Here is a 142,139-nt window from a genome sequence, read left to right as displayed (position 1 = left end):
CAGTTCTTCTAAAAGCTGAGCTATTCAAGGCACAGATTGTTTTTTATGTCTTTGCATTCTGAGCACAGTGCCGGGCAGAAAAATAGGTACTAAATGCATTTAATGGATGGATGGATGGTGGTGGGTAAGCTGGTCCCCCTTGTGCACTCATCAACCTCCACAGCCCACACTCCATCTTATTATTGTAAACTAGAAGACTAACCATGTCACATGCTCTAGATCTTTCATCTTCTCTCCATGGCCCGCTCAATAAAGTCCAAACTCTTCACCATGATATATATGCCCTCTATGATCTAGTGTCTTCCTTATTCTCTAGGCTCAAGCCACTTTTCTAGCCACTTCAGCCCCTGACTCAACACAGATTAGATAGATTAGACAGATTAGACAGGCTGTAAACCAGAATTACAGCAAACCCCTTGACATGGCCTCTTCTCAACTTTATGTGTTTGCTTATCCTGCTCCCTCTGTGTGGGATTTATTTCTCCCTCAGATCTTTCCTCCTCCCTTGGCTCTCTGTTCCCTGTATAACGTTACATCTTTACACCTCAAAATCTTTAGTTTGGTTATGTGTTTACCTACGGGTCCCCTGCACCAGCCTGTGAGTTCCTGGAGAAAATCGTCCTAAATCTTATTCAGAGCAAAGTAGGACACTACTCCTGACAAAGAATAGGTAGGTAGGTAGGTACTCAGTAAATACGTCTGAAAATAAAATCGTGTGATAAGCAGAATAATGCCCCCTAAAGATGTCCATATCCTAACGCCCACAGCCTGCGACTATGTGACTTTACCTGGCAAAAGAGACTTCACAGATGCAATTAAGTTCAGGATTTTAAGATAAAGACTTTATCCTGGGTTATCTGGGTAGGACCGAGGTAATGACAAGGGTCCTTAACAGCTGGAAGAGGGAGGCACCTGGGCCAGACACATGATGATGGGAGCGGGGGTCAGAGGGCTGCGGTTTCAGGCTCTGAAGATGGAAGTAGGACCACCAGCCAGGGAAAGCAGGCCAAAGCCTCCAGAAGGACCCAGCCCTGCTTTTAGCCATTGAGTCCCGTTTAGGACTTTGGACCCCTGGGACTGTAAGATCCTAAGTTTTTTGTTTTTTATTAAAGATTTTATTAATTTATTTGAGAAAGAGAGGAAAAGCACAGAGGAAGAGCGAGAGGGAGCAGACTCCCCGACGCGGGGCTCGATCCCAGGACCCTGAGAACATGACCTGAGCCGAAGGCAGATGCTTACTGACTGAGCCACCCAGGAGCCCCTGGAAGATCCCAAGTTTTAAGGCACTAATTTCCCAGGCATTTGTTACAGCAGCAATAGGACCCCAATATAGAAGTAGTGGTTAACGCCTCTGAGGGAGGGTTCCCCGTCTGTCTCCACTGTGCTCAGCCCATCACGTCTGTGGTCTCACGGAGCGCCTGAGGGCTGACAGAGGTGAGAAGTGCCTGTCACATGGGCAGCGAGGGGCAGGTGCGGATTGCAACCCAGGCAGTCTGGCTCCAGAGCCCCAGCCCATAGCTGCTCCCCTTGGATAACAGGGTGCAAGGGACCTTTGGTTCTGTGATCCAGAAATGCGCTGGTGGACTGGTTCAGTGTCAGTTCTGGGGGAGAATCTAAAATGATTCTAGCTCCTTCCTAATTCAGACCCTAGAGGCAGGAGCCTCTCCTCGCCTCCTCCATCTCGTATCTTCTTCCTGCGGAGGAAGCCGGCAGCCTGGAGCTGCGGCCGTCTGTCCTTGCTGGGAGCCAAGTGAGCCTGGAGACAGGCTGCACCCTCACCCCTGCCTTCGCCCCCCCCCCGCCCCCCAGTCCTGGCGTCCCACGGAGGAGGGGAGGCGTTAGGGTGCCAAGTTGGCCTCGGGCACTGGTCAGGTGGGCTGTGGCTTTTCCCAGAAATCTTCACACCGTGCCAATCTTCTCCTGGAATCTGGGCTGCCCACCGTGCCACAAAGTGGTGGTTCTGCTGCTCTGATCAGCCTCCACGAGAGCAGGCAGCCCCCGGGCCTCGGGGCAGAAGGGGGCCAGCGGCGAGCACCTGCCAGTCCCCGCTTCAGAGCCCGTGCTGGAGACCTGCGTCCTCAGGGCCCGGGGGGCGGGGGAGCACAGTGGACCAGGAGGAAGGGTGAAGGGCTCACGAGCACATGGAAAATGGGGTCTCCCCGCCCCAGCAATCAAAGAAACACACACCAGTTACCCACTGGATTCGCAAAGTTCAAAATGCTAGTACTCAATGGCTCTCGAATGTCCTGGAACACATTTTCTAGAGATCAATTTAGTATTGATTTATCATACAGTATTTTTAAAATGTATTTATTATGTAATACATATTATTTTGAAAACTTCTTACTCTCTAACCCAGTAATTCCATCTCTAGGGAATCATAATAAAAAGGGAAGCAAAACCAAAATAGGCATCTGGATAATGATTGATGTAGAAGAATCATCACCACACAGTGTGATTTATAAGAATGAAAAAAGGAACAAAAGAAATGTCAAAAATTAGGGGATCAGTTCCATAAATCTTGGTAATCTCAGTATGCTGAATAATGAAGATTTTTATAGGACTTCATTATTTTTTTTTACTTTATTATTTATTTCCTTTTTTTTTTTTTTAGAGAAAGAGACCTCATGAGTGGGGTGTGGGGCAGGCAGAAGGGGAGAGAGAGAGAGCGAGAGAATCTCGAGCAGGCTCCACCCCCAGCATGGAGCCTGATGCGGGGCTCGATCCCACAACCCTGAGATTATGACCTGAGCCGAAATCAAGAGTCAGACACTTAACTAACTGAACCACCCAGGTGCCCTGTTCTTTATAGGATTTTACTAAGCATGAGAAATTTTTCTGATACAGGATTATGTGAAAATAAAATACAAATGTGTATATACTGTGTAATTCAGTAAGGATACTCATGTACCTACACACCCACACACATATTTTTTAAAAACTGCACCAGAATGATAAGCGTGGTTATCTCTGTTCTTGGGTTGTGGTTTTTATTTTCTTTCTTATAATTATCTGTGTTTTCCAAAGTAACATTATATCTATGCTACTTTTAGTTTAATTATTTTTTTTATTTATTTTTATTTTTTTTATTTTTTTTACATTTCTTTTTTTTTTAATTTTTTTTTATTCTTATGTTAATCCCCATACATTACATCATTAGTTTTAGATGAAGTGTTCCATGATTCATTGTTTGTGCACAACACCCAGTGCTCCATGCAGAACGTGCCCTCCTCAATACCCACCACCAGGCTAACCCATCCTCCCACCCCCCTCCCCTCTAGAACCCCGTTTGTTTTTCAGAGTCCACCATCTCTCATGGTTCGTCTACCCCTCCGATTTCCCCTGCTTCATTCTTCCCCTCCCGCTACCCTCTTCTTCTTCTTGAACTATTTTTTTTTTAAGTAGACTCCACCCGCAGAGTGGAACCCAACATGGGGCTTGAACTCACGACCTTGAGATTAAGACCTGAGCTGAGACCAAAAGTGGGATGCTTAACTGACTGAGCCACCCACGTGCCCAAAATTTATGCTACTTTTAAACCAGAATAAACAAGGGCTATTAACTTAACCCGTATTAGAGATGCACTGTCTCGTTCATTCACGACATGCACCAAATGCCTATTGTGCGGTGAGCACCAGTCAAGTCAGGAGCCAGCCGGAGGGGAAGCCCTTGTGCAAACCCCTTCGAGAAGCTCTCGGGTTTTTGAAGGAGGCGGCAGCTGCAGTGGGCCTAGGTGACCCGGAACCTTTAGTGAACATCTTTTCTGATTAAAAGAAACAGTTCTGCCCATGAGCTCTGCCAACACCAGTCCATTAAGCAACTGGCCCTGGGGTGAGCCAGCTGACCTCACTTTGGAATGGGCCTCAAACATGCCTTCCCGGGAAGGACTCCAGGCCCCGAGGGAGGGCCTTCATATTTTTGGAAACAAAACCAATCAACAACAGGCAAAAGCGTATTCTGCCTCCACTTTTCAGGGGCCTGGTCCTGACTTTCAGAAACCCAGCTCTGATCTCACAAGGCTCCGTCACAGAGCCCTCCCTTGCCTACCCGGGCAGCCCTGGGTGTCCCAGCACCAGGCACTCCTCCCGTCCCCTTTCCAGTGGTGTAGACAGCTCCCTTTCCCTGGAAGGCCTGGCCCTGCCCATAGGAGGTTGAGAGCCAGGTGTAGGAGCCAGAGACCTGAGCCTGAATCCAGCCTCGACCTTTGAGCAAATTACTAACTTTGAGTACGACCTTTGAGCAAATTACTAACCCCTTTAAAGCTCAGTTTCTTTGTCTAAAAAATGGGCATAATCCAGTGCTTCTTTCAAGAAAAGGAATTTACGGGTGCTCGTCAATTTGATAAGCATTTCCCGAGTTCTTGCTGTGTGGGGGCCAGCAAGACACAGAAGAGGCTGTGCCCATAAACTGCATTCGGAAAAAGAAGAAAAAAAGCCCTGATTCGTGGCCCTCGCCAGTTTCCGTGGTGTGAATACTCCCACTGTCATCGATTTCAAGCTACCAACAGTCAAGCGGGTTGGCAAGACTCCTGCATATTTAACCAGCGGTTTTCAGGATCTTATGAGCTTCTTCCGACCATTCCTCCCCAGAGGAAAAACTTGGTTCTGGTCTTCATGGGCTCACGGTTTCATGGGAAGAAACTAAGAGCTATTTGTAAAATTATTGAATATCTATCTGTCCTACCTCTAGACTAGTGGCATCGGGGTGGCAGGAACAACTGTTTCCTTTCGAGAAAATTTGTCCTCACCGTGTTATCCTCAGTCCTGGCAGATAGGAGGTACCTAATAACATGTGTTAGATGAATGAATAAATGTCTTCAATAAAAAACAAAATGCATGAAAGTGAGCTGAATGCAGAAATGGAGAGGAACAGGGGACGAGTCTTTCCATAGACAGCCTCTCTGAGGAAGAGATACCTAGAAATTAAAGAAACTATGTATCTAAAGGATGTAGCACAGTGGCCGCTATATAGAAAGTACTCACTACGTGGTACCGAACGAACGTTCCCTTTCTCTGTTCTTTGCAACCAAATATCATGAACACCACAGTTCAGATGGCTCCACTTCTTGTCACAGTCGCCTCTGACTTCCTGCCCTCTACCTCTGCCCTCTGTGGAGACCCCCACAGTGGCCCTGCCACAGCTTCCCGGAGGGGTCTCTCTCTCACCCACAGCCCTGGTGGCTGAGCTGAGGCCTCTGCACATTTCCGCATCCATGCTCTGGAATGTTCCAGCATGGAGCATTGGGTCTTCTCTCCATCAGAGGTGGCCCCGGGAGCCTGTGGACACTGGGAGGAAGGCTACAGGGTTAGAATTGGCTTGTGTGAGGCCACAGATCTGTTCTGGGCACAGCCCTCGTGATGAAGACCTGGCTAGATTGCTGGCTATCACCTTGGGGAAATCTCCACCAGCCTTGGGAATTCAGTTTCCTAATCTGTAGAAGAAGGATTTAGGCCCAAGAGTGTCTGTGCCTCCTTCCAGCCCTAACATGTTATGATGGTATCAGTAGACACTCTCCTAAATGTCTTTGAAGTCTTCAAACTCTCTGAACCTCAAGAACAAGCTGTACCTTGTACATGGCCACAAAAAAAGAGCCTTTGGCCAGAACACACACTCTAGACCCCTATGTCCTGGTAGAAGACAGGTTTGAGGAATAGGGATGTCTCCCTGACCCTATCACCTCTCTTACTTTTCTCCCCATTGCTCCCCATCTCCCCAGTGGTCAGCCTCCCTGGAACACACTGCCCCCTCCAAGCGGCTCCCAACACATTTCAAGCCAACAAGCATGCCCATATACGCCAATCCTTTTTTTTTTAGATTTACTCATTTATTTTATTTTATTTTTTTATTATTATTTTTTTAATATTTTATTTATTTATTCATGAGAGACAGAGAGAGAGAGAGGCGGACACAGAGGGAGAAGCAGGCTCCCCATCGAGCAGGGAGCCCGATGTGGGACTCGATCCCAGGACCCCGGGATCATGACCTGAGCCGAAGGCAGACACTTAGCGACTGAGCCACCCAGGCGCCCTTACTCATTTATTTTAGAGAAAGGGCACTAGTGGGAGGGACCCACGGAGAGGGAGAGGGAGAAAGAATCTGAAGCAGACTCCGTGCTGAGTGCAGAGCCGGGGCAGGGCTCTATCCCAGGACCCTGAGATCGACACCTGAGCTGAAGTCAGACGCTGCATGAACTGAGCCACCCAGGCACCCCTGACGTCAATCTTTTCTTACTACCCCATGTGTGGAAGTCTTATCTCTGCTGGAAAACATCTAGCCGTGGGCAGCTCCCTACTTTACAGAATGAGGCTTTCCGTGGCCGGGGAGCTCTGGGAGCATGGGGTGAGGCCATGCAGCTGGGGAGCAGAGCAGGGAGCCAAACTCTACTGAACGCTTTCTCTGTGCCAGCCACATGGACACAGCTTTCTAGAAAAATCGTGTCCCAACTTGGGGCGGCATGGCTAATTATTCTCATTTTAGACACAAGGAAACTGATGCTCTGGGACACTGAGCCACTTGTTTGAGGACACACAGATGCTTGGTACACCTGCCACCACCGAGGTGACAGTCCCTGGGTCATGCCCACCTTGAATGTGCCCCTCTCCCACCCAGCACACCTCTCTTAGAGGCTCCGGGCCTCTGGGAACCCTCAGGGTAAACTCATGCCACTTTTGTTGTCCTGGGACTAAGGGGAAGGGAACCTCCCATTTATTGGGTACTCCTTAGGCACCCCGAATTCTCTCAACTGCCGTTCTTCCATTGTTATCGTATTCTCCTCGCTCATCACAGGCCGTAGAGTTAATGGTTAAGAAGCATTTGTTGAACAGACAAAGGCGTGTCCCTTGTAGACACAGACTGGGAGGCTCTGAGAGGCTGGGTGACCCACAGCTAGTGAGGAGACCTGGGCCCTGAAGCCAAGGCCAGACGGCTCAGGGCTCAAGCGTGTCTCCACAGGAGGCCACCTCTGCTCAACCATGTCGGATTTGTCCCCTGCCTGAAGTCCCTGGGGAGACGGGGGCCAATCAGCTGTGTTTGGAAAAGGCGGGTGTGGAGGCCTCAGGACCCCGGTTACTCATTACCTTTGATTAAATGCTGATATCGCAAACCCTCATAAATAGGCCAAGGAGTGCTAAGTCACCAAAAGGCCAAGCCAGACAAACAAAAACCTTACTGATTAACCAGCCCTGCTTTCCAGGCCTACCAACTCCTCTGCCACCCTGGGGAGGCCAAAACTGCCACCTTGGCCAAGGTGGCCAAGGCTCAAAGCCTGGCCTTGTTTTCAGGCCCAGTGTCAGGAATCTTGAAAACTAGCAGCACCAAGGGCCACTTGACTTTGGTGCCAACTCGTGGAGTCTCCAAAAGTCCCTGTTGAGGGTGTTTTTCAGGGAAGGCATCGTTTGAGTTCTGTTTCCTCTGACCCCGGAGAGCCCCTGTGGGGAAACTGGCTTTCCTACCCCCTATCTCTGAGTACTTGGGGCGTGGCTGTCTCCTGTCCCACCAGACTGGGGGCCTCAGCTACCACCTCTACCCTGGCGTTTAAGCTGGATCGGAGTCAGGGACACTGGCAAACATCCTCCGGCATGCCCATGATGAGCCCACAAGTCTTCTTGGCTTCAAAGTTTTCATGCATTCTAAGTGTGGAGAAACAGAAAAAGGTGAGGAAACTGGCCAAGGAGAGGAGCAAACAACCACTGAACAGTTCTGGAATCTTTCAAGAGCCTCCACGGCTCCGTCTTAGCTGATGCTTGCAGGCATTTCCTGGGCCTGCTATAACAAGCTGCCACGCTTAAGGGCTCCACACAACGTGAATGTGTTGTCTTATCATTTGGGGGGATGAGGTGTCTGAAATGGGTCTCTGGGCTAAAATCAAGGTGCCAGCAGGACTCCCTTCCTTCTGGGGGGCTCCAGGGGAGAATGCATTTGCCTGCTGTCCCCAGCTTCCAGAGGCTGCCCACTACTGCTTGGCTCAGTGTGACGTCACTCTGGTGTCACATCTGTGTCTGGGACTCTGCTTCGCCTACGTCCCTCCTATACATGCCCTTGTGATGCCGTTGGGCCCACCCAGGTCATGCAGGATGATCTTCCCATCCCAAGATCCTGAACGTCATCCTATCTGCCAAATCCCCTTTCCTTGTAAGGTAACATGGTCCCGGTTTCTGGGGTTAGGACACGGACATCTCTGGGGAGGAAGCCATTCTTCCGCTGAGCACGGTGAGTTTGAGTGCTCTTTGCAATGATCACTGAGAGACACTATGTCCTGAGGTCACCAAGCTTCCTTCCCACTGACTCACAGGCATGGGCGTTCTGAACTTTTCCTGCTGTCCAGGAGGGTGACAATATGCCCCTGTCAGTCTCCTGGGGCGGGGGGGGGGGTTGCTTCCTCACTCTTGGATCTTTTTTTTTTTTTTTTTTTAAGATTTTATTTATTCATTTATTTGAGAGAGTGAGAGAGAGAGAGAGCACATGAGAGGCGGGAAGGTCAGAGGGAGAAGCAGACTCCCCGCCGAGCAGGGAGCCCGAAGCGGGACTCGATCCCGGGACTCCAGGATCATGACCTGAGCCGAAGGCAGTCGCTTAAGCAACTGAGCCACCCAGGCGCCCCTCACTCTTGGATCTTGATGGAGCTTTGGCTTCTATTGTCTGCCATGACTCCTCTCTCAGTCCTGGGTTTGGAACTAGACTTGGCTATGTCAAGGTCACGAGGGACCTTGGAAAACTACTGCTGCCTTTGAACCTCTGTTTCCCCCTTGCACAAAAGGGTCCATGACATCTCCCCAAAGCGATCATGAGGATGGGTTGAAGCAGTAAACTCTAATTCAGATAACTCAAATACCCATAAAGGCCCCCTTGCCCTTTGGAAGGAGGATAAGATCTCTGGGGGATGCAGCCCAGAGTCTGCCACTCCCCGGCTTATATCCGCCGGGGGCTTCGGCAGCACTCCCAGCTGAGATCGAGCGCCCCCCCCCCCCCCACCACCCCTGCAGACACGGCACGGTCCGGCCCTGGCCAGCTCTCCACCCTCACCCCAGGTTGTCCACACTGGCCGCTCTGGTTCCTTGAACACACCAACCAGGCCCACCTTCTGGGACCGGTCCTTGCTTTCCTTGCCGTGCAGAGCACGCATCCCCAGCAGTGTGGACCCTCTTGCCCTTTAGATCTTAGCTCAGGTCCCATCTCTTCAGACAGGCCCGACTTGCCTGCACAGTGTGATTGGTTCCCCACTTAACTCCCTGGCACCGTCACCATACCTCCCTTCTTTCCTTCAACCCCTTTGCCTCACTTCTCCTCCTGCTGGGCGCCCAGCTGACCACACCTGCCCACCTCCTGGCCCTGGGCTGTGCCGTGGGACTGTGCCCTTGATAATGGCCTGGGCAGGAGTGATGTGCTCTGTTCGCAGGGCTGGCTTCTAAGAATCTCCCGCATGGTCCTCTCTGCTCCCCCACCCCTGTCTGTAAGGCCGGGAGGCCCCAGCCGATGGGGAGACGTGTGGCAAGATAGAAGAGCCGTGCCCGCAAATCAGGGAAGACCTGATAAATATCCATGCTCGATTTCTCTGCGAGTAAGAAATGCACTTCCAGTGTGTGAGGTGCTGGGATTTCGGGGTTGTCGGCCGAAGCTGACCTTTGTATTTGCATTTACTGGTTTACTGTCCACCTCGCTAAAATGCCCACTCCGTGAGGCAGAGCCCCAGGGCTGTCTGGGTCCCTGTTGACGCCTCGGCTCCTGGCACTGTCTCTGGGCACAGGTAGGCGGACGACCAAAGTCTATCGAACAAAGGAATAGATGAGTGAACAAATAAAATTGGCCTGGCTCTCCTCTCTATACTCTGGAAAAATCCAAAGCCCACCCCAAGCTTTTGCAAGTTCCCAGGCCCTTGGGCTCCAGGGCTCAGGGTTGTGGCCTTTTGGCACCCTTTCTGCCGGGTTCCTTACATTTGGGTGTCTTCATTCCGTCTCACCCGCATGACGACAGGCCGCACGTGGAACCCCATCCCCTTCTGTGTGCCCATGCGGGGGAGTCCCACACACACGGGTGCGCACGCACACGCCGGCCCAGGCCTTTGTGGGTCCTGGGTACTTGACTTTGGTCTGCAGAAGGCAGAGGATCGCATTCCCCCCGCAGCCATGCACACAGCTTCCAAAGGAAGTCAACAACCCGGTTTCAATTTCTCACGCTCCCCACCTCCATCCAGACATTTCCACTGCCATTTCAGCCACATGTTCCAATTTTAGTATATGTGCTGCCGAAGCGAGCACTCAGCCACATGTTCCAAGGGCCTGTGAGTTCCCTGGTTTCTGTTTCCTCTTCCTCCTCTCTCTCTCTCTCTGCTTGCAGCATGCTGTACTTTTTTCCCGGTTGCGACAATATCTCCCATTGCCTCCCATTGTGCACACTCTGAGCTCTGTGACCTCACACCCTCCCGTCCCCACCTCCTGACTCTGGGCAGCCTGTGACTGCATCCACCAGGGAGAGCGAGGAGGGAGCAGTAGTCATTTCTGAGCCCAGGCCAACAAAGGCAAGGTGGCTTTTGCCTCTCCCGCGGGGACCCTTGGCTCCTGGAAGCCTGGGCTGACACGCGACAAGTCTGGCTCTCTCGAGGCCACCCTCCCCTGCAGAAGCCCAGACCACCTAGTGAAGCCATGCCCGAGGCTCTGGTCACCTGCCCCAGCTGAGGCTGCCTCGGCCACCACGTTGGCCCATGCACATGCCTTTTGATGTTTCCAGCTCCCTGATGTTGTAACATTCTGCTGAGTCTTCCCAGCTGAGGTCCAGGCATCGTGGATCAGACCCAAGCCACCCTTGCGGGCTCCGTCCCAATTCCCGACTCACTGAATTACTGAGCATAACCAAATTGAGGGTTTCCACCCCCAGGTTTGGGGGTGCTTTGCTATCCAGTAACGTAGAAACTGGAACGGCTCTTCCCTGCTGTCTCAGAGGCAAAAAAAAAAAGAAAAGAAAAGAAAAAATGTTCCCCTGATTTTCTTAAGCCTGGCAAGTTAGCTGTTTCTTTTGTTGTTTGTCTCTGCCCTCAGGGTCTCAGATTCCACCCCAAGTGTCTTGTTAAGGTATTTTTCTAAACAAAACTTCTCTCTGAGAGGTGTTCTGATGCCAGCAATTAAGATAGCAAAGCGTTTTATGCCTGCCAAGTGTCTGAGTGCTTGGCGCATACATATGCTCAATTAATGTTAGTTTGAAATTCTGTATTCTTTTTTGAACTCCCGGGGAGCTGGAAGGTGAATAAAAGGCTGGGGTAAGGGAGTAACTTTTGGATTCCAGAAATAGGCATTTGGCTCATTCCTGCCCAGGCATTTATATGAAGCAGGATCCAGCAACAAAAGAGCCCTTATCAGGAAGTTTAAGAGAGACAATTAATACAGAGAAACAGGTACAATGGTGTCTTGAAGACTTGAGAAGACTTCCATGGAGGGTTGCTGGATAAAAGACAGGAAGGCTAGTTAAATTGGCATTTCAGATAAAAATGAATTTTTTTTTTCCTGTGAGTATGTCCCATGCATATTTGGGAATACTTATTCTTAAAAAAGGATACGTCGTTTGTCTGAAAAGAAAATTGAACTGGACATCCTGCATTTTTATTGACCACGCCATGGGGTTCTTTGCTTAGCAACACAGAAAGCATCTCTTCCTGGGGTGGGGGGCAAGGGAGGAGGGGCTGATACCAGGGCCCGGGGGCTGAGGCTGACCCTGGAGCTAGCACCCCGCCAGGGCTCTGCCAGCCTGGGGCTGCGACCAGGGAAGGGATGGAGCCACAGCAGAGATGTTACCTGAAGCAGATGGAGAAACGCCCTTGCTCCCCCCTTCCTCCTGCACCCGCCCCGTCCCTCAGGGCCTACCATGGCTGAACCCAGCCCACAGCATGGGCCAAGGAGCCTGGGAAATGCAGTTTGCAAGGGTCAGCCCTCGGGGACAGAGCAGACAAGGGTCCCTTGTCTGCACGATACATTTCATCATGCTTATGAAAAACATCAGACTTCAACCATTTCTTGAGCCCTCACAATGTTTGTGGCACCATATTAAGCAATTCATAGGCATTTTGTCATTCGATCCTTAACCAAACTGAGGAAGGCGCGATTCTTTTCTACATTTTACCCATGAGGACGTTAAGCCTCAGAGAGATTAAGAAATGTGCCCACATACTACACAGGAAGTATGTATGTGTCAGGCTCAGGTCTTTCCTACAGCAGCAGGAGGTGCTTCAGCCCTCTGGGCAGGTAGGGAGAAGGGCAGAAGTCAGAGAACAGGGGGCAACATCAATTCATCCGGACTGTTGGGTCCTGGAAGGGGCGCCCTCTTGATCCGCGTCCACATGCTTTGGCTAATGCCCGAAATGCCTTTTCATCCTCGCTCTTCCCAAAGGCATCAAATCCACTTGCTCTTGCCTTCCAACTCCCAAAACGTACATGTTGGCAGCCACGTGGGGGAGAAAACAGCAGAATATAATCGTTAAGAGCCTAAGCCCTGTAACTGGGTGGCCGATTCCAATCCTGACTCTGGTGTTGACTAGCTCTGTAACTTTGGGCAAGTTATTGAATCTCTCTGTGCCTGTTATTCTTCATTTGTACAAGGGGGCTGATGATGATGATGATCTCCATGAGGATGATGGTGATGTCTATAGGACAGTCATGCAGATGGCTCATTGCTCCAGACTGCTTCTATGTGTAACAGGTCAGCAGGAGCCCTGCCCACTGATGTGAAGGTCCAGTGAATTCATCCATGGGAGACACTGGTACAGTGCCTGGCCCATCGTTTGCACCCAGTAAGTTACTACATACATTCCAGAATCAGCTACGCACAGGACAGTGTGCTAAGCTCTGAGGGTACAAAGTTAAAGTCTCTGTGTACAGAGCGATAGGGAGGTGAGAGGGACAGGGAAGCACACCATTTTAGGGTTAGGGTTAGGGCAAGTCTCGTAGAGGATCAGAGCAGGAAAGGCCTTGGGGGATCAGGTCACCCAGACTTCTTCTTTTATAGATGAGAAAATGGGGGTCAGGGAAGGGACAGGGAGGTCCTAGTGCTTTCCAGGGGGTTGGGAATGACACAGGGAGGACTCTCTGATCTTCTGACCTAGGCCCCGGCCCTTCACATTCTGCATCAACACCTCCCTTCACCCTCCTGCCCAGCCATCTGGTATTTTTTTTTTAAAACGATGCCTTTTTCCACTCAGCCCACATGATCGAGCACCTGCTCGCTGCCAGGCACCGCGCTGGACACGGAGAACACAAGAGCTCACCTGTGCCTGATTAAGAGCTCCCCATGGAATGAGGTAGACAGAAAGGTGAAGGAATAATTCTGTAGAATAAGCGTGCCGGCTGTCCTGGGGGCTCTGGAAGCCTGATGAGCCCTGGGATGAGGGATGCAAAGGGGGAAGGGGTGATTCATCCTCCAGCCAAGGCTGAGAGGACGGCAGATGGCTTTCCAGTGGTCCAGAGGGCTCTTCCATCCCAGTCCAGCCAGCGAGCATAACAGCGGCAGGAGGGGGACTCCGTTTTCCAGGGAGCCCCGGGCTCAGGGAAGAGTGTGACCAGTCTGCCCAGCCCTGCTGCTTCTGACACCCCCACTCAGCCGCGCGTACGTGCAGCAGACCAGGACACGGCCACTGCCCCACAACACTGAGCCGGGGAGGCCGTGCACGCATTTGCCATCTTTAATAGGAAAGTTCAGCTGGTAAAGGAAAGCCACGTTTATGTAACAGGAAGCTTGATTTCCAGGACGTGCAATGCAATCACAGCCCTATTTCTGGAACAATTCTACGCGCTCTAATTTCTTTAGAAAACTCCAGTGAAACCCCACAGGCCAGCAGACAATGGAAGGGTTCAGCTTTTCTCTTTCGTTGTTCTTGGTTCTTGTATCCCAAAAGCCGGACTGCAGGGAATGTGTAACCCGCACCCCTGAGTTCAAGTCACCACCATTGGACACAGGGCTGGACAGCTGCCCCGAAACGGGGCCCAGAGGGGGCTCGTGCCTCCCTGACTTTGGGCCATGGGCCCAGAGATACAGACACCGGCCCCTAGATTCTTGCCAAAGCTGGACAGTCTGATCTTTCAACTGCTGCTAAGACCCCAGAGACTTTGAGCAAGTTGTCTATTCACCCTGAGCCTTGGTTTCCACATCCATAAAAAGGGATTATTATTATTATTATTTTTTAAAGATTTTATTCATTTATTTGAGACAGAGAATGAGATAGAGCATGAGAGGGTCAGAGGGAGAAGCAGACTCCCTGCCGAGCAGGGAGCCCGACGTGGGACTCGATCCAGGGACTCCAGGATCATGACCTGAGCCGAAGGCAGTCGCTTAACCAACTGAGCCACCCAGGTGCCCAAAAGGGATTATTATTAATAGGTATTCTGCCACCTCATAGGGCTCATCTTATCAAATGAGAAGATATAGGGGAAAAAATTTATGTATTAGTATTTTAATTTTTTTTTTAATTTAGGTGAAATCCATTTAATAAATAATCAACATTTTAAGATGCACTACCCAGTTGCATTTAGTACTTTTATTGTTCTGCAACCACCATTTCTATATAGTTCCAGAATCTTCGCATCAACCCAGAATCTAACCCTGGGCCCATGAAGCAGTCACTCCCATGGCCCACCCGTGGCCCCACGGCGCCCGCCAGCCCTGGCCACCACTGCTCAGCTTTCCGTCTCTATGGATTCACAAATTCCGGCTATTTCACATAAATAGAATCCTATAACATGTGGCCTTTTGTGTCCGGCTTTGTTCACTTCATATGATGTTTAAATATCAGGTGCATCCGCATCATGACATTTATCAGTACCTTATTCCTTCTTATGGCTGAAGAATATTCCATTGTATGGACACACTGCGATCTATCCACTCTTCTGTTGAAAGACAACTAGGTGGCCTGGACCTTTCAGCCCTTGTGAATAGTGCGGCTAAGAACATTCACGTCCATATGTCTGAATACCTGTTTTCAATTATTTTGGGTATATACCTACAAGCAGGATACCTGGGCCATATGGCAATTCCATGGAACTTTCTGAGGAACCACCACGCTTTACTGTGTGGCAGGTCTGTTTCCACTTGTGGGGGACAAGCATTCCGGTGCCTCCACATCTTTGCCCACATTTGTCATTTTCTGCCTTTTTGATTACAGCCATCCCAGTGGGCGTGAAGTCGAAGCAATCAAAGTCCTGACTAACGATGTTGAGCATCTTTTCCCGAGCGCATTGTCCATTCGTAACTTCTTTGGAGGAATATCTATTCAAATCCTTTGACAGTTTTTATAAACTGGATAATTGGGTTGTTTACCTTTTTGTTGTTGAGTGGTAGTTCTTTATATATTCTGGAAATTATCGGGGAGATGATTTGGAAATAATTTCTTCCATTCTGTAGGTTTTTTAAAATAATTTATTTTTAGTACCAGTTAGAAATAATTTAAAAGAAAACTATTATGTATTGGTGGCTGTAACATTCCCTCATCTGTCTTTCTCCTTCCCTAGCCCTTTTTTCCTCCTTCTGTTTATTCTTGCTCCTTCTCCTTCTCCTCCTCCTCCCCCTTCCCCTCCCCTCCCAATTCTTCTCCCTCCTCTCCCCTCCCTCTCTTTCTTCTTCTCCTTCTCCCCCTCTTCCTCCTTCTCCTTCTCCTCCTCCTCCTCCTCCTCCTCCTCCTTCTCCTTCTTCTTCTTCTTCTCCAGTAAGAGATTCCAGTCATAACTTTCAGAAGTTTTCAACTCCTTTGGAATGCCTGGATGGTTCACAGAGGAACATTGCAAACTGTTCCTTTATGGAATAATGGAGCTGGTCGTCCTCCAAGGATCCGTGATTCCCACCCATTTGAGGACCTTGAGCCTGGGAGTGCAGCAAAGCCCTGCCCGAGTCTTGGCCAGGAGCGAGCCCCAGGAATGGAAACCTGGGCCTTAGCATCATAGATCCCTTCCATTCAAACCACTTAGCTCCTCACACTTGCACTGTGGGAATGCAGGGTGGTTGCAGTCACGAGGTGCTCACTGTCCAGCTGGGAGACAGCGGTGGGACTGTGTGCAGAGCTGGGGAGTGCAGAGGGGCTTTGCACTGGCCTCCCCAGTCCCAAGTCCCGCCCTGCCTGCCTCTGACTCATGGGGTGTTGTTCTCAGCCAGATATTTCACTTGTCAGCTCGAGTTTGCTCACCTGTTGCCAGCTGGGTGTTGCTCAAGGAGAGTAAGAATGTAAAGCACCTTATAAAATATGCATTTTATGTAAATATGCTTTCAACCACCACACCTAGCATTCTTTTGCTGACGGCACTTTAGATTTCCCTACTCAGTCTGGTCTGCACCCTTCAGTGCTCTGCACTTTCCTGAGGATAAAGCCCAATATCCCCCAGATTCCCAAGAGAATGGGATCCTGCCTCCCTTCCTCAGTGTCACAGGAGCACCTTCGGCTTTGTGATTGTGCCACACCCTCCTCACCCCCGGGCCTTTCCACATGCTCCTCCCTCTGCCGGGCACCTCCTCCCACCCCTTCCTTGCTTGAGTCACCATCCTCACCCTTCACATCTCACCAGAGTGGCCTCTTCCTCCAGGAAGTCTCCCTTGATCTCCCTAGACAGGCTCAGGCCCTAGGCTCCAGGGAACTCTGAGCTCTGTAGCCACATGTCACACTGCTTTCTGATGGCTGGTTTGACCATCTCCACCAGAAAGACAAGATGGTTACATCAGGGAAGTAAAGAATGTCCTCCCACAGCTGTCACAGTGCCCTATACCCCACAAATGTGGGTGGATGAATAAATATGGTCCCTACCCCCAGGCTGTCCTAGGACATCTGAACCCCCAGGCAGGGGCCAGACCGAGGTATAACGCACATGGGGCCAGTTGGTATGTGCAGAGTCTGGCTCTCTTCTCATCTGACCGCCCTGGAGCCCTCCCAGCCAGCCTCTACCCTCACGCCGGCGTGCCCCAGCCTGCTCGGTCCGTCGCACGGGGCCAGGGTCAGGATGACCCGGACGCTGCCCGCCCCTCCCTGGACAGGCCGGGCCACAAAGGAAGCATGTAGCCCATCTCCTCTGTTATGTGGATTCAAGGTGTGCTAATCTCAATAGCCGTCCCTCGATCCTGGATTTCCAGGTCCCATCTGCGGATCCACCCATGTCCAGCCTCGCCTTCCTGTAGCTGCTCATGACTTCTGAGAACTCCTCCCCCTCCATGTTTTATAGCCTCTGGACTGGCTTTCCTGAACCTTTATCCAAAACAGGGAGCTCTGGTTGGTGTAGATGTGTAGATTCCTGAAGATTTCTTCCCCCTGGAGACCCCCCATGAAGAGGGCTGGGCTCGTCGCGTGTGGGCTCCAGGGAGCAAGAGGGGGTGCGAGTCACGCCTCCATCCAAGTATCCACCAGTCTCTGAGCCTCATGCAGACGGTACCGCTCTCTTTTTCATGCGGCTGTGGGGAGACTTCAAGGAGAAAAGGCCTGATAAATGCCTGGCAAACAGAAAGGACTCAAACAGCGGTAACACTGCCCTGTTTGCCTTGCACGTACTCCGTCACTCAAATACACACATGCCCATTTTACAGGTTAAGAAACGAAGGTTCCCAGAAATCAGGTTTTCCCCCCAGCTCACAAAGCGAATGAGTCACGGAGAAGGGCCGCAGCGGGAAGCCAGCAAAATTCCAAGATCTGGATGTCCGTCTGGCCCACAGGCCCACAATGTCGTGTGTGGTGAGCGCACAGAAAGCTTTCAGCCACTCCACGCTCGCTTGGGGGTTTCGACCTGTTCCAGCTGGGCCAATGCTCTTCCTCCTGACCCAGTTCTCTTGGCTGAGCGCAGAGATATCCGTCTCCTTATCTGGAGGGTTTGGGAATTGATACTTAAAGCCAAGTTTTTTGGTTTTTTTTTTTAAAGTTCTGATGGGTGTATGTGTTTTCTCCTGTGGTTTTCATCTGCTTTCTGGGGCCCTACAAAACGCTGAGTGGGAAGCTGTCTGCAGGGGGCGGTGGAATCCATTACGCCCTCTGGTGGCTGCCATCGCTAGGTGGCTGGGTCAGCGCTCTGGGCCAAGGTCACAACAGGAACCTTTTTGGCAGCTTGGGCTTTCCCAGGGCAGGACCTGTTCTACCACCTGCAACCAGCCCGCGGGGGCTCGTCTCCAAAGTGCTTCAGTCTGGAGCAAAGCTGACAGTCCCCTGGCCCCCTGCTCTTGTGGGAAACGGAGGTTTCTCATTCTCAGCCAGGACTCAGGAACTCAGGACCTTGCTTTTGAAGTCTTGGGTACACCCCTTCCTTGCTGGCACATTACTCCACCTCCTAGAGGTTCAGCCTCCTCATTAAATTCTCCTCTAGTGGGGGATTGTGCGTCTTGGCAGGATTGTTGTAGGATTAAATGAGATTAACGTAGGCAAAGCATTTGGCCCATGTAGACCCACTGCGAAAGGGAACCATGGTCATTAACAATCTCCCACTTTTCCGGTTGTTGCCGCTGTCTGGCTACCTGCCTATCCCCCCCTTTGGATTGTGGTCTCCTGATGGCAGAGACCTTGTCTTGTCCAGCCCCAGCCCCAGCCCCCAGGGTCCCTTGGTGGGTATTCATCAAATGAAATGTATGTAAACATGAAGTGTATTAGTTCTCCCCACTATCACATGAGGCAGATAGATCAGGAATCAGTCCCACTTTTTCCGAGAATCCCCATGTCTGGATCTAGGTCTTGGACTCCCGGGGCATGTGGGGGCCTGTGATCCAACCAAGCCCTCTTCATGGGGGGCCTCCAGGGGGAAGAAATCTTCAGGAATCTACACATCTACACCAACCAGAGCTCCCTGTTTTGGATAAAGGTTCAGGAAAGCCAGTCCAGAGATTATAAAACATGGAGGGGGAGGAGTTCTCAGAAGTCATGAGCAGCTACAGGAAGGCGAGGCTGGACATGGGCGGATCCGCAGACACCCTCAGGGCATTCAGCTTTCTGTAGTAGAGTTTACACAATCGGTAAGCTTCTGGAAGGCTTGAGAAAAGATGTTCTCAGCTGATAGCAATCACAGCCCCTGGCTCTGGTCTTCTGTGCTCCAGGAAGTGTACCAGGCACACGGAGGGAGCTCCCCGGCCTTGCCAAGAGGCAGGCTCACTGCCCGGACCTTGGAGGCATGCCTGGGGGTCCTGAGGCCCCTGCTGCCGTCCCAGCCCCTGGCTGCTTTCCTCTGGCTCCCAGCAGCAGCTGCTGGAATGAGGACCACGTCCCTAGGGGCCCACACTTATGGTTCTGGACTTTACGCCCCCCCCATCCTCCCCAAACCTTTCTCTTGCTGCACCTGCCATCTGGTTACACCATTGTCCCTTCCTGCCCTGGTACCCGCCATCTTGCTGCCCACTGTCCCTCATTCCTGGTGGACTTTGCAAATTCGTTAAGTGTGTTTCCACCCAATTTGTGCCTTTATTCCGGTGACTTTAGTGTCCCTGGGGAGCTCATGTATAGAACCTGCCCTTCTGGGCCCTGGACATCTACACTCCCTCCACTTCCTCCCTCCACCTTCTGGCTCGACATCACCTGGAACAATTCCATCCTGAAGGCCACTCAGATACCTCATGCCTCATTTCTCCCTAAAGTCCTCTTGGCCCTGGTCTTGGGGCACCACAGAGCCCCATGGACCTGTGGCCTCTCTGTTCACTCCTTCTAGTCTCCTTGTCCTGTTCCTCCTCCTGAGACTGTCCCTACTCACCTCTTGTAGTTTCTCATCCAGACCCACAGCCTCCACGGTCTATAACCTGGCAAGGTCCAAGTCTCTGTGTCCAAGGGGCAGGGGTCATAGGGCCACAATCCCGCCTTCTTGCAATGAGCTCTGCGCTAACAGAGAGAATGATAAAGGAGCCTATTGCTACTTGTACTTTGGGTCCGGCTGAATTGGAGAACACGGCTTAGAATTGCGGCAAAAGATCCAGTTTGCTCTTGCTTATCTCATCGAGTTGAGCTGACTTTTCTATCCCTGGATGTGGCCTCCCGTCTGCAGCAGGCAGGCCAGCCTGGAGTGAGCCCCTTAGAGCCCCGGAGTTGGGAGCCAATATGGCGGTGGTTTCCTGAGCTCCTTGTTGCTGCGTTCACATGGTGGTAGAGGAGGTGGTGGAAGTGGAGGGGGGCAGTTTCTTTTGTCTCTTCTTACGAGGGCGCTAATCTCATCCTGGGTCCTACCCTCATGACCTGCTCTAAACCTGATCACCTCCCAAAGGCTCCTGTCCAAGTAGCATCAACATATGAATTTGGGTTAGGGCTTCAACATATGAATCTAGGGGACACGATTCGGTCCATAGCAGTGGGTTGGAGTTGAATACAGCCCGTCTCTGAATCATTCCGTGTGCTCGCAGACGGTGTTAGGTGTAGCCAGCATTTCTGAGAAGCAGGTTACCTGGGATTCACCTATCCCGTGAGGACCCAGTGTTTCAGCTGAAGATGATCAAGAAGGCTTCACCTTGTTCTACGGGGCTCCAGGGCGTGGGCAGGTCCAGGGTGGGCATTAGAGGGGACGGAGCGAGAGGGGCATATGAATACATCAGCATCATCCTACAGATGGTTATTGTTGTCAGGACCTGAGCCCCACAGGTGCCTCTAACTTGGTAGGTGTTGAGTCAGTGAACGAAGGAGAAGCAGAAACAGAGGCGGGTCCTTCCCCAGCAGGTGCAGAGGGACCCTTGAATCAGTCGGAATTCCTCGCCAGGCCCTAGAGCACAGATGTCCTAGACCTCACAAGACTTCTTCACTTGGGAGGGGATGGGATTCTGAATATATAGAATGTATTCTTTTGTGACATGACCTGTGGTGAATCCTGGTGTCAATAAACCAACGGCCTAAGGCATGCCTGGGGACAGCTGGGGAGGTCCTGGGACACCCTCCCCCTTGCTGGGTGACACTGTAGTCTCCCAGGACAGGCACGCTTTGTGGCACTCACTCACAGACGCGGGCAAAGCGACCTTTGAGGCAGACGTCTAAATACTGCGGGAACAATAATGATGATAGAGGAAGGAAAGGAAAAACAAAACAGAAGTAGCACAAGTGGAAAACACGCATGATGGTTGAATCTGGAGAACGAGCCCGTGGGGTTCACACACACTCAATCCACGCATATATTTAAAAACCCTCGTGTTTTAAAACAAGAAGCAATTAGAACATCTCTTCCCAGGAACTTCTTTTTGATTCCATTAGCTCTTTGCTGAACAGTCAGGTGTGTGTGTGGAGCAGCCTGAGGGGTGCGCTGGGGAGGACCTTCCTAGGGTTCCCACAACCAAATCCTGGAGGACCTGCATTTGTGGGAGGCGTGCAGGGTGCACAGCAAAGGGGGCCCTGGTTCTTGACTCCTGTACCTGCGCAGGTGCCAGCGGGTCCTGAAGAAATACCTTTAGGTCCTCGGATCTCTCTGCGGAGGGCCCTGGCTGATTCCTTTTCCTTCCCAGGCTCCTTCCTGCCTGGGACCAGGTGGACAAACCCCCACCTGGCTGAGCGAGCATTCCTGATGGGTTCTGCCTGCATGTGTCGCCACCTCGTGGCAGCTTTCCCACATTGCAGCTGTAATGGGAGCTCTCCCAGGAGGGAACTTGGGGGAAACTGGGTCTCTAATGGAGGGGGATGGGGGCCTGTGTTAACAATACCTGAGAGCAGGGAGCTGATAGGGAGAGGATAACGAAGTGATGCGGGGGGGAAAAAAGGAAAAGGAATGCTAAGAGTTGAAGCAACCACTTGGAAAGCAATCAGAAGTAACCCCAAAGCCCCCAACAATGGGGGTAGGAGCCGGGGAAGAGGTGCAAGAAAGAAGGGAAGGGGGCCCTCCGCTCTGAGGACTGCCTTCCAGAGGGTCACCGCAGACCCACTTCCCGGATGAACCTGGGAGACTCCTCTTGGGAGGCGGCAGAGTGACAGGAAACTCTGGATCTCCAGAGGGAAGGCTTGCCTTGAACCCCACCTCTGCCCTCAGCTGGCTTTAATTCTGCACCCATTTGCACACATGGAAACCAGGCCGCCCCGCAGGGCTGCTGTGAGAATTCAAGATCATGTCTAGGGAGGCGTCGTGCAAAGGGTCATCTGCCACACCGATCAGAAGGTATTATGATTTACACCAATTTTACATTACAGAACCCCAATCCTGGATTTCTGGATCTGTTCACAAGAGATTTGTCCCAACTTTGGATCAAACTTGGATCCATCCACAGATGTACCCATTTATCGGGGAAAAGATGAACCCTAACTCAGCCCACATGGGGCCCTGGCCAAGGCTGTTTCACTCAGCAAATGCTTAGAGCAGCTGGGGCAGATCTCCTCGGGCAGGCCTCCTGAGTTGCTTTTATTCTTTTTTTTTTTTTTTAAGATTTTATTTATTTATTTGAGATAGAGTGAATATGAGCTGGTGGGGGGGGGTGGGGAGGCAGAGGGAGAGGGAGAAGCAGACTCCCCGCTGAGCAGAGAGCCAGACTCCGGGCTCGATCCCAGGACCCCAGGATCATAACCTGAGCCAAAGGCAGACACTTAACCGACTGAGCCACCCAGGTACCCCGAGTTGCTTTTATTCTTGATCTCCCACCCCCTCTGACAGCCGGTACCGTCATGTCCCATTTGGCAGAGCGGGCAGTCGAGATTCAGAGAGGTTAGGGGACTCATCGTAGTCACACAATAGCGAGAGGCACTGTGGCATTTGAGAGGCTCCCGCTCTGAACCTCTGGTTGGGGCGGACACTAACCGAGGAGCCCCCCAGCAGGTGAGCCTTCGGGGCTCCTTTAAGACTGAGAAAACCCCGACTGGAAGCCGTGAGGGGCGGCAGGAAGGCACGGCCCTCACAGAAAGATGACAACCACCCCCAAACGATAAAATAGCTTTGTTTTAATTCACTTGGATTTGGATCACTGGAAATATTCCACAATAAATAAAACAGAGCCGAGGCTGGGGAAGGCAGATTCCTGCTAACTTCATTCAAAATGCATCCAGAGTAGCGCTCCGCTACCACACAAACATGGGAGCGAGGCAAGAGGGGAAAGAAAGCAAATTTTAAAATACCAACAACGAACCAAACAGGATTGCAAAGAACAAAAAGTGCTCGAGAAACTTTGGCTTTGACGTGCATCCGGTGAGGTGGTGGGCAGCCGCGTCCGTCCCCTGGGACGGCCCCTCCCGTCATGGGCCTGGGGTAGGCCTGGCGACCGGCTCGGGGCCGACCGCAGCTGGGCACACACGGCAGTCCTGTCCTTTGCGAGCAGCTGGGCAGTGGGGTCAAGTTCAACACGTTCAATGCAAGGGCCAGAGGAAAGGGGACTCTCTCTCTCTCTCTCGAAACCCATCAGCCCGGACCGCAGGGGAGGATGACCAGCCAGTGGCCTGTGGGCACGTTTGCTTCCAACCAGATGTCCACGATGGACACGACGATGACCCTGAGCTCTCCGGAGGGGCAAAGCAGCGGCTGGTCCCCGATGGCACGTGGCCCGCGGCCAGCCACCTTTGGGCTCGCGCTCCCCTGGAGAAAGCGTTTTTGGTCATGCCCACGCGAGGGACAGTGAGTTCTTTTCTGTTTTCCATTTTTCTTTGTGTTCAGGCTGCCTTGACGAGAACTGTTAAGGCAAACATTACGGTTCTAAATATTCTCTGTGATTCCACTCCACCCTGGACCCAGAGGCCCAGTCCTTCTGGCCCCCAGAACTTGCAAGAATCGCCCTCCCCACCTTCTTGTCTGGCTTTCCCATTTTCAGTCCTATTTTTTTGAATCTGGCTCCTCCCACTAAGCACATACCCTTAAAAGCATCACTTTAAGAACTTCCTTTCCTGCCTGATGGCTCTGGAAGCCAGAAGCTACAAACCCACCCTGCTCTCTGCCCTATCAGGTGGGTGAGGGCAGGGGCTCGGGGCGGGGGAGGGCATGTGGAACCAGGTGCTGATTTGCAGAGGTAACTCCAGCTCGAGAAAAATCGGTCTCCTGGCTCCATGGGGGTTGGGGAGGGCGCTGAGCTCTCCCTTCCTCCTCTGCCCCGGTCTTTCTGGCTTCAAGCTCAGCACTGACTGCAGGCAGGGATGCCTCTGCTCTCTGCCCGGGGCCCAGGACTGGTCTCCAAGGAGCCCAACAATGGGGTGGACACTCGAGAGCCTCCTCTGGGGGTGGGGGGGTGGGGGTCTCGTTATCCTGCCCACAGCACGCAAACGCTCTGTGGGAAATACTCCTGTCTGATTCTCAGCTACCCTCGCCCCAGGTATGGACGCCAACTGGCTTACGCCCATTGTGCATTCAGTCGTCCCCCATGGGGATTGGAGCTCTTTGGTTAAGACCCCTTGGCTAAGCCAGTGAACACAGAGATGTCTGCTGGGGTGGTGGGAAGAGCCAGGTTGTCTCCCCCATGGGAGGGATGGCAGGAAAAGGCAGACACCAGAGCTTCCCAGGGCCACCACCAGCAGCCTGAGGAGGAGCCCCGTGGTGCAAGGCAGAGCTGCCAGAAACCTCTACCAGGTCACAGCTATCGAAGATGCTGGATGGAACCCAGCTGGGAAAGGCCACCCAGGATGCCTTAAACATAGAGCCAGTGGTGTTCTCTTTTTGCTCAAAATGTTCGACTTGCCCTCTCTGTCACAACTGACTCACTTTTGCAAGTCCCATTCCTTCTCTGGGCCTTGCTTTCCTCCTCTGTGAAATGGGAAGGCAGGCAGGAAGGCCTCTCAACAGCTTGAACGGCCTAGCAGGAGGGAGGGACAGCCAGGGACAGTCAGGGACAGCCAGCCGGCACACAGTCTGCTTGCTCTGGGGACCTGTTCCGACTCCACCAAGCCCAGATGCAGATGGCGCGCTCTGAACGTGCCATCTCTGAATGGACTCAGCTCCCAGGACTCGGGGAGGAGCTCGGGTGTCCTCTCTGCTCCCTGTCTCAGTGGGCACTTTTCTCAAGGGATGAATCAGCCAACCAACAGATGCCTGCTCTTTGGGGATTCATGATCAGAACAATGACCTCATAGTGATATATGAGCCTTTATCGGTCAAGGGAGTCTTTCGTTGTGGAGGTTTTTAAAGCTGGAACAGGTTTTTGTTTGTTGGCTTGTTGTTACTTTGTTTTTTGTAAACCACTGTCTGGATTCTACATCTCTGAGAATCTAGTAAGAGCTACGGAAGAACTTCTCCTCAGGAAAATGCTCCTACACACAGGCTTGGGGAAAAAACACAAGCGTGGCATGCTATTTCTGGGGCCGCCTATGAACCACATGAAACCACCTGTGGCCCCTGAGCTCCCCAGATGCCTCCCTCCCTGTTTGTAGAGGGAGAGGCTGAAGCCGGGAGAACAGAGCTTGCCACAGTGCAGCAAGGAGCTGAGAGGACAGGACCCGTGGCTCCTGACACTGGCCTGCTTCCCACTCCACCAGGACAGTGTCACATGTCCTCAAAGTAGCAGTGGCCTGTTAGGAAATGCTCTGGACAGGAAAAGTGGTTTCTCCGATTCAATGTCAGTAACTGGAGCCAACCATCACTGTCCTGCGTGTGTGACCCCACTCCCCATCTGGCCCCAAGGGAGTCCCGCTGTGTTCTGGAGATTCGTAGCCTGAGACTGAACCCAGTCCACAATGACGGAGAAAGAAGGTGGAGCTGAAGGGAAGGAGGTACAGAGCACTCCACGAACCTACCAACCTGAAACCCCGGGATCCACCCAGCGGCGAGCCCCCAAGCCCTAGATGCCCCCGACCCCACGTCTGAGCTTGATTTAAGCTCCCCATGCCCCGGCCGCCAGGTGAAGAAAGAGCAAGCTTAATTAAAACTCAGGACCAGCCACAGAGCCACAAAGTGCACGCAATGTCAGTTGAATTACCAAAAAAAAAAAAAAAAAAAAAAAATCAATCAATCAATCAATAAATAATCAGGTAGGCTGATGAGGATGAATCAGAGCAGCCTGGGAGAGAGAGGATGAGGTATGTCTTCTCCCGCTCTGAAGGTCATGTTCCTGGGATGGCCCTGCAGCCCCCAGGACACTGTGCCGGTGGCCAGTAGGGACTTGGCCCAGAGCGTGGGCTCCTGGAGAAAGTGCTGGCTGGTGGAGGTTCTGGGTGTGGCCTTGGAAGGTCATGGGCACCAAATCCAATAGTCTGTGAACATGAGAGTGACGTTCCCCGGCTGATGCGCCTCTGGACAGCGTTGAGTATCATCCTAGCTTTGTCCCAGCTCAGGCACTGCCTCAGGAAGCTAGAAAAGATGTCCCCAGCTCTAGAGCAAGGGGGTATGATGCCGGGGGTCCCTCCCATTCCCGAGTCAAGGCTTTTGCCTTATTTCAGCCAATGCACACATTTCTCCCCCAAACACAAAGGCACATGGAAGTAGTCAGATCTGCTCTCAGCCGTAATGATCGCCACCAAGATCGATGACTCAAGGAGACATCAGCTTGGGAAGAAGACATCCGCTGGAGTCCAAAATTCTTTGCCAAGTGTCTATGAAGACCTTCGGGCTGGGGAGCCTTTCCTGGCCACCAGAAATGAGCTTTGGGAAGACAGAGGGGTGGGGGGCGGGTTGTCACGCCAAGTGAGGGAGGGGCCAGGCAGCGTGCAAAGATAGGTGTCATCTCGCCCCGGTGTCCACGTGGTCCAAAGGGGCTCTGTCCTGAAGTCCTCCTCACTCAGAAAGATCCCAGCAAGAGTCAGAGTCTGGGAGGTCTCTGCCCATCCTCCCTGAGAAATTGTCCTTCACTTGGGAACACAGAGTCTTCAGTACCTGCCCCCTCCCCAGAAGCCAAAATGATTCTAGCGTTTGGAGACTGGATCTCCCCCGCATCTCCCCACCTTCCCCCAGCTGCAGGACAGCACTGAGGGGGGTCTCCCCATCCAAGGCCAGTTCTGACACTCGCTCTGCAGAGCCGGCAGGGCTTGGAGGCCCTGCTGAGTAGATGCTGCCAAATGCTGGGGTGCAAGAGGCCGCGAGGGGCACCTGAACACACCCCCGAGACCGGCCCTCAAAGTTCCCGGGTCAGAACGGCTCCAGCGAGAGGCTGGGGCTGGCCACGGAGAGGCGGGCTCTGGGGCTCCTTGGCAGCGTCATCTCCCCTTAAATATCCGGATTTTATTGATGGACGCCAAGGTGGCCGTCACGTTGGACTCAAAGTCTCCATCGTGCACCCCGGTCTTGCGAAAAGCCCCCGCCGATGGGTTGTTCTCCCAATAGTGATGCCAGTTCCCCTTACTGTCTGCCCCGAAGCCATACAAGTCCACCTGCGGGGGCAAAGCACAGGTCAGATCCAGAGGGCGGGGCCACCTGCAGGTTAACCCTCGAATCTGCAAACACCATGTCTGAAGATTTATATAAGCCTTTCTCCCTATAAACCCTTCTAGTTCCTTACTGGACCTCCCAGGGGCTTCGTGCAGCAAAAGCAAGTTATGTGAAAGTCAAGTTGAATGCCAGAAGGCACAATGGGAGGCCCTGAGGGAGGTGGGGCAGGAGAACCTCCTCTCCAAGGCCTGTGGAGGGGGGAGCAGAGCGGGGTTGAGAGCAGGGCTCCCAGCTCTGCCACCTGCTGGTAGAGCCTGGGACTGCCAAACCCCTGCTCTGAGCCTCACTTCCCTCATCTGGAAAATGGGGCCAAAAGGAACTACCACATTGAGGCAGGTGGTAGGAGCTGATCTTTTTTTTCCCCTGAGGCTAATTTCCACGTGGTCCAGGGGCTCTCACTGGCCAGTGGCCGGGCTGGGAGGGCTTTCCGACACATGACAAGCATTTACTGAGCCCTTATTCTGTGCTGAGCACTGCGCTAAATACATCAGGGTTCAGGCAGACCTTCATCGGGGCCACCTGCGTGGGTGCCAGAGAAATTAGGGACACAGGAGTCAGCTGTCAGACCTCGGAGCCCGTGAATGACCATGAGCACCAGTGAGGGACGGGGGCTAACCTCAGGGCTCCCGCACACAGAGGAAGGCAGGGCCAAGGACTCAGGGGATCTAGGAGAGTAAGTGCCATTTGAATTGGGTCTCGGGAGGTGAGCTAAAGATGTCCAGGAAGGAATATTCGAGGGCCCCCCAGGGAGAGGAGCTGCTCTCTAGGCTGCAATGTGGAGGGCAGATTTGGGGGTGGGGGCCGGAGACAGATCTGTGGCAAGTGCAGCTTTGTCCGGAACGCCAGCAGGACCACAGCCCCCCACAGGGGCGAAGAGACGAGAGTAGCATTTCTGAGAGAGCCAGGGGAGATAAGAGGGGGATGCGGCTTCTGGCAGAGACACCAGGTTCTCGGTGGCCCTGCGGGTTGGGGGCTGGGGGATGGTGACCGAACAACCCTCCCTGGGATTTCACCCAGGAGCCAGGCGGGCTGGCGGTGGGGGCGGGGGGGGCAGCTGTGTGTGACCCGAAGGCACATTCAATGGCTCTGCCTGACGCGGGGCCGGGGAGGAAGTGTGGGGGTGCCGTGGCCCCTGCTGCTTCTCTGCCCGGGGCTGCAGCGAGCCCCCCACATCAGTGATGGAGACGCGGGCACAGCCTGGAGGACGGTCAGGCAAGTCCACGAAGGGGAACACGAAGACGCTTGGCAAGATCACTGGTTCTCCACCTCGGGGAACACCGGGACCCCCGGGTGCCTGGTTCCCACTTTCTGGTGAACGTGGGCCTGGGCGCGGTCTGGGCGCTGGGATTTAGCTCCGGGGACGATTCTAAGGAGGGGCCGAGATTGAAACCACAGCTGCCCCTCTTAGGATCTGCTCCGTGATTCTGCCCCCCACCCCGCCCCTCCTGAGCTTCCACCCACCGGTTCTGACTCTGCCTGGGGGCCCGCACGGAGGGAGCGGGGACTCTCGCTCCCGAGAACATCGCTACTCCTTGCCGCCCACTCTGAGAGTAGCACAGAGACGCACTACAAGCGCCAGCAGAGAGACCAGCACTCGGAGCTTCCGCAGCAAGACCTATGTCGGGGCCCCGGGGTGGGGGGCGGAGGAGGTCCGCCCGATGCCACGGCAGACGCTCACACTACGCTCTGGGAGACGTGGCAGGAGGAGCCCTCGCGGGCGGCCCGGTGGGCACGGGGACGAGGCTGGCGTACCTCATCGCAGATGTGTAGCGAGAAGATGATGGAAAGGATGCCTGTGGATGGGTACCGCCCGTGGCCCTGCAGCCAGCTGTCGAAGACGTACTTGATGAAGGCCGGGTGGTAGATCAGGATCTGCGGGAGGAGGACCCAGCCCTTCGTGAGCCGCTGCCAAGGGCCCCGAGCACCTGCGGGGTGCCCCCCACTGTCGTGGCCTCAGGGGACGGAGCAGTGCACAGGACCAGTGCCCCTGCCCTCATGGGCCTGACGTTTAGTGGGAAGGACGGGCAGCAGCCTAACCACGGGGCGAGAGGATGCTGAACCACAGCCATTATGGGAACGTGGAGAGAACTTAAGCAGACAGACAGTAAAACCGGAGGGGAGAAGCCTCGGGAGAAGGAGACATCCGAGTCGCATTCCTGTCAGGCCAGGGAAGTTCCAGGGAACAGTATGAGTTGGGGCTGGGGACATCCCTGTGACACTGCAGGAAACACAGGCATGGGGACACCCGCTCGGCAGCGATGGGCTACGTGCTAGCCGTCCCCCTCCTCGTGTTACAGATGAGGAAACTGAGCTCAGAGAGGCTAAGCGAGGTGCCCAGCGTCACACAGCCAGGCTGTCTGGTTGCAGACCCGCCCTTGACTGCCCCCTCCCCCCGCCTTGAGGACAGCGAAGGGGCTTCTCAGGCAGTAGAGGGTGTGCATGCAGGTCCAGGAGGCCCAACGCCAGCCCCCAGGAATAGACTGGAGCAGAGGACCATGAGGTCTCTGCTGAACCGTTCATCTCTCGGCCTGGCCTTGAGCCACTGGCCGGGAGGCTCTCCCCTCTACCCACTCAGCCCTCCAGGGATTCCCATGTGGCTTCTCCCTCGGGCGCTGCACCCCAGTGTGAAGGGCAGGTGCTGGAGCGCTCCAGTTCCAGACACACCATGAACGGGCTGTGTGTTCCTGAGCCAGTCCCTTGACCTCTCTGACCCTGATCTCATAGTGTGTGCAAAGGACCAGTGTGGTGGACACGTCACTTCTTGCATCTTCTGCCCTTGGCCCATGTCTTGGCCAACCCCATTCCGGGGGCCCACTGGGGAAGATGGAGACGGGGGGCAGGAGGTGAGGTCTGGCTTTGAGAGGCTCACACCAAACAGCACCAGTTCTCACACTGCAGCCCACATCAGCATCCCCAGAGGGCCGGTAGAAGCCCAGGCCGCTGGGCCGTCCCCTCCCCCCAGAGTTTCTGACGCAGTAGGTCTGGGGTGGGCCTGAGTGTCTGCATCTAGGACCGTGTCCCAGGGATGCTGCTGGGCGGGGGTTCCACGTGGAGAAACTTTGCCAGGGTCAGTCTGTCGAGCAGGGAAGCTGCGTAGGGGCTCTGGCCTCCAGCAGCCCAGGGACCCCAAGGGCTCTCTGCACCCGGGTTGCTGGCAGAGGGGAGACGGGGCTTTCTGTCATCAAACTGAGCCTCAGCTCAGAGGACAAGGGCCTAAGCCTCGACTTACCTTATTCTTTTTCACTTTGATCTTTGTGGGGACAGGAACATAGGTGCTGCAGGAGGAGAAAGAGCAGGTGGTTAATGTGGCGAGGGGGCCGGGCTGCCTGCATGCAGCTCTGGGGATGGACCCTGGAGAGGGGGAGGGCGGTAGGGACGCCCCCCTCCCTGCCACAGCCCCGTGCTCCTGTAGCAGTGGCCCAGTATGGACACCAGAGGGCGCTCCTGGCTAATTCGAGAATGCTTTTTAAATGCCGCTTTCCCCCTACAAAGCTAAAGACCAGGGGACTTGCTCCGAGCAAGCCCGAAGGAGGCTGAAGGAGCACAGCTCACTGCTGAGGCACTGAATGATGAGCCCCACAAAGTCCCCCTTTCCATCTACAAGGTTATGTGTGCCCCAAGATGAAGGTGCAAATGCCCGGCCATCTGGCCTTAGTTAGATCTAATGGGGGCACTTCACTCTCCTGATCCTGTGGGAGGGGCCAGAGGAGAGGGCGGCTGCAGCCCTCGGGGCTGGTGCATTCCAGAAGGAAGTCTGGCAGGGGAGGCATTCTGGTGTGGGAACAGCATGGTGGGGGGCATGGAGGATCAGTGAGGGGGTGGGGCAATGGCCTCTCCACCCCCAACATTCCCCACCCCGCCCCGGGGGGGCACTCACTGAGAGATCGTGCCCGTGGTGGTGGCACTGACCACCCACTCCAGGTCGGTGGTCTTGAAGGGGACCAGGACCATGCTGACGTTCTCTGCCAGCTCCCTGAAGCTCTCGGGGTACACCAGATGGTGCGTGGTCTTGCTCCCGACGTCCATCTCAAAGCCCGCCGTGGGGGCCTTGTTCATCCTGGGGGAGAAGGGACAGAGGGACACGCATCGCATCACATGGGCGCTGCTTCTGGGCCCCAGCTCCCTCAGCTGGGAAATGGGGATGATTAAGACGCAGCTGGAAAGCTTTTGCTACTTTCTCTTTCTCGATCTCGAGCGAGTCCGGCCATCGTCACCACTGCTGACCTACCGTGTACAAAGCACCATCCTGACCGAGTAACGCAGCGCCTTGCACCTTAATGACAACCGTGCCCGGGAGGTATTCCGTGGTCCTATTTCATGAGGGAAGAGATCTGAACGCAAAGAGTTTGTCCCGGGACACAGAGCTAGTGGGTGGCAGCCTTGAACTCAGGTCTGTCTGATCCAGAACCTGACGCCTCTCCCCTCACCACGGACATTCCTGCTGCACGCCAGGTACACCGAGGCTCCGAGAAGCCAGGCGTGTGGTCTGAGGACATAAATGCAGAGATCACAGGAACAGGAGACTACTCCCGAAGGCGCCTGGGGAACCGCAGTCCCACTGCCAAGTGAACAGTCGGGGGGCGGGGGGAGATGACAAGAAACCAAGGATACCCAGCTTCCCGGAGGATCTATTTTATTGGGTGACAGGAAAATGTATTTACATTAAAAGCATATAGTTTTATTATGGCCTCGAGTGCAAAGTGGGGCCGAATTTTAAAGATTAAACCAGTCTTCAAAGAAATCTTGCCCTCTCGCCAGGCCTCTCTGTGCCGAGCTCCGGCCCCACTGGCTCCCTCCCGTGTAGGATTTCCCATCGGGGTCCAGAGAGGCACGGCTGGTCGGCCTCCTTCCTACAATGCACAGTTGGGGAAACTGAGGCCCACAGGGGGTCGTGGCGGGGCCTGGGGTCTGTGGGGAAGTCTGGGCGTGCTAGCACAGGGTCTTGACCTCCTGGCCCTGAGCCAAGGTGCCTCTGGTAGCTCGGAGGGGCCGGGCACTCACCTCAGCACGAAGTCGTGCCTGTCGATCTGAGGCCCATACCAGGACTCCCTCAGGTTGCCGGAGTTGCCCACCACGGCACATCGCCGGCAGCCCACCGACCTCTTCTCCAGCAGGGGGTCCACATTCCCGGGCACCACCTGGAACAGCTCCCTGATGGTATCGTTCAGGTTATTGGGTTGCTTCTCCCGCTGGAGCCTCTGTGGGCCGAGGACGGAAGGAGAAAGGTCAGCCCAGCTGTGCTGCCTCTGCCGGGGGCCGATCAGCCGCCCCCGTGCTGGGCCCCGAGCTCCCCACTTGTGCTCACGGGGCCCCTCTCTGCTGGGCACCTGGAGACGGACCGAGGAGGCTCAGACAGCCACTTCCCCCTCCTGAAGCCCGGGGGCTGCTCAAGGAGATGGGAAAGAGATCACCTCCTCATTCTGCAAATGCTTTTTGAGCACCTACTATGTGCTCGCTAATGACACCGGGTGAGAGGAAAAGGGACAGGTGACCCTCCAAGGCCACCTCCCCGGCCTCGGCTCGCTTCATCCTCCTGCCCACCCCCCGGGGACCACTGGGCTCCAGCAAGGCCAAGAAACCAGCCCTTTGCTAGATGCATCAAGGCTTCTGACGTCTGCCTAGCAAATTGTTTTCATTCTCTAAGACTGAGCTCCAGACTTCTGACTTCCTCACTCATGGTAAAACCTGGAGACATTTCCTAAGCAGTATCACCTCTGACCCTGTCACCAGCCGCAGTGCATACCACACCACAATTTGAACTGTAGACGAGAAGGACGCCGTGGGGCCCAGACTGGTTGGACCACGTGTCCCACATCCAAACCAAGATTTGAACCGAGGCTTTCAGAAACCCACTGAAAATTCTCTCCCACAATACTGCCCGTCTCAGACCCTTGGAACCTGGACCTTCAGAAAGCCCAGTCCCTGGGGCTGCAGGGCCTGGGGAGGGGGTGGGTTGGCGGGGTATGGGGGGAGAAGTGGCTGTGGGGTGAGTCCCACCAGCCTCTCCCAGCCCCAGGCCCAGGGCAGGATCTGGGAAAGGAAGGTTAGAGCTCACTGTGGCCATTGTCTAGGAGATTTGAGAGGGGTATATGCGGAGATCCAGAGGCATGCAGCCCCCCGCCCTGAGACAGGAGGAATCAGATCTCCAAAGGAGAGGCCCCCCAGGAGTGTGGCTCCTTTAGTTAAAACCTTCAGCGTCTCCTCCAACATGCCATGGGAGACCCGTGAGCAGCGACATCTGGACCACTCAGGACACCCCCCGGGAGGGTTATAATAAATAAAAAAGAGAGAGAAAGAAAGAACAAGTGTCGGAGAGGATGCAGAGAAAGCGGCCCCCTCGTGCATTGCTTGTGGGCACGGAAAATGGTGTGGCCACCATGGAGAACACACACAGAATGCCCACGAAAGGCAGCGCTTCCGTTCCCAGGGATGCACTCGGAAGGACTGACGGTCACGCGCAGTCTCGCACACCCACGTCCGTAGCTGCATTAGTTGCCGGAGCCAGAAGGTGGAAGCGACCCACACGTCCCCGGGCAGGTGAGCGTATGAAACAAGGGTGGAATGTCATGCAGTCATAAAAAAGAAGGGAATTCGGGGTCCTGGGATCGAGGCCCGCGTCGGGCGCCCTGCTCAGCGGGGAGCCTATGCTTCTCCCTCTCCCTCTGCCCCTCCCTCCGCTCCTGATTTCTCTCTCTCTCAAATGAATAAAATCTTTAAAGAAAGAGAAGAAGAGCTGGGCTTTAGAAACACACTTAGTGACCTAAGCCAGACACAGGACAAATATTGTAGGATTCCGCTCTATGAGGTCCCCTAGGGGAGCCAATTCATAGAGACAGAAGGTAGAAAGGCAGCTAGTTGCCAGGGTCCGAGGGAGGGGTGAGGGGAGTTCGTGCTGAACGGGGGCAGGGTTTGGGGGCACGATGAAAAACTGCTGGCTCTAGAGGGTGGTGTTGGTGACACAACGGTGTGAGTATCTTCAATGCCGATAAACCGTACACTTACGAATGGTTACGACGGTAATTATGTTATGTACATTTCAACGCAATAAAACCTAACAATCCCCAGATTAAACACCTGCTTGCGATACGATCTCCCGGGGCCGCCCCAAGCTCCCGGACAGGCGGTCACCCAGGACCTTGCTAACTCAAAGAGCCTGACTCAGTAGGGCTGGGCTGAACCCAAGACCCTGCACTTCCAACAGGTTCCCAGGCGATGCTGCTGCTGGTGTGGGTGGAGGGCCCCCTCCACGCTCTCCTGCAGGCCCCTCCACGGACGTCCCCGTGGTTTGAAGTCTTGAGGCCCCAGGAGACGTGACTTGGAAGCACAGCACAGGCAATGTCTTCACCCGGTTCTGACTGACTGAACTCTTTTTTCATGGCTCATTTCAGAGAAGGAAAAAAAAAAGTAAGTCCATTTTCAAAGGAAATCGCACATCCCTGCCACAAGTGGAAGGCAAGGATTACCTGGCGGAAGTAAAAAAAGTAATCGCACCCAACCATGGAAACAGGACAACGTTATTTGATTCCCGCTCATACTGGGGCTGGCCCGGGCACGCTGCCCACGCTTCGTTAGAAGGAAGACGGGCACGGGGCTGGAGAAGTGCATAACCAAACATCGGGCCGGATTAAAGTCCTTGCACCCGCAAACACAGCCAGAGAATCACCAAGGCCTCCAGTCCTCGCGCTGGGATGTGCGGTTCTTGAACGCCCAGCCCCGCCATCACCTTAGCCCCGGGCGGCGTGTGGTTCCACGTCGGCGATGTCGGACCTGTTATAGTGCTTCGCCGTCAGGAGTGGAGACCGAGGCCCAGGGAGGAGAAGGGCTAGGCCATCGGGCGCGGGCGGAGCTGGCAAGAGCTTGGGTGGGAAAGCCGAGCTGTGCTTCTGCAGGTTAGAATCCTAACTCGCGCACCTGCCCGCTGGGTCAGACGGGGCAGGGCACTCAGTGCTGATCTGTGTCCCTGTGCCTGTCCTCCTTGGGAAGGGGTACTCCGATGTCCCTGGCTCTTGTAAGTGACAGCAAAAGGACCACCAGACTGCTAACTCACACACAGGAGGGCATGTTGAGAAGTTCAAAGACATCCTGCCCCTCTCACTCTTCCGGAGGAGCTTCCAAGTATCCTTCTCGGTCAGCACTCCACAAGTGCGTGCCTACTGGGGGTTAGGGCTCCTTGAGGCTGCACCGGGACCTCGGGCAGGGCCGGCAAGCGGAGGCTGGAGTCAGGGCTACAGGTGTGTGGGGCGGGCGCTGGCCGCAGCGAGGGAGGGCGGGAGACACGGGCTCCACGGCACAGTCCACTCCAGCGGGCGGGGGCCAGGGAGGCGCACGTCCGGGACACACACTCAGGGCACAGATGGGGAGAGCCTCACTCACTCCTCCTGCACTTCTGCCTGATGGCATGGGGAGCTTGGGGGTGTGAACTGTGGCCCAGGCTGTCCAGCCTGGAGGCAGGACGTCTGGCCTTCTGTACCCCCCGTCTCAAACCCCTGTGTTGGAAAGAGGTACCCTCTCCTCCCACCCTTCCTCTCTGCTCCGCGCAGTGAACCCTGCTCTTCCTTCCATGTCCAGCTCACCATGCGGCACCTCCCACAATCCCCCCAAAATACTGGTCTTTGCCTTATGCATGTGCTTGGCACGCAGGTCCCTGGCCACGGGCGTAGTGTAATCAGCAGCTGCCGTGGGCTTGTCTGTCCGGCCCCGAGCATCCGAGCAGCAAGCACGGACTGACAGACAACACCCGCTCCGTGTGCTGAGTGAGTGAATGACCTCTGCCACGGCTGACACGCATTCACACGTCCACCGGACCCATCGCTGCGGAGCCCCCGTCGTGTGCTAGATGCCACGTGTGGAGGGCAAGTGAGAGCAGGCAGGCGTGCCGGCCTGGGAACGCTCGTCACAGGCGGCAGCGTGTGTTAAGTGCTTGTACACCAGGCCCCGCGCGAAGGACTTCACAGGCATTTCCTCATTACTCCGCGTAACCGTCCTATGAGCAAGGGCGTATGAGGTACCCATTTTACAGCTGAGCAAACTGAGGTTCAGTGAGGTGGAGTGGATGGCCCAGAGCCCCCAAGATAGCCTGAACACCCCGACCTGACTGCAGAGCTCGTCCTTGAACTAGAATGTGATCCGACTGTGCCCCTCACCAATGAGGCAGGCCTGACAAGTGAGAAACGGAGGCAAGGTGTCCTCACAGGGTGTGCTGAAGGCGGGGGGCGGGAGGGCACTGCCTGGCAAGTTTGGCCTGGGGCCTGGCCAGAGTGGCACTTGGCATCGGACGGGCGTATGATTGTCTTTTGTGCACCGAGCACGATGCTTGGGGCAGGAAGCCGTCTCCCGTGGGCGGGTCCAACAGTGTGCGGAAATGAGGCCGGGGCAGAGGGGACCCTTGTCCTGGTGACTGGGACGGAGGTGGGAGGAGAGGGCCACAGGGTCTGCAGGTTGACTGAGGGCGGAGTGGGGGTGGCCCCGTGTGATCGCTCCTGTCTTCCTGCTCCCGCCGGAGCTTACACCTGCCCTGTCTCACACCTGCCTTGTCGCCTTCGCCTGCTGGGATTGCGATGCCCATTGATGGCGACCTTGAAGCTCAGAGGCGGGGTGGGAGCTCGGGACCCCACAGTTCTGGCCTCAGACTCCTCCTGGCTCAGCTGGCCGGCCTGTCACATACACCCCTGTTTCCTGGGGAAGGAGGCATGAAGGGTCTGTGGGCCTGGCTCTGCCAAGGGCTTCTCATCAGGATCAGATGGGTGTGGGTGGGGGCCGTGCCCAGGGGGACAATGGAGTCAGCACCCTAATGCTGCACTCACCAGGTGCTTTGCCATTCCCAAGGCACCTCAGTCCCTTAGCCTCCAGCTTCCCACCGCTCCTTCTCTGATCCACCCAGTCCTGGCCTCCCGTCCATGGAGCAGATGAGCAGCCGTGGGCAAGGGGAAGGGAAGGCAGGGGTGTTGGGACAGGCGGCCAAGTTCCAGGTCGGGCTCTGCATCGATGCAGTCTTCACTGGCCTGGGGGCTCCCTCGCACAGACTAAGTGGGAGAACAGGGACTCTAGCTGTCTGCTCTACCCCAGGGCTCTGAAGAAGGGCTGCAGATAAGGGCTGGGGCTGGGGACATGGGAGAAAACTTGATAAAATACCAATAGTCACTTGGAAAAATTTTTGTTCAGCCTTGATAAGCGCTGGGAGGGGGGAAGCACATTCATTATTACTTGCCCATTCAGCCAGCAAAAATAAATACAAGTGTTAAAACCTAATGTTTGCAGTGTCGTAGAGAAGCTGGTGAGGCGGCTGTTAGATCCTCAATCTGAGGACTCAGCCAGATGAAGAGGTACCTCAGAAGCACTCTTGATAAGACCTAGAAAATCAGGAACAAAACCCAGGAAAATCCTAATTCCTAAGTCTAGAAGGCACAGAGCAGGTCCTGCGAAGATACACAGGTTATAGCAAGAAACCGAGTTTTTTTGTTTCTTGTTTTTCTTCTTGTACCTTTTTATCCATCCTGGGCTAAGCCAACCTGAGAGTTTTAGAAACTGCCCTCCCCGAGGACCTTCAGGAAGGAAGTAGATGAAGTCGTCCTGGCTGCCCACTCCAGAAGTTTCTCATCACTACTTCCAGGGCCTGAATGGGACATGCTGTTTGGAGCAAGTCACTTTCTTTTCCGAGTTTTTGCTTCCCTCCCCCCGTGGTTATGGGGGCAATTCTGCACCCCCTGTCCCCTCCTGCCAGGGTCAACTGGCAATATCTGGAGACATTCTGGTTCTCACAGCTGGGGGGTGGGAGACTCGGGCATCTCATGGGTAGAGACCAGGGATGCTGCTAAACATCTTACGAGGTGCAGGACAGTCCCAGAAACAAAGATGTGTCCAACCTCAACTGTCACGAGTGCGAGTTTGAAACCCTGCCCTAATCCTTGTCAAGCCTGGTCCGCTGCCTCCTTTAGAAGACACTGGAATCTTCGAGGGGGTGAGACCCTGCCTGTTCTGTTCTCTGTCACCTCCCCAGGACCACCCCAGGACCTGCACCCTGAGGTGCTCAACACAGCTTAGTGAACCAAGACTGAGCCCGGACATTCCGATTCACTTCTTCTGAGTCACGGTAGACTCTTCCAAGCTGTTCAAAGAGACCGTAAGCTCCCAGATTACAACAGTTGCTTGAAGAGTTGCTGACTGGGAAAGCCGGCCTCTTGCAGGAAGCCCCCCCTGATTTTCTCAGCCTACACGCAACTCTCTCTAACTTCTTAACATGATATAGGAAGAGCCTCATGAGCTACATCAATGGCCTCATCGCTCACACCCCACCCCTCACTCACATTCGGATTTTAGCCATGATGCTCTGCGCCTCCAGCAACCACACAGGCCTTTCTCACACCTCCAGGCCTGATACACACACTGGTCCCTCTGGAGAGCCCTTCCTGCGGTCCCCGCCGGGACAACCTCTCTGGGTCCTTTAGGAGGAGCTCCACCACAGTCTCCTCCGGGAAGCCTTCTCTGACAGCCCCCGCCCCGGCCCCAAGGTAGGTCTGGCGCCCCTCCTCTGGGTTCTCCGCACTTCCTGGGCCACTTCCAAAGCAGCACCTATCACCCCGGCGTGTGGCTGGCTGTCTCCTTCTCTCTCGCCACCCCATAGACCAGAAAGGGGAGGCTGTCTTTTCGATCTCAATATATCGGTGCCTGGCATATAGTAAGTGCTCAATAAATCTGCAAGGAATAAATTCTTTCTTACTCCCCTTCACTCCATTTTGGGGTTCAACCACCGGAATAACCTTCAAACCACTAGATCAGATCATGGGACTCCCCTCAGATTCAAAGCAGCTTCCTGCTTTGAACCAACCAGAAGCCCCACCAGGGGGTTGCCCACTGCCGGGGCCCCCGCCCCTCCAACAGACCCAGCAGACGCCTCCCCAGGGCTCCTGTGCTCGCTGCTATGTGACCTGTAGCGCGTTCTCTGGGTCCTTCCATGCCCGGTGCCTTCTCTACCTCTGGGTCTTAGCTCAAGTCCTGCCTCCGCAGACACCTTCCCCGATGACCCCATTTACAGAGGCCCCGGGCCCCCAGCCTCTCTCCATCACAAACCTCATATGACCTCCCTCAGGGCATTTCTACCTGAGCCTGTCTTCTTGGTTTCTTATCTGTCTCTCTCAGCCAGGACACAGTTCTGTGAGAGTGAGGACCTTGTCTCTTTTTTGCATCTCGGTATCTGTACTGCGTGGAACGAACCTCCACACAAGTATGTCCAAGTCCCAACTCCCTGTGAACGGGACCTGGTGGGAAAGGGTCTTCTCGGCGGTTATTAAACATCTCGAGATGGGATCATCCTGGATTTAGGGAGCCCTGAACGGAGTAACAGGTGGCCTTGCAGAGAAGGCAGAGAGAGACGGGAGACGCAGAGAGGCCGAGAGGAGAGGGTCAGGTGGCGTGATGGGTCTGTTGTATTAAGGCATGCAGTTTGTGGCAATCCTCTAAGGCAGACACGGGAAGCGAATACAGAACGCCCTGCTCTGATTTACACGTCACGGACCCTCCATAAATGGTGGTTGCACGAACGAATGAATGCCACCACCCCGAATCCTGCTAGGCACCTGGCAGGGCCCCCCGGCCCGCCCCCCACAGCCACACCCTGCCCAGCCCCAGCCCCAGCCCCAGCCCCGGCTCTCACCAGCCACCACCTGTATGTGTCCTTCTCCAAGAACGCGTTCTGCATGGTCAGCAGCGGCTGCATGGACCGGTTGAACCTCTCGTCGAACCAGGCCGACACCTTCTGCTGGCTGATGCAGTGGGCACAGGTGCAAGGCCTGTGCGTGTATTTAATGAACTTTTTGAAGTTCTCCGAGAGCTCGACGACCATCTGCTTGGGAAACCAGGTGGTGGTCACCATGGTGTGGGAGTAGTTCAGGAAGAAGGAGGTGAGGAAGATGAAGAGGACGAGGAGGGTGAGCACTTTGAGAGTCCTCTTTCTCATGGTCACCATTTCTGCCGTCCGACGGGCGCCTCCCGGGGCCGGCTGGGCTGGAGGAAATCACGCCTGGTCCAGGGGGGATTTGGAAGAAAAATCCCGGAGACGGAGGCTCGGTCACAAGGTGAGGCAGGGATTCTCAGGGGGGCCTCCAGGCCTGCTAGGGCCGACTTCACTCCCGCCGGGCGATGGCCACGCCTGTGTGCGGGACATCACCCCGTGATGGTCTGAGGCTAAGAGGACCCCTCTGCGGGGCTTGGCCCTTCTTGCATATAATTTGTCTTTTCAGGAAATAAGTAGGATGCTTTGTCAGCAGTCCTGAAACAGCCAACAATGTCTCTTGAAGCTTTAATCAAACTTAATAAAATGACTTCCTTTCCCATCCAAAGGGGTTGAGGGGTAATTAATCTTGGTGACAGTGCAGGGACTCTCGGGGGTGAGGACCTCGGAGGAAGGGTCACAGTGCGGGACAGAGGCACGATGTCTTTGCCACTGTCCTCCGGAAAGGGTGATGGGTGACGATGCTTAATTAGAACCGGGTCTTTCCCATGCTGTCACCAGAGATGTGGCCGTTAAGCAGCATGCCGGATGGAGGCACTGAGGCTTGCCTGTCATCTGCACAGAAAAGGAGGAAGAAAACAGGATGAAATTCTATTACCTTGTTATAAAACAATCCTTCTCTCTCCCCACCTCCTCCAGGATAAACTCCGTGATCTTCTGCTCTGGCGTCAAGCCACATGGTGAGTGGCTCTGGACCATTTATTTACCCTCTTGAGCCTTGGTGTGTGCATGTGTATGATGGGATGTTAACACCCATTCTGCAAGGTCTGCTAAGGGACACAGGGATCACCCCACCATCTTTCCTGCAACCAGAACCGGGTCCATTTAAGCATTCCACCAAAGTCGTGAAATGAGTCAATGATGCACGTACAGTGGAATGCATACAGATTGCTGAGTACCTGCCAAGTACATGCTACTTTCTCTCTCCTTCACTCTCTTTTGGATTCTGAATTTCAGTAAGAATTGTAGGCTCCTGCCCACCTCGGCATTCAAGCTCTGCCTGTTTGCCTCAGTCCTACAGAGTAGGCTTTAGCTGGCCCAGGTTCAAGTGCCACTTTACCAGCTCTGTGGTCTTGGGAAGTTATTCAGTCTACCTGGCCCTCAGCCTCCTCTTCCGTAAAGTGAGAAAACAATACCTCCACTTACCAATGGTTACAAAGATAAAATAAAATGCTATAGGCTGAGCTGCTGGGATCTATTAGGCAATTGCTAAGCTTTTCCTTTTTTCAATGCCTACATGAATGAGTATTCTTGGATGATCCACTCAAAGCCGGACACGATGGGCCATGCATGTACATCTACTTCCTCCAGCAGTCCTCAAAGTAGACTGCCAGCCAGATAGGGGGTCCCCATTTTGTCCTCAGAATAAACTGAGATTCAAGGAGATTAAATGACTTGCCCAAGGTCACGGGGAAAGGAAGAAGCAGGACCTGAATCCAAATCCACAGGCCTCTGATTCCATGTGCATGGAGGGGAGGGGGCACCAGGAACTGGGGGCAGAGGGTCTGCTCTGGGAGCAACACCCTGTCTCTCAACTGGTCTTCAGTGGGAAGAACAGAGAGAAAGGGGGAGTGTATTTCCATCAAAGAGAGCACCTCCTCAGATGTCCATAACACGAGCCCCCAGATCACACTGCCTTTGTGCTGGTCACATCTCTTCACTTGAGCATGATGCCTTTGATCTTTTCTTGGAATGTGTCCCCTGTCCCCGACCCAGTCTCTGTCTGGTCAATTCGTCCCCACCCTTAATATGTAGATGTCAATGAGCAGGATGCATTTTTTCTAGGAAAGTGACAGTTGAAGGGTTATTGATTACCTTTTGGTAGGAAAAGAGGGGGGTGCTCAAGAATCAGGCTAAACCCATAGTGCTTCCTGGAGACATCCAAGGTCCAAATGTGCGTCTACTCCCTCAACTCTTCAGCTCAGTTGGCAAGGGCATTTTGATTCACCCACTTCTCCATTTCTCATTGTTCAAAACAACCTGACTTGTATTTATAACCTAATGGTGTCCAGGGTCATCCTTTCCAGCCACCCCTTGCTCCTCTGGCAAGAAGCAGCTCTGTCACTGGAGTGAGATTAATCTGCTTATTTTCAAGGGTGGGCTCTGATTTAATTTGGCTGGCAGATTCCTAGTCCTCTTGGTCCTGGGATGGGTATGTGTGCTAATTCATGGAATCACACTGAAACCCCTGACTTGTAGGGAGGGAAGAAACTTTATTTTGTTCTAGCTATTTGATTTTTGCATATAAAAGTCAGGCTCGTGCTGGCCATTTCATTTTATTTTTTTACTATGTAATTTTTTTAATTTAAATTCAATTAGCCAACATATAATATGTGCTGGTCATTTTAATAGCTCATGTGGAAGAGGTAACAGCTGAACAGGGCCGAGACAAGTGGTGCTGACTCCCTGATCTAGCCATACCTGCAGTCCACCCTACACCTCAAATTTTTAATGACATGAGATAATAAATCCCCTTTATTGCATAAAGCAGATTACTTATATAAAACTTGAAGCAATGTGACTGACCCACAGGTCACAGCTGCTCCTGCCCAAGCTGACCCCCCACTGTGCAGAAAGTCCACCCCATCCTGCTTGGTTCTTACTCATTCTTCAGGAATCAGCTGGTGCTGACTCCTGGAGGGAGGCCTGCCCTCTCCTGGCAGGAGTAGGGTCCTCTCTTGGCTTCCACGGTGACGTGGCTTCCCCTCCGCCAGCACTGTTTACTTATCTGCCTCTTCCCTGGGTTGGGAGCCCCATGAGGATAGGAGCTTGGTCTCACTCATTGTTGGGCGCCTGTCACCTGGCATGAAGGAATGCAGAAGCAAATGAAGGGAAAGGCAAGGGCCAACAATTCAGAGGAGAGATGTGAGCAGAAAAGCACAGACCAAGAGTCAGAAGACTCTGATTCTCAGGCTGCACCACCCATTTGCTGTGTGGCTGTGAACAAATTACCTGCCCTCTCTGAACCATTTCTTCAACTGGAAAATGAGGATAACACCGATTCTGTCCACTTTTCTGGGCTGTCAACCGGGCAAAGTCTGTCTAGTTGTCTGATTCACTCACTACCTATTTTCTAGGGGCCTGTGGTGGGCCAGGCTCTGGGACAGGTGATTGGGACACATCATGAAATATTCTAAGGTGGAAGCTTTGTAGGCATCTGCAAGACCCTGGTGCCTTCAGGAGAAAGGAGGCTGGTACCCCTGGATCGACGGAAAGGAGAGGAAAGGAGAAGAGAAGGCATGTGTGGGGTGGGGTGGACAGCGTGGGGCTGTGGAAGCCATTAAGCAAGACTAAGTTTGCTCTGAGTGACGTGGGACCCACTGAAGGGTCTGAGCAGAGGGGCAACACGAGTCTCACTGCATCTGTCTCGGTAATGAGCACAACCCAAGACGCTCTCGCTGACTCTGCATCCTGATGCCAAGGTCAGAGACAAGGTCACTCAAATAGATGACTGTTGAACCACACAGACCAAATACAATTCTGAACGAGGGGTCAGGTTCCCGACAATGTCCTGGCTCTGCAAGGGAGGTATTCATGGTCTAAGCTGATGCTGGGGTGGGGAGAGAGTGGGGACAGAGGGCGAGGCTGGGCTGCAGAGGCAGGAGAACTGTGACACCCCCCTCCCGTCCACTCAGCACGTGGTGGGAGCTGTATCTCTGAGGCCAGAGTGCGTGCTCGGGTCCCACCGACCTGCAGAGGCTTCTGAGCTGCTATCAATTAGTGCTTTTCAAAGCCTTTTGAAATAAGCTGCAATGGAAAAGCAAGAACACCCTTCCACCCCCTTCCCTGGCCCCAGGGAAGCAACGAGGAATGCATGACTTCCCCGCACTCCAGTAAGTGAGGCAGCCTGCAACACCTGGGGGAATGCCAGCCCTGGCTCCCTGAAACAGAACCCAGACCAAGATGCCACGTGCGTGGCGAGGGAGGCTGGCCCCGCCTCCCCAAAACAAAGTGGGGGGATGACAGGGCTCCCTGTCCCGCCTGCAGAGTGGCTGATGTCTCGCAGCCACATAGTGGAGGACAAGCATATCCTGTTTGTCCTGCTCTGCAGATACTGAGCTTTTTACAGACAGAAGGTTTGTGGCAAGCCTGCCAGTGTCGTGCAAATCTACCCGTGGCATTTTTCCAACAGCATTCGCCCACTTTGCGTCTCCGTGTGACATTCTGGTAATTCTCGCAGTATTTCCAACTTTTTCATTACTGAATTTGTTGAGATGATCTGTGATCGGTGATGACAACAGGCTGAAAGCTCAGATGACACCACTTTTCGGCAGTAAAGGATTTTCAAATTAAGGTATCTATCTTGATTTTTAAAGATAAAAGGCTATTGCACATTTAATAGACCCCTATCGTATAAATGCAACTTCCTTTTTTTTTAAAGATTTTTTATTTATTTATTTGACAGAGAGATACAGAGAGAGCACAAGTAGGCAGAGCGGCAGGCAGAGGGAGAGGGAGAAGCAGGCTCCCTGCCAAACGAACAGGGAGCCCGACGTGGAGCTCGATCCCAGGACCCTGGGATCATGACCTGAGCCAAAGGCAGACACTTAACCTACTGAGCCACCCAGGTGCCCCAAACGCAACTTCTGAATGCAGTGGGAAACCAGAAAATTCATTTGACTCGCTTCGTTACAATGTCCACTTTATTGCGGTGGTCTGGAACTGAACCCGTGATTATCTCCAAGGTCCGCCTGTCCTGGAGGAGGCATGGAGAATGCGTATGTGACAGTCTAACGGGGTCACCGGCACAATATTGAACACACATTAGCACCCTTTCAAGGGTCCAGAAAGTCAAGATTTCTCACAAGAGGGTCCCTAACAAAGATAAACCCACCCGGGCAACAGGGAGACGTTGGCAATGACCAGCCACTGATAGATAAGCTGTTTCAAATGCTTGGAAAACTAGGTGAATGAACAGCATGGGTTTCTGAATGTTTAGTTCACACCTGCTCAAGTGCACAACTCTCCCCAGGCTGGGATGCCCTCCTAGCCCTCTGCAGAGTCCCCTGCACGAGGGCTGCTGGTAACATCAGCACGTCTAATAAGGAGGTGCTGCAACTGTCGTCCGTGTGATCCTCACATCAACTGGGCAAAATGGATAATCATGCTTATTTCCCTGACATACGAAACTGAAGCTCAGAGAAGGCAAGTGACTCAACTAAGGTCACACAGCGAGACAGTGGCAGAGCCAGCACTCTGACCCAGGCTTCTGCCTCCTCCCGGATCTTTCTACGTAGCCATAGCTGACCCTCTAATTCATTAATACCTGCTCTCATCTTCATTATCTCCTTTCTTGTCATTCCTTTGGGCTTGAAATCTGTCATCTTTCCAATTTCTTGAGACAGATACCACATTGTTCACATCCTCTTCTGCTGTGTGAATTAGGGCATTGCGTTCATTTTGGTTATTGTCTTTCTCAGTTCTAGAATTTCCATCTGAGCAAAATTTTTATAAGTTCTAGTTCTTTTCAGGTGAAATTCCCCACCTTGTCCATCTTCCTGAAATTATTCATCACAGTTATTTTAAAGACTATGTCTGCACCTTGTGACATCTGGATAGCATAGGGGTCTATTTCTATTGTCTGTTTTCTCTCTTTATCTCTCTTTGGTCATTTGGTTCTATCCCCTGGCATGCCTGGTAATGATGCATACTGTGTGAGCCAAAAGCATAGAGGCTCTGGAGCAGGCTGTCCTTATTCAGAGAGGAAGGTGCTTTCTCCTGGTCGGCAGGTGGAGCAGGGGCATGTTACTTTGTTCCAGGTACCGGGGTGACTGGGGCCACACTTCAGTTTTCACAGTGACTGGTTATTTCCGATTTGCTCCCACTTATTTCTGGTTTGCCCCCACTAATAGGCCACAGCCCTTCTCAAAGGATAGCTGGGATGCCTACCGAGGCGCCTCCTCCTTGCATGTTCTCACCTCTGATCTCCCCTGCACCATGAGGTTGTCAAAAGCTGGGTCTAGCCTTTTAGTCTCTCCACTGCTGTTTGTAGCTTGGATTCTCAGGCTCTGGTCCCAGGCAGCTGAAATACTGGTAGATGCCTTGGAAGGAAGAAGAGATGCAGAGAATTCCCTCTTTTCTCTGTGGTTCCCTTTGCTCTAGGTTCTTGGTCGCTTAGGTTTGCGCTGACCCGGAAGTCCCGAGTTCTATTTTTAATGTAATTTCATTTGCTTTACTCCCAGCCTCGTGAGACAGCCCAGCACTGAGCTGCCGTGCTCTCTGCCTGCTTTTGGAGCTCCTACGAGCCCGCACATCCCTCATGCAAGAAGGGAGCTGGAGTATCGGGCTCCGCCTCCCATTCATCTCCCTTCTCTCATGGATCTTCACCTCTCAAGTCCTGGCTGCCTTGGCTGTTCTCTTAATGCCTCCAAAGAGCTGGATTTCTAGCTCATTCAGCTTTTTTAGTCCTTGGTGGGAGAAATGGTCTATGAGCCTCTGCCACTGCTGGACGTGGAGGCCACACTCGCTTTCCTCTGCCTCTCTGGATGCCTGGTGCCTGGCATGGAGTCCTGGGTGTCGGGGGAGCTTGGAAAATCCGGAGAAGAGGGCAGGGCCCAGAGAAGCCCCGAAGGTGCAACACAAAGCAAAACGCGTCACACCAGCCAAGCAAGCAGATGGTGGGAGGGAAGGCAGCAAATCAACAGGCGGAGAGCGTCAGCCACAGCCTCTCGTCTGTCACCACCTGCCCACCCCCGGCTCCATCTGCTTTCACTTTGTCTCCACACACACCAGCTTCAGGACACACGGAAGGATGACTTCCCAGCTCAACGCATCCTGAGAACACTATGAGTAGTTACGTGGATTTAGCATCCAGGAGCCTGCTGATCATTGATCCCACTATGTCCTGGCTTTTGGTGTCCTGGCTGCTTCACATGGTGGCCCAGGGTGGCATGGAATAAGAACTGACCTTAAGCTTTCTATCAAAGAAGATCTATTCTTTCCTGAACTGCTATCCAGCCCTGGCCTGTTCGCTAGACACGCGGCATCCACCTAGTCTGGTTCTGTGAGGCACCTGCTAGTGGGTCATGGTCAACAGCTGTCGGAAAAGAAAATGGCGCAGACAGACTAGGGTTCAAATCCCGATTCCTCCCATTCCTAGCTGTGGGATCGTGGGAAAGGCACTCCGTCACTCTGATATCGGTTTCTGAATCCAAGAAGCGGGACTAATAGCACCCACCTGGAGGGTCGTGGTAGATATAAAGGACGTGCCCAGAAGTGACCAGCTAGTCTGGCACAGAGTTGGTTCTAAATGTGGCACAGAGTTGGTTCTAAATGCCAGTTCTCTGCCCCTCCCCAAGGTCTAGGCCCTCATTATGGGAAAAAAAAAAAATCCAACAGGACCCCCGGCTTGCCTTCCTGGCAGGGTTATTTAAAAGAACAAATGAAATCAGGCATGAAAGCACCGAGGGGCATTAGGACAATGATGATCCCACCTTGCTCCATGAGTTGCTTCCATCCATCCAGGGACTGCTTCCTGTTCTACTGGCCATGACCTCTGAGAACCTGCAGGGAAGGGACCCCTAAGTAATGAAGGGGCTAGAGGTTAGCAGAGTATGTGCAGTTCATGTGGCCCAAGTTCTCTGTGCAAAGGTTAATGCTCAGAGTGCCGACCTCGTCTGCCCCTGGGGGCGTTAGGACATCCTGTTTCTTGCAGCTTGCAAGGCCCCTAGGCTGGATACAGTCTACAGCAGTGAGGACTCTTCCATCCCTCCTCTGTGCCCTCTCCCCTACTGCAGGGCCTGAAAGTCTGGAAACCCCATTTCCCGGCTTCCCCTGCCCAGAGGGCTCTGGATGCAGCTGCGATTCGTTGGACTGGCCAAAGTGAGGCAGGGCCGTCCTCCCTCCCACCGCGGTGGAGGTTGCTTCGTGCTCCGAGTGCTGGACCCAGAACCACCTGCCTCCCTCACCTCCGAGCTGGCATCCTGTAGTTTCCCAGCCTCTGGACCTCGGCCTGGAGTAGTAGGACAAGGACTTCCCTCCTGTCACCTTTCCAACAACTTTGCAAGCACCAGAGCCCCTGAATCCAATCCTCCAGCTTAAAGTTTCTGCCTCAGGTTTCTTCGTCCGTAGCACGAGGATAAGAATGGTACCTACCTCCCAGGGTTGGATCGAGAAAAACATGAGTCAAGGTAGGTCAATTGTGTAGAGCTGTGCCTGGCACACCCCGAGTGCTCCGGAATGTGGGGTGTTATTACTGCCGCGGGTCCTGTTTTCCCGCATGGAGCGCCAACACCCCACCCCTACATTTCTGCCCCATTTCTGCTGACAGATGTGGAGGCTGAGCTCAGAGAGGGCAAATGACTTGTCCAATGACCCAGAGATATGGCGCCAGAGCTGAGAGGGGAGCCAGGCCCCGGATTCCACGACACGCCTGACCTCAGAGATAGAACCGCTCTGTTCCCACGGCTGCCCCTGGCGGGGCTGTTTGCACACTTCCCCGGGAAGGGGCTGGGAAGGCGTCGCGGGCTGAGCCCAAACAGAGCAAGAGAGGTCTGGGAGCTGGTCCAGCTGCTGCGGCCCGGGGTGAGGCCCTGCAGGAAAGTCCGAAGGTCCTGAGCCCCTGGCAGTGTGACCCCAGGGACAAGACCTCGGCTGCCTGAGCTTCGAGTCCCTCATCCATAAACGGGGGGTAAACACTGCCCTTGCCTCTGAGAGAGCTGCAGGGCAATAGTTCATCTGTCAACAGGAAGGAAGGGTTCTCTCTGGCAGACCCTATTCTAAGCAGGACTGTAGATCACACTGCCTGAGCCCACGACAGTCGTGGTGCTGGAAACGGGGATTACCTCCATCTTTCAGAGGTGGGAACAAAGGCCCCAGCGGGGCCTTTAGACAAGTTCCCTGCCCAAGACCCTCCACTGGTAGGTGGTGAAGAGGAGTTGCAGGCGAGGCAGAGCCTAGTGGGGGGTGTCCAGGGGTCTGCCCTGCCCTGGACCTGGCATCTGAGCCGCAGGAGAGGTGAGGAGCCCCACCGGGCAGTCCCAACGGGGTCTGCATGGGGCCCAGCTCAGCAGCTGGCTCGGGGCGAGCTCGGGCCCTCCCTGCTTGTTTGGTTCTCTTCCTGGTGGGCTCACTCCAGCTCAGCTCCACCCGCTGTGAGTCAGCCCCGAAGCTGGCAGCTGGATCCCCACGGCCTGGCCCAGACCTGGATGCCCTCAATGCCTCGTTCCTCCCCTGGGCCAGGAAGGACCAGCCACGCTGCACCCCGACCCTGTTCCCGGCACAAAACATCACCCGAGAGAAACCTGGCCACAGTGAGGTAAGGCCTGAGAGGTGACCCCGGGCATGCAGACGTAAATAGGGGTGACAGGCTCCTGGACACTGCAGAGTGGGGAGTGGCTGCTTCTCTCCTTCCAGAGGAAAAACTAGGTCTCTAATTAACCCAGCCAGCAGGTGCGCTGACCCTGAGGCCTCTCTCCTCCCTGTGCCTCCCAGGGGACGAGGGACAAAGGAGACAGCCCCTGCCCTGGGGCAGCAACCCTGTGGTCCGGCAGTGACACGGAGGCACCTCAGGACTTTAGGCCAGTGCTCATCTCTGGGCCTCAGCACCTCCTCTGTACAATGGGACGACGATGGCAGCCCCTGCTCACCCCAGACTCCGCTAAGAGAAAAAAAGTTAATGCATATGACGTGCTTAGCACTGACAGTCACTTTCCAAACGGACCATAACAGGTAGCCCCCACGTAATAAGAATGTTACCTAGAGTACTGAATGTATAACATGCATCAGAATCAATGCTAAGGGTTTATGGACCTAGAAAAGTGTCCAGAATGATCCTGACCTTCAGTAAACGATGGTTGTCATCATTAATGTTGAGGAAGTTTCACCTTGCCCTGGTGTCAGCGTACATTCGGGCAACTAAGAAGCATGTGTGCGCGCTGGGGGGAGGAGGCGGGGTTCAGGATGAAGGCGCGGCCTGTGCGAAGCGGAGCGCTTACCACGCAGTTACCGTGCACCAGACAGACACCCCCCTCTGATCTGCACCCCGCCACTCCCTCTGCAGATTCTCTCTCTCCCTTTGATTCTCTCACACAACCATTCCTGGGCCCTGGGTTTGCAGCAGCAGCTCTGTCCAGTGCTGGGCAAAACAACGGTTAGAGAAAGTAAATGGCCTTCATCCTTGCCCTCCTGAAACCTAACTTTACAGAGCGGGGCAGAGGCTGAGATCATTAAGGGCTCACACGAAGAATCGAGAAAGGCTGTGATGGACCAGTTCTGTGGGCCGACTCAGCTAGGCCATGGCGCCCAGTCGGTTGATCCAGCTCTAGTCTGGGTGTGGCTGTGAAGGCATTTAATCCATGTGGTTGCCATCTATAATCAGTTGGCTTTAAGGAGACAATCCGCCAAAATGTGGGTGGGCCTCGTCTAATCAGTTGAAGGCCTGAAGGGCAAAAGTTGAGGCTTCCCGGAGAAGGAACTTTGTCTCAAAACTGCAACAGAGAAATCAAATCCTGCCCGAGTCTGCAGCCTGCTGTCCTGCCCTACGGACTTTGAAGCTGCCCATTCCACAGGACATAAGCCAGTTCCTGAAAATGAATCTCTTAACACGCATACACCTATACTCTATGGGGTCTGTTTCCCTAGAGAACCCTGACTGATACAACCGTCTTCAGTGCTACAGAAAAGCGGGCATGGGGTGGGGCTGGCAGGTGTCCTAGGAAGTGGTAATGGCCTGAGGCCTGCACGGCAGAGAAGACAAGAGCCTCCGGGCTGGGGAAGCTCTGGGCTGGGGAAGCTGCAGGTACAAGAGGTCTGTCGGGGATAGCAGGTGAGTCTGAAGGAACTGAAAGAGAGAGAGGCCAAGCCAAGCAGAACCCCAGAGAGAAAGATGCAAGGCGGAGCTGGCCAGTGGGCTGGGGCCACAGGAAGTCCCAGCAGGGTTGGACACAGTGAAGTTTCCAGATCAGGCTCAGGGAGGTCAAGGCTTGCCCAAGTCAGGCTGCCAGGATGCAGAGTCAGGGCTGAGAAAATGTGGCTCCTCCCACAGCAGCACCCTCTCGTGGCCCGGCCTGTCTGGGAGTGCTGAATGCGTGCACCCAAGCCTTCTGGGGGTTCTGGCGGGAAGCTGGGCATCTGGGGGTCCCCTCCACCTTTCCCACCTTGCTCCGTACCCAGGGGCTAGCCTTAGTGCCTGCATCAGTGGGCTCCCACTCTGGCTGGCTTCCTGTGGGTTTGGCCATGGGAACGCGGTGGGAGACTGGAGAGAAAGGGGACAGAGACTGGGGGCTCCGGCCCCTCCCTGCATACACTGGCTGTGTCTCGGGGTCTTAGCAACATCTCTGATCTCATCCTCTCGCCTCCTTAGCCCTAGGGCTGGAAACATCCCACGGTCTCCATCGCCAGGGATGGCCCCGTCCCTGTGGTTTCTCTGCCCCAGACCATGTCCTCATAAACCCCCCTTTCACAAGCTGCCCCCCCGTGGCCCATGCTGAGGGCACCATCTGCATGCTGCTGAGTGGCACGGGTGGCCCCAGGGTCCTGCCTGTTGCAGGCGCCAGCCCTGCATCTCTAGGAACAGCCCTGGCAGCCTCAGAGGATTCGCACGAAGAGCTGGTTTGGGCCAGCTGGATGCCCAGAGCCCTGGCTCCCCTCCTGCCTTGGGTAGCTGATCTTTCTGGAAACTTCCCAACCCTGCAGCCCAGGAACTCACCCATCAGGAGGTCTTCCACTGAGATGGTCTGGAGCAGCCACAGAGCCAGAGGCTCCCCCTGGGCTCCCTTCGGGTTCCAGACTCACCACATTCCAGGTCCCACTAGGGGGCCCTCTAACAGGCCCCGGCAGGTGACAACCACCAGCTGCTTCCAGGGCCCGCCTCCCACAGGAACCCGCAGCTGACTGTAGGCAAGACACAGGGCCAGGCCCCTACAGCCCAGGGCTGCTCCAGGTGCTGACGGCAGCCTGACCCCCAGCCACTGCACAGACCCTCTCTGCCACCCATTCACCTGCCTCTCCCATCCACCGGCCCTCGGACTCCCGCTAGACTTCAATATCAAGCTGGTTTTGCCGGCGGACAAAGGCCCACAGGACATCTCTAACCGGCTCGGTGGCCACTGGCGGGGTCTCCTCCTCATCTCGATAATGGCTTGGCAGGCTCAACCGCCTCCCAATCTTCCCCATGCACAATCTGCCCAATCGGCAGTGTCAGTATCTGGCACGTTTCTGTGCGGGACTCCTAGCAAGGTGCCCAGAGGATCTTTGGGACAGGTACCCTTCCCTCTGCTTTGGGGGGCGGAGGCCATTGGGCTCTGAGAGGCTACACAACTTCTTAGGGACTAGCCAGGGGGGGTGAGAGAGGCAGTTCCAGGTCCTATGGGGAAGGCATACTATCAGTCCCATATTACAGATGGGAAAGCTGAGGCCTGTGGCCTCAGGATACTTTCTCAAGGTCACACGGCTAGGAAGGGCAGGGTGGACTCCCGAGTCTGCTCTCCAGCGCTGCTCTGGCTGGCCCCTCACCTGCGCACCTCTCACCTGCGAGGACACCAATACCGCCCTGCACACCACAGCGGCACGTCGATCTTCACCCTGAGCCAGTGAAGCCAGACTGCGCCAGCGCCGGGAGCCAGCGCGTGGCAGTTCACACGTGGAGACTCGGAAGTGGCGGGCCGATGACAACTGGAGGAAGACGGAGGGCTCCATGGAGGAGGTGGTCGTGGAGACTGAGGGAGGTAGACAGGGTGGAGTAGAGCAGGCAGTTTCTCAAAAGTGCACGGTGGCGGCGGCCGCGGTGATAGGGGGCGCCTGGCACAGTTTCGGAAATCAGGGTGCCCTGAGTGGGTGGGGCCGGCTCCTGGAAGTCTTTAGGAACGTGGACTTTGGGATAAAGGCATCGGGGAGCTAGACTGGACGGGGTGGAGTCTGAGACCAGCCCTGCGTCCATCCTGGTGCCTTGGGAAGCCCATCTCCTTCGGGACCTGTTTCCTGAGTCCTTCCTGTGCTGACCTGACCATCTGTCTGCCCAGGTCCCCCACACCCAGGCGGTGCTGACGGCTTGAGAGAGCCCCCTTCTTGGGCTCGACAATCCTCCTCTCCTTACCCTGGTACCTCTTGCTTGCTGGAGGGGAAAACAAAGATTCCCCGCAGCAGTAATAGTGAGGGGTTCAGAGCGGGCGGTTTTGAGAAGCGCGTCTGAGAAACGTGATTAAGCAGGATTAGGGTCATATGAGAAGCAGTGGATATACCTTCATATTTTGAGCTGCACAAAAGGAATTTAAATCCACAAATCTTCTTATGTGTGTAGCTTGAGCGGGGCTAAATTCAGTCTGAAGACACCCTTACAACATGCAAGGCATGTAATGTGGTCAGGACTGCATCTGCGAGGCCAGGCTGATACCTGACCCCACCTCCAACCCCGGAAAAAAAGGGGGGACTTCCCTGATTTCAGTGGTGTCTAAGTCATGGCAAAGGAAAGACTATTCAGAACTCTGAGACCCAGACCCCCACCCCAGCCCTGCCTCGGGGGTCTGCCGCTGGTTCTAAAGGGCTCCCGGGTAAGTGACAGGCTGGAGTCCTGGCTGGTGTAGAGTGAAGGTTTAGAGAGTTGAGGTAAGGTCCCTCCCAGGCCCCCGACTTCCAAGGAGAGATTTTTTAAACCATTTATAGGGGCATCCAGTAGGCTCCTGAAGGGGTTGAGGGGGGACGATCTCTGGTGATGTCCAGAATGGGAATTCCGATTGCAGGATCAATGCAGTGGCTAATATGGTGGGAGGAGCCCAGCACCCTCCAGGGTTTGGAAATGGGCAGGAGCCCCAGACGGCAAGCACGAGTCTGGTACGAACCATCCCAGCAACCAAGGGTTGAAGGGGTGTCATGATGTCCAGTGGGGTTACTGGGATACCGCTGTCCTGACCTAGACCCCCAGAGCCCACTCGGGAGGAGAAGAAGGGCATTTACCATCAGAAAGAGCTGCCTGTTCAACTCCCAGCACTCTGCGCCCAAGCCACCTGTGTGGGGCCTTCCTGAGCCCACACTGGGAAAGGAGGGACATCTTGCCTCGTTGACAAGGGACTTTGGGAGAGCCCACTGGGGGGACCGGGAACGCGGGTGCCTGCAGCAGATGGGCAAGGCTCACATCGTGGGCTGGGGAGCTTTCAGAGCAGTTGAAACCAGCCAGCCCTGTGAGGCTCAGGGCTGCAAATACAACAGCACAGGGCAAGCCTGGTCAGCGGGGGCCCAGCGAGTAGGGCGCAGAGGCCAGTGGTGCCCTGGCACGTGGGGTGAGCGTGTGGGAGGCGTCCCCAGAGCTGGGAGCCGCCAAGGGAACAGGAGGGCTTAGAGCCAGGGAGAGAAGGAGATACCAGTCTTGGCATCCCAGAGCTGGTGAGTCCTGGAGAAATCCATGCACAAGCATGTCAGGGAAGGAGGCATGGGTACCTGTCCCTAATGTCCACAACTGGGTGCCAGCATCCAGCTGGACGCTTCTCCTAGGGCTCATTCAGTCATCACAACCGCTTTGCAAGGGGATGACACTTCGTCTCGCGTAGCGAAGGCCGAGGGGATGAGCTCAAGGCCACACAGCGAGGGACGGGCTCCAGATTCAACCCGGAGTCAGCCTGTGCTGAGTGCACACGCGAAGCACCTATGGTGCTGCTGATCCCCTGCCGGGTTTGTATTTTAAAATATTTTATTTATTTATTTGGGAGAGACAGAGATAGTGAGAGAGAGCTCGAGCAGGAAGGAGGGGGAGAAGCAGACACCCCGCGGAGCTGGGAGCCCGATGCGGGGCTCAATCCCAGGACCCCGGGATCATGACCTGAGCCAAAGGCAGACGCTTAACCATCTGAGCCACCCAGGCGCCCCTGGTGTTTGTATTTTAAAGCACGTAGGGATGCTGGGGCCTGGGGAACATCCAGGCAGCTCTCTCCCCTCGGCATTACTTCCTGCCTCGTGTCGTTAGCCATTATGAAGATGCCTCATCATCTAGCACCTGCTGGTCACTCGGGCTCAGACAGGTTAGAGGACCCACTCAGGGTCACTCACCTGGGAAACAGTGGATGGAGGCAGAGACCTCAGGTCTAGATGCTATGTGGGAAAGTGGAGAGTCAACGGGGGTTGCAGCACCAAAGGCTGATTAGCTGTGTGACCTTGGACAAGCCACTTGACCACACTGAGCCATCCCCTGCCCCTGTGCGCAAAACCAAAACAGTAACAGCACATGCCCTATGAGTTCTGGGAAAGAACATAAGCCAGTGAAGAGCTCTGGGATCTATTTGATCCCTTCTCTGTATTGATCTTCTTGAAAGCAGGCATTTCCAGCTCACTGACTTCTGCCCAGTGCAGCTCTAAAAGCTGGTCGAAGAGCTCTATTCCTGGTAACTCACTGAATCTGTTAATCTGTCCATCTTACAGATGAGAAAATGGAGGCCCAGGGAGGTTAAGCCAGGATCATACATTGTGTAAGAGTGAAGCTCAAAGGTGATCCAAGCCAAGGGAAGCCACAAAATGGAGCTTTTCAAGCTAAGTATCTGCCCTTCAGGTGATGGAGTCTATGGCCTCCCCTGAGGGTGTGTCCACACCAGCAGGGGGACTGTCCCCACTCAGCCCTGCTCTCCCTGACCCCTGCAAGGTGCACACAACCGCTACTCACCCTCTATCAATGGAGGAGGCAGGTCAAGCGGGAGAGAGGGAATGAGTGAGTCTCGATGACCCACGGGACAGTGAATGCCCTTGAGGCCGGGGTGCCCCTGCCCCAGCAGAGCTGGCCGCCGAGTGGGCATTCAACACTGGGAGTCTTCCGCGCACCCCCACCTGCATCTCTGCTGAATGCTGGGGTGGGAGACTGCACAGCTTTTCCCCGGCTCCCCATCACAGGGCGCCCCCCCCCCTCTTGGGGAACACAGCACCTCTATGGCACTTTCTTACTCTGCCCAATTTGCTCTAGAACAGGTGCCCTTTGATCTCCTACAGTGCACTGGAGAGAGGTGAGCTTTGGAAAGGCTGCCTGCTATCCTGGGGTCGCAGAGACCGAGGCTAGACAGGCTGGCCTTGGCGCAAATCCGGGTGTCGTAGTGCATACACAGTGTGCGTCAGGACTCGCGATCTGAGTATCAGCACTTCTCTTTTGCCCTCTGGGGGACCTCACGAAGGCTTCCTTGTCTTTGAGTATCCTGGGCCGACACAGGGAGCACACGAGCTTGTGTGTGAGGGACGCCGAGATAAGCCTCGCTCCCTCCATATGGACAGCACGACGTGGGGCAAAGGACCAGATCCCGAGACAGGGTGTCCCACAGGCTTCCTTTTGCTCTTTTCTTTGGCCTTTTGGGGTCCCGACCCTTTACACCTTCTCCTTCCCTGCCTTAGTGAGTGACTAACAGCATCCTTTGCCATGGAAGACACTGGTGGGTGAATTTTGCATCGGTGTGTGTGTGTGTGTGTTGTTAGAGTTTGTTAGGGCTACATATCAAACATTGCTATGTTCTGCAAAGAAAACGAATAATCAAAAACCCAGAATGATGAACCATCGGGCTGAGCTCCCTTCCTCTTTGCTGTGTTGTGGTTTGTTAGGATTTCAACTCTACTTCTTTAGGACTTCAGCGCAGTTGTTTTGATCTCGGGGTGAGCCACTTCCACTGAGGAAGCCGTGTCAGGATGTGTCAGGATATCGCCATGAACATCTGGTTCTGCTGGCACTCAGGAGCCCAGTGCCTGGTGGCCGAGATGCTGGGGACGTGGTGATAAGGACACGTGGAGCAGTGGGTCTGACATAATGGACCTTTGAACTGTAAATACCAAGAATTGTGAGGACTCCCTTAGTGTCTGGTCTGGGCGAGGCTCCTCTTTGCTGACCTGAGTCGCTCTCCAGGGACCTTGGGACACTTGCTTCTGCCTTGACCAGGCCATTTCTGGTTGGCAGTGGCGTTAACCCACTCGGTGGTCTCCGGAGAAGGGCGCCTGTTCCTGCCTTGGCAAGGCTCCCCCGTGGGCAGGGGCGCCGGCCGGGTACCAGTCCCTGGGGCACTAACCTTCGGCGCAGCCCACCTGTCGCCCGCTAGCCGCGTGCCCCAGCATCGAGGGACCCAAGCCGGCAGCTTTTACTTGGAAGGACTGACTCCACAGACACACAGCTCGTAGAAAGGTACACCTCAACTAAATTCGGACTTTACTCTGCCTGAAACAACAGTGTAATCAATCACTGCTTCGGAGCATGTTATTTCTTTAATGGCTTATTAAGAGACATCATCCTATAGACTACTGGCTTGTGAAATATTACTATTATAAATTACCATTCCCACAGTGAACCTGTGTTAAATTATTGCCAAAGAGCATCTCAGTCTCTGAGCATAATTTGCCTCAAGTAAAATATTCTGGCCAATGCAGAAAATAAGCACATCGTCTTCAGATTCAACTTATATTTACGAGGCTCACACAGTATGCCTGGCTGCTAATTTTCTCCCTATTTGACAGGTAGGCATAGAGAGATGGGGGCTTTCTGATAAGCCGTGACCTGGATCCAGCCCCAAGAACCTTCACTCCTTCCTGTTTCTGGAGCTCAGAATCTGTGAGTGTTGACTGAGCTGTCATCTTCCCCCAAATTTAGAAGGGGTCACTCTGAGCCCTGACTCCAGGCGTGAAAGGTGTGAGATCTCCGCACTCCCCCTCCCCTTCACAACAGCCCTTGCCCACGCCCCAGAGCCTCATGGCACCTGCCAGGATCCATGACACACGAACAGGCTAGCTTCTCAGTCAGCAAGAGGGAGATAGGATAAACTCAGAGCTTGGACCATAGCTTTCCAGCCCCTCCACGCCCCTCTCTGCACATGCCTCACACTACCCAAAAGTCTCCAACAGTTCCCTCCATGCCAAGAATGAAATCCAAGGCTCTGGCCACAGCCTGCAAGATCCTACTAGAGCTGGCCGTTGCCTACTTTCTGACTCCACTCTCCATGCCTTTTCTTTGCTCACTCTATTTACCAGCCCCGTACCCTCCACAAGATGACAAGCACACGACGTGGGGACAGGCTATGTGCACTGCCCAGATGCTCCTCCCACAGATAGGAGGCTAGCCATCACTTAACGCAGGATGCTGGGTCCCATGTCAACTCCTTGGAGAGACTATCCCTGCACCCTCTGCATCCCTGAATAATGATGTCTATCACACTCTGCATTTCGCCCACCCGTTTTCCAACATTATATACTTATGAACATCTGAAAAGATTCTCCATGCAACTAGGTTCCTTGAACTCAAACTCTGTTTTTGTTCCCCACCATGTTCCTAGAACATCGATCTTATATAATCTTGAATAATCACCTGAAAGGTAGGTACTATCCCATTTTATAGATGATAAAACTGAGGCTAAAAGACGTTGAGCGATTGCAATTTACCTAATCTCACGATTAGTAGGTGATAGACCCAGGATTCAAATCCAGACATTTTCAATGCCACCTTATTGTCAAGAGATGCTACTTCATGGGTCTCTGGCATTCCCATGTGTCTTACTGGGCAGGCTAAGAATGCAAGGCCCCACCAGTCCTATATCTGGATCATTCTTCAGCATTGCATCTGCAGCAACCAACTGCAAAACATGAGGTGGTATCTTTCTCTGGGACCAAAAGACGGCTCGCTTACTGTTTGCTACGGAGCCACTTTTCTGGCTCATGCATCCCCTGGCTGGTGAACTCTGTGTCTCAAGTGCCACCTGCCCAGGAGCACTTCCCTGGTTCCCTCCCCCTCCCTTCCCCTCAAATTCATGTGAGACGACTATGTATTGGAAGGAAGGGAGCAAAAGAAAATTTGATTTGATCGAAGAAGGCTAAGCCAACAAATTTGGGGCAGACACCGTAGAAGACAAATTAACACAGAGAGGAGAAAGTTTTGAATGTTCACATTTTTGTGACCTTGAGAGCGGCTCAGCCATGAACTCTCTGGAGTTCGATCAAACGAAGAAGCTGATCAGGCTGAGCCTAACCTGCCACTGAGAGCACAGACCGTGTCTCATTTTGTTCAAGGTCTCTGGTACTGTACCCACATGGGGGCCTGCTTAATGGGTAGACGGACAGAGGGATGAGCCAACGATGCTGACTCGCGACAGGCTTGCTGGTCGACCCGCAGATTACCTGCTCCTTACCAGCAGGAAGGGCTGGGCTGTCTTATGCGTTTTTGAGAATTCCTTTTGGGAAACTTTCAAGGGGTTCACAGGCCAGTAACCAGGCAGAACTGCTTTCTAATTATTCTTTTTCTGGCTGAATGAGATTCAGTTAATTGAACACTTAATAAGTCCTTCTGGGCCCCAAGGAAAGAGAGACATTTCTCTGCTCCTGGAAATGAATTTCTGGTTCCACAGCCACAGAGCCCAGATCAGGGAGAGGTGAGGACTGCCTGAAGCTCTTAACTGAATGCCTGAGGCAGGATCGCCAAGGTCATGCCCTCAGCATTGGGCATCCCTCTGCTGAGAGCCCCAGGCCTACCTAATCAAAGGAGAGCTGCTGGAAGGCTCGGTCTCATTGCCTGGCTGCCTCCTGCCTCAGAGGCAAAGGCTTGCGGCATTTCAGGATCACAGAGGAATGTAGGGAGGACCATACCTCTCTGCTTCCTTTTCCAGGTAGGGAAACCAGGGCTCAGGGAGGGGACACGACTTGCCCAAGGTTGTACATGAGTCTGTGTTGGCCCCAAGACTAAAACCTGGGGTCCCTAACTCTCCAAACATGTCCCTTCCAGCACACCTGGTCCATGAGCTGCTCCAGCAGGCCCCAGACAGGTGTCAATGTCCACACAGATGGCAGAAGAAGTGACCCCCAGGCAGGACGAGTCTGTCCGAGATCACAGCCCACTACCGGCCCTGCCGGGACACAGATGTGTCTGCCTCTGCCCCTCCCCCAGCCCCACCCCCACCCCAAGTTCTGCTTGCTGGACTTCCCTCTCCCGAGGTCAGTTCGAGGTCAGTGGTACAGCCCCAGCACAATTTCTTGCTCTATTTCTGTAGTTTTGGAATCCAGGCTCCTGCCCTGCTTAGAAGGACAAGCCTGAAGTAGTGGATCAGAGTCCTGGTTCAAACATACGGTTTGAGAAAAAAATACAAAGCAAGGCACTATTGGAACTATGGAACTATTTCAAGTGTCACCCAAGAGTTGACGGTACAAAGAGGATTAAGGAACAAGACAAGTTGTTTCCTATTAGATATACACCTTCCTTCTGCCCCATTCAGTTCTGTTTGACTTTTCTCGCTACACGCCACAACCCCCTGCCTCACCCCCGCAGACACATGGAGGGTGGCAGATGGAGGAAACAATAGAGACTGGTAGCTGTGTTGGCCCTAGGGCCTTTGCACACGCTGTTCCTCCTGCCTAGAACATTCTTACGCTAGAATCCACATGGTTTGCTCCCTGTCTATATTCATGGTTCTGCCCAAATGCCCTCCTTGGAGGGGCCTTCCCTGATCAACCTAAAATAGCATCGCTGTCACTGTCCGCTTGCTCAGCTGCATTTTCCATCACAGACTTAATCACAAAATGACACTTCACTGTATACAGAATTCCTTCTTTGTGTGCCTGTCTCCCTATACCAGGAGGGCAGGAACATCACCTGTGTCCCTGCCTGCTGGGTCCCCCATGCAGAGGACAACAGTGGGCTCTCCACAATGTGTACAGGCTGGAGGCAGGGTGAAAAGTGCTCAGAGCTCAGGAAGCAGAGGTTCATCTGGGTTTGTGTGTAATGGGAGAAGGGGGGGCGGTCCTTGGTCATTTCTGTGCCTCAGTGTCCTCATATGGGAAATGGGATGGTGACAGTGACAACCTCAAAGCAGTCCTGCCCACGGATGGCCCAGGGCAGCGTCCAGCTCAGGGCAGGTGCCCTCTCAACCTGGGACCTTGTCTTGGGGGCCTCTTTGTCCCTGACCGAGCAGATCAGCCACCCCCAGGAAGGGAAGGCAGAGCTCAGCCTATGGACTTCCTTTGGCTTTTGCAAAAACAACAAAACCAAAAATATTACAAAACCACACTGTGCATCTGTGCAGTTGCCGAGGGTGGTGGCATACAAGCCTGAGTCCTGCTTCCTGGGGTCGGTCCTCTGTGGGTGAGGCAGGATGTGGGGCACGCAGCATGGGACAGGGACACCTGGCTCTGCTGGGGGGCCCCCAGGCCTGGTTCCCAGAGAGCTTGGAGCCTCGAAGTGACTTCCAAAGGGAAAGCACTTGGCAAAATAATAAATTAAATTAAATTAAATTAAATTAAATTAAATTAAATTAAATTAAGAATTTTTTAAAATTCACACAGTGTGATGTGTAAGAGCCAGGCCTAGAACCAGCTTTCCAGACTTCAGGAAGGGGACATTTGTTAGCTAGTGGTTTTCCAATTTTCTTTAAACTGGAATCTCCCCCAAGCAGAAACTAGCCACTTAAACAGCGTTTCCGGGTGAGGTGGGGGTGGGAACTCCCAGCCCAGCTGCTGGGTCTCACCACCCCTGACGCTGGTTTGCAAATCAAAGTCACACCCCCTTTACCCCCAGTCCAGAGTGTTCTCTGAGGATTCAGGAGACCAAATCAGGCAGTTCATCTGCAGTCATGTTACTAAATGGGTCTTGTTCGTTCTCAGGTTCTAGGAAACTTCTGAAAACAAACGAGTGGGTTTTAAGGATGAGGACGTGGAGACAGGTGCCCCTCGTGACGGGAGGGAGGGAACGTGAGAAGCAGCAGGACCAGGAGAAAACAGGTCAGAGCCACCGGGACGATGCAGAAAAGGCTGAGGGAGAGGGTTAGGCTCTGGCAGGCCCCTAACGGCATGTGGGAGGAGGGTGCTGGGGGCCCCAGTGGGTGTCGGCCCCAGGCCGGACCCCACCTCTGCCACCCGCCCTGCCCTCCTTCTCACCACGAAGTCAAGCGTCCTACTTTCTGAATCACAAAGACACATCCACGGTCGAAATAATCTACCGCTACAGTCTGCACGTGGGACGTGAGACATGCTTTATAATCAGCGCAGAATGCATCTCTCGTGCTGTATTTGTTGGTGACCTGTTGATGCATTTGAACGTAGCAAAAAGGGAACACACTCGGTTAACCAGAACTTTCCAATGATGAGAGGAACCTCTCATTCCCCGAGCACTGCCCAACTGCTTGGGGTACGAAAGCACTCTGCCTTCGAAACATCCTGTCTGTCTGGAGAGCCTACTGTGTTCTGGGTACCCCAGGAGAAACAGCGAGAGATACAAAAACCGGGTCACCTTGTCTTGGGGGCCTCTTTGTCCCTGACCGAGCAGATCAGCCACCTCCAGGAAGGGAAAGCAGAGGTCTCCCCCACATGTGTGGCGGGGGGACAACCATTTCAACAGTTTAAGGCAGAGAGAGCAAGCAATTGAGAACACGGGTTCTGGAGTCACAGAGAGCGGGATTCGAATCCCAGATCTGTCACTTACCCGCTGTGCGACCTCGGGGGAATTCCTTAACCTCTCTGAGACTCCGTTTCTTCATCTGAAAAACAGAAAAAAATACTCAGACTCACTGCAGGGAGAAGGCATGACAATCTCTCCAGAGAGTGCCGGCAACGTGCTCAGCTCACACGCACAGAGTAGGCATGAAGTGCTCTTTTGATGGCCAAGCCCCGGCAGGCCCCTGGTGAGGGGAGAGAACAAGTCACCTTCAGTGCGCAGGGTCCGAGTCAGGACAACGAGTGCAAGACTGTGCTCTGAGCGGAGAAGTGAGAGCCCTGTACTGCCTGATCTCTGAGACCACTTCCTGCCCTAGATGGAGGACCGGGGCAGGTGGTGTGCGCTCATTCGGCCATCTCTCATGCACCTGGCAGGGTTAGCTGCTCCGCACCCGCCACTCCCGGCAGTCCCTGAGGCAGTTCCAGCCTCCCGGCAGACCGGGGAGGAAACTGAGGCTCAGGCAGAGTGGCCTGGTGGGGCCACAGGAGCGGCGAGCAGCAGAGAGGGGCTGGAAGCCATTCTGCCCGGATGACAGAGGACAGAGGATTTTCAGGTGCATCTGCAACGGGACTAGTGGCGAGTCCCAGATCACATGGCGGTGGGGGAAGGTCTGATTCTAGAATATGCTAATTGGCAGGAATCAGACAGCTGGGCATTTTGCAAAGGGAGAAGTTACTTGAATCTGAGAAGTGGGGAGGTGTTTTAGCCTTTTTTTCCTAGATGCCGAGTGGGGGGAGGGCCCTTCCTAAACAGTAATAAGGACGGATGAAAATACCCACTCTGCCCGTGGGATGAATAATAACCCCCAGCTTGCAGCAGCTTCAGCCGCATGCTGTCTTGGCTCTTGTCACCTGTGAGGCACGCAAAATGCTTTCCCTCTGGGAGTGGGGTTGAAGAGAACTTTCTGTAGCGTTCCAATTTTAGTATGTGTGCTGCCAAGGCAAGCAAGAAAAGCACTTTCTGAATAGTCAAGACCACCTGGGCTTCTTTCTCTCCCTCTCACCTGAGCGCACCTGCGTCCGTGGACCTGAGCTCGCTGACCTCTGCACATCAATAATGGATGACCCAGAAGCCCATGGATGTTAATAGTACATAGCGGCCGCCCGGCCAGCAGGAGGGAGTCGGTGCCCAGGATGGGCTGGCCTGCCTCTGACTCTCCATGGACACAACATGAAAGGAGAAATTTTTAAGAACTATAAAACAGTTTAAGTAAAAGTAGTTACTTTCCAGAATAAGCAACATGTGTTGCGGACACCCTCTCTCCCACCGCATGCTGGGGAACACTGAAGGGAACGCAGCCCTGCGTAAGTAACACTGGTGAGCCTCACCCATCGAGCCAGTGGCTGGGGGACCACCAGCCTGTCACTCCTGGCTGTGCATCCTTCGGTGAGCCACTTACTCCACTGTGCCTCAGTTTCCTCATCTGTAAAGTGGGGAGAAGGATAGTGCCTAGCTCCTGGGTTGCTGAGAAGATTAATAAGGTCAACACATATGAAGTGTTTAAGGCATGCCTGGCTGGTAGTAAGTGCTCTCTAAGGGCTAAGCTGCCATCATCACCATCACCATCATCATCACCATCATCTCCATCATTATCATCATCATTTCCATCATCATCACCATCATCATCACCACCACCATCACCATCATCAGCGTCATCTCTATCATCAACATCATCATCATCACCATCCTCACCATCATCATCATCATCACCATCATCTCCATCATTATCATCATCATTTCCATCATCATCACCATCATCATCACCACCACCATCACCATCATCATCATCTCCATCAACATCATCATCTTCATCACCATCATCATCACCACCACCATCACTATCATCATCGTCATCTCTATCATCAACATCATCATCATCACCATCCTCACCATCATCATCATCACTATCATCATCATCATCATCACCATCATCATCATCACACACCATCACCATCACCGTCATGATCATCTACTCTGGGCCAGATGCGACACATCTTATGGAAAGTGTCATTTTGCTCCCATTTCCCAGATGAGGAAATTGAGCCTTTGAGAGTCAAAATGCACTGAATTATTCATCATGCCAATAATTAATTAGCAGTGAGCTGGGAGGAAGCCGAGAACTTGCACATGGTGCCATCCACCCTGACACCGTTAAGCTGAGCTGAGTTGAACCACATCAGGCAGAGAACTTCGAAAGGCGGGCTGTCCCTATGTCCTGTGATCTTTTTCTCCTTAGCTGGTGGATCCCTCTGCTAAACAAACACCCTCAGACACAGCTCTTCCTAAGCAAAGCCAGATGTGAATTGGGAAGAAGAAACAAACATGGAGGTTGGAGTGTTACCACTGAATCCCAAGAGGTGGCTCTGAGCCTGGTGATTCTGTCTCTGAGTGGCTACTCAAGATGAATACCCAGACTCATGAGCAAGACCCAGAAACTTTCCTGGACACAAGGCAGTAAGAGTGAGTTCTCCTGATGCCCATCCACACCCAGCACTGTCATGCGGGGTCATTATGGTGCTTTATTGGTGGGAGACAGTACCTGTGGGAGGGGGTTTGCCGAAATACTACCACTTTGGAGTTTACAAAAGCATCTTTGTAAAAAGAATCTCTTGGAGTCAATTTTGGTTCTGAACGTTGCCCAGTTGCCTTGGTGTAGGCATCAAAGGCCCTGAGAAAATGAAATCTGCTTAGATTTTGCTGGCCCAACCTTTGGCCTTTTTCTTTAAAAAAAAAAAAAAAAATTCCAGTGTAGTTACCATACAGTGTTATATTAGTTTCAGATGTACGATGTAGTGATTCAACAATTCTCTACATCACTCTGTGCAGCATTATTTACAATAGCCAAATCATGGAAGCACCCCAAGTGTCCATCAATAAAAGAATAGAGAAAGAAGATGTGGTATATATACACAATGGAATACTCCTTGGCCATAAAAAGAACGAAATCTTGCCATTTGCAAAACACTTGCCTTGATGTGTTGGATCCTGGTTGGCACAAGACAATGATGTGCCTCAAGTCACAGCAGGTTAGCAACACCCAGGGTTCCCCAAACCTGGGTGGCTCCCAGTAACGGCCTCCCGCTTCCCTGTAGGATTCCAAGAAGTATTTTCTGAGCACCTGGTCTGTACCAAGGGATAGGTGCCAAGGACATAAAGATAAATGGAATGAGGATTCACCACTATGGGGAAATACACAATCAGTATAATGGGGGACAAGCAACAACCAAGCACTAAGAGCAACCTAGGTTCTATTCAGTGCTTCCTTGTGAAGCTCTACCCACCCCCCCATGTGACTGTATTTGGAGACAGGGCCCATGCGGAGGTAACTGAGGTTAGATGAGGTCATAAGGGTGGGACCCTAAGCCCACAGACGGGTAGCCTTGTAAGAAAAGGAAGAGACACCGAAGAGCACTCACAGTGCACCCACACAAGAAAGGCCAGTGAGGACGCAGTGGGAAAGTAACTGTCTGCTAGCCAGGAAGAGAAGTCTCAAGAGACACTGACTTGGACAGCAACTTGATCTTGGTCTTCCAGCCTCCAGAACTGGGAGAAAATAAGCTTCTGTTGTTTAAGTCACCCAGTTGTAGAACTCTGGGATGGCAGCCCCAGGAGACTCACGCAGGGCTGTAATAACCATCCCCATTTTGCAGATGAAGAAGCTGGGGCATCAGGAGGAGATGTACCTTCCTGAAGGTCACACAACTACTAAGTGGTAGAGCCAGGTGGTCAAACTTATGCATCTGGCTGCAGAGCCCAAAAGCTGATGGCCGACTGTCTTATGCAAATATTTATTTGCCCCCTCCCTGCCCCCTCCCTGTCACCGTGAGAAGGCTATACCTCCCCACTCCATTGATGTTGGGTTTGGCCCTGTCTCTTGCTTTGGCCAGTGGGATGTGAAGAGGTATGATGTGTACCATCTCAAAGCAGAAGATTTAAATTTGATTATGTGAGGGTTTTTTATGTGGATTTTTCAGCTCTGGCATGATTGTGGCATGCCCTAAAAAATGACTACCTTTAGCCCAGGCCTTAGAGATAACTCAAGGCACATTGCTGGCCTGCAGTTGACCCACAGTCTTCTTGTAATACGAACAAGAAATATACATTTGTTGTAAGTCACTGAGACTTGGGGATTATTTGTTATGCAGCAGAGTGGACACATATAGGGCTCATTCTATAATTTTTCTATCTCCAACCAACCCACATTCCATTTGTAAGAATGGAGTAGGTGCTCATGAGATCGGACTTCCAGAACAGGCTCTGTCCTTCACCAGCTCTGTGGCTTTCACTTCTCTGGGCCTCAGTTTATTCATCTGCAAAATTGGGGTAATAATAGCACCTGCATCCTGGGGTTCTTGCAAGGATTCTGCAGGAGATGATATGAATTTCTCAGCACAGTGCCTAACACAGTAAAGGCCCACTATGACCACGATTGCCACGTAGGATGACGGCGTGATGCGTTAAAGCTGAAGAAACATACCTGGGTTCAAATCAAGTGCTCCTTTTTCAGCCCATCTTACAGCTAGTGCTCCCTCGGCCAGCCAGTGTGGAGGTCCATGTTCTACAGGAGGAGGGCCAGAGGCTGGTCCTGCTCAGGGAGGCAGCAGGAAGCAGGATGAGGGGGGAGGAGGGAGGCCCTTGGTTCTTATGAAGGGGAAGATGGGCTCTCCTAGGCCCAGAGTGTGGAAGCACAAATTGAAAAGAAGGGTGGGAAGAAGGTACTTTGAGGGGCTGGTTCCTCTTCTCCCATTCCTGTCCCACTTCTTAGAGGAGAAACTGAGGCCCAGAAAGGGGAGTGTCTTCCCCACGGTCATACAGCTGGTTAGCATCAGAACTTGGACTAGAACCTTGATCTCCTGAGACCAGCTCAGGCATCATTCCACTGCCTCCTGCTCATTTAGGAAGAAATGCGACTCATTCTTTGCACTGGCTCAGAAGACAAATGTCAAGTTTCTCTATCCTCGTGGGTGGATTTACCAAAACTCCACAATTCAACAAGCTTTTCTTTAAGTCATTTCAAAATTCCCCCTTCTCTTTCTGGGAAACTCAGTCCTCTTCATACACCCTGGCTCCTGGAGTAGGCAGTGGGGTAATCTGCTGTGAATACTGTTCAGGGCATAAAGCAGGAGTTGGTGGTTGCTAGATTTGTTTTTTGTTTTTTGTTTTTGTTTTTGTTTTTTTTGTGGGGGGGGTGTCTCTGTTTGCTGGTTTGTTTTCCCCAAGGCTTTCAACAGGCACTGTGCAAGGAAATTTAGCACAGGAAGGTAAGACTCTGCTGTCCAGAGCTGCCACTCAGGAGTATGAGATTGGATGCTCTCTTTTAGAGAAGAAACAGACTGTGCTGGACAGGGAGGGCTTCAGGGAGGAGGCAACCCTGGCCCTGGCTCTAGAAAGATGGGAAGAACATGACAAGGCCAAAGAGAAAAGGAATTCCAGAATCTTGTAGGGTAAAGTTTTGAAAGGGAGCAAGGAGGACAAAGGTCTCAAGTTTTTGTTTTCGTTTTTATTTTGCAGGGTAGGGGCAGAGCTGACAACGAGTAACAGATAGAACAGTCCACAATTTCAACTTTCAGGGAGCGTAACTGAAGTGAGCTTCAGTTTATTCATCTGAAAAATGGGGGAAACTGAGGCCAACTCCAAGATGTATAGAGAACGGAAGGTAGAGGTCGTGGGTCTCTCTGGAGCAGAACTCAGATCTGCTTACCATCCAGTATCATAATGTCTCCCTCCAGGGGGAAAAGCTGGGAGGTCTGCTTGTGGGCCATTATAAAAGATCACGGTCCCTTAGCTGTGAAGCAAAGCCACAGGACTTGGGGAGCAAGTTGAAATGCCGCAAACATGAAGCTCAGGCTGCCCAGCTGTGCTGGGAGTGATAAAGTCCTTTGTCTCTGATCCAGGAAACTCATGTCTTCTGCCCGTATCTGCCATCAGGCTGATGTCTTAGGCAGCAGAGTAACACCTCAAGATTTTCACAGTTCTGCACGGCCACTGGTCACATGTGGCGACTTTTAATTAAAATTAAGTATAACGTAAAATATAGTTCCTCAGGTGTATTAACCAAATTTCTAGCACTTCCTGGCTTTAGGTGGTTGGTGGCTACTAGACTAAACAGTACGGCTATGGATCATTCCCATGCCTGGGAAAGTTCTCTCGGCGATCCCTGGTCTAGTAGATAAGAGCTCAGGGTGTGGGGCTCAATCCTTCCTCCTACCACTTGCTGGCCATGAGAATGTGAGCAAGCTACGTCACCTGAGTTCCTCTTCCTCATCTCTAAGACCAGAAAAACAGGGCTGATCTTGTGGGTTCTTGGGAGGATTCCAAAAAATAACCCCTACAAAATATACCTAGCCTGGGCCTATGGGGAGGGCTCCCCAAACAAGAGCTAACATTTTGAGGCATTGAGCAAATGCCAGTTGCCCCTTCACACCACAGGGAGGGTGGCAGCGGGCAACACGAGGGATACGACGGAACAGGAAGGAAGGTGGCAAAACACAGAGGGGCGTAGGAAGCCAGGCCCAGAGGTTTGGCCTTACCACAAACGCAAGTGGGAGCCTTGGAAGATTGTGGGCAGAGGGATGCCTCTTCTCGCCCTACCCAAGCTCACCGAGGCAGTGTGGGGAGAAGGCAGATCACAGGCTTTGGCACAGAGGACATGGGCGAGATTCTCCCACTACCACCTCTGAGCTGTGAGGCCCTGGGCAAGGCGTCGGACCTCGAGAGCCAGGGCTTATGCCTTGCAGACACTGGCATTGTAAGACTCACCCGGATGAGTTACTGAGAGGGTTAAGTGAGGTACCACGTGCAAAACTCTCAGAACAGTTTCTGGCACACAGTAGGGACACTAAGGAAAGAAACTCCATTCCTTTTTTCCTCTCTGGAGAGAAAGGCTGGCCTGGAGGATGAGCAAGAAACCTGAGTGGCGCCAAGGGGCAGGCGATGGTAACCAAGAGCTGCTGGGCTTTCCTTAGGTAGCAGATTACTCCCAGTGACCTCCGGACTCCCTTCACCTGGAAAGGCAGGTTTCAGGTTTTCATTTGCCTAGCTGGGGTCAGGCTACTTGGAAGGCTCCAGGTCCCTGTAGAGCAGAGATGCTGTTGGCACCCAGCCTGAATGGCCATTCCCCCTCAGCTGCTGTGGCTGTTGGCTCCAGAGGACTGTCCCGGCTAGACAGGAGCCGCCTTGCCTGGGAGGAGCCCACAGCCTGGCCCCCTTCACCCTGGGCAGCCCCCGGAATGACTGAGGTGCCTGTGATTACACGATGCTGGCATCGTTTGCCTCCGTGTTGGAGCCAAACCTGTCGTGGGCACACTTTGTGCTCAGGGTTCCCATGGAGTCAGCTGAGGATTGACTGCAGCTGGAGGCACGTCCCTGCTTGGCTTCTCTCCTCTCCCTGCCCTCCCCTGTCTCCCTCACCTCGCCTTCTCCTGGAGCACCTCCTTAGTAATCCACGCACACCGAATGCTTGCCTCAGGCTCTGCTAGCAAGGAACTGAGATCCCTGCATGAGGCTGGTCCGAGCAGTGACTGCCAGTAAGAGAAAGCCTCAGGAGTGAAATGCTCTCAAGTGCACAGACCTTGTCAAGAGCAAGGAATCTCTTCCGCAACCACCTGGTCCAAGCCCTTGGCTTTATATAATGAGCAACCAGGAGCCATCGGTCATTTAGCAAGGACTCCTCGGGGCCCAGAATGTGCCAGGCCCTGTTTTGGATATGGGTGATACAACAGTGAACAAGACAAAGCCCCTCTCCTCTTGAAGCTCATGCATCAAATCAAACAGCAGAGCATGGCGAACACTTCTGCAGAAAACAAAAGCAGCCAGCGAGACCATGGACGACAGGGAGGTGGCCCTGGAGTGAACGCTCACCCGCCGAGCCTCCGAATGAGTCGGCCGTGCAAAGGCAGGGGTGAGGGAAGCAGAGTTCAGGCAGAGGGGAGAGGCAGAGCGAGATCACAGGGCAGAAACAAGCCAGCCGTCCTCAGTGCGGGGGCTGGTGCAGTGTGAATGTGCCCAGCAGAAGGGGTGATTCTACGAGACGAGGTCAGACAGCGACACAGGACCTGATCATGTCAGCCCGGGAGTGCAGGGACCTGTCAGCCAACAAATGGGCAAAGGTGACTCCTCTGAATTCCCTTTTCCAGTCTCTTCCTCTGGGTTGGCTCCGTCCTTGGGAAACCAGGAGACTCACCCATTCCCACTGGAGCTCCCAGGCCAAGACCACCTCTCACATCGCATTTTCAATACCAGAGATGAAGACTCGTGAATAAACCAGTTAGTAGCCTTTTGAGCAATTTTGAGCACCAGCTCCACGTTCCAAACTGCTTCTCCGGGCTTTCCTGGGAAGGCGCCCATCAGACACGAGGCCAATAAATATTTCATCATCCTTCATTTCATCCCACATCAAATGAGACACGGCTGCAGGAGGCGTGGGGAAGACCGGCTGGAAGTCATCGGAGATGAGCTGAGGCAGAGGGTGGACTTTGGGAGGGGCCCGAGGCTCTCAGAAGGCAGCTAGCTGTACCTTTTGCCACTTGCTTGCCAGGCAACCTGAAACCAGTGCTGAGAGCGTCAGAAGCCTCAGTCTCCTCCTCTGGAAAATGGGCACACCAGTAACCTTGACAGAGTGGAGTGAAGGCAGCTCACGGACTCGGCACACGGGGCACAGGAGCCTGGTCTCATCACCACTGACAGCATCGCGTGCCTGGGCCCGGGAGGGGGGTTCCTCCTCTGCCCAGGGGCGGTCACTGTGGCTGGGAGCAGCTTGGGGATGCAGGGTGAAACCCCTCATGAGGGAAGTCTGGGGATGGAGGAGGAGTCTGAGGAGGCCAGCCTCCAGTTCTTTCTTCCTGAGTCCTTACGCCGTGCAATTCTTCCATAATAACCAGTAACCTTTTCAAATAGGATTTTAAGTGATCAACAGAGGTGCTCGTGGCTCATGGCCTCAGAGGGCAAAGGAAGGAAACCCTTGCCGTTCTCCCTCCTTCGGTCTCCAGCATTATTATCCCGTGCCCGAATTAAATCCTTCTGACACACTTGCCCATTTTGGCAGTAAATACTCATCTCAGGGGTTTTAAAAGATCAGCAAACATGGTTTGGAAATTCTCATCAAGCCGAAGCCTGCTAAGGACAGAGAAGCAAGGCTATCCAGGTGTATGAGGAGGTAGACAGGCAGGGGATCTGAAATCCCTGGGGAGGCGGCGAAGATGAAGATGGTGGAAACATTCCGGCACACCTGATACCACAGAAGGGCGACTGTCTTTAGTGATCAGCTACTATGTGCCCAGCACATCACATACAACACCTGCCACTTACTAACTACTCCCACGTGCACTGTTACAAACACTTGATGTGGATTAAGCCATTTCATCTTCCGAACAACCTAGCATTCGGGGCCTAGCGGCCCTGCACATTAGGCAAGCACAGAGAGGGGAAGTCACTGGTCCAAGGTCACGCGGCCAGCAGGTGGCAAAGTCAGTGCCTGAATCCAGATTGCCAGGCTCTGGGACTGACGCCAGCAGTGATACATGACCTTAGTTAATCTCCCTTCCCCTTGGCCACAGACCTACAGAGTTCCACATGATCACTTAAATTCTTAAGGAGTGCCCACTGAGGTGCAGAAAGGTGAAGGATCTGTCTGTGAGTGTCCTCAGAGACTCAACCCCAAGCCTGGGGTCTGCAGGGGGCCCTGAGGCTAAGCAAGCCAAGGGGGTGGGAGGTAAGCAGGGAGGGAAGGAGGAGAAAAGCCACTGGACCCCGCAAATCCAGGGAAGTAAATACATCTCCCCGTTTGCTCTTTGCAACACCAGGTGGGGTTTATGAGTTTTTAATTAAAATTTTTGACAGACAAGCTGTATCCTACGTGCAGCACTGGGTGTAAAAAAATAACTGCGAGATCGGAAGTAAAGGCTAGAGGAATCAGTCTCCTCTGGCTTGGTATAAAATTCACATGCGATCCTTTAACATCAGGCTGACAACCCAGTCCACAGAAGGGCCCAGATCTGGGAGGAGGAGAGGGGGCAAAGGGGACTGGCTGCTTCTGTGGAAGTTGGGGGTTCTCACTTGGGGTCCCATTGGGGCTGCCTAGGACTAGCTAGTTGACTGAACAGGTCTCTCAAGTGTCCCCTGAGAACACACTTTTCAAGGTCAGTGGTGAGAGCAAAGGTCAGAGAGGAGGGCACGGGGCAGAGGAGACCCCTCTGGAGTGCCATCCTCCACTCTGGGCCACCGTGCTCGGGGTCCCGATGCCGCTGGCCCTGACCCAGTCCTGTGCCTCTCCCTGCAGGGGACTCGGGACTGGCCAAGGTGCAGAGCCGTGTCGGCACGTCCAGGATGCTCTGTCTAGAACCAACTGATGGAATTAATCACTCATGGGGCATTTGGCTCACACTACTTTTGAGTATTTTTTTCTTATTCTAGCTCCCCCCGCCCCATTTTATCTTGGAGTGGGAAAGTCCTCTGTTGAGCATAAAATTCCATATTTACATAAAGGAAAAGATGGAACACATTAGAAATGCAAACCTCCCTAAGGCAGGAGCTGTAAACTGGAGTCTGGCCCCGTCTTTGTAAATAAAGTTTTATTGGAACAGAGTTGTGCACATTTATTTCCATAGTGCCTGGGGTGGCTTTTGTGCTGTGACGACAGGCGAGGAGCTGTGACAGAAAGGCTGTGGCTCGCAAAGCCGAAAATAGCTACGACCTGACCCTCTAAAGAAAAAGGTGTCTGGTACCTGCTACGGGATCAAACGCCCTGAGCAACTGTGAAAAATAAAGGTGAACCAAGAAGCCTATTTGCAGCCTGCCAGGCACCTGGCTAATATTCATAATATATAAAGAGCGCTTACAAAATAAGGATACGCACACAATTTCTAAAAATGGGGAAAGGACAAAAAAGGCAGATCAATGGAGAAGAAATGCAAGTGACCAATTAGCTATAAAGAGTGGTTCCAGGTCACTAATAATCGAAGTGATACACACAACAAGGAGATGTCATTTCTTACCTACGGGAATCTCAAGGATTCAAGAATGATCCACGGGACTGGCCAACCCCTAGTTCATTCTTCTTCTGCCTGTCTCCCGTCGGGTACAGCATGCTCCCAGGCAACGGAGAACGGGTGTGTTTTGCTGTGGTTTCAGGGTCACCGGGAAGCTCAGAGTGCCCCAGAGCCACATACACTGACTGGCTCTCTCTCGTGTTGCCAGCATGGCGCACAGAGCGGATGCGCCTTCCATGCTGTGGAAGGGAAGCAAATGGCCTGGGGTCAGGAAAGAAGGGGCCACCTGTGGCTGCCCTTCTTCCTTCTAGCAAGTGCCCAGGCTCCTTCCCGCGAGTCCCCTCTCTCCCTTGCGCGCCTGCTCTGTGGGACCGTCACTACACAGGCTGCCTCCCCACAGCAGGAGTGGAGGGGTCCCAGGAGGCTCCTCAGACTTCTGCGTTCTCAGGCAGCGAGATACCCTCCTGGGGCTGTGACTTCGGAGCAAATAAGTGAGGCTAGAAGGAATGGGGGGGTCCTGCATTCTCGGGGCACAGGTGGACACGTGGAGTCCAGATATGACATGGGTGTGCCTGTTAAGACCCCCGAGGTCCTCCGGGTTCTTGACCTTTCCAATCCAGGGCTCTCTAGGCTTTGTCCTCACTCCGGCATCTCACGGCAGCTTTCCCAGAGAGGGAAGCAAGCCTGCTCATTTCCATACTGGCTCCGTAGCTAATACCAAGCCCTACCTGGGAAATCTATCTACCTCTCGCCATCCAGCTAAACCCTACTCCCACTTCACAGCCCAGATGATCCACCCCCTTTTCCTCAATGTCTTTCAGGGTGATCCCCCTCCCCCACCCTACTGTCTTCTCCATTTCTGGACTTCTCTGTTCTCCTGCCAGGCAGGACCCAGTAGAAAGGTGTGCCTCAGAGGGGTGAGCGCCTCCCCACCATCTTGGGGGGCAGCACCCTCCCATGAGATGCCACCAGCCAGCTGGCCCTCCCTCTAGAAACTGCACCCTGCTCCTGCCTGTCCATGGGCCACCTCTTTCTGCTTTATCTCCCACATTCTCCCTTGTCCTCTCAGTTCCAATCCTACTAACTCCATACCTGTTCTTGAATTCTCCAAGCTCATTCTTGCCTCAGGGCCTTTGCACCTGCTGAATGCTCTGACTCCTATTATTCCTGCTCCAGTTCAAGAGGAATTTAAGGCCGAAAATAATTTCCATTTCTCTAGCATTTTCTTTGGCAATCTGGATCCATCTGCCAGACTACACTCTCACAATAAATAGCTCTGTGAGGTCAGCAGGGCAACAATTACTATAATGGCCAGCCAGTGTCACGGCTAGGACATCATGAACTGGAACTGCTCACAACTCTCATAATTACAAGCCCAGGTTCATTTTCCTAGGCCACGAGGCTGGCCACAAAGGAGAATAAACATCCCCCACTCCCCCACAGGCAGACTCTTTAAGAATGCCGGTTCAAGGGTAAAGACACGTCCTTCAATCAGACTCCAGGCACACAGTTGGTGGGACCCTTCAGAAAGAGGCCAAAGGCGTTCTCTGCACTGTCGGGCTGAGATCAGTAGCTCCGGGAGCCTACAGACTGCCCACAAACTGCTCTCCAGGCCACAGCAGGACCTCGCCATGACTGCCCACAGGTGGGCCAGCCGCTTCCTGTTGACTGGCTGCCACTCAGAATGTGCCCTGTGCCAAGCTCCTGGCCAGGCTTTTGCTGGAACCATTCCAGGGTCGTTTCTGGCAGCACAGTGGCTGGGTAGTCCCATGCAGGAGGGCTCAGAAGCCCCAGCCCTCCTCTGGACTCTGCCATTGCAAAGCTGTGTGACTTAGAGAAAGGCCCTATCCCTCTCTGGGCTTCAGTTCCTGCCTCAGAGAAAGGTAGCACCGAGGGGCCCCTCAGGGTGGTGGAAAATGCGCCTACACTAAGCCACAAAGGACTGTGTTTTATATCCCTTGGGTCACCACCCCTTGGGGGACCTTGGCAAGTTCCCAAATTCTGAGCATCAGTTTCCCACTCTGTCAAATCTGGTGTTAAATCAGAGGGTGTTGAAACTGCTGTCTCATGGGCCTGTTTTGTCTGGGCCATACAGCAATTGACAAAACTCTGAATTAGTGAACACTTTTATCTTTTTAAATATTTTATTTATTTGTCAGAGAGAGAAAGAGAGAGAGAACACAAGCAGGGGGAGTGGCAGGCAGAGGGAGAAGAAGGCTCCCCGCTGAGCAAGGAGCCCGATGCAGGACTTGATCCCCAGACCCTGGGATCATGACCTGAGCCGAAGGCAGACGCTTAGCCCACTGAGCCACCCAGGCGTCCTGCTAACACTTTTTTTTTTAAAATATTTTATTTATTTATTTGACAGAGAGATAGAGAGTACAGGTAGGCCGAGAGGCAGGCAGAGGGAGAGGGAGAAGCAGGCTCTCCGCTGAGCAGGGAGCCCGATGTGGGGCTCGATCCCAGGATCCTGGGATCACGACCTGAGCTGAAGGCAGACGCTTAACCAACTGAGCCACCCAGGCGCCCCCCTGCTAACACTTGTAAAAATCAGAAAACTTCACATAAAAATCTGGACCTCCTTTGCTAAAAGGAAGAGAAGATGCAGGAGCCCGAGGCTCACATTCCCCCTGGGCTAAGCAACAGCCATCTCCTTTGGTCAGAACCTGGTCAGTCTGCCGGTCTGTCACAGACCCCACTACTCCCTATTGCTGACCAGGCCGCTTTATCCATCTGTACTCTCCACACGGCCCCTGTGGACCCAGGAGACTGTGACCCCTGGACTGGATATTCTAAAGACCCCCTCTGCTCTCGCTTTCCGTGACGTTCCTGATATTCACACGCCACAGAGGCCGCCCTGCCATCCCTTGGGGTAGGGAGCAGAGGGCTGTCTCTCGTGGGTCTGAAGGCTGAGGCCCTGCCTTTGCCAGGATTCCCATCCCCTGGTCAGCGGAAAGAGGATAGCTCCTGAGCGTACCAAGCAGCCATTGGGCCACGCAGAGCTCCGGCCGCCGCTGCGGCCTCTATAATGACCTGCAGCCTGTAATCAAGCCCCATTGAGAGACCTTAGGAAGGAGGGCTTTTTCCATTTCCTGATCATAGAATTTCAGGGTTGGAAGGGACTTTAAAATGGCATCTAGATCAACCCATCATTACCGTCTTGCTGTTGGCCCAGCACGCTGGGAGCTGAAAAATTTAAGATGCGGCAAAAGGAGCCCTCCCCCCGCCCCGGAGTCCTCCCAAGCTGAGGAGGCCAGGAAAATAAACAGGTAATGACAATGCAGGATTACAAGGGCTCTGGGACCCCACAGCTACCAGGCACTCAGCCATATGACGGGCGAAACACTGCCCGTAAACAATCTCCCCTAATTCTCAAGAAAACTCTCCCAGGAGGTGCCATTTTTCATACTTGGTTTGCAAGGGAGGACTCTAAGGCTCAGAGAGGTTAAGGCCCTTGGTGGAGGTTGCACAGCCCGTAGAGTGCTGGAGCAGACTTTGATCCCAGTGATGTGAGACTCCAGAACTGGATTTGTACACACGACTTTATCCTGCTCTTCTGGAAGGGCAGCGCGGGGAGCAGAAAGGAGAGGCCTGGGACCAGAGCCTGCTGAAGGGGCAAATGTCTACACTTCTCTTGAAGGACAAACAGAAGAGCGAGTGAGCTTGGGGTGGGGGTGCGGCTGGGCTGAGGGCAGGGCAGGCACAGAAGTCCGGGGCCTCCTTAGCAATTCAAGAAACGCACACGCAGACAGGAGGAGGCATCACTTGACACCGATGAGCCTGGCACAAATTAGCAGGCTCTGTGATGCCAAGTGTCCGGGGTACGTGTAAACACAGAACCTCATGCCGGGCTAAAGGGAAGGTAGACTCGTCAGCCATACAAGAAGCCACCGGCAGTATTGGGGCAAGCGACGCAGAGGTAGGCTCTATGCCCCAGCAATCCTCCTCCAAGGTGAACGCCAGAGCCTTCCAACGTATGAAGGAGAGTATGAAGTGCATTCCAGAATGTTCTTCCATGTGTGAGAGGAAGAAAAATCATGGTTCATAGAAATTTTTTTTTTTATAAAATGAGGAAAATGTTTCTGTTATAATGTTAAGGCGGCAGGAGTCAGGAAACAGGCTGATAACATCCTGCATCCCTTGTAGGATGGCCCAGGAGGTGTCCGGGACCGGATGCCAGGCCCAGAAGAAGAACTCGAGAAAGGCATGCAGGCAAGGATTGTTACTTCCAACACTTGTGCTTTGGGGCCTGCCAGAGGTCTTTACGTTCGCCCCCACTCACCGTTCATTCATTCCATACATACGGAGTGCACACCTGCTGTGCACCAGGTAAGGCACCGGGCGGGAGGAGGCCAGCAGCGAGCCAAGTGGATGAAGCAGCTTAGATCCGCGGTGTTCCAGAGACTCAACAAAGAAGCAAACGCGTGATCGGTCAGAGGTGCAGAGACCAGCGACGAAGAGTGAAGAGTAGGGCCCAGAAGGAGCCCGCAGCTTGGGGGTGCGTGCCTTTTCGTGCATAGTCTACGGCAGCATCACAGAACCTTCCGTGTCCTGATACTTCTGCTTTCCAACCACTACCAGTCGTCCCAGCTTCGGGCGGAACTTAACCTGGACCACCATGACTCCCAGAGCTGCTTCGAGAAAAGAGCTTGAGCCTGGCCCCACCTGGAGCCTTCCCGAGCCTTCCCTTGGATTCTGACCTCACTTATGGGCATCACGAGAGCCCCCCCTCCCCCGCAGAGGAGGTGGCCTTGCTCTTGCCTGCTGGGCAAGACCACAGCCTTCTGTCCAGAACAAAAGGACGTTCATGTGGGGCATCGAAGGCCTCAGACTGTTCTGGCTTCCACTCTGTAATTTCCTCCAGGAATCTCTGCTCCAGGAAATGGCCTGATGTGCGGTTTTGTGCCCAAAGAGATTTATGACCATGTTATTTTTAATAGTGAAATGCCAGAGGGCTCCAGCGTGCCCCACCTGAAGGAGAGCATGAAGAGCAGCGTGGTATGTTCAAGTACCCGTCCTCTGACGGAGAAGTCTCCATCATTAATAATGCTCACGAAGAATTTAAAATAACATGGGGAAATATCTGCTGTACTGTTAAATTGGAAAAAAAAACAAACAAAAGAAACAATACCAGAATCAGAATTATAGTCTTAACAAGAAAGGAACCGAAAATGGAGAGAAAGGAAATACTCTAAAATGCTAAAATCAGTACTTTCTGGGACAGTTTTGTTTTGTTTTGTTTTGTTTTGTTTTGCTTTGTTTCCCTCCAGGCCATTATACTTTTCTCTATTTTCAGGATTTTCTTCAGTGGTCATGGCTGCTTTCGTGGTTGTAAAATACGGCGACCAAAACCAAAAAACCCTCAACAAATAATGGCACCTTTAAAACCTTCTCTCGCATCCCAATGCGGGGCTGGCATCTCCCCAGAACCTTGACCTAGCAAGCTCCCAAGGGCTGTATTTAAGGAGAAAGCCTCCCAGGATTTGGGATTTCATTTCCAGAGCCTTAGGCCCAAAGTAAAGAAGGAAAAGTAGGGAGCAGTAAAGAAGACCAACAGGAACAGAAGGTAAGGGACGTGTGACCGCACAGACCCAGCAAAATTTTCCAAATTAAAAAAAAAAAAAAAAATACAAATGGCGCCCAGGAATGAGGGCTTGGAAAGATTGTCCCGGACCCCCATGCTCCCCAGCTGGAAAGTCTGTGGGAGGTGGCGCTGCCCCTCAGGAATGTAGACAGGTCCTTCCCGGACTTTGAACACTGTGGCCCAGGCTCACTGTGGTTGCACCTCCTCATGCCCTCCTGGTGGGGACGTTACACGATGTCACATGTTATAGGTCAGAGCTGAAGGTCCGGCTCAGAGAGGTCATCCCACTTGCCCGAGGCCACACAGCTGGTCAGGGACGGAGCAGGAAATGGGACTCAGGCCTCCTGATCTGACCCGGAGGTACTCTAACCCACAGCACAGCTGGCCCAGGAACCACGCACTAGCATCCAAAAGCCTGGGATCAGATCCGCGTCAGAGGGTCGCTCGGCGGCTGTGGGCCTTGCCCGTTAGGCCCCAGGAGACGCAGGTTTCATCTGCGAACTGGAGGTCCCCCGTCCAGCGTAGACAAGGTGCCGGGCAAACGGGCGTTAGAGCAAAGAGACCAGGATGGAATCTCAGGAGGAGAGTTGGCTGCACTTAGACATTTGGCAGGCTGTTTCCACACTGCTTTCTGGCCTAATAGAGCCGATTGCTGGCCAACTGTGTTCAATGCCTAATTCCAAACAGATGGGTCTGTGCCCTGCCCCCACTCCTCCTCCGTGGCCTCCCAGCCCTCCCTCCCCCCTTGCTCCAGGGGCCTCCTGCCTCTGACCAGACTTGGGGGGGGGTTTGCTGCGCAGGGTCGGGGGAGGGACAGCCCTTTCTGAGGGCTTGCTGGCTCCTCCTAACACCACAGAGGCGGAGACGGGGGATCTAGACCTGCATTAGCCGAAGGATGAACAGACCCCATCCCCCAGGCATGCCTCTGTCCCAGCACGATCAGGTGACAACCACCATACGGGTGTAAGCCTGTTTCTCCCCACACGCCAAGAGGCGGGACTGTCTAGTGGTTAAGCACGTGGATGAGGGCCATGCTGCCTGAGTCTGATTCTGGCTCTGCCAAATCTTTGCTGGGACCACTGGGCAAGTGTCTTCCCATCTCTGCGTCCTTGTCCTCCTCTGTAACGCAGGCGTGGCCATGCTGAAACGAAGCCGCATTTCAACGAGCCAGAGAGTTTATGCCAAGACTTAGAAGAGGCATGCCATGGGGTGGGGGGATGGGAGGGGGAAGGGAGGGGAGAGATCGGCAGGGCAGTCACCTCTCCTGCTCTGTGTCAAATGCAGTCCGCTCTCCTGGGATTCCCAGAACCTCCCTAGGGCCGGCAGCGGGGTCGGCACTCTCCCCACGTAACGGACTGTGGACCGCTCAAAAAATATCTGTCTTTAATGAGGCTTGAACAAGTTGTAATCATCCCAATTGTTCAGATGAAAATCAGAAACACAAAGAAGTGAAGAACTCGTCCAAGGTCCCTGGCCTGTACTCGGCCCAGCCAGGACACAGACCCAGGCAGTGCCCCCAGGACAGAGCTCTTAACCACCAGGCAACATGACCACCTCCGGTGGACAGCACCGTTCTGCAGGCGAGTGGATCCCGCCGCTTCTCCCAACGTCAGCGCTGAGTGGGAAGGCCGGCCTGGGCTCTGGGCGGCCTGCAGCGGGGCGAGCTCCTGAGCTGAGGATCCCTTCCTGGCCTCACACATGACAACTCACCCCAGCCCTGGAGGCTCCTGGATGCCGGAAACCCTCACCCCTGCTGTTCCCTCTCCCATCATCCACTCCCTAGCCGGCACTCAGGGTCTGGGCTCCCGTAGATTATTCGAGATCAGGAAGAAGAAGACAGAGCCGATGAAGAACTTTAAGGCTCCCCACATCCAGAGCCAGCCAATCCATGTGGCGTTCTCATTAAAGGGTCTGGCTAATCATAGCATTGGCTTCCATCAGCTAATGTCTTCCTTTTTACCCAGACATCTGTCTCCAGAGAAAAAGACCTCCACTGAGGGGCCAGGAGCCTCACCGCTTGGGTTACTGAGATACGATTACATGTCAGAGAGAAACGAGAGAAGACTGGGACTTTCCGGCAACAGAGAAACCACCGTAAAACCCTGCCAATTACAGGCTGAGCAAAAACACGGAGCTGCCACAGCCTCCGGGGTGGAGAGAGCCCAACGTGGTTTCCTAGACTTGCAACACTGCCCGGGAAGAGGTCAGAGTGGTCGCTCTCAAGGAGTCTCCGCATAAAGTTCTGCAGCTGAGTGCAGTGGGTGGGATATGCTGCCGTTCCTCAGGGCACCGTGGGTGGGGGGAGCTTCGGGAGGGAGACAGGAAGCGGGGACAAGAGGCCACATTTGCTGAGAACCCAGGGCGTCGGGCTGGCTGGACACTCAGGTACATCGGGGGACTTAATTCTCAGAACACCTCGGCAAGGTGGGCCTGGCAGCCCCAGGAGCCAGAGAGAAAAGAGAGGGCCAGAGAGGCAAGCGGACCTGTCCAAGCCCACCCGAGTATTGATTCTTGAGCCCAGATCTGGGAACCAGATCCCAGGACACCCACCCATAGCAACTAAGGTGCATATCTGCACTGTCAACCCCAGGAGAAGGGGCTGCTTTTTAGCAAAGGATGAGGTGAGAGGTTGTTTTACTCTAGGTGGAGGGAGGGACCTTGGCTCTGTTTATTTATAGGTCAAAAGTCAAAGAAGGGGTTTGAGTGTGTGGATAAAGCACTGGATTAGGAATCGAATCACGCAGCTTTAAATCTCGCCTCTACGATGAGGGATACCTGGGTGGTTCAGTCGGTTAAGCGTCTACCTTCGGCTCAGGTCGTGATCTCAGGGTCCCGGGATGGGCTCCCTGCTCAGCCGGGAGTCTGCTTCTCCTTCCCACCCCTGCTCGTGCTATTTATTTATTTGAGAGGGAGAAATAAAATCCTTAAAAAGAAATCTTGCCTCTACTACGAATGCTGTGTGATCTTGGGCAGATGACTTCAGTTCTCTGTGCAGTGGTGTCCTCAGCCAGAGAGAGGGGGTTGGAGTGGTAGCTTGTTCGATCTACATGGTTTCCTCCAGCTCTGGATCCTATTTACTTCGTGTCAGCTTGGCATTGAGGGTTATGAGCAAAGGCCCCAGCGTCCAGTCCGTAGGTTCAAGTCCCGACTCTGCCCCTGCATTAAGTGAGCTCAAGCAAGTCACTTTCCTGTGACTCAGTCTGCCCTGTATAAAATGAGGATAATGATATCCGACGCCTAGGCTGTAATGACAATTAAGTGAGATAATATGTGTGGAGCACGTGGGGTTTTCCAGAGCCTGCCTCAGTGTATGTCAGGACTCAAGCCAGGGCCACGCAGAGCCCAGGACAGTCTCAATGCAGGAGGGAAACAGCTTGCCTGCTGGGGTCTCACACCTCAGTGCCTCCTTTCTGGGGGACTAACAGCAGACAGGAAGCTCCATCTGCCCCGACCCTTACCCCAGCTCCGTGGACAGGTCAATCCAGGTGGGCGCTGGTCAAGGCTGGGTGCTTAGAAATCTGTGGGTTTGTCCACTGGGCTTCCAGAAGGGAGGCATTCCCAGGATGTCAGAGTCTAGAGGGCTGAGCCGAATCCTTCCAGGGGAACCTCGAGCAGACTGCACCCATCCCCACCCAGGGCTCATTAAACTCATTCCAGAAATGGTGCAGCTGGAGGGGGGGATTGAGTCTAGTACAGGGGTGGGGGGGTGCAGCTTAGGTGCCTAGAGGGAAGGGGCAGGTCTAGCCTAGAAGACTAGGCTCAGTAGCTGCGGAAAGGTCATCCCTACGCTCGCTGACCCATCCCCAGGCTCACTGCGCCAGGCACCAGGCTAGTCCCCGAGGACGCAAAGCTGAGTGCAGCACAACGTACGTTCCCCAAGAGCCCCCTGTCCCGCGAGGGGCCATAGGAATTAGCAGACAGTGCATACACAGGCTAATCCAACTCCTTCCCTCTACAGCCTAGAAGGAGTCAAGACCAAGGGCCAGTAAACCACAGCCCACGGTCAAACCTGTCCCACCTCCTGTCTCTGTAAATGCCGTCTTATGTACACCCACTCGCTTGAGCACCGCCCGCAGCTTCTTTTCCTCCACAGTGGCAGAACCGAACAGTCAAACCGGAGACCATCAGGCCCGCAACGCCAAGAATATTTACAGTCTGGCCCTTTAGAGACCAAGTTGGCTGCCCCTGCAAGCAGGGGGCCACCTGAATCCCTCTGGCACACTCCACTGTGTTTAGACGAGAACATTCCACCAGGACAGGGACAGGGGCAGGGCCCTGCATGGAAGCAGATGGGGCATCCGTGACAGTCGCCCAAGGAGGTGGCCCTCCTGTTGAGGAGGTAAGGGCTGAGCAGACACACTTGCTGACTGAAGAAATAGGGGTTTGGCACTCTCGGCAGAGGGACGGCTCGCCTGAGGACACATGGGCTGTGCCAAAGCTGAGCTGGTTGTACGTACAGTGCAGGCAGAGCGGGGCACACGGGCGGTGCGGGACAGCTAATGCTCAGGAACCCAGGCACCAAGGCCTCTGGGGCAAAGCTGGAGCCGCCAGTCCCCATCCGGATGGAACAGAGCAGCCAGCGAAGGACTTCCCAGCTCTCTAGCCTAGTGCAGGTGACATACATGGAGCTCAGGCCACGGTTTCAGAGGTGTACCTAGTCTTTGCCCCGTAGAATTTAGCATCTAGCAGGGGAATCTGACAGGCAAATGCCAGGCAAGATGAGCTGAGTGCCTGGGAAGGGCACAGAGAGAATGCGAGCGGGGTTCTGAGGAAGGAGGAGACGGGTCCCTTTGGGACCAAGATAAAAAGGGTCCCAGGGGAGAGCCAGCATTTGAGGAGGGCCCTAGGAGCTCAGATGTTGGGGGTGGTGCTCCCGAACAAAGGTAAGAGGTCATGAATCTCAGGACCGGCGGGCTGTCCCACTTGGCAGGTACCCAGAGGAGGGGTCCAGGCCCAGTGATGGGCGCAGGCGTAGTTTTCCAGAGGAGGCGATGCTGTGATTTGAGGAGCTTAGGGAGTTAGCCGTAGGATGTCACTGCCGTCCATTGAGAGGCACAGTGTCACACTTGGGAGATGCCAGTCACCTAAAGCCCAACGCGGCCACCACGACGGGCCTTCCCCCGTCCTCCCTCACCATCTGCTAGCCCCTCACTTGCTCGGCAGCCCTGGTGTCTGCTGCTCAGATGGCCCAGGGATGCTCCTGCCCACTTAGGGTTTGGCAATGGCTGTCCCCCAGGTGCCACGTGGACAAGGCTGTCACCTCCTCCAAGCCTCCTGAGAGCAGCCAGCCCCAGCCACCCTCCCCTGGCAGCTCTCTCCCTCAGCACTTGTCACCCTCCTACAAATGCTAGACTCCACTTGCTAACTTCGGAGTTTACCAGAAGTTCCCCCACCCGAATGTACATTTCACAAGGGATTGCTTGTGAGTTACTGAGGCCTTCTTCCCAGCTCTCGGAAGCCCACCTGGCACTAAGAGGCATTCCGTCGAATCTTGCTAATTGAATTAAGGAATATGCCAGAGTGGGGAGCCACAGTCCACACCGGCGCAGATGGAAGAGGAGCCGGCATTTCAGCGTGAGATCTCCCGGATTCCTTCACGCGGGTCCCATGCTACGGCGACATAATCCAAGCCAACCTTTTATCTTTTTATTTTTTGAACGTCTGTGTATTTTCAAAGGCTAAGAGGATGCATGTGCCTTTGTAAAGCTCCTGCTGCGAGCTTCCAGACAAAAGTATTTCAGGACAAGGCTCCCAGCGTGAGTTGCGCCCTTGACCGAGCACAGTGCTGCCCGTGACGTGCAGCTGGGGTTTCAGAAATCCCTGGGCCCAGGCGCTGTGGGCTCCTTCTTTGATTTCGGCCCTGCCCAGTGGCCAGATGTTCTCAATCGGGTGGCTAAATGAAGATGGTCATGCCACCAGTAAACAGAGGAAGAGAAAATGAGGAACGTCGTCAAAAGTTGTCACCAAGCCCTTGATCTGGTTTCCAGGGAAGCTAAGAGGAGGGGAACAGTCTGCCGGCCACCCTGGGGTCTGCACAGCTGACCTCTCATCTGGGTCCTCCACTTACGGTTCTGCTCCATGAGGCACTCCCTGCACACGGCCTTGGCTGGCGAGGGGACAGAAATGCTGCCTTAAGAAATTGCTGTGTTAAAAATTCAGTTTCTTAGAAATGATGTGAAATGGGTGACTTTTGCTGTAGTAGCTTTAAAAAATATTTTATTGGCAGTAGTATATGTATAGCATATGCTATATATCGTACCTACACACACAAACACATGCATATTAGCACAGAGTATACACATATATACACATATATGCATGCATCTGCATGTGTGTGCGTATAAATAGATAGCACACATGGCATTTAATATGTGCCTGGCACTGTTCTAAGAGCTATACATATCCACTCACTTAATGCCCATAGTAATCCTATGCAGTGGGTCCTATTATCCCATTTTATAGAGGATGGAAGTGAGGCACAGAAAAGTAATCTCGTCTAAGGCCACTCAGCTGGTGGCAGGTGGACCCGGGATATAAGCTCCTTCTCCCCTAGGCTGCCTAAGCTGCTTAAAAAGCCATCTTCTCAACCACTGCACCTACACTTCTGAAATTATGTTCCCGGGACCCCCGGAGGTCACCGTGTCCCTTCCAGGGAGTTCATGATGCAAACCATTTTCATACTACTACTAAGACATTATCTCCTTTTCCGTGTCTTACTAATGCAGAGGGGAGTCTCCCAGAGGCAAGTGACAAGGGATTTCGGCACAGATAGAATGCAGAAGCAGACAGGAGAACCCAGCTGTTCTCATTTAAGCCAGACACTGGAGAGATCTGTAAAACACCAGTCTTCTCACTAATGTTCTGTTTTGGCATGTTTTTCATCATCTGTATGTTACCGCGTGATTCATTTATTATTGTTATTTTCCAAGGAAGGCATACATCTGAAAAGCACTTCTCAATGTTCATAACTAACATGAGACATGCTACGAGAGAGAAGCCACGTCAAGAAAAGCTGTTCGGGGCCATCGGTAATGTTTAAGAGTAGAAAGGAGTCCAGAACACAAGCAGCTTGAGAACCACTGCAGGACAGCCCAGGCGACGAGGCTCCACGCCCCGTCTCACAGGGTCCTGGGGAGGGCACCCTTGGCGGTTTGGACAGGACTCCTTTGCCTGCTACAGGAGGTAGAGCCTCCCAAGCCCCTACCTGCAAAATGCCCGAAGATAACCCAGGTGCCGAGACAGTCAATATGCCTCTCCCCGCTGTGTGTGTGTGTGTGTGTGTGTGTGTGTGTTCACCGGTGTTCACGTGTGTGTGTGGCTGAGAAGCACAGCTTTGAAAGGATATCTTGTCTTCCCTCCCTCACTCATTTTCGTATCCATTCATTCAAACCACCGAGGAACTAAGTAGGAGCTGGGCAGGAGCTGGTGCAGCCGCTGTCCATTAATTTGCCATTCTTGACTCCTTTTATTGCGGAGGGATGACTTCCAGGCCATAGCTCTGTGGCTTCCCACTGGATGCTGGAATGCTGGGAGCCCCCAAGGTTCCATGGAATGTGGGCATACTGTGCCCCTCACAGTCCAGTGGCACTCTGAGTTCCAAGGAGACCCATGGAACTTTCAAACCCTGGAGTTCTGCAAAATTCCTGAAGCCTATAGGGTCCAGGAACCAGAGCAAAGGATTTGCAGATGTTGCCGACACCCAGAACGTCAGCATCCTTGTTCGTGCTGCAGGAATATATTTTTCCCTGTGAATTACCAATATCCCAGCTTTACACATGAACATGAGAGGCGCCTCCAGCTCCAGTCCCACCTGCACTCAGCCGAGAGCACCGTCCTCCTCCCATCATAGAGAAATATGCAGTAATAGAAATGGTTAAGTCCTTCGGTACCACCACCTGGTGAAACATCACACAGCCACATAATGTGACAACCCTTCACGCCACCCCCAGAAGCACTCCCTGAAAGACCCCAACTCCATCCAGGTACCGGGGCTGCAAATGGGGAAGGACACGGTCCCTGCCCTCAAGGAGGTTCCAGTTAACTGTCCCTCTGCGTGTCTCTGAAGGGCAGAGAGCCAATTCCATTCTATTCAACCAACAGAAAACAAATCCACGGCTCCTGCCCCAAAGCCTTCCCTTCCTTCTCGTTTTCTGCTGGCCAATCCCCCAACACAGAGGATATTTTTAGCACCTGGGAGGAAGTGTTTACATGAAGGCCATTGAGCAACATGGTGGCATGGCCCTGGGACGTCCCATGCAAGACAGTGCTTACCAAGTGGATTTCAGACAGGCTGGCTTTGGTTCTCATCCACACTCTTCTTCCTTCTCCCCATTATCCAGATCAGAAAGGGTGGTTGGCTATTTTGCCAGGTGTGCTTCCTTAACTTAACCTGAGGCATGCGCATCATAAACAGCTCTTCCAGCGAGCATACAGGCGGAGCTGAGAGCAGCTCAGGAACAGTGGCTAGTCCCAAAGTGAAAGGACCGTGAGCTCCCAGACATGGGATCCCCCCCATTTCCAGTTCTTCAGAAGCTGGAGGTGGAAGTCACAAGAAGTGTGGAAGGCTGGTGGATGCCCCAGAGAACTGAAGAAGAGAGAAATAATCCCCCAGGGGGCCCAAGTCTGCGTCTAGCCCAGCTGAGCGGTCAGCTAGCTGGACATCATGTTTATCAACCCAGCAGCTGGGGCTGGTTCTGTGTGGCCAAGACAGGCAGTCAACTGTGCCTGCCTTCATATATCCATTCTTGGCTCTGCGCATGCAGAGCTGGACCTGGCACAGGTGGGTTTTTAGTAAGTCCCCTTGAAGAGCGAATCCCAATCCTGCTCCCCAAGGAGCTGCCAATCTAACAGAGAAAACACACATGGGCACCCGCGTGATGGGCAGTGTGGTCAAGTCACACACGGGGGTGCTCTGGGGGAGCCAGAGGGAGGCCGGGGGACAAGTTGGGGGGAAGGGATTCCCAGAAGAGGTGACACTTGAGTCTTGAAGAGGGATGATTTCAACAGGAAGGTACAAAGGGGAGGGTGTTCAGGTGGAGGGATAAGCACATGCAAACCACACGTTCCAAATCCTGGGGACGTGAAAATTACTTCATTTAGAATGAATGCTATTTACGATAAACACAGAACATACCTAGATCTGTATAGGGACATCTATACCCACAGCCAAAGCCACATCTATACTAAGTACTATAATTCAAGTGCCTGACAATTAGCTTTTTCGATTGTAAGTAAGCGCCTGACATTAAATTTTTGATTGCCAAAACATTCACTTTGAAGACATCCCTCTCTCTCTGGCTAGATGGGTGATGGGCATTAAGGAGGGCACTTGTTGTGATGAGCACCGGGTGTTGTAAGTAAGGGATGAATCACTGAATTCGACTCCAGAAACCAATATTGCCCTGTCTGCTAACCAAGTAAAATTTAAATTAAAAACAAATAAATAAATAAAAATAAAGACACCCATCTCCAAGACATGCAACACCAGTGACACAACGAGACCAACAGCACACCGCCCCACCCGCGGAGTTCCCCTTTTAGAAAGCCCAAGGTGACAGCTTGAAGTGACCCCACTTTTCCCTTCCCACGCCCTCATTCCTGCTTTTATGTTTTCAATTCACCAATAAAGAGTAAGCCTGCAAAAACCTGGCACCCCACCCCTCAACCCCGGTAAAGGCAGGACCCCATTCCCCTCACTGGCTCGGATCTGGGGCAATGTCCCAATGACCACAGGGGCTCACCACAGGGGGCGGGGCCCAGGGGAGCATCCCCCAAGGGAGCGCCCCCAGCAGTCCGAGGGCTTAGAGCATCCCCCAAGGGAGCGCCCCCAGCAGTCCGAGGGCTTAGCCCGACCCGCTGTGTGTCTAGAAGGATCCTAAGCATCTTTACATATATCAACACCTTTGATCCTCACAACACCCCTATGCGGATGGCACCATTGTCATCTCTTGGGTCTGTTTTGCCCATGAGAAAACACAGATCAAGGCAGGTGCAGTGGCTTGTCCAACATGGTACAGTAGGCCACAGAACCTGGATCTCAACTCAGGCCTTCTGTCTTAACAGTTTACACTCTCCATACTACTCTAAAAATTTCTCCGTGGTTCGTAGGAGCGCGGTGATAAGGCCGGGGTCCTGGGTGGGGCCCAGGTCACGGTGAGCCTTGTCCGTCCTGCCGTGGAATCTGGACTCTGTGCCGGGGCCAGGAGCGACATGGACACTGAAAAGAGGAAGGACATGACTGGATGCCCTTGGGAACAAAGGTTATTAGTAAATGTCCAAATGCTTATCATCCAGGCATGACTGGAATAAAAATTAGTCATTTGAGGTCGACTCAATCTGTGGGCATGGCTTCCAGAAGCACAAAGGAAATTTCCATGCTTCTGGTGGTCTGGTGCCCCCCCCCCCCCATGCATGTCATCAAGGCCTCGAGGCCTGGCTGCAGTGGTTATTCCGAAACGTTCGTCCTGCCATGGAAGATATGGTTATTCTGGAACGTTCGTCCTGCCATGGAAGAAATGTCTCGGCTGCAGCCAGACACCTGCCCCAAGCTTGGGCGGGGGAGCGGAGCTATGCGACAGCTCATCCATGGCCCGCCAGGGTGGCTCAGCTAGGAATAACAACGTGGGTGACGTGTCACACTGACTACGGGCCAGGCACCGGGCCCGGCTTTGTGCGCAGCGTCTCACCCCGACAGGCCCTTGCAGGTTGGGGGCTCTGTCTCCCTTACAGCTGGGAATCAGGGTGGCAGAGCTGGAGAGATGCAGATGGAGAAGCCTCCAGGCCCTCCTCACGCTGAGACCTATTCTGGTGAACCCTCAAAGCTCACATATCCCTGTGGCGTCCCTCTCCCCTGGTGGGTGCGACTGGCTCCATCCTCCCAGGGGAGCCAGACTCATCAGCTTAGGGACCCGCAGCTGGTAAGTGGAGTCAGAATGAGCTTGTGCTGAGGCTTGTTGCTTTCCCACCTCCAGCCCAGTTGTCAACCAGGGCTGGATCTTTGAGCCCCCTGGGAGGGCATGCACCGTTGTCAACTGCCCCGGTCTCAGGCAGGGTGCCTGACCTTTCTAGCAGATGCTAATGATGCGACATATGCCTGCAAAGCCTCCTGCGGCCATGGTGAAGAGCGTGTGCTCTGAAGTCCAGGAGGGTCTGTGGGTCCCCCGCTCCGTTCTCCAAACAAGGCGACAGGTGCAGGGGGGCACGGGCTCCGAGGGCGCTGGGACCAGTGAGGGACCAAGGAGGGCTGGAAGATACGGCCCTGCCACAGGGTGGGAGAAAGTGCAAGCAGAGCGAGCAGGCAGAAGCCCGCACTGTTAGTGGTACGAGAGCAGAAACCAGGTCTCCGTTCCTCAGCGCTGGTTCTCCTGTGTCCGGCTCTCAGAAACCGCCTGCGGATGATGTGTGGACAGATGAGCCTGGGGGACTGTCCGGGAAGCGGGGGAGGGCCAAGCGGGGCTTCCAGCCCTGTGAACACGCAGTTACCATTTACTCTGGTTTTCCGTGTGTCCCCCTCCTCACCTGCTAGCAAGCCCTGCGGTGCGCTGGTAAAGCTCCGTGTGCAGGTCCCTCACACGTTATCCCGTTCTGTGCATGTCCTTCGGCCTTTCTAACCTCGGCCCCTCGCACCGTCTCCGGCGCACTGCTCTCAGAGTCAGGCGGCAAGGATCCCCGACGGGCGGTACAGCAAGGGGCCTGGGCTCCAGAGGCACAGAGCCCGCCTCCTCCACTCACTGACAGCCCGCGTCTGCGGCTGAGTTCCGTAACCACTCCGTGCCCCCATCACTGGTGAAACAAGGAGAATGACGGAAGCTCCCAGGGTGGCTGCGGGGGTTAAATGTGTCGATGCTCGGGGCTCTTAGAAGAGCACGTGACCCACAGGCAGACCTTTGCAAGTGTTGGCAGACACTCTGCCAGCCCCGCTACCCCCAAGGTTCAGGTGATTGCTCAGAAGGCAGTCCCGGAAGTGGGATCGTAAGGTAGACCCCCTGGTAGAATGGCCAGGAAAGTGCTTTGAAAGTCCCAGCAGCACTCAGAAGCACAAAAGTCTTTAGCTCTCATTGGTTAGCCCAAGAACAAGGGCTTGGAGGACCTGGAAGGTAAGACCCCACCAGAATCCCCACTACCAGCATTCCCGCCAAGTCTCCGTCCTCAGCCTCCTGCTGCAAAGAACCCCTTGTGTCCAGTCACCCCTGCGGCTCCAGGTACCCCCGGAGAAAAGGCATTCTCCCCCACCCGGCAGGAGGCCTGGCCCACACCAGGGAAGCTTAAGCTCCAGTCCCTGGCTGCACCCCACTTAACTAGGGCTGTGTTTCTTTTTTGTTTTTTAAGGTTTTATTTATTTATTTGACACAGAGAGAGAGAGAGAGAGAGAGCGCGTGCACAAGCAGGGGAAATGGCAGGCAGAGGGAGAGGGAGAAGCAGGCTTCCCCCAGAGCAGGGAACCCGATGCGGGGACTTGATCCCAGGACCCTGAGATCATGACCTGAGCCGTAGGCAGACGCTTAACCAATGGAGCCACCCAGGTGCCCCTAGGGCTTGTCTTTCATTTTAAATCCCTAACTTGTATCATTATTTCTTAAAGAGGACTCCCAAATTGTATTAGCTTCAGGTCTCCCCAAGCTCAGAACTGCATCTGTGCCTACCGCTGATCGGTTAATTTGTCTGTTTCTCCCACTGAATCACTACTATCTCGAGGACGGAGCTCTTGTCTCACTCTGTTTCATCCCCGGTCCTCGGCACAGTGCCGGGCACCCAGGAGTATCTGCTGCCTGAATGAACGAACGAATGGATGAGAAGGAAGGAAGGAATACCACGGCCTGAACTGGAACCTCTCTGCTAATTCCACTCACTCCATGTGGATTCCCTCCTTAAAACCACCCAGGACGAGCTCACCTTTTTGCACCTGCCAGCCCTTCAGCTCCTCGAAGCTGGCCCCCAGGTCTCCTCTCTTCCAGAGCAACGGTCCTTGTGCCCGCAACTGTTGCTCTTTCCTTTAAGGTGATCAGCAACAGAGATTTCACCAGCATCTCACTGCTGCCCATTTCTATATTTTTAATCACCAAGACCACCTCTTATCTACTCAGAGGGCCTTGGCCTCCAGTTCGCCTCTGGGCCAGCTGATAACAGTTTGAGTTCTGAGGAAGAGTGCCCACATGCGTTGACTCCTGAGACCTGAAAAGATGCACTGGAGCAGGCAGGCCCGGCTTTCCAGGGTGAAGGCCACAGTCCCTCGGGGAGGGTAATGAGTTCCCCATCCGTCCTCTGATCAGCAGCCCAGGCTCCTCGTCTTCACTGTTGCGCTCCCTCCTCTGGGCAGTGTGACTGGATTCTAGCCACGGCTCCTCCGAGCTCCCCTTCTGGACCAGCACGCCATATTGTGCTCCCCACCCCACCCCACCTCACCCAGTCCCCGCCTGGCACTCTCCACCCCACCCACCCTGCCGCTGTGTATTTCCGTTCCTGCTTATCGTCCATCTCTTCCCCTTCCCCGCCCCCGGCCAGTACATGAGCTCCCTGGGTCTCTGGCTGCCCAGGACAGTGCCTGGCACAGAGAAAGAGCTCAGAAATAGTTGTTCATGCACGAACGGAACTAGCATTTATCAAGTTCGCCTCCTACAAATGCTCTGCTGGGAGCCAGCGATACAAATGTGTTCTCGGTTAAGGCCTCTGGGAAGCAGAGGCTCAGGGGGAATACCCCGCGGCAAGAGAGGAAATGCCCTCTCCCCAGAGAGGCCCACTTCTGCATTCACGCCCTCAACCTGACCAAGGGCTTTGCAAGCACAGGGCGATGGCCAGGCACCGCCCCTCCCCCCAGGACAAGGCTCGCGCGCGCACGCAGTGACCCACGGTCGCGCCTTCCTGCGCCCGTGCGTCTCTGCACACCCTGTGTGATGGGCTTCAGGACCCCATCAGAGATGCAGGCCACAAACGCGTGCCAGGAGCGAAGGACGTGGGCGTCCACCGACATGCCGTCGCCTTCCTGCTGCTAGGAGCCGCAGTGGCCGTGGGTCGATGGAGACAAACACTTCCCTCCCCTTTCGCTCGGGTTTTCTTCTGGGGTAGCGGTGTCTCCGGGCCACTGGATCCAACGCCGGCAGGTGAGGGACAGGCACTCACTGTAAGCTTACCACATCTGCTAGTTGTACAACTTTGCAGAAGCTAATTACTTTTTCGGAGTCTTGTTTCCTCGTCTGTACTCGGGCTGCTGGGTTGTTATGAGCAGTAACAGTGAGGGAAGGATCTGGAACAGGGCCTGACCCATGGTTTAATCAATGCGGTGGTCTGGGGTATTGGCAGTGGGACTGGGTCAGCATCATTAAGACAGACGTGGATTTCAAGCATATTGAGGCCAGCATCACCAGTCTGCGCTCACGGTGGTTTTAATATATATGTAGGCTGATTTAGAAATGATCTAGATGATGTGCCTATATGTATACTCACACATGTATATGATGGGTATGCATGTATATGCGGCTACGTATACACATGTCCACAAATACGGAGGTGTGTATATGTGTGTGTACACGTGGGTATATACTCACACACGTGTGCATGCACACACACCCACACTCCCTACTTCCCAGCTCTGTCTGCTCAGAGGGCCTAGAGGCAACGTATCTCAGTAGCAACGGACATACCTCATGACCAAAAGGTATTTCTAGATACCACTCTCCACGGAAAGGAACCGGGGCCCCTTGACAAATGGCTGATTCCATCATTAACCAAGTGATAAAGCCAACATGATAAAGCCAAGTGATAAAGACAGACCAGCACCGGCCTTCCAATTATGAGGCACCGAGGACACCACATGAATTCTGCAGGATGCCCAGCAAAAGCATGAAATCTAAATCTAATCATGCGGGAGCATCAGACAAACACCAGCTGAGAGACGCTCTGAAAAATAATTGGCTTAAACATGTCAAAAACATGAATGTCACAAAATACAAGACTAAGGACGTTTTTCAACAAGGCCACGTGCCAAATGGATTTTCTTTTGCTGGGAAGGATTTCACTGGGGGCGCTTGGTGAAATCAGAATAAGGTCTGAGGATCAGGTAACAGTAGTAAACCAATGCTAAGTTTCTGACTTGGTTCTACTGTCGTTATAAGAATCTTCGGATTTCAGGGGTGCCTGGGTGGCTCAGTCAGTTAAGCGGCTGCCTTCGGCTCGGGTCATGATCCCAGGGTCCTGGGATCAAGCCCCACGTCAGGCTCCCTGATCGGTGGAGAGCCTGCTTCTTCCTCTCCCTCTCCCTGCTGCTCTGCCTACTTGTGCTCTCTCTCTCTGTCAAATAAATAAAATCCTTAAAAAAAAAAAGAATCTCTGGATTTCAGAAAAAAAAGAGAGAGGAAAGGATAGAATGGATATAGGGTAAAATGTCAACACTTAAGGAATCCGAGTGAAGGGTATCCAGGAATTTTTTGGCTCTTCTTACAACTTATCTGTAAATTTGCAATTATATCAAAATTGAGCAATTGAAAAAAAATGTAATTGAAAAGCATACTCTGGGTTCATGTACCGAGAAAAAGTGAATATAGTGCTTAGCACAATAATTTGAAGCTATTATAACAATAATTATTATTACCAGATCATGTATGTGGCACAGAACGAGCTTGAAATGGATGGAAGATATTATCGCTGTTAATATCACCCTCATCACCACCACTGTTGTCCCTGATATGCTCGGTACTATATACTAAAAATCAAGACCTTTTCTTATTGTTACTTCTAATTACTTCATATCTGCATTAAGCTCCATTGTTTGAAGGTCCACTATGGAAACACCTGTTTCGAGTGCTTCCAGCACTCACCAGCAATGTTGAAGAGCTTAAAAACCAACCAAGAGAAGAGAGGCAGGGCCCATTTCAGATCTAGATGTACAGATACATATCAATTCAATCCTTTTCCATCATCTGAATCTCTGCTTTGTTCTTGCTAGTTCTTGTGCAACCCAAGGCCGAGAAAGCCCAGCTCCTAAAGACACAACGTGGGGCCTTTGCCTATAGGCCCCCTGGCCACCTAGAGTTTCTTCTCTGTTCCCTCTTGGGACCCACCCATAAATGCTGTGCAGCTCAGTGACTGGCCCTCTTATTCTGCACTGCACATTGCCTTATTCAACAAGTAGAATCTCTTATTATGCCCCCAGTCCTGACCCATCCAAGATGGCGGGACTATTGCCAAGTCCAAGCTTCACCCCATGGGTCTGCTATATAGAACTGGTTATGCTCCGCCCAATTCTGAGATGGGGTAAGGTCCCAATCATCATTACTCTGTTTAACACATTCTTTGAAAGTAAACCCACAGTTATCTTTTGTCTCCATCATTCCTCATTCTTCCAAGACTCACGAACACTGTATCTTTAGCTCACTTTCTTCCTCTCCCTGTTTCTTATCTCTCTTGCCCCATCTTGAGCCCATGGGGAACACTACGGCCATTGTTTCGTTCCCTTTACAGGAGGCCCTATACTGTATGTGATGTTCCCATGACCATGGAAAGGCTCATATTTCTATCAACCTATTTGCATATATAAAATTGATATAACTCAAAGTCCAAGTGGCTTAGTTTTTACATGGACTCATATACAGTGGCCATAGTTTGGCTGTCCAAAGAAATTTTAGAAGTAATTCCATTTTTATGGATAGGTAGGTAGATAAATAGATCGATGTCCTCACCAATAATCATACAGAACAGCCATACACACACGTACATGGACCAACCTTCCTTCTTCCACAATGGTGGCAATTGTATCCAAGCTGAGTTAGACACTCAGGGCGAAGAGAGGCATTCCAGGGTGACCACAGATTTCCCTAAGCCAGCTTTCCTCACTGATGGAAACTTCCTCAATGTGCACTGTCCAAAATGGTAGCCATAAGTCACATATGGCTATTGAGTACTTGAAATGTGGTGAGCGTGACTGAGGGCTGAATTTTTGATTGTGATTAATTTCAATGAATTAAAATTTAAATAGCCACACATGGAGTGGCTACATGTGGGCAGCTTAGCCCTAGACCAGGGGCTGGCACACTCTTTCCATGAAGGACCAGACTGTAAATATTTGTGACTTCCAGGCCACGCAGCCCCTGTCACCACTGTTGTTGTGGTGTGACACATAGCTGAAGGAGAGAATGTGGCTGGGTACGAATAGAGGCTTGTTTATAAAAAATGACTGGGCCAGTTTTGTCCTGTGGGTCAGAGTTGATTGCTAACCCTCATTCCAGGACAGTGTCATTCCAGACCTTCTTTGGGGTGGCCTGCACTGGTCATACGAGGCTGTTCCTAATCCAGTTTCTACCTACTTGTTTAATGAGAACACAGAGGCTTTCCTTTTAAGAAAATAAGGTTGCTTGATATTCTAATGACCTGCATTTTTCCCTGAGGTAGAAAGCGTTCTCTCTTAATGGCATATCCCTGGGAGAGCAGGCCAAATTACAAAGAGACCAAGACGTAGGGGAACATCTCTCCTCCGCTACTCAAGTTAATCTATGGAAGAAACCAGAAAAGACAACACCTCTCACTCGTGCTGGGGGAGAGGGTAGTCATTTACCTCAGGGGGCTGAGGGACTGTCCATCTCAGGTCCTCAGAGGAAACTGTCCTGGCCACAAAGCTCAAAGTGTTTGCTCACCACAGGTCCTGGCAATGATTATTTCTTCTATTGGCATTTCCAGGTCAGAAAGTTTGATTCTGAAAATGGTCCCAGCTGGAAGGGAAGAGGAGAAAAGTTCAAGTCAGTTTTGATCTTTAGTTCATCCACTGTCTTTTGAAGATGATTCAAGACAATTCAAAGGCATTCGCCCATCGCTCCACCAACTCACCCAATGATTTATACATCAAGTATTTTTTTTTTAAATAGACATCTATCCTGTTCCATGCACACAGCCAAGTACCAGAGACAGAAAGGTGAGGAGACCATAGTTCATACCCTCAAGAAGCTCAGCCTGGTGGAGAAAACAGACAAATAACTCAGGGCAATGTGATACGAGGATGTGAGTGATATTTGGGAGAGCTAAGGGAGAAATGACTAATTCAGTATGAGAAGAGCAGGTGGGTTTTTAGTTGCTCCTCACTCGAGTGAAATGCTGTGTGACAAAAAGAAAAAAATTGGGGGAAAGTGTCTCTGAGGAAGAAGATAGGGAAAAATGTAAATAGTGAACAATAGTGAACGTGTGAGATCAGGATTGGGATGCACCACCAGGCTGAGGCCAGGTGGGAGAAGGCTTTGGAAGGCCCCACCTGAGAGAAAGAACAGAGACCCCTGGTTGAGCTCTTACTGTGTCCCAAGCACTGAGAGATGTATAGACCACACGTTTTCTCACGAAATCCCTGAGGTGGTCTCAATGACTATCCCATTTTATGGATGGGCAGCTGGGGTTTGGAGAGCTGCTGTGAACAACCCTGACCAGGATGACAAAGGCAGTTAAGTGGTAGAGAACAGCCCCCAACGGGACACCCCCATTCTGTCCAGTTCCACAGTCCTCATCTTAGCCCCTGGGACAGGTTCGTAGAGTAACGGCCCCCATTTGCTCGGGCCACCTTGTACACATCCTCCTTAGCAGTGTGTCTTTGCTCCCTGTCCCCACATGAATTGAGGTCCACTTCTCCACCCTCTGAATCTGAACTTGGCCATGTAACTTGCTTCGGCCAGTGAGCCAATAACAAAAGACACAAATAAAAGCTTCAACAGTGCTTATGCCAGAATATCCCCCTTTCTCGCTGCTAGGAATCATTCTGCAGCCACATTACCCCAGCTGAGCTGGTCCCCTGGTGCACAGACCACACCACTGAGTCCCAGCCACACTGCCCAGACACAAGAAATGTCCAGTCAACCCACAGAATCAGGAGAAATAACAAATGTTTGTTGTTTTAGGCATGAAGGCTTGGAGCTGTTTGTTATGCAGAGAAAGCTCACTGATACAACCACCAAATAATCGTCACACACACAGCAATGGTGATAAAACACAATAAACTCGCAACTTAGAGAGAAAGATCAGCCCTGAGTCGGTGATTCTGTGAGATGTGGAGGGCCAGGACTAAGGCAGGGCGGCCGTGGGATGGAGGAGAGATGGAAGATTCAAGAGCTATTTTAGATGCAAAGTCAACAGGATTTAGTTACAGACCGACCCAAGATTTGTCTAAAGGCGCCTGGTGTTGACAATAAATAGATTCTATCTGGAGCTCGCTGAGGGGGTGGGATGTTTCCACGGAAGACACACAACGTGGCCTGAGCCAGAGCAGTCAGGGCTCAGTGTCACAGAAAAGGCAAGCTCCCGGAATGAAACTTTCTTTTCAGCCCCTGATATCTGACAGAAGAATGAAGACGGGGCGCTCACGGCCCCAGCCTCCGACCTGCCCCTGCCACCTCCCTTGAGGCCAACCCTGCTTGTAGCAGCCCCCAGAGGGACCTTTGTAAACTGTAACCCAGACCTTCCTCCCTCCCAACCCCAGCTCACACCGTCCCCCTTTCCTGGGCACTGCCTACTCACCCGTTAGATTTCACTATCAATGGCCCTTCCCAGGGACATCTTTGCTGACCGCCCAGACGGGGCCAGGCACTGTCACTACCCAGGACTCCTTGCACTCCCAGAGAGCATGCGTCACTAGCCTGATAACCCCACGGGAGCACGAGCGTGCCTGTCCCACACATGCACTCTGCCACCACCACCCACACACCACTGGCCACGTGGGAGAAAGTCGGTTCCTATTTCCTGAATGAGAGAATGAACAAAACAATTCGTTCCCATGTCACGCGCCCAAGATGTTTTCTTTCACCTACTCCCTTGCACACGCCAAGCCGAGTTAGCCACCTTACCCTTCGGCTGCCCATGGCTTCCTGTGCTTATCTTCAGTCCTTTGCACTGGATTCCAAACCCCGACTGGCATGCTGGCGACTATGGGATTTCATAAGCTAGAACCATTCCCCAGGTGTCACGCACCTTCCAGGCCCTAGGTGTCTCGGCTCCTAACACAGCGCTGGGATGCTAAATGCACAGAAAACATAATTATCCCACTCTATTATCTGCTCATCCCAGGGGGCAGCCTAATGATCTACTGAGACTCTCCTTGCCTTTTGCTATTTTATTTTATTTTATTTTATTTTATTTTATTTTATTTTATTTATTTGAGAGAGAGAGAGAAATAGCAAGAGAGGGCACAAGCAGGGAGGAGAGGGAGAAGCAGACTCCCCATTGAGCAGGGAGCCTGACCCCAGGACCCTGAGATCGTGACCTGAGCCGAAGGCAAATGCTTAACCGACTGAGACACTCAGGTGCCCCTGCCTTTTGCTTTTTAACACACACCCTGAAAACTTCTTCTGGATTGCCATATCATGGCTCTCTTCCCGTGCCTTGCATCTCCTCCCCCCACCTGCTTCCCTCCCTTCCTCCCCCGGCCGTTTGCCCCTTCATTTCTATCCATATAACCAGCAGCCACCAGGTACCAGCCCAGGCCGTCAGCAGCCAACCGCTGGGCTTAAACCCAGAGACTCGGAAGCAAGAAACATTTCCACCAACTCTATCTGCGGCACAGGAGATTGGGAGCCCATAAATCATTCCTTCTTCGCCCCTACTAAAACATCCCCATCGGCAGGCCCCCCGCGCCATCATGCACTAGAACATGACAAATCTCCTGAGAGATTCTGTTCTCTGATTTTGGTTCTTTGGGGAGCGGAGCAGAGGACTAGACGCGAAATTCCACATCCCTCCCAGAGGAGTGCTGCCAGATTGCTTAGAAATCCTAGCCTCTCCCTCCTCCACTAGAGAAGTGATCATCTGGATCTTTGTGAACACTGGGCCCCACTGAATAATAGTGCTGCCCTTTCAATATACATACATCTTTTCTCAGAGGCCTGTAGTCATGTCCTATCCCAAAACAGGGTGCCCAGCGGCTGGCTGTGCGGACCAGGAGAGGCTGCTCAAGCCAGGCTGTGTGACTGCGAACGGTCTTCCTCTGAATCTTAGTTTGCACCTTGCTAAAACAGACACTGTTCCTACTTCAACTACTTTGCAAGGCCGTACTGAAAAACAAGTGGGTAAAAACCAACATGAAAGCACTGTAAAAACAAAAATAGTAAAGTGAAACTAGTAGTAGGAATTGGGGCAGATATCACTTTAAAGGGCTGGCTGGCGCTTTCCCAAACTAAGCCCTTTGTTCTCAAAAGCTCTGCTAATCTTCACAGTGATGTGACCTCAGCTGTTATGTGTATCATTTTGCAGATGAGTAAGTAGAGGCTTGAAGAGGGTAAGCAACTTACTCAAGGTCATGGCCAAGATCGGAGCCTGAATGATAAACCAATTCCTCCCCAGTGGAGCGAGGTGCACTTCACAGCAGCGCTCACTGAGCCTCTCTCTGGTGCACCCTGCAGGCTCCATGCCCTGCCCTGGCGGGGACAACAGCACTCTCTCAGGGTCTTGGCACACAAGCCAGCAGCCGCACCACCCTGCACTGGGGGGAGGGGGAGACGGTCAGCACACAGGTGGGTCATTCCTTAATCTGAATTCCTGTCCAGAACACAATGACCGCGGAGAGTGAGATCAGCATGGAGACTGTCTGGCAGATCTGTCTGCAGAGGGGACAGGTGACCCAGATGTAGGAGGTGCAGGGGCAGATCAGGAGCCAGCGGTGAGATGACCCAGACACACCTGGAGTAGGAGCTGGGATGCCCGGAGCAGGGCTGCTGGCCAGGCTTGGTGAGGGGAGCAGGGCGCAGGGCAGGGGAGCCCCAGGGGTGCAGGGGCTGACTCGAGGGTGGAGGGGCTGAGCGGCCCCTTCTCGATGCTGCTGCACCTCCACCCCCCGCCCAGCCTGGAGGACTGATATGAAAAGCACCAACTGGGGCAGGAAGCACGTGTGCTTGCTGGCAGGAAAACTGTCCTCCCATGCGGACCCGCCCCCTCGGAAAGGGCTTCACCCAGGGACAGCCCTCGGCCTGGGTGGATTTCTGGATTCGGAGGCTAGGTGCTTCTCCAGGGCAGAGGTTATCACTACCGACGGTGGATGGATGAGTGTGGACAAGGAGGCCAGCACCGGGTGCATGACTTCATGCAATCTTTGCAGCAGTCCTCTGGGGAGCGGGGGGTGTGCAGGCTGACCCCATTTCACAGATGTGCAAACTGCAGCTCTGAAAGAGTCAGGTCCTTTGCCCAAGGCCACAGGGCAGGAAACGGGCCAAGGTGCGGTTCAAAGCCAGGGCTGCCTCCTCCAGGTACACAGGCCCTTCTCCTCCCCTTCTAGCCTGGCTGGGCTCTAGAAGGTCATCAATCCGTGTCCCTCTAGCCCCCCCCCCAACAGATCCCTAGTTCGGGGCGGTGCAGTTTACTGGTTTGCACCTCTGCTCTGGGCTCCCAGCTCTCTCCAAGCAGCTTCAACTTCGGGTTCCCAGCGCCAAGCACAGTCAGCTCTCAAAGCCCAGAGGAATGAAGACGTGGGCTACTCGCATGGGGGGCAGACGCGCCGATACGGCTGGTGATTACTCCCACGTGCACCAGCCGCCGCCAGCCTCCACCTTCTGGGGTTCCTCCAACGTGGGTCTGGCTGAACCTCTCCTATGTGCAGCAAGGGATACCTCGGCCACACCTCATTACTGAAAGAATGCAGGCCATGCAGGACTCCCAAACCACAGCTTTGCCGTTTTTCCTCTTACACCCCCTTCCTCTGAGCACATGATGGGGAGGGGCCCCGGTTCCGTCTCGGGTTTCCTCCACGGGGTCCCATGGGCACTGGCCGTGTCCACCCTCACCGCCGCTGCCACCAGGTCCCACCGTCTTCCAGCTGGAAGACCGTCTGTTCTCTGGGGCTCTCCGCCGTCCTCTCCTATTTTATTTCATGCAACTCCCAGCCAGGAGGCCAGGCAGTGCTACCCCAGAGACAAGTGGGGAGACTGAGGCTCGGACATGGAAGTCACTTGCCCCAGTCCCACAGTTGCTCCAGAGCCCATGTTCTCCTGGCCCTGGCTGCCCCCTCGGTCCCCAGGCCTTCCCTGCCGGGGACACTGAACTTGCCCTCAGAGCAGGGGGACACTGGGGGCTGCACCGCCTCCTCGGGGCTGCCCAGAACCGCACTCTGATCTGGGAGGAACTGGGAGCCACAACGCATGGGTTTGTCTGCCAGGCAAGCAGGGCCTAATTCAGGAGGACTGACCACGGACTTTTGAACAAGATTTTGTGGATGAGAGGGAAGAAGGAAGCTTGTGCTGATCAGGAAAACCTTGAGCCAGAGGACAGGGCTGGCATCACACAAAGTCTGTCCGTGCTGAATGTGACCAGAGCGCCACCAAGAACCATCCTATTTATAGCCCTTTGAAATATGGCTGGGGAAGGAGGGGGGGGCTTTGTTCTTTTGGCCTCTTACCTGATTCTCAGGAACAAAGGGAAGGGAGGTGGGAGGGAGATTGGTGACAGGCTGTTGGTACAGGCAGTGAGGGCAGACACACTGGGCCCGGGGACCTTCTGGCCCATGGGCCTTAGAGAGCGAGCCATGGTGGTGTGGGAGGGGGCATAACAGCCCCCAGCTCGACCCAACCGGGGGGACCTTAGGTCAAATGGCCAACGCCAATGTACTTTGGTTTTTCCAACTGTCAAAATACCGATAATAAGAATGACCACAGAGCCCTGTTTAGAAGGTTAAAAGGAGTCCAAAACGTCCAGTACATGGTATTTCCTGGGCAGAAACTCAGGAAGGGTAAAAGGGCAGGCAGCCACCAGAATTCATAAAACCCAGCACAGACTTGCTCAGAGGGAGGTCTACAGGAGCCCGTGGGTGCGGGTGGTCTGGGAGATGGGGGTGTAAGCACCACGCCAACAGCCTGGTGCAGGGGGTCAGGCGGGAGACCCGGCCGCTGGGGTCCCTGGCTGCAGGCCTGGGGAGGGCGCGGGAGGCTCGCTCTGTAGGACACCCTGAGCTTCCCAAGTCGGGTGGAAATCCAGCCATGAAGGCAGGACTTGGCAGCTCGAAACTGTGGGCTGGCTTCCAGCCCTGGCTCTGACCGATAACAGGCTGAGGAACTGCATAGGTCGGGCCTCTGAGCCATCTGCTTAGCTGTAAGACAGAGGGCAGGGAATATCCAAAATGTCTCGTCTTAGGTGTGCTCACCTGCCTCTATGGTCCAGTGGCCACACCACAGCCCAGGCCACTCGCTCAGCCTTAAATTCAGATAGCCTGGGAGAGTTGCATCCTACCACCTCCTCCAGGCAGCCCTCCATGGTTGGAAGCTCTGTGTGAGGAAGAGCTTCTTTATCCACAGAGGTGTCCAGGACAAAAGGCCACTGTGTGGGGCACAGATCTCGCAATCAAGAGGACAGAATAACCACCACATGGGAGAGTGGAAGTGAGGAGCCAATTTGTGGGAGACTGAGCAAAGGGTTTCTAAACTTGAATAATGATGATGATGATGATGATGATGATGATCGGAGCACACACTCAGCAAGCCCTTAGGGTGGGCACTCCGCAGGGCACTGTTCTAAACCCTTTCCAAGTACCAGCTCAACTCTTTTAGTGCTCATTTTAGTACCCGGTGAGAGGTAGATAAGGAAATGGGGGCACAGAAAGGTAAAGCAACTCACTCAAGGTCACACAGCTAAGAAGTGGCAGAGCCAGTATTTTTTATTGGGCCAACCAATGAATGACTCAGTAGATGAATAATTGAAATCTTGGACTAGGGGAAGGTTGAACAAGGGCACTGCTAAGCCTCTTTGCAAATGTTCGGATTCTACAATTCTTTCTTGTTTCATGCTCTGCAAATGCATGAACTCTGTCATTTGTTATCATTCAATCTACTCACACACCCCTCCCCCCCCAACCTCCCTCCGGTAATGGTCACAGCTTAGGACACCAGGGCTCCTGCTCAGAGAAAAGAGAAACCTCCTTTACTTCATCCCAGGGGCAGATTCCCAATGAGGCAGGCATACTCCGATATCCAAAACTGTTGTTTGGCATGGTAGATCTAGGCATCGGCTTAATTTTTCTAATCCTAGAGTTCGCAGATCGGTTTTGCTCAGTTCCGTTTACTCCCGGTCACAGGTAGAGACGGAAAAATAACAGCAGACCTTCTGTTGGAACCAATTCTTCAAGCCACTCCAAGAAAAGCGTGTTTTTCATTTGAAATTTCTCGTAGGCAGTGGTGCACGATCTCACGGGCTTCTCAACTCCCCCTCTGGTTTAATTTCCTTTTTTGCCGAAAGACTGAGGTTTGAAATTTCAGATTTTGCTTTAGGAACAACCAGGAATACCCCCCACAAGGACATTCTTGTTTGTGGTAGCTCCTATGTTTCCCAAGCAACCGTCTTTCTTCATCAGACTCTCCACCAGGTGGTAGGATTAACAGTGTTTTCAAGGAAGAACAGCAAGCAGACCTTTCTCTCCATTGTGACGATGTTATTAAAAGGGAATTTTCCAATGTTGCAAGAGCAACTTTTACTAATCATTTTACTCAGAGCAGGCCCTGGGAGTTGGGTGGGTTTACACGCCTGGTGACAAACTGACTAAGCCTTTCTGCTCACAGTCCTGTCTCTGCGGCTGGCTCCCAGCCCTTCCTCAATCCCCAGGCACCGTGGGGCTCTCTGAATTCAATGTATGACAACAACCCAAAAGATGAGTGCTTGTAATCAGCCAACGCAGGGACCCGGCGCAGAGATTTAAACTCCCGCCAGACTGCCAAGGTTAGCTAAATAAACCCATCCAACCAGCACCAAATGGGGAATCCGGGAAGAGGTTTGGAGTCCCACCTGTGGGCTGGGCTTGGGGACAGATACCCAGTGTGATGTGTTCTCTATCTGCACCTCTTAGGGAGGCTGTCCCACCCTTCCCAGTCCCCCCATGTAGAGATATAGGATGATCCCAGGAATTATACAGCATGGTGCCTGAGATTTGGGGCTTTGGGCAGAAAGGAGGCAGTTAGGGATTCTGGCTCTGCCACTTTCTAGCTATGTGACTTGGGGCAAGTGGCTTCACTTCTTTGAGCCTCAATTTCCACATTTATAAAATGGGATTAGGGAAAATGTATGAGCAGTGATTTTATAGGGCTATTATGGAGACCAGGAAAGTAATATTAAAGGAAGGATCAAGTCTGCTGATGGAAAGAGCACATCCTGGCCCAGCCCCACGTGGAGATGCTGACGGTAGACCCCGGCCACAGGCAACCCAAGACAGCCATCACGGAGGCTCCACAGTTCAACTCTTGCGGTTTTCTAGAAACTCCATCAACTGAAAGGATATTCTTTGAAAGCCTCGAGGACAGAATGCACACAATCTCTTTGCTCTGTTCATCAGTTTACTCTGCAAAAGACTTATAAGCAAGAGTCCCAGTTCTCAGGCTCTGCTGGTTGTTTCTCTCCCCTTTTCTCATAAATTCTGTTTATGCCTTTGTTCCTTGCCTTTGATCCCATGTCCTCACTGACTTCCTCCCCTTGACAAGAGTATTTACATGCAAAATAAGTACATGGTTGGTAAATCCCCTAACTGAATGTCCAAGGTATTTGTTGACAGGTTCTTCCTGGGGCTTCCACTCTATGATCTGCCTCCCTGGACCTCACCAGCAGAACCTGCCCTGGGCCTCTCCCCCAGGTCTCCCCCGGTGATGGAGCGCTCACTCCGGCTTCTTAAAGCCCAAGCTGGTCCTCCGCCAAGTCGGCTTCTGGTTCCCTGGACCGACTTTACAGGAACGGTAAGCACTTGCCGTGGCTGCTATCTGATGTTATGTGGTCTTGTGCTGTCCTGTGCTGCGTTGTATTATGATGATAAAGGCTGGGCTCCTTAAGTTGACTCTAAGATCTACTTAGGAAACCAAGACTTCGATTATGTTCCTTTGCCACTATTCTCAGACTCAGCCACGCAGATCGGGGGAGCCTAGGGTGAGGTGGAGACAGCAAGGCCCCCAGGGGCCAGGATGAAGGGCGGTGGCCCCACCAGGGTCAGAGGCCTGGATCTGCCTTTTCCCAAGCACAGGCCCTTGTGTGGACCAGGTCACCCGACTCATCTGGACAGTTCAGGTGGGAAGGTGGGGGCTGTGAGGGGTGAGTTGAGGAAGATGTGCACTGGGGTAGCCAGGCTGTTGGAGGCATGGGCTTATGACTCCCCACTCTGCACAGAGGAAATTCTGGGCACATGGAAGGAAGATCTGCGTGCAAGAGACCGTGTGACCTTGGGTCAGTCACTTCCTCTGTAACATGGGGAGGACCCTCATCCTAGCCCAGCACCTAGACGAGCTGGAACGGAGTTCAAACAGGGTCAGGGCTGCAGATGCCAATGGCTGTGAATGCAGAGCTCGGGGGTTTCAGGAGGGCTTTGAGCTCTCAGACCGAGGGCGGCTCTCTGAGGATATTACACTAAAGACAGGGAGTGGGGACACAGCCCATCGTTACTGGGCCACGCGATTCGGGAGGTTTATTTTGGGCTCCAGTCTAGCCTTCCAAGGAAAGAGGTTTTCTTTTCTTCTTTCCTTTTCTTTTCTTTCCGCTGAGCCTTTTATTTCTGAAAAGGTAAATGCCCAATTAGATGGATTTTCATCTTTCATGTGGAGTTGTTTTAGGCTCTTTGAGCATGAAACAATATTTTGGAGTCATTCCACCCTCTCAGTTAGAGAAGAAGCTGGGTCTGCTTTGGTTGTGGTTTTTCTTTCTTTCTTTTTTTTTTTTTTGGTTGGGTTTTTCTCAGCAGCCCTCTGCTAAGTAAATATTCATGAAGAGAATTTTTAGCCACTATGGTCTGTTAGTTCAACGTGGACTCAAATGGATTTTTTTTTTTTTTAATGTAGCAAAATCTATCACAATGATATCTATTTGGGTTTGAATTTTTTGAAGATAGCCGGTGAAATCCAAAGGAACGATTTTCTTTGCATACCCACACGTGGACCTACCAAAAGTCATCTGAAACCCCCTTTTTAATTCTGCCAATAATTTGGAATGAATGTTCTTTCCTTCTCAACTTCTCTGAATTACTGAGATTTTTAACTTGCATTTTATATTCTCTTAAGGGCTCCAGAATCAGACTTGGTTAGATAACTTTTACATGCTTCAGAGGAGGAAGAAAAAATACACACACACGTGCGTACACACATGTACATACACACACATAGAGTCAGAAGAAATGGTCCAAACATCCCCAGATATTTTGGGAAGGAAAAAACTTTTAAGACAAAAATATTCAAACAGTATTATCTGAATATGGAATAGACCAGAAGGACAAGAGGGAGCACAACCCGCCCCCCCCGCCCCCCCCAACTCACAACCTTGGCCCTCTCGGGAACAAAAGCTAACATCTGTTCAGTGGCTCGTTCATTTTTCACATCAACTGTATGGAGTATCATCCCCATGACAAAAGAGGAAACTGAGACCCAGGAAAGGTAAGTGATGTGATCACTGAGCAATAAGTGATAAGTCTCAGACCCCGAAACCTTAATACTGAGGCTACTCTGCTTCTCACAGACGGTACTGAAATTGTAAATGTCCTTTTTATTTTTTAAAGATTTTTTTATTTATTTGAGGGAGGGGATGGGGGAAGGGCTGGGGCGGGGGGAGAGAAACAGACGCCCTCCTGAGCAGGGAGCCAGATGATCCTAGGATCCTGGGATCATGACCTGAGCTGAAGGCAGATGCTTAACCGACTGAGCCACCCAGGTGCCCTGAAAACATAAAGGTCTTAATAATAACATCTTACTCTTGATTCTTGCATCTTACTAGGGGAACAGAGCACAGAGGTTAAAACTTGGGCTCCCACCAGCGGTATGGCCCTAAGGAAGGGAGTTCCCTTCCTGCCTCCAGCTCTGTCCTTTGTGGATCCTGTGACCACCCACGCCCCTGGCTGCTGTAGAATCAAAGGAGATGACAGGTGAGTGCAGGATCAGCCTCCAGTCCTGTCCAGTCCCCGAGAAGCTCCAACAAGGAACTCCCTGGCCTCTGGCTGCTGGGTGAACTCAGCTCTTGGTGGCACAAGGATTGTGAAAAGCAGGCAGGACAGAGCAAGGTGGCAGCCTTATCCTCCTGGCTCTTCCCCTCCAGGCTGAGGAGAGAGGCTTTCTTCAGATGCTTCGATCAGCTCCTATTGCCACACTCCTGGTCCCGCTCACCCATCCCTCCATCTGCCTCTTGGGGGGCTGGGTAGGGGACGGTGGTGGGTGGTAACTGGGCTCAGGTCCTGCTACATCCCTTGCTGACTTCCCTAAATACCGCTCCCAGCTCTGGAGACATTCCCTTTATTAAACTCTGCTCCATTTGTGAGTGTATGTTTCCTACTGGAACCTGGGATGAGTCAATGTTTAAAATACTTGCCACTGTTCTGGGCATACCCTAAATGCTTAATAAAAATTAGAAGCTACTGTATTTATTACAATAAGGCAGGTCCATGGCCACATCCTGTGGACCCCTCCCAACTCTCCCGGCAAGGGTGGGAATTATACAGTGCCATCTACCAACTGAGCAAACGGGAGACTCTTCAGACGTTCAGGGACGTACTCAAGGTCCTCAGCCAGGAGCAGGTGGAATATCAGGGCCAGGTGCTAGGAGTTCTGAGTCCTAGGCCAGTGGTTGCCCTGTCTGGATCCACCTGACTCAGTAGGAAATACCCTGACCCCAGTGTCCTGTCCCTAACACTCATCCCAGTGTGAACCACGATAGACCGAGTCTCCTCCGGGTGCCTTCAACCTTGACACAGATCACACCCGTTGCTAAGCCAGCCAGGCCACACAGGAGGGGCTCAGGGCGCACAGCACCCTCACTTGTGCACTCCCCTCTGCCCCCAGATACCCCTGCTCCTGGCAATTCACTGTGTCATGCCCTAGGGATAAACTGTCAGCTTTATGCAATCCACAGAAATGAGAAAAGCAAGCTGTTACTCTAACCCAGTCATTCGGCCTTGCTCCTTCCAGTGGGGGTTACTAACAAACCATTAAACATTAACTCCAGCCCTGTACGTCAAGTGTTTCTCCACGAGCTTTCCAGAACGTTCCGCCTTCCGTCAACTCTTCTATTTCCCACATGCTCTGTTCGGATACCATGCCTCCAGCATTCAGCACTTTCCCTGCTAACCCTCCTGCACAGGCTCTTAGCTGGGATATGAGGAGGCCCCTCCTGGGGTACTCTCCCGTGCATGAATTTTAATCCTCACCGTGCATCTGGAGATAATCACCCACCTGCACTTCAACCCTAGCCCCTGAGGTACAGGGCTTGCCTGAGCGCACACAGCTGGACACAGTCCTGTGCCTGAAAACCTGGGCACTGTCCCCACACACACTGCCTGCCGTGCCTTTAACCCCGTCTCCCCAGGCAGCCATTTAAATCCGAGATCAAGTATAAGGACAAGGATTAAAGCTAAAGCACCGAATTTTATTTTTCTTAAAGCGAAAGCAAAGCAGCTAATCTCTATCTTACATACTATCACTGCAATGCCCATAACCCTTGAAAGATCATAATTCGGGGACCTGCACTCTGGCTGAGCAGCAATGATAAATCCCACCAAAGTAAACCAGAGATCGGCACCTACTACAGGAACGGGGCCATATCATTGAGCCCCTAAAATCTCAGTTCCCTCACCCCTGCAGAACCACGCAAAACAGACAGACCAACGCCCAGTCTGTTATTTTATTTTACTTTAATTTTTCTTGGCAGGGTGCACACCACTTTGATTAGACATCAGTTCAAAGCATTCAAGAAAATAACTTTACTTTCCCGCAGTCTGATTCCCCTAGGTACTTAGGCTTTGTCTCCTCAGTGAATCCTTCCGTGGGTCCCACAAGGCACAGGAACCCGTTCCCTTCTCTGTCCCAGCTGTCAGCACACGCACGTGTCCACCCTGTACAAACAGCTGCGACATACTCTTCATGCCCCTGGGCGCCGCCCCCCCACCACACGGTGACCTCTGAGGGGCAGGCCAGAGGTGGGGGGAAGGCAGAAGGATCCATCACATGTTCTTCCAACCCTATATTTTCAGCATCTTGCATGGTGACCAGAACATAATAAGTTCCTAATAAATGTTGGTTCAACTGAAATCAAAACAATGCAACCAACAAGACCCAAGAAACAATAAAACCCCAGGGTTCCCAAGGAATGCCAGTTTCCAATGAGGAAACTTAAATATGCAGAAAAGAATATGGGTGTGGGGAAGGGGAAACAGAGAGGTCTCACCTACTTGGGAGTTTAGGAGACCTGCGAGCGTTCTAGGTCAGCTCTGTCACCCAGCGTCCCGTGATTTCCCCTCTGGGCCTCAGTATTGTTTTCATTAATATGAAAGATTGAATGAAATTATTTCTATGAACATTCTCAGCTCTTGGAGTGGGAACCAAATTGGTCCTGGTGAAGTCACCAAGGTTCTTACTGGCCACACGCATCATTGGGGATCCCCACAAATGTTACCGGCTCTGCCAAGTTTCAGACCCCAGAGTCTGAAACTTCCGGGCCATCTCTCAAGGTCCAGTGCTGAGAATTGCTGGCGAGTGACTTCACCAAATGGGCATGGGCTCTGCGCGTCTGGAGAACTCTCTGTGAGTAAGTAAGGGAAGGGAGGCATCCCTGCAAGGATGGCCCTATTGTCTGCGATGCCAGGAACATCTGGAAGGTTCTAAGGATGGAGCTGGAGCATAAGCAAGTAGGGTGCAGGCTGTCTTCCTGAAGAAAGGCTTTAAAGGCCCCAAAGCTATGTCAGCAGAACTCCAAGTCTCTCATTTTGCAGAGAGTGAAACTGAGACCAGAGCCTGGAACAGTGTGCGTGCCAAGTTACGAAGCAAACTGAGCACCAGCCCTGGGACTAGAACGGGTTTCCTCTGGGGCCCAAGGTTGGGCTTGTGTGCCCAAATTAGAGGAGAGAGCCCTCAGATCCTTGGGTCTACAAGGAGGTATGAAGTTTCCCCATGTGCTCCACAACTGAACAAAGTGCCTGTGAACCTTATTCTAGAATTTTCTGTGACCGGGCCAGCAGCTCTTCCACTGGCCAGTGGCGTTCATCCTTAGTGCATATAGGATTTACTAGGAAGCAGGATAAGCAGATGACTGGTGGATTTTTTTTTTTTCTTACTTTACTTTGGTTGCTTTTCATGGTGTGGGAGGGAGCCTAGAGAGAGGGTTAAGGTTTAAATCCCATAAGGCAAAAAGCCCTGTCCAAATATAACTCCTCTGAGTCAGCAGCCTGCCACAAAGCAAGGGACTCAAGCAAGGTGAACTGACCCAGCGATTCAAAGAGGCCCCTTCCTGGGGGATGGGAGACTGCTGAGAGCTTGCCTCCAGGAGATATCCTGGCTTGGGGGGCTGCTTGGTGCAGAGGGGCGACAGAGACCCACCTGGCACAAAGCCACACACACCCCTGAGGCTCCAGGACCTGCAAGGATCCCTCACTACCAGGCCCACAGATGGATCCACCCCACCACACCTCGGGGACAAAGGCTCCAGACAGCCAATTCTACGGAGGTTCCCAACTTTAGCGGGGTGCTGGTAAACCCAGCTGAGGGAATGCCCAATCTGTGCCTCCAGGTGGGAACACGGCCCTGCGGTCAACAAGAAGGCTGCTCAGAAGTCAGCTTCTGCAGCTGGGGCAGAGCCTGGCGGAGCAGAATCCACGCCCCCTAGAGAGCCCTCTGCCCTCACTTCTGGCAACATTTCCTGTTTCCATTCTCAGGGCAGTGTTCAAGAGGTGCCCTGTGGCCTGCCAACCCAGTGAGGTGAGGGGAAGACCCTGCTTCTGCCCAGGCCCTCGCCTTGTCTCGTGGGTAAAGCCTGGACAGCAAATACGGGACCAGCAGAACGCAGGGGCAGCACATTCCCAGGCTTGTAGGGTTGTCCAAAGATGGAGGAAGGAGCTCCCTACTCATTCTGTTATTTATTTATTCAGCAAAATTAAATTTTTTGTAAGATGAGATTCCTTTTCCCAGACTTGAAGTCAAAGGTCGCATGAATATGTACATATGCTGTGAATGTGTGAACATGTATATCCCTACGTGCACACACATTCACACAATTATATGTAACACTCTGTGCCACACATCTGTAAGGTAATAGTAATGACCCCATTTTACAGATATGGAAACTGAGATTCAGAGAGTTCAAGTCTCACGCGTGAACGTCAGAGAGGGAGATGGTGGAAGACCGGGATCTGGGCGAGGGCGGGGAAGGCTGGAATGGTGAACTCTGGTCGGTCTTTTCAGCCAACCACGGGATTTCTGAAAATGGCCAGGCCATGGTGTTTGGGGCAGGAAGGGGAGGTGCAAGGAGGGACCTGGAGGGAGCCCAGGCACCCTGCCTCTGGCGCCCCTTCCCCACCTCGGAGCCAAGCGGCAGTTTTCAAAGCAGCCGGAAGGGGGCACTGCACCTTGCCTTTTGCAAAGTCCCGGGCGCCCTTACGCAGCTCCTGGGCAAGAACACCAGGCGGCTCCGCCCTCCGCTTCTAAGAACAGCCCAGCTTTGAACCTGGCACGTAGTAGGTGCTCAAGGCACGTCTAGAAGCCTAAAGGGCTTGATTCGGTGGATGAACGTGAATTCCGTAGTAGAAAGAGAACATGGAGAGAAGGGGACGTCAGGCCCCTGCCAGCGCATTTCCATCTACAGGCCTTTGCAAACAGCCTTTCCCTACTGTGTGTTAGGCGCGGTGGCGAAGACTCTTGGACAAACTCATTCCCTGCTAACCTCGTTCTCCCCGCCTTCCCCCCGTCCCAACACACACAGTCGGCCTCCAGCAGGGGTGCGCGCTCGCTGTCTCCCTGGGGGCCCATCTCGGCCCAAATCCGCGGGGCGAAGGGGCCCGCGAGGAGGGTGAGCCAGAAGAGGCGAGGAGTCCCTGGAGGTGGGCACGCGAAAGCAGGGGGATGCCTGACGCGGCCCCGCGGGAAAAGGGTCACTGCCCTCAGGGACGGGGCCGTCTCCAGCTGCGGGACACGCAGAGCCCGCGAGACGCAGTGACCCGCCCAGCCCCCACCACCCGCGCACTTCTGGGCGCGCACGTGTCCACCCGCCGAGCGCCCCCACCAAGCCCCGCGAGTGGCAGGCGCTGGCCAGGACCTTGGGGCGGCAGGCTGGAGGGACTCCGGGCGCCACCCGCCGAGCGGAACCCAGACTCTGCAGACGCCCTTCCCCAGAGACCGGGCCTCGGGGCAAGGAGAAGGCAGACCCGGCGCAGCCTCAACCCCCATCTCAAGTTCAGCCGCGCTTCCTCCCGCAAGGTCACGCTCAAACACACGCTCGGCGAAAGGAGGAGCTCAAAGTTGCGCCACGGTCCCGATCCCGAATCCAGCCGTAGCCCCATCCGGGCGCTCTGCCCCAGTGCCGCGGCTGCCAGCCCCTGCGCTCTCCCGAGGAGCGGCCTCTGCCCCGCGCAGGTCACACACCCGAGAAACACAGACAAGTTGCTAACTTTTGTCAGATTATGTCGCTGCAGCTGCGGCGCCTAACGGGGTTGGGGCGGACTCCAGAGTTTCGAGTTGCCTCCCCTGCGCCCACCCAATCGCTCCCTGCCCACCACGCCATGTCCAGCTACCGCGCCAACTTCTCCACCATCTCCGGAGCAACGTGGGCCGGCGGCGTCCCCGGGGGCGATGGCCACCTCCCGGATGTGCTCCTGCTCGTAGCGGATTTGGAGGCTCGATCGCAACCCCGTCCCGCCGCCGCGGGACCGGATCACCGGCAGCCTCCGCGCGCCCCCGCGCCCCTCGCTCCACTCGGAAGCGCCGGAGCCAGCCGCCCAGAGGGGACTCATCCCACCCGCGGCCCCGCTGGCCGCTTCGCCCTCTGGCGGCCCCGACCCGGGAGACTGTAGCCTGGCGCGGGTGCAGTGTCACTGGGGCCACCCCGGGGACCGCTGCTCCGGACCTGGCGCAGGCTCCCCGCCGGGGTCCCAGCAGCTCTTCTAATAACGGCTGAAGATCCCGGAGCTCCAGCCTCCTCCTGGACCTCCTCCCTCTCCCAAAGACCCCGGTGACGCTGTGGCTGGGGAAGGGGTCTCCCTACGTGTGTCTTCCTCCGGGCGCCTGGGGTCTTCAGTCCCCACCTCCAGTGTGACACCCTCCTAGACCCCTCCCGACCACTTCTGTTCCCGGCTCCGGGCACCCACCCCTCCACTCGGAGAACACACTCGAAACTGCCCGAGCCCCAACTCCGGCGGACGCAGCCCCCCGCGCACCCCGGCAGCGTTGGGCTCGGCGCGCTCGCTCACCGCAGCTGGAGACCCGCTGGAGTTTCCGCGGCTTTGGGGATGAGGGGCTCCGAGGAGAATAAAGGGGGGGTGTCCCGAACACTCGCCCCCTTCCCAGCTCACATCGCTCCGTCCTCCTCTCCCTCCTCCTCTTCCTCTTCGTCCTCCTCTTCCTCCTCCCTCTGGTCTTTGTCTTTGCAAAGTGTCGAAACTGTCTGGCATAGTGGAGCTCCGCCGGCGGAGGCTGGAGCCGGGGAGGCGGGGAGGCGGGGTGAGGATGGGAGCGGTCTCGGGAACACCTTCCCCCGGGTGTAACGGGAGGGGCGGGCGGGCGGCCGGGGAGGGGCCGGGAGCGGGGCGCGCCGGAGCGGGGCGGGCGCCTCGGCGGCGCGCGGCCCTCCCCTTCCTCCGCCCAGCGCCCGCCCCCCGGGCCCGCGCTCCCCCCGCGCGCCCTCCGCCCGCTCTCGGCTCGGCTTTCCGCTCGCTCAGGGCTTCCTGCGAGCCCCGGAGCCACGTGGATCGCAGCCGGCTAGCGGAGGCCAGACTGGGGAGACGCCGGAGGCGGCGCGGGGACCGGATCGCCGCCCGGAGAGGGCTCTGCGGGGACAGCTCCGCGACACTCCGCGCCGAGGCCGCCGCCCACAGGCTGGCGAGACCAGGGAAGAACCTCCGGGGAACCCGGGCGGTCAGCCCCCGGGAGGAGGTGGACGTGGCGGCGCCCCGAAGAGCCCGAGATGGGCGCGCACCGTAGCAAGAAGGGGCCGATCCCCTGCTGGCGACCGGGCAAAGCCGCCGACTTCCTCTAAGGGCGCGGGACTAGAGGTGGGATTCGGGGAGGGGGAGGGGAGGAGCGCGGCGGGGCTGGGGCGCTGGTAAGGCCCGAGCCCGGGGCCCAGTCCCGAGCCGCAGGGCGGCCCCCGCGGCGCGGCCCCCGCCCTGGCTCGCCTGCCCGCCACCGCTTTTTCCTCCCGGATGCGGAGGCTGCACCGCGGTCCAGAGCAGGGCGAGCGCCAGGCCTGGGGACTCCAGGCAGGGGCCGGTCCCGGGGCGGCCGGGGGCTGGGGCTTCTGGGACTGGACCCCGTTTCGGGCTCAGGTTTGGGGGGGAGGGTTTGCCCTTTCTCCTTTAGAGGGAAGTGGGGGCATTGGAGACATCTTGCTCAATGGCAGAAGGCCGGTCTTAGAGACTAAATGCTGGACACAAGGTTTAAGAAGCATTAAAAAAAAAATGTGACTGTACAGCTTTGATCCCCTTACAGGGATTGTACCTCTTTTGCAACTTTTTTGAACAATGCTAAGAGGAAAGAGGCCCAGTGTGTTCTGGAGGGCACTTAATTCTTCCAGCTTCCATTGCTTTCCTTGGAGAGGTCAGCCTTTTGTGGCGGAAGGGGGATAGCTCCCTAGCCCATCATTCATCAGAGGGACACTGTAGTGTGTACTTCAGACCAGGGCCGGCTGGATGGGACTTCCAGCTTCCGATCCTGCCTTACCCTCATTGGATGTGTGATCTTAGACTAGTTTAGGTAGCCCTGTGCCCCAGTTTCCTCTTCTGTGAAAATGGGCCTAATAATGTCTATCCCATAGGTTGTTGTAATAATCAAGTGAATTCATACATGCTGAACCCTTAAAACTATGCCAATCATGTAGTAAGCGCCCAATTGTTTTGATGGTGGGCCTCCAACCTGGGCCCCCACCCCTGGCAGAGAGGTGGCCTGCCCCAGGGAATGGGTGAAGGCTGGTCCAGGAGACTTCTCAGCCTTCCTTGGGGGAGGAAAGGGGAGCTATTCAGAGCAGAGAGAAGTAGAAAAGCAGCAGACTGAAAAAGAGGGGGAGGAGAGAGTGAGAAAATTCACCACTAGAAAATTAACCATTTAGTAATTAGGACTGTGCCATCTTTTCCTAGCGGAGTCTGGAGAGAAGACCAGATTGGGCAAGTAAGTGGACGCTGATTATCCAGGTTTGTTCCACTTTGCAGCCAAGAACCAAAGTCAGCTCTTAATTTCAGCCCCAGGTTCTTGGCAGTTCCCCTAGGTGACTCCACAGTGAGATGGGAATTCCTAATTAAGTGACTCCATGGTGAAACATGCATAAATCATCACCTTATCTATAAAGATGTGCATCCCAGGCTCCGATGGGGTAACCTGGCAAGGCTTTTTCTGGCCCACATCCTTTCTTACCAGGTAGGAGAGAGGGCTCCCCCTGACCCTCCTGTTTATTCTAGTGTTGTGATAGGCCACGGAGACAGCATTTCTGAGACCCCTGGACCTTTCCGGGAGCCCGCATCCGGGGCTGTGTGTCAGGGCATTCCCCACTGTCACCCTGAGTGTGTCTCCCAACATACCCTGCCCAGGAATAGCAGTCATAGTCATTGCTGGGAGTGTCTGCAAGGTGAGTCCCCCCAGGGAGCACTGACATTGATTTAATGCTCACACACACACCCTCCCCCACGTACTCCGAGCAACTGCAAGGCTCTCAGTAATAATGGTGAAAGAAATTGATTTCCCTCTCCCCCAACCCCCTTTCTTCACGCATCAGAATGGAAGGATCCTAATGGGCCCTGATGCCATCTGGGTGATTGGGGAGAAAAGGGCTGCCTGGCTTGTCAGCGGTGAGTTCCGGGCTGGTGTGCACATGGAGGTTTGTTTGGGGCAGTGTTTTACTTATCACGGTTTGGGGGACCCAACTTTCCTTAGATGAAAGGAGTAACAGAGGGAGGGACTGGCAGAAGCTGGAAGGAGAAAGACAGCCGGTCTTTCTAACTCTGGCTCTGGCTCTGTGGCCCTCCTTCCCCCCCACCCCTCGCCTTTTTCTCCCTCCTCTCACCCCCTCTCTGCTCTGTTCTCTCCCTGCCCACAGTCTTCCTCTGTTAAGCCCTGGGGTCTGCCCTACCATTTTCCTGGTGGTTGCAGCCCCAGCCCCTCTACGTCGTGATGACTGTCGTAACACTCCTTCCAGTTTCACTTCCCCCTGTTCATCTGTTCTGGGGTTGAGTTTTTCCAGAAGAGGAATCTGACTGACAGGCCTCACTGGGTCATGGGTCAGCAATTGTGTGCCCATCTCAAGAGTAAGCATGTGGAAGGAGAGCTGTATATTTTGCATCACAGGGAATGCAGGATGCAGGACCCTTAAGCCCCCTTCCACCCCTGGGAATCTTAGGGGCATCTGAGCCAGTAGAACTAACCCAGAATCACTCTCTACACTAATAGGTTACACCCAGCGTCCATGCTAAGGCAGCTGATTAATTGTGTCAAATCATGACCACCCTCATCTCTCTGCCAGAATTTGGCTTGGGAAGATGTAGATTTAATCCCTGTTTGGATCAAGAAGATACAGAGAGAAATATACTTGTGTCTTCTAGGAAAGGAGTCCTCGAGAGTCCTGGGAAGCTTCTCTTTATTTCCAACCATACATGAATATGGAAGTATTTTTAACTCAGTAGCTCAGTTCCTCTGGACGACATCTTGTGCCCATGAGGGGAGCCAAATTGAAGCTTAGTAGATCTAGAGCCCTGATCACACCGTACCTGAAGCATAATTCTAGTCTTTCTGCTGTATTAGTCAGTACAGTTCTTTTGTTTAAGCCACTTTATATCATGGTCCTGTTACTTGCTGCCAGATGCTTGATAACTGATACATAACTATAGCCAGATCATTTTTCCTGAAGCCACAAGACATTCCCAAGCTCAAAACCCTTAAAACTTCAATGGTTCCCATTGTCTAAGGATACAAATCCAAACTTCTGAGTCTAGCAGTGAAGGTCCTCCTTGATATGGTCCCAATGTAGGTTTCTTATTCATTTTCTCCCAATATTTCTCTTTATGAGCCCTGTGTAACAGACATGATGCAGCCCAGAAGTTCTGGTTAAATGACATGTATGTCCTTGAAATTAACATGGATCTCCATCTTGCTGGGCCAGTGAAGATTTCACTAACAGCCATCATGGGGCTCTCCAACCCCTGCAGTATATAAAGATCTGGAGGTCTCATGCAAGGCCTGGTGTGTGGGAACTCTGCTTCCTAGCAGTCCTCACTGTATCAGTAGAGCCTTTGCTGTTCTGGGTTGCCAGACCTGGGAACACTTTTGTCCTTGGGTCCAGTCTTCCTGAATGTGTTCATTTCCTAGTGCTGTGGTAACAAATTACTACAAACTAGGTGGCCCCAAGCAGCAGAAATACATTTTCTCACAGTTCAGGAGGCCGGAAGTCTGAAATCAAGGTGCCACCAGGCTTGGCTCCTTTGGGAGCTCTGAGAGAGAATCCGCCCCGTGCCTCTCTCCCAGCTTCTGGTGGCTCCTGGCGGTCCTTGGCCTTCTTTGGCTTGTAGATGATCCCCTTGATGTCTGTCTCCCTTTTCACATGACTGCATGTGTCTATATGTGTATGTGTGTGTATGTGTCTGTCTGTCTTCTCCTCTGGTAAGGACAGTGGTCATTGGATACTTAGGGCCACCCTAATCTACCAGATACTCTGCTAAGTGCTGGGGATGTGGAGATGGACAGAACACAGCCCCCACCCTCCGGGAGCCCACAATCTTTCAGGGGACTGAAGTTGCTGGGAATTTCAGCACATTGGGGCCATGCTGTGATAGGCTAACAGGTGGGCACTTAGAGGGTGTTGGTTCATGAGCTCAGGAGCCTTTGGGGTGAAATCTGAAACTGGCCCCATGCACAGAAGACAGGGAGAGATGGAAGAAAGAGATTGGTGAGTGGCAGGTTTAATAAGCAAGAGAACTCACTTGTAAAGTCTTATCTTGGGGGCCTCAAGATGAGTAGACCTCTGAACCTACCTTCTAGAAACTTAAAAGTTTATAGAGAGGTCTTAATGAGGTTCAGTCATACACACCATCCAGGTGGTCTCAGCAACACTTGGTTCTCTCAAGGCTGCGTCCCTGAAAACAGCTCCCACTGTGGGAACAGGATGCGGTTGAGGCGGCGCGTACATTCCAAGGACAAGGGAGGGGGGTGAAGATCCTCCACCTGTCCTGAGCCAGCTCTCCTTTCAGCTGGCGGTCACGTCCTCTGGATGACCTCCTCCACCCGGGGATAGCTCCTGGGGACAGGTGTCCTGGGATCTCAGGGTGAACGAGGAAGTGTGCAAGAGGCATGAGCTCATCCAGTTCACCCACAGCCTTGCAAGCCAGGTGGGGCGGTCTGGTCTTTACTCGGAGAACCGTTAGAAGCTCGGAGACTTCACAGAATTGGGCAGAGGCAGTGGGGACACAGTGACATTGACATGCCGGCCAGACCACTTGGGCAGCCTTGTGAGGCACGGAGGGGCGTGTCCAGACTGGAGGCAATGATCATTCCAGTAATCCAGGTTTCAGGGGTCTGACCGGAGGGAGGCGCAGAAGCCTGGGCAGAGGCAGATGAATTTCAGAGGAGAGAAAATAAGCAGAACATGTCCACAATGGGTCAGGGGCCGTGAGAGGAGGGGGACACTTACATCTCTGTGTTGGCAACAAATCCGGCAGTGACATTGTTAGGTACACTCTCCCAGTGTCCATCTCCTACTTCTTTCTTGCAACGGAGTTACATGGTTAACACACACGTTCACACACAGATGGGCACGAGACATCTGGAGAGGCGACAGCCACCTCTCATGGCAAGACGAGCATGAGCGTGATAGGGTTAAAAGCTAGAGCACATCCATGTGCCTTGGGCTTCTCGAGGCATAGAGGCTGGATTTTGAGACAGAGCATCGCAGGGGAACCAGATAGAAGCCGTATGCCCTTGGTGACCCAGCTTCCGAAGTAACCGTAAGGTCATCCTTGTGTTCTGCTCCTCGAGCACTCGCAAGCCTGTCCAGACATGAGGGAGGGGATGGAGCAGCAGAGTTGGCAGTCCACAAGCAGTTGAATGTTTAGGACTGGGCAGCAGGACTAGATTCACAGGCAACAGGTGGTGGTGGAGACCAGGTATGGATGGCAGATCACCTGGAGATGTTGGGGACAATGAAGAGGGACAAGGTTGGAGCCCTGAGGACGTGGTGATTGTTAGTAAATGGTTATGGAATATATAATTCATTCAAGAACAGAACTTTATAGGTAGCCCCCCAGGTCAGTGGCTCTTCATTCTGGTCCCAAGCGGGAGAAGAATCACAGCCAAGAAAGTCTCCAGTTACTGCCTGGAGCCAGACAAGGAACCTTTAGTCTACTTTTCAAACTTCAGTGTGGACAAGGATGACTCCAGGAGGCTTATTCTAAGCACAGAGTCCTGCGTCCCACTCCCGGAGATTTGAAATTCACTAGACCTGCAGCCGGGTCTAGGAATCTGCCTTTTTAAACAAATTCCTTCTGTAAAACGGCCACAGGGGTGGGTGGACAGCACCTTACTCAGCCACTCAACCATAAATCCCAACAGGGCTGTGGACAAAGTCTTTTTGATAAGATGTTCTGGCCCCAAGTCCTGGCTCTGCTACTCTGTAGCCACTTGCCTTTGGACAGTTTCCTTTCTCTGAAGACTTTCTTGTCTGTACCATTAGGAGGTTGAGTTGGAGCAAAGTTTTCAAACTGCTCTGTCGGACCGGAGGGGCTTGCACACTGGGTACCCACCTCCATTAATCCATTTTGCAAATATTTATTGAATAGCTGGATACTGGGGATATTGTAGTATCCATGATTAATTTTCATTATGGAAGTTATTTCCAAAGAGAAGCACAAGCAGAGGTGACATCCAATTGTGCGTGCCCTTCCACGTGGGTTGCCATTTGGACAAACTGTTCCCAGGATGGAAACAACTGGCTTAGATAATCTTAAGGGTCCTCGCAACCGGAAACCTTTTGTTCTATGATGTTTTTCAATGATTTTATTTCTGAGTAAAGTCGAAATAAGCAGAATGCAATTACTGTATTTGAAATATGTCAGGGACCCCAAGGTTAACACTTTCATTCTTGATAAGAAATTGCGGGCTCTTTAAGGATCGAAAATGGTCTCTATCATGGTTTTCTGACATTTAAGAACCAGCACTTTCACCTGAGAAATTGAAGGAAAGAACAGACTGCGAAGCTGAGCCCTGCTTGCTTGCTGGAGGAAACAGCAGAGCGGAGGTAGGGCGGCGGCTCCAGCCAGAGGATGATTTACGCTTTCTGAGCCTTCCAGTTTTTGTCTGCAGAATGGGCAGATGGTAGCCTCTCAGAGCCGTTTTTTTTTTTTAAAGATTTTATTTATTTATTTATTTGAGAGAGAGAGAGACAGCATGAGATGGGATAGGGTCAGAGGGAGAAGCAGGCTCCCCGCTGAGCCAGGAGCTCGATGTGGGACTCGATCCCAGGACTCCGGGATCATGACCTGAGCCGAAGGCAATCGCCCAACCAACTGAGCCACCCAGGCGCCCTCTCAGAGTCATTTTAAGGAGAAAGATTATATATGAAAATTATTAGCTCTGTGCCAGATACTTAGTAAGCATTCAATAAATGATGGCCATTATTAATTTAAGTATCTTTCTTATGCATATTATACTTGTCAACATTCCTGCAAATGTTTTATAGATGAGAATGGAAAAGTACCCAGTGTGGGAGTTGCCAAATACCAGGGCTCTGCCAGACCAATAGCATCTCTCTGGGGGGAAGAAAGCCCTGTAATTCTCTCTTTTCTAAACTACATGCCTATGGAGTTGGCCTTACAATTTTGAATTTGCCTCCGCACCCCCCTCCCCCAAAGGAGAGCAAGTTACTTTTGCTCAGTAGAAACCAAGCCTATATCCAAATTTTGGATAGAGGATTTCCATATTTAAAAAGAATAAAGATGACAGCCTTATATACTGTTGAGAAATTGCAAAGAAGCCCTGAAATAATTTCTCTGTATTTTTTGGTAGTCGAATAGGCTAACTTGCCTTGAGACTGAACCTGCAAGCATCTTTTTGTTCTCTTCTCTCTTGCTCATTAAAACCGTACGGAGACTGCACCCAGGCAGGAGTACCTCTAACACGTAGTGGATTGTGGAATGCAGCTGCACATCTGAGCTTGGGCAAAACATGTGGCTGTGGCTTCCTTATGTCTCAAATGAGAATAATGACAGACTTTCCCCTCTAGGATGTTGGAAAAGTTAAATAAGGTGGTTCTTAGACAACCACGCACATAGTAAGTGCCCACAGTAAGCTAACTATTGCTATTTTCATGTGTATTGATGTACTAGATATTTTGGTGTTCAGTTATATATTTCGAACTGCAAACTCATAAAATATAAATTAATGTTAGCTTCTTGCATTTAATGATCTGCATGTAATGATTCTGGAGGCAGCTAAATTTACCTTGATGTTGTGTTGGGAGCTATAGCCTGTTTTAAGAGATGTGACATCTGCTACTGATTTGGGGTGTCAGTTTGGTAAAATCCTGTAAGTCATTGGGGTGATTCCATCAGGCAGTAAAATAGCTGACTGTCGAAGAATCCTGTTCTCTGGGGAAGAATTCGGAATTTCACCTGTGCAAATCAGGCGGAAGTGTCTATAGCAATTAGGATTAGGTTCAACAGCAGAAAACCCCAAATCACAGTGGCTTAATCAGGTAGAAGTTAATCTTTCCTTTTTCTAAGTCCTGGGACACAAGGTTGGCATGGCATTCTATAGTGTCAGGGACCCAGGCTCCATCCTTCTGGTTCTACAGCAGGGCGCACCATCCAGCCCCAAGGGACTTCCCAGTCCACGTTGGCTGCTCCAGCTCCAGACATCAAATCTTTGTTCCAGTCATTCGGAAGGAGATAAGAACATGCTCTTTACCTTTAAGGACATTTTCCTACAGATTGCCCACACCATTTCCACTTAGGATCTCATTCCCAAGGCCCCTCCCAGCTGCCTAGCTGCAAGGGACACTGGTAAATGTAGTCCTTATCCTGGGAATGCATGCTGTGGGAAATGGATATTTGGGGACAATTAGCAGTCCATGCTGCAAGGTTAGAAGGGGTTAGAGCACTCAACCTAGATGCAGGGGCAAGAGTGCAGAAACAAATCCCAGGTGCACAGTGTGGACTTGGAGTAGCTTGTTGCCATAGTAACTAGAAAAAGCCTGAACATGCCAACTGTCTCGACAAAAAAAAATTGTCCTTGTCCCTCAGACCCTGTGTTCTGGCCAGAAGTCTCTGATTGATAAGTTCGTAAGTTTACGTCAGTCCTTGCTTGTGATGTTGAAACAACTTGTTTATTCTCCTAGTGCTGACCACGTTCCACCCTGGCAAAAGTTTAGAATGTGTTAAACAGAGTGAAGGGAAAGGAAATCCCAGAAGTAAGGTCTGTGGAGAGATCAGCATATGTTTGGTATTTGAAGTCTGCTTTATAATAAAAAGAAAAGGAAAATGTTTTGATACATTAGAGTCCGAGTAGCCTGATAATGCCGATTTAAAATGTAACTGAGCTGTGGTGTAATTTAGACTTGTAAATTTCCATTGGAAAAGTTTTTTTTTTTTTTTTTAATTAGGAAGTTTACCATGTTTGATTGTTTAGAAGAATCAGAGAGTCTTCAAACTTAGTTATAAGTTGAATTATAACTTCACTAGATGATTTAAATACTTAGGCAGGCTTTTGCAACATCAGTTTAAACAATGGAGGGGATTTAATGAATAGAGCTTTTATCTGGGCCAGTCCTTTGAAGCTATTTAGGGTTCTTTAAACACTGAACAAGAGACTCCTTGAAAGTAATTGTTAAAATATAGTCTATGTTAAAAGAGATTTGTAGGTTGAATTCAAAGACCTAAAGAAAAAAATTTTTTTGTTAATTTTTTTTCAGTTTATTTATTTAAGTAATCTATACCCAACTTAGGGCTGGAACTCATGACCTCAAGATCAAGAGCTGCAAACTCTTCCCATTGAACCAGCTAGGCACCCCCCAAAATGGGTTTTTTAATGATTTTCATATTAAAACATTTTTCAATGTACAATAATAATATAATAATAATAAACAACTCACAATGCCAACTTCAACTTTTTCCTGTTTTTATTTATTCATATACAAAATAAGAGGGCTCTAAGGATAATTTCTTTTTTTTTCTTTTTGTAGTTGAACTCTTTTTTTTTGTTTGTTTATTGCTTCACACTTAATCTTCTGTGGAACCCCCTGTTGGCCTTTGTTCTGAGACATGGCTCTCCCCCATTCCAAGTAGTTTGGGGGAGCTTCCAGCCATGAGACCCTCCCCTTCCTCAGTTACAAGGTGGCAGGCATCCCACACTAAGCCTGTCATGCATGCCACGTTCCTGAAGAGATCATTCTTTGCTTCTCTCCACCTAGAGCACTAGACGTTACCTTCCTGCTTCTTGTTTTTCAGCATAGGGGTCAAAAGCATTGACTCAGAAACCAGATTTTGTGTGTTCACATCGTGGCTAAGATGTTACCTAGCTGTGTGACCTTGGGTTTATTACTTAACCTCTCTGAATCTCAGTTTTCTGAGCTATAAAATCAGCATTATAATAGTGTCCACTTTCATATTTAGTATTGTTCTAAAGCTTACATACGTTAATGTAAAGCTCTTGAATAGTGACAGACAGATAGTAGGTGCTCAATATATGTTTATTATTATTGTTGTTGTTGAGCTTTCCTTTCATTTATGTAGAATGAACCTACATTTTTCCATTGAATTCCATTTGCCCTCCTTACTCTTTTAACTCTGAACTGTTTCTGTTCCTTGCAAGCAACATTTTCTGGCTGAGACAACCCTGGTATAAAAAAAAGATATCCTCAATGCAGGGGAAGGGGACCCTTGGACCTCCTTTACCTGCTACAGCAGCTTAAGATCCCCTCCGTGGATCATGGACACAGCTGGAGACCCATCGGATCCAGTCACGCCAAGGGCTCCTCAGTCTGTGGGCTCTGATATTTTTTCTCTGTTTACACCTGCAGTCCTGGCCCTAAGGGTTATGTGCTGAATAATGACCTCAAACTCTGGACAAATATGCAAACATATTTGGGATGTTCACAAGAATCTCTTCCCGTTAAGACAAAGGAATAAACTCATAATTTTACAATATATTCAGCAAGGGTCAATTGAAAAAGGAGAAAGGAGGAGGAGGGAGGAGGTGGGGAGGGAAGAGGAGAATGAGAGGGGGGAGGAGGAGGAGGGGGAGAAGATTACCATTAGCAGCAGCATCTCAGGACTACCTGGACATCCCATTGACGCACCCAAGGTGTTCTTCTGTGATCCCCCCTCATCTGCAGGATATAAGTGATTCCACGTCAGCAGGACATGCAGACCTCCGTGGACTGCCCTTGGCTGCCTCCCCATCCCAAATCCTGCCCCTTCTCTCCTCTCCTCGTCGTATTTTGTTTCCTAAGCACCAGACTCCTGTTGCATCCTGTGTATTCTATGTTCTCTCATCCCTCCATATTTTTGTGTATTGCCTTCTTGCCATCTTGTCCAGCCAGCCCTGACTGCTTGGCTTCAAGCTGCAGATGGCACACTGTCTTCCCTGCAACAGCCCCTGGTTTTCCCAGGCATGTTCTCGAATCCCTCCCCACCGTGCTCATTGTACCTTACACATAATCTCCCTTTTGCACTCAACAGATGTGACTGTCTTGTAGGCAGGGTGTGTGTCGCTCCCATCATTTTGTGCTCACCCCGCCTTGTCCCTGACCCAGAGCTGGTGATCTGGAACATTTACTATACATGGTCTTCCCCAGACCACGCTATCTTTCTCTGATGTTCTTCCCCAGACCATGCTATCCTCTGATGCGCCCTTCCCTGTGCCCGGCTGTTAGGGCATAATCCCAACTGAACATTGGTTTTGGGGGAAAGCACTAGTTCATTTTCTGCATTTCCCTTTAAAAATGCATGATGAAGGCAGAGATTGTCTTCCTTTTTCCCTGCTAGGTTTCCAGGGCTTAACATGAAGAAACTTAAGAAAATATATGTATTAAATAGAATACACCCATCCATGTATCTACCTACAGATCTCTCGGTCCAAGACTACCATGCCCTTAAATGAAGTGATCTCCCCCGAACAGATGGGTTGTCATGTTCTGATGGCCCCACCATGAGAAGCTGTCTGAGCTTCCCCAAGAAGCAGAAATGCGTTACTTGCAATCTGTAGATGCCAGGGTTTGGTGTCAAAATGAGCTGATTCTGATACCCATGAGCAATAAATCTGGTCCTGTGATACCAAGACGAAAAGAAAACATGTCAGTGCCACTCTCTGGGGACAGTGTGACAACATCAAAATAAACTCACGGCAAATGCTGTTAGCTTGGACAGAAGGGAAATGTTTGGACTTCCCTAGACATGAGACCCCCAGGCAGGGGGAGGATTCCTGGGTGCATGGCTCCTCTCCGCACTCCCCTGCCACCCCCAGCCTGACAATGTCTCAGCCTGACCCCTTGAAGCCTACAGAAGAAGTCACAGGCTCTGAGTTTCTCCCATCGCCATTCATCTAGGAAGGTGATGAAAGAAATCTTACCTTGTTTATTTTATGCAATAGTTTAAGACGATATGAAGTGTTTTATGGACAGGTAATAGCTTGGAAAAAAATTTAAAAAGCCAAACCAAACCTTCACCTATCCCAAATTTCTGGGAAAGCTGAAGTAGCCATGTGCCAGCCTATGCTGGGCACCCACCGTTTGCCAGCTCCAGTGTGATCCGGCAGACAGAGAAACAGACCCCGGAGCTCTAATCCCAATGCGCTCCGTTCCCTAGGAGACCCACTGTCACAGCGTGCACACCAGTGCACCCCTCCCACAGCGGCCCAGGCCACCGGGCAGCGGCAGGAAGCTTCGAGCACACAGAATGACACCTATTCAATAATCTCTAAGTTGCCAGGAATGCATCTAGCCCTGGAGTCGCATCTTGAGCCCCGAAGCTTAGGTCTCTACAGCCGCACTTTGTCCCTGCAACAGGATACCACAGCTCACTCTGTAACCACGTACAGGTTACTTAACCTCTCTGAGCCTTCCCTTTCTCATCTGTAAAATGCAGGGAACTCACCACAACCTCACAGACCTCTTGTGAGGAATAATTATGGCAAAATTTATATAAATCTTAAGACCATTTATGTAAGATCTCAGGACCATCCCTGACCCGCAATGATTCACATTAGCGCCCGGGTTCTCTTTAGAAAAGAGAGGCTCAGAACTAGAGGAGCCCCTTATCAATTCAAACCTTTCCTTTTATTGCTAAAGAAACTGTGGCCCAGAGAAACTCACTCACTTCCTCAGAGTCCTGCCTACAAGGTCACAGGAGAGTTAGTTGACTTGTATGTTTACTAAGCACATAAATAATACTTACAATGTATCAGACAATGTGCTAAGTGTTCAACAAATACCAGTAAGCTTAATATTTGCAGAAACCCTATGACGTAGGAATCATTGTTATCTGCACTTTCCAGATGAGGAAACAGAAGGTTCAGAGAATTGCCCAGTGACAGGCTTGTAACTAACGGAAGAGGGATGCAAACCCTGGCAGTCGTGCTTGGTCTGCCGTCAAGTCTGTGCACTGGACCACTGCGGCCAATTGCTGGAATGCTCCTGATGCTTCTTTTTTTTTAAAGATTTTATTTATTTATTTGAGACAGAGAGAATGAGAGGGAGGAGGGTCAGAGGGAGAAGCAGACTCCCTGCAGAGCAGGGAGCCCGATGCGGCACTCGATCCCGGGACTCCAGGATCATGACCTGAGCCGAAGGCAGTCGCTTAACCAACTGAGCCACCCAGGCGCCCCTGATGCTTCTTTAATACCCACCTCCAGCCAAGGGCACCTACTCTCTCCCTCTCTGTCATGCTCTGCCTCCTCCTTCCTCCCTTCCTCCTGCCTCTTAGCTAATAATGAGAGGGAAGTTACTTTCTCTTAGAATCCCACTGAGCAAAGGCTAGGGAAGCAAAAGCTTCCTTGTTATTACTTTACGGAGAGAAGAATTCCAAAGAAGCTGGAGAGAGAAGGGGGAGGCACATGGGGAGGGAGGGGAACACCCTGGAGGGTATGATACCCGGGGCTTCACGTGGTATTGTTCTATCTCAGGGACTGTCCCTAAGAGGCTCAGGAACTTCTGCACCAGGGAGCAGACTGTGGGGTGATGGGGAGGGAGAGGGAAGGGAGCAGGTTCACAGGTTCCCACTTCCCATCCATCAGAGATCTGGCTTCATGGGTCCCCGGCCACGGATGCGGGTCATGCCCAGGCTCCAGGAATCACGTCTCAGGAGCAACAGAGAACCCCCCCAGGGTGGAGGGGAAGCCTGTCACTGTGGGAGGGGCTGGAACCCTGCAGGGTGGGGTGGGAAAGTTGTCCAAGGTCAAGGTTGGACCCCTTGAGGGAGGCTGTGAGGAGCTGGGGTGGGTGCTGGAGGGCGGGGCTGTCTGATACACCTGCCTGCAGAGCTGTTGAATCCTCTCAACAACATCCAGATCCAGCCAGGAGCTCCCAGTCTACCGTATGTTCTTCGTTCCTAGTTTATGCTTAGGCTAATGGTCTCTAATTTGGGGCAGGTCTCTTTCTATCGCTTTTCCATTTATTAAATGGGATATTATGAAGATCAGATGAGCTAATGAACAGGCAAGGCAGGCATCCAAGGTTACGCAATGGGTGGATGGTAGAGCCAAAAGAAACATCTAGCTTTTGCAGTGACATTGGGGTACTTTTCAGGCAACACTTTAGAGGAAGAAACTCTTAACCATCTCCATGCCCACCACAGAGTGAGAGCCTCATGCACCCTTCGTGGGCATCGTCCGTAAATGGCTGTGCACCCCCTCATGTCAGGGCCACACGGCTGGAAACAGAAACCCGTGGAGAGTCAAGAAAGTGCATTCTCCTTGTTCCCTGCCTTCTCAGTTGTCAAAAAAGGGCTTCATTCCCAATTTATAAACAATGCCCCTGCCTCAAGATGGCATCAGTTGCTGACAAATACTCCCTTCTTTACCTGATCGTGACACAGGTCAATGAAGCAACGACAATATTGGATAATCTTGACAAACACGAGATAAAAATAATGATCATTTGTTAAGCATCTCTTAGCACCAGAAACTGTGCTAGGTGCTGTCTATCCAGTAGAATTGTTAACATATATTATGTGTTTCTGCCTTTCTGGGCACTGCTCAATGCAGGGTAATGTGTGCAACTCATTCTGTCCCTCCAGCAGCCCTGGGAGATCGGTACCGGTGTGAATAGTCTCTAGGTCACAGATGAGACAAATGAGGCTCAGAGAAGTTAAGTAACTCACCCCCTGTCACACAGCTGGTGACATGGGATTGCAATTACCGTTCAGGCCTCTGGCTCTGCTAGAGTCCATGCTGTACACTTGTACTCGCTGCTAGTTAAGACTCAGCACGGCTCAGCTGTGGCCCCCCCGGGATTGACAAAGGGCAACCTCTTTGTGAAATGTGCTACCCAGCCAACCTCCCCAACCCTACCGACCCCTTCCCACCCTCCGCGCCTCTGCCGGTGCAAACCCTTATCAACATTCCAGTTCTATGACCTTGAACAAGTCCCCTTCACCTCGGGTCCTCTGTGTTCTTATCTGCAGACCGAGGGGAAGAAACTCTTCATAAGGGTCTCAAGAAGCATGCTTGGCATTGTGTGGGAAACATATCCATGCCAGGAACCAAGAGGAGTTTAGCTAATGCCCGCTTTCTTCCCTTCCGCCTTCTGAACTGCTGAACTTGAGCTGAGATTAGTTTGCAACATGAACCAGGTGCCTCCCACCCGATGTGTCCTTCCTGCACTTGCACGAGTCCTGGGAGTGAGCACACTGTTATATTTATCACGGTATGTGTCTCTCCTCCTCCCGGGTCATGTAAGGGGAAAGATTCTGGGTTCACCTCTTCGTCACTGCCCTGGGGCCGTTCACGGTCTCTGCCAAGCACAGAAATTTCGTAGATAAACACTCCGCTGGATAAACAAGTGAACAATGCAATAGTGTATTTTGGGGTGCATAACAAGCATGCAATAATGACGTGACGACTTGGGATTTGACTTTGTTAGACCTGTGTGTGCCTGGCTGGATCTCCAGGGGGACAGAGCTGACAGGGATGATCTTTTAGCTTTTCTGGGCTCAGCTCGGTTCAGCCAGCATTTTGCTAACACCCACAATGAGCCCAAGGTGGGGACAGGCAAAGGCCTGACAGTCATGAGGAGTGCACGGCTCTGCCCACATTTCTGGGCTCATCATGCCAGTTCTTCCAGAGTCCTGCACAAATTAGCTACTCAAGAAGCATTTTTAATGAATACACCTTTGTCCATGTCCTTTGCCCAGGCTCACAACACAGGAGAAAAAGGAAGCAGACAGGCTCCAAGAGAAAAGAAATTTGAGGTGTTTACCTTCTACATTCTCTCTCTCTCTCTCTTACACACACACGGACACATATGCTGTATTTTCCAGGTTTAAGGGGAAGCCATCTCAAGTAGCACGGAAATAGTGGGCCTGGCCCTCCTTCCAGTGGGGGTTTAAAATAGTCTGATGACTGTTTAGCCCGGGTTTGCAATGGAACATTTCACACCCCCAGGAGGGACATGCCCAAGCTCCCTCCGCCGAGGAGGGGCCTGGCACAGGACATGTGGGGCCCGGACGCTCTCCAGATGGAGGCCACGCTGACATCCCCACAGCGGGCCTGTTGTTCAATTCATCAGCGCACAAAGGCATCCACCTCAATTAGAGTGATGCGCAGGCTAAGCAGGGCCAGGGGCCAGGCAGGACGCGCCACACCGCCTCTGTCGTGACCAACGGGTGACAGACGATCCCACGTCATCTGATTTAGCATGAAGGAACCACATTCCAGTGAAGATGGGGCCTGTCCAGGAGACAGTGTTAGTTTGTGCTGACGGGTGGTGGACCGGAGCTCCCTGCTCTGTGACCCCAGTAATCGGCCTTCACAGGAGTAACATGAGGCTGAAATTGGACGAGGCCTGCGGATGGCCCGTGGTGGAGAGACACCTGAAAGGACATGTGCCCCTTTTATAGGGAACAACTTCTGGAGAGGGCATTGACCTTCAGCGTAAAGCTCGACGACCTTGTACATGCCAGGCACCTGTGTAGGCAAGTGCCAGCAAGAGGGCACAGCCCAATCTCGGCATTTTGGAAGTAAATACCTCCTCCTTCCCCTTCCCTCAATGTACGTTACCCCTAGGTCCTGACAGGGATGAGAAAAAACCTTTGAAATGTAGCACGCTATTGGAAAACAGATGTTAACTAGGAAATTGCCCCAATTTATTGCTGCTCTTGCTGCAATTTTTTTCCCACCAGGTATGTACCGAATATCGTTATCAACAATACGATGACCATTTATAAAGAATTTGCTTTGCCAAGAAGTTATAAAGACATGGCACCATCCTGTTGCCACATGCCCAGCTCCCCTTGTCCCAGTTGCTGCATTTTGAGAGACGCCCTCAGAGATTGCCAAACCTGAGGGTCAGTTCTACTCCAAATCACGCCACTAACAAGTTACCTCCACTGGGCAAGTCAGCCTGCCTCCTGGAGCCTGAGACTCCCCATCTGTAAAATCTCAGGGGTGGGTGACATTTGCTTTTTTCTTTCTATGTGCTTTAAAGGTGAAGACTCCTCCATCCCCAAGACCACTCAGGCCTGGCTCCCTCCAAATCCTCAGACACAGTTCAGATATTGCTAGCCTACATGGAGTCTCTATGCAATTAGAGAGAGGTGCACCTGCTGGGTGGATGCAGCCGCATAGCGCAGGGAACAGGTGATCTCCTCGTAAGAAGAAAAGGGCTTTGGACAGATAGAGTCTTGCACCAGGGAACACATTTGGCCAGAAGAGAGTGGGTTGGCTTTGAGCCTCTGCTCATCTTCTTTGTGCAGTGCACAACCTACAGAACTGTAGATGGTGGCAGCCTAACAGGTCTCTCCTATGTTGATGTAGACCTTTGTCACTCCTGACTTAGCTGACTTCAGCCTCCCTGACGGGGCCTCCAGCATGGATCCCCCACAACTCCAGGCTGTGGAGTGCATCCTTGGCATTTGAGGATTTTCCTTTCTTGGTTTTGACTCTTGCCAAACCCATTCAGAAGGTTCGCAGTAGAGGGATTAGTTTAGAGCACTGGCACTCAACCCAGGCATAGCCACTCATTAGTTTGGTGACTCTGGTCCGATTCTTTATGCTTACCAAGTCTCTGTTTGCTCATCTGTAAAATGGGACAATGATGGGTGTCTCCCTGGGTGTATTGATTGGGAAGAGTAAACAGGGTCACTTGGGACGGCCACTGGACACATAGTAGGCGCTTGATAAGGGGGGCTGTTCCCAGGATGGTTCTCTGATCCAGATTCTTTTTAAAAGCATACAATTTATTCTCGGTGTGTGGGCCATAAAACATCAGCCATGGGTAGATTTGGCCTGTGGGTCACTAAGTATTGCATGAAGGAGGGCACAGGATGTGATGAGCGCTGGGTATTATAAGCAACTGATGAATTATTGAGCTCTACCTCTGAAACTAATGATGTACTGTATGTTGGCTAATTGAATTTAAATTAAAAAAAATAAGTATCTGAAGGAGTCATTTACCTTTTAATTTTTCAGTTATCCTTCATTGAATTTTATGCAGGAAAACATGATTGTGCATGTGTGTGTTTGTGTTCTAAAAATTGGAAGATTCATGACATTTGTGGGGAGCTCTATCCCTCAATGACTGACTCTATAGTCAAAATACAAGCCCCCTTTTATCGAGTGTCCGTATGTGACAGGCCTGGCACATCCAGTATTTGACATATATTTAATTCAACCTCCAGAGGTTGGGATCATCCCCATTTTATCCATGAGGCCAGGGAAACTCAGAGTGAGTAAGTAATTGACCCAAAGTCATCCAGCAAATCAGAGGCAGAGCCGGATCCTATCTTGGTTCTGTTTGCCCCTCGAGCCCTGGGTTTTCAGCGCTGTTCTCTCCCAACCTCTACCTTCCTTAGCTGACCCCTTGGGTCCCATCCTGGGTCCTGAGCTGCCACATTTCCCTAGTCCCAACCCCATCATGGAGAGGGATGGAAGATTCTGCTTAGCACCATTGGCATATATTCTGAGCCAGGTGCCTTTTGTCTCCTAGCAGTCTCTGAGTCCAGCAATGTTGGGAGAGAAGGTCCAAAAAGGACAGTCAAGTCCAGAAAATCCTCAAAGAAGAGAAGACAGGAAGGACTCAGCCAGCGCTGGATCCCGAAATCGCCTAGAGAATGGGAGGTGGGACACAGCTGTCTTATCTCTGAGCCGAGGGCACCCGGGGACTTCAAGGGAGAGACGTCCGGGTTGCTGCATAAGCATCCAAGTGCTCTAGGATCAAGGCAGTTCAGAAATTCAAAGAAACCAAAGACGCGGAAACAAGAGGGGCAGTTTTACATAATATATGTCAGCAATGGTAACGAGTGCATCACCAGAAATGTACTATTGATCTCATTGGGGCAGCAGAACATTTTGTCTTGCCAGAGGTTGTGAGGTCAGCCGTTGGCTGATAAGCAAAGCAGTTATAAGCTTTTCTGGTCAGATGATATTTTTGAGACGTTTGGAGCTGTCTGTGGTTGGACCAGGAGCCTGAGCCTCCAGCTATTCTTATTGCTAATGGTGAAAATGCCTCTTGAAAGTCTGAAGCGATAGCCCTAGACAGGTGTTTCCTGAACTCTTATGAACATACAAATCGCCCAAGGGGCTTGTTAAAAATGCAGATTCTAATCCAGCAGGTCTGGGGCAGTGCCTGAGACTTTGCATTTCTAACCAGCTCCCAGGGGCTGCTGATGCTCCTGGTCAATGGACCACGCTCCAAAGTAGTGAGCCTCCCTGCACGACATCCTATGCACAGCTGGCCCTGACTTTGAGTGACCTCCAGGAATCACGTAGGGTCGCTTTGCGAATCAGTTTATAGCTGAGTCATAACAGAAGGAGCCACCACACTAGGGAACAGGATACAAGAGTCCCAATTTGGTCTCTTTCTTGTCTGTAATGGGGTCTTTGGCAAATTATTTTGGCTCTGAGACTCTCCATGTCCTCACATATGAAGTAGGGAAAATAAATACCCGCAGAAAGGCTGAAAGGAGTAAATGAGGTAATGTGTGTAAAGAGACTCAGCGCATGTGTACATGTATCTGAGTCTGAGATTATTCCCAAGGCCAGCCCCCACTCCAAGTACCCTCAGGGCACCCGTGGGGGCCACAGACTGGAGCCCAAGAGTGCCCGTGGTGGGTGTCGGCTCCATGCTTGAGAGTTTGGAAAAGCCCTTTTTTCCCCCAACATCTGTTCTCACCCTGTCCCCAGCCTGGATGTCCCTCTTTTCCCTTCTTCCTTGCATGTCCCTCCGCTCCCTTGCTGTCACCACCCCCACTTGCTTGCACCCCCCTTCCTTGCTCTGTTTAAAAGTTTGAAGATCCCCCCTCCTGTCAAGATGGGGCCTTTCAAAGCCCCTCCTGCTGCCCAGCCCCTCAGGCCCCTAGAACTAAGCCCCACCAGCCAGGCCAGCAGGATGGACAGGGAGGAAACTGCCACGGGGCCCCTACCCCTGACCTTGAACTGTCCTTCATATGGCTTCGCTCACTGGCGGCTTCCTGCTTCTTCCTGACCTGGTTCATTTTACCTCAAGTACAAGCGCCTTTCACTGCCCCTCCAAAGGCTGCCCGCGCGTAGCAGGAGGGGCCCTGACTCCCTGCTGGAGGACCAGGGCTTACCTATCAGCCCCGATGACACCACAAGCACCAGCCACAAAAGAAAACATAGAAACAGGACTTCTTCCAAATGCAAAACGTCTATGCATGAAGGAGCATTATCATCAAAGTGAAAAGACAGCCCACAGAATGGGGGAAATATTTGCAAACCGTATATCCGATAAGGGTCCGGTATCCAAAATACAGAAAGCATTTTTACAACATAATACACACAAAAGGACAAACAACTCAATTAGAAAACAAACAAAGGATATGAATAGATATTTCTCTTAAAAAGATACACAAATGGCAAAGGAGTGCATGAAAAAGTGCTCAGTGTCATCAGGCGTTTGGAAAATGCAAGTCAAAATCACAATGGAATACCACTTTACACCTGTCAGGATGATGATAAAAACTTAGAAGAAGGAAAGTAGCAGGTGTCCGCAAAGACGTAGAGAATCCGGACCCCTCGGCCATTGCTGCTGGGAATGGAAGATGCTTTGGCCATTGTGGAAAAGAGTTTGGGGGATCCTCAAAAAGTTAAACGTGGAATTGGTGTATGGCCCAGCAATTCTGCTCTTTGGTATATACTCAAAAGCAAGTATTCAACAATTCTCGTCCATGAATCTGTATAGTGGCCTTAGTCACAAAAACCAAGCGGTGGAAACAACTTGGATGTCTGTCAGCAGATGAATGGATCAACAAATTGTGGTCTGTCGGCCACAAAAAGGAATGTGGTTCTGACACCTGTTACAACATGGATGAATTTTGAAAACAGGAAGCTAAGCAAAAGTCTGATTCCATTTATGAGAAATATCTGGAACAGGTAAATCTGTACTGACAGAACCCAGATTGATGATTGCCAGGAACAGGGGGAGAAGAAATAAGGAGTAACTGTTCACTGGGTGAGAGACTTTAGTTTGGGTGATAAAGATGTTTTGGAACTAGACAGAGGTGGTGGTTGCACAACACTGTGAATGTAGTAAATGTCACTGAATTGTACATTTTTCACTTACTTATTTGAGAGAGAGAGAGTGTGAGCAGGGGCGAGGGCAGAGGGAGAGGGAGAAGCAGACTCTACGCTGAGCAGGGAGCCTGATGCGGGGCTCAATGCCAGCACCTGGGATCACGACCGGAGCCGAAGGCAGACTTTTAACCCACTGAGCCACCCGGGGGGCCCTGAATTATACATTTTAAATAAAACCTTTAGGGCGCCTGGGTGGCTCAGATGGTTAAGCGACTGCCTTCGGCTCAGGTCATGATCCCAGGGTCCTGGGATCAAGTCCCACATCGGGCTCCCTGCTCAGTGGGGAGCCTGCTTTTCCCTCTTCCTCTCTCTCTCTCTGTCTCTTATGAATAAATAAAATCTTAAAAAATAATAATAAATAAATAAATAAATTAAAAAAATCTTTACTTTTTATATCATGTGAATTTCACCTCAATGGAAAAAAAGTATCAGAGGAACTAAAAGATACCAATAAAACACCCCCTGAGAGTGTCTAACTGTGTGACTCTGGGTGAGTCTCTGGGTGTCTCTGAGCCCATGTTCTCTCTCTATTCTGTAGAAAGGGAAGGATGATAGCCTCCCAAGTGAACTGCTTTGACAGTTAGATGAGAATGCATCTAATATTAGCTAACAGGAGATTTTTTTTAAATAAGAAAATAAAAAGACGTCCCATGAATATTTCAGTTCAATCTGGTCAACCCTGGGCTTTTCCTCCTTTTCCTCTCTTAGAAAATCTGTCCTGCCAGCCACTTCGCACAAAGCCACTTAGTCACTCCCTCCTGACATTTGTTAAGTTCTCCCCAGCTTGACGTCTTAGCCCTTTGTCATAAATCCCAGGAAGGAGGAGACCATGTCCATATTTACTCCTCTCGGCTTCTCGGTGCCTGGCCCGCCCAAGCGCCCAGTAATGACACCAGCTGCCCTCTGCAGTGCTCCTAGTAAGCTGGCTTCTAGGCTAAGCACTTTACCCACGTGGTAAACTTTATTAAATTCTTGCAGCACTTCTATGAAGCAAGGATTGCCATGTCCATTTTGCAGATGAAAAGGCAGGTGCAGGAGGAGGGTAGCATCTGCAAGGGCACAGAGCTGCTGGGTGACAGGGCTGGGATGTGTGCGAAGATCTGTTTCGACTGGACCATAATGCTCCGTCCCTGGACTACATCCCATTCAAAAGACGTGCTGGACTGAGTTTGATTTGTTTCACGATCGGGCATCAGCTTTGAGAGAATGTTGGCAGCAAAGGAACACAGGGGGCTGCCATGAAAAGGCGTTCCTCTGACAGTCAGGAGACTTGTACCTTGGTCTGAGCTTTGCCATTTTTCTCCCGGGGCCTCTGTTTTCCCATCTGTTCAGTGGGAGGGCTGGATTGGTCCTCAGTTACTGTAATGCTCTGAGTTCCCGTAAGAGGCTCTTTATCGAAGAATGAGAACTCTTAGAGCACCTCGTATTTTCTTCCAAGGGGAAGCTGTAGAGAGTCATTGCACTATTTGAGAAATGAGGTCTAGCTCGGGCTGACTTCCATGAGGTCACCGAACAGGTTATCAGACAAGAATATGGCAAGATCCCTCTACTGAAGGTGGGAGGGCTTCACGGTGTGTCTGCCTCCGCGCTCCGCCCAGCACACCTAAGAGCTGTGGATGGGACTCTGTCATCAGCTTCCCAGGACCTCTGGGGGGAACACCCATCACTCAGCTCACGGCTGAATCCCTCCCCAGGAATTGCCCTTGGTCGAAGGGATCTGCTTCGCCCCAGGTCACATTCCCACTTCCAGGTTGCCTGCACCGCACAACTGGCCTATGTGGGGACACAAAGCCAGGCCCCCTCACCCCGTGGGCCCACCCAGAGCAGAGCTCCCAGAGGAGGGGGCTCAGCCAAGGCCTCTGCTGGGACTGCACCACCGTCCAGCTCCTGACTCTGCCCCATCCTGCTTCCTTCCTGCCCACGGAGTGGACGGGGCCACTGCCTGATGTACCTCCCACACCCCACCTTTTCCTCAGAGCTTGTTTTCCCAGGAAACCTGAGCTGAGACAATGGCATCATGGTTGTTTGGCCTTTAGAGAAGAAATAGAGGGGCCAGGGAGTGGCGTGACTTGCCCCAAGTCCCAGCTTGTAAGTGCTCTATCCTCAGGGGGCTGGGCTGCTGGCTAGTTTGGGGAGAAATGGGGGTTGGGGTCTGTCCCCATGGCTGCCTGTCCTTCCATACACAGCCCGGTTCTCTCTCATGGTGCAGCAGCTCTGTCCTTGCTGGCGCTCATGCCGAATGTCCTTGACCATCTTCTTTCCGACTTTTTCCAACTGCTCTGCCTGCTGAAGCAACGTCAAGTTCCCGTGCATGGGTGGTGATGTTAATCCACCCACCTCTGGCACGGCCTCAAATTTCTCCAAAGCGCCTCTACCTCCCTCGGCCTCCAGGAGGCTGATAGCGAGGGTCAGTGTTTGCTGCAATTATAACGGAGTATGGACAAGGGGACACCTCTGGCATTTCCTGAGCACCTGCCACATGTCACGCATCATGGCACGTGAGCTCCGCCAACATCCCTGGTGGCAGGAACTGTACGTTCGTGTGACAGCTGAGACAGTGGTGGCTCAGACGGGTGAGGTGACTTTCCCAACCTAACTTCTTTTTTTTTTTTTTAAAGATTTTATTTATTTATTTGACAGAGAGATACACAGCGAGAGAGGGAACACAAGCAGGGGGAGTGGAAGAGGGAGAAGCAGTCTTCCCCGCGGAGCAGGGAGCCCGATGTGGGACTCGATCCCAGGACCCTGGGATCATGACCTGAGCCGAAGGCAGACGCTTAACGACTGAGCCACCCAGACGCCCCCCCCAACCTAACTTCTAAGAAGACCCAGATTTTCCTGAATCCCAAGCCTTACTTTTTAATCCGAGTTTGTGGTTAGGCAGGCTCAGCTGCGTGATTGTGCTGGGGGTGAGAAAGGGGCAGAATATGGGGACCTAGCTATATAGTGGATTGTTTGGGACACAGCGGGGGCTCCCTTGTCCCCTTCTTTTGCTGCCCCACTGTAACGAGGCCCCACTTCCTGGGCTCCTCCCAGGCTGCCCTCTGCTCTGGCCAGGAAGCAGGAACAAGGGGACAGGGCTAATCCCAGCTCAGCTCACTGATATTTTGGCTGAGACACAACCCCTGCAGTTGGGAATATTGGGTGACAGGGCAACCTGAGCAGAGGGGAAAAGGTGGCACGTGGGCAATCTGAAGTTGAGAGGAGGAGGAAACCCAGAAATCAGCAAGAGAGTGTCCGACCTTGTGCAGGGGACACTAAGGTGTAATGGGACAGGAAATCGGCCTCGTGCCTTTCCAAACAAACTGGGTAAAAATACGTTGTTTTTATCAAAAAGTGACAAATACCAGAGAAGAAATGAGTGCCCACTTGTGGAGATATGCACCATCCCCGGGGACATCTGGCATGCCTCCCTTACTCTATCCCAGTCACATTCTGAGTCTGTCTACACCGGACTGGACCAGGGACCCGGAAGACTCATGTTTGCATATTAGTTAGTCATTGGCTCTCAAACGTCTCTGTCCATTAAAATCATTTTGGGGGCTGATACTCAGGCCCTACCCTGGACTCATTCAGCCTGAATCTGAGCGCTCGTATTTTGTTTACTCTCCACGCGTGAGTCTGCCATGCAGCCGAACTTTGAGAACTACCGGTTTCCTATCGGTTGATTTTCATAGAAACCTTCCAAGGATAGGTTTTCTTCTTCTCATTTTGAGACGTCTGTCCACCTCAAGCGCTGATGCTCTCATGGCCCTGGTTGCCTGTGGAGGCGGGTTTGGGGCACGTTGAGGACACTGGGGACACGGTGGCCAAGCAGCTGGAGAGGCCGCTTGGGCAGGCAGCGAGATGGGCACGGTCGTGGTGGGCACCAGGCAGTCCCAGAGCCCCTGTTCAGACCCGGCGGGCATTGTGCTGGGTGCAAGGGGACATGCCGAGGGATGCAAACTTGGCTTCTGCTTGAGGAAGTCATGGTTCACTTGCTTCAAATCCGAGCTCCTGGATTGCACCTGGGAATTGGCTAGAAGTATACATTGTTGGCCCCCAGCCCAGAGCTACTGAATCAGAATCCTGGGTCATGGGGTTCAGCAGTCTGTGGTTTGACAGCCCTCAGGGGGATTCTGATGCCTACTCCAGTCTGAGAGCTACTAGGCAAGGTTTCTGACGTGGGTCATGGGAGACAAGTCTCCAGAGCGTCAGTTTCCTTATTCATCGGATGGGGCAGATTATCCAAATTCCATAGGACGAAATCAGAGCATGCAGAATTACCTAGAGAGCAGTAACTACAACAACAACACGTTTAGAATTTTTTTTTTTTTTGTCACCAGACCCCTTGCCACATGCTTTTTCTAGATCATCTGAGTTAACTCTCCCACCAGGGCTACTCTCTGCCTCATTTTGCAGGTGAGGAAATGAGATGCAGAGGCCCAAGGATGCTGCCTCGGGCAGTCCGGGTCCAGGGGCCCTGCACTGAGCCCCTACCTCCCACCACAGTGACACGCCTGGCTCCACTGGAGAAAGTTGAGACTGAGCCATAAGTAGGACCCACGAGAGGGTAAGGGCACTGAATCTCCCAGACTGCCAGCTCCCCTCTCCTGGGAAAACAGAGAAAGAGGGAACAGGATGCTCTGTTTCCAAAGACTTCTATCCAATACGGGACATTTTTATATGGAAGACTGGAGTCTTGGAACAAGACCAAGTGAGAGAGGGAAATGAGAGAAGCAGGTTGGAAGGGAGAGCTGAAGGTCTGGCACATCTCCATCGCTGGAAGAAAAACGTGGAAGATTTAGGTAAAAGTGTATCAACGCTGTGCCCCAAGAGGTATCAGAATGAACAAGTCAATGAAAGGCTCCTCAGAGGATGGGAACCACATCAGCAGAGGCAGCTGAGTCCTGAGGTGGAGCTGCATGTGGAGATAGATGGGGGACGGGAGGGCTTGCCCTCTGCCCCTTGCTGCTGGATGGACCCTGCACCAGTGCCCTGGTCTCTCTGAGCATCAGTGTGAAGCATTTTTCAGGTGTTATCTTACCGAATTCTCGTAATTACTGGGACACACTGATAGCCTGGCTCAAGCATCACTGGGGTGTGGGCACGCACGCGCATGTGTTCCGATTGCCGCAGCCACCGGTGGCATTTGGGAGGGAGAATTAGAGGTAATTCGTTCTCACCACCCCATTTTCCATATGCGGAAAGGACTCGTAGAGAAGACACTTTGCACTGTCTCCATGAGCAGGACGAGAATGTACTGTTTGTGCTCTTTTTGCACTGGTTAAGGGCAAGAGAAAAGGAGCCTGATTGGTTCAGATCACATCCTACCATGTCCTAGCTGTGTGATCTTGGGCAAGTGACTGACCCTCTCTGTGCCTCACCTAGTTAACAGAGCATAGCAGCGCCTAAGGATTGTGGTGGCTGCCAGGTTAACCACTGCATTTACACACCCGACACAGATGCTGCAAATTCGTAGGTAAGTACAGAATGCATCTACCAACCCAAGCACATGAGGATGGCACATCACGGCCATGTGCTTGGAAAATAAAGTGGTCAGAAGCAGAGTCTTTGGAGTCAGACTGACACAGGTTCAAGGCCTCTGTCTGACCCCTGCCCCTTTTTCTCACCTGTGGGCCTCCCTGATTTATAAGTGGTTGAGATGATTAAAATGCAAGCTGCCCGTCGAGCTCTGACAGACAATTAGCCGGTGCTTCTTGCTGCTGCTTGATTCTTCGCAGAGAATGGCATAGAAGGCGCTTGTCGTAGCCATTCTGAGGGACACACGTGGATTTCCTGCATGCGAGGGAGGGGATGGACAGCTCTGTCACCTTAGCATCATTTTTGTTCCTCTTGTGTGTGTGTGTGTGTGTGTGTGTTGCTTTTTGCTTTGACATATATTTTAAAACCCACAAAACACGGCAATGATTGCTTTGTATGGGTCCTCATTCACTTCTGTTTGCCCTCGCCAGTGTCCTCACACCTTGGTTTCTCCCTGGGACAGCCTGCCTCTTGTCCAGAGAGAGTGGTCACTGTTTCGTGTTCCTTTCTGTTCTGGCTTGCCTGAAAAATGTCATTTTCATTTTTCAAAAGTGATTTCTGGGGCCCCTGTGGTGGCGCAGTTGGTTGAGCGTCCTACTCTTGGTTTCTGCTCAGGTTGTGATCTCAGGGTCTTGAGACGGGCTCTGTGCTCAGCATGGAGTCTGCTCAAGATTCTCTCTCCCCCGCTCCTCCTCCTCCTCTCTCTCTCTCTCTCTCAAATAAATAAATAAATAAATAATTCTGTGTAAAAAGCAACTTCTACTGCCTCTGTAGAATTCTATGTGGCATTTTCTTTTGCAATTTAAGGGTGTCATTCCATTGCTTTCTGGCTTGCATCCTTTTTGCTGAAA

General features: G+C 52.6%; 1 protein-coding gene and 1 long non-coding RNA gene across 11 annotated transcripts; both read right to left on the bottom strand.

The window, feature by feature from the left end:
- Nucleotides 1-22,787: 22,787 nt before the first annotated feature.
- ST3GAL1 (ST3 beta-galactoside alpha-2,3-sialyltransferase 1) lies at nt 22,788-114,521 on the bottom strand. 9 transcript variants are annotated; one of them, XM_064587852.1, is made up of 12 exons: nt 114,243-114,440; nt 96,672-96,825; nt 73,552-73,784; nt 62,549-62,603; nt 47,643-47,729; nt 42,813-43,009; nt 39,853-40,764; nt 32,205-32,401; nt 31,081-31,260; nt 30,433-30,478; nt 28,956-29,075; nt 22,788-27,145 (listed from the first exon to the last, which is right to left on the bottom strand). In XM_064587852.1, exons 7-12 carry the CDS (start codon nt 40,162-40,164, stop codon nt 26,972-26,974), a joined length of 1,029 nt encoding a protein of 342 aa, XP_064443922.1. In that variant the 5' UTR covers nt 40,165-40,764; nt 42,813-43,009; nt 47,643-47,729; nt 62,549-62,603; nt 73,552-73,784; nt 96,672-96,825; nt 114,243-114,440; the 3' UTR covers nt 22,788-26,971. The 9 variants fall into 9 exon arrangements, with proteins under 9 accessions (XP_064443922.1, XP_045751796.1, XP_064443917.1 ...); XM_045895840.3 differs by lacking the exon at nt 47,643-47,729; XM_064587847.1 differs by lacking the exon at nt 73,552-73,784.
- Nucleotides 114,522-120,018: 5,497 nt separating this feature from the next.
- Nucleotides 120,019-129,863, bottom strand: LOC123858698 (uncharacterized). Of its 2 annotated transcripts, none has more exons than XR_006794186.3 (4): nt 129,591-129,863; nt 126,213-126,285; nt 125,271-125,347; nt 120,019-120,149 (listed from the first exon to the last, which is right to left on the bottom strand). It is a non-coding gene; the product is annotated as an uncharacterized LOC123858698 (long non-coding RNA). The 2 variants fall into 2 exon arrangements; XR_006794185.3 differs by having other exon boundaries at nt 129,611-129,863.
- Between the last annotated feature and the right edge of the window lie 12,276 nt (nt 129,864-142,139).

This window comes from Mirounga angustirostris, unplaced genomic scaffold, assembly GCF_029215605.1.
Source record: "Mirounga angustirostris isolate CCGP_5_RB_7025 unplaced genomic scaffold, mMirAng1.0.hap1 SCAF_4, whole genome shotgun sequence".
Lineage (NCBI taxonomy): Eukaryota > Metazoa > Chordata > Mammalia > Carnivora > Phocidae > Mirounga > Mirounga angustirostris.
Note: the sequence above shows the minus strand (reverse complement) of the source record. Positions and strands in the feature narration are given on the sequence as shown.

Bases quoted from the DNA above. Each gene is read 5' to 3' on its own strand.
- ST3GAL1 (XM_045895838.3), bottom strand. From the start codon at position 40,164: ATGGTGACCATGAGAAAGAGGACTCTCAAAGTGCTCACCCTCCTCGTC. The intron at 32,402-39,852 runs GTGAGAGCCGGG...CTCGGCCCACAG, and splicing joins ACACATACAGGTGGTGGCTG to AGGCTCCAGCGGGAGAAGCA. The intron at 31,261-32,204 runs GTGAGTGCCCGG...CTTCTCCCCCAG, and splicing joins AGGCACGACTTCGTGCTGAG to GATGAACAAGGCCCCCACGG.